General features: G+C 38.5%; 1 long non-coding RNA gene and 1 other non-coding gene across 2 annotated transcripts; one reads left to right on the forward strand and one right to left on the reverse strand.

The window, feature by feature from the left end:
* The first annotated feature begins 38,564 nt into the window (after window positions 1–38,564).
* Window positions 38,565–38,671, forward strand: LOC122453421. The gene has a single exon (XR_006273045.1). It is a non-coding gene; the product is annotated as a U6 spliceosomal RNA (small nuclear RNA).
* A 34,229-nt stretch (window positions 38,672–72,900) lies between these two features.
* LOC122453325 lies at window positions 72,901–98,046 on the reverse strand. The gene is made up of 3 exons (XR_006273006.1): window positions 97,916–98,046; window positions 77,029–77,035; window positions 72,901–72,943 (listed from the first exon to the last, which is right to left on the reverse strand). It is a non-coding gene; the product is annotated as an uncharacterized LOC122453325 (long non-coding RNA).
* Between the last annotated feature and the right edge of the window lie 46,133 nt (window positions 98,047–144,179).

A 144,179-nucleotide genomic window follows, 5' to 3' on the forward strand; every position in this document is an offset into this window, starting at 1 on the left:
CACATCTGCCACACTGTCCTTATGTTCTCCTACACAAACTACAGGTAATTTCTGAGGCTCTATCAGTTAGGCATTTCACAACAAAGTCATAGAAACGTCAGGATCATTTGATCTACAAATGCATGTAACTTCCTGAAATATATATCCCAACTGGTTGACTTTAAACTCAATCTAAATACCAACGGATCTACTCACACTTCTGAGAGACAGCTTACATTCATTAACAAATGTTAGTTAGCCTAAGTCTCAATACCAAGGTGTCAGGTCATATCAATCTGAATTGAACACACTTTACTTTTTTGATCTTCAAGGTGAGAGATATCTTGGTGGCATATAAAGTACCCAGCACTGCTAACTGGGGTCATGATCCACCTTCTAAATTTATAATCAAATGTCAGTAATAATCAAAACTAGAGGGAATTCTTATATAGGACTTTTAAAAATCTTCATAAACTTAAACCCACTGTAAATATTGTTCTCTAAAACTTTGGAAATGAAAGTTTTACTTTTACAATAGAAGGCTTATATAAGATACAGGACTTATTCCAAATCACAAACTTGGAACCAAAACTTGAGGCTCTATATTACCAGTCTAATATATATTTTACTTCTTAGCAAAGCAGGAAAATGTCAAAAGTAAAAGTGTAATAATGGTTGCACGCAGGATACGCTAATGATCAAGTTTAAGAAAAAATTTGATAAATCTGAAAAGACTGTTTTATTGTCGAAATTCTCCCTGCTCCTTGATAGTTGACCCAAGTAGTACCAGGAGCTGAAGTTATATCAATAACCATCATAAATTGTATCTATTTCTCATTCTTCAGTCTTTTTTTGTACTTGCAGGCTTAGGATTGCAAAACATAAGGCAAAAGGTATCACTCTGAAGAGTTTTCATCATTATAACCTTTTGGTCCCAGGAAGTGATTATTTCATTTTAATAGTCCTGTTTATATATATATAGGTGTCTCATTTGAAATGAATTTTCAAGACTGTCTTTATGCTAAGTATTTGGCAATCCAAAAACTACTACTTCTGAAAATATGTATAGACCAGGAATGAAGTGTTCCATTTTTACAATAAGATGCAGATTTCCCATTAAAAAGTAAAGCTTTCATTTCCAATGCTATCAAGGACAGTATTTGAGTTTTGGTGAATTAATTTAAGATGCTATAGAAGTCCTATAAAAGAATTTTTTCTAGTCTATGTATTATTTACTGTTGATTATAAATTTGAACATTACTTTTAGTGTCCAGCTTGTGACTTGGAATATTAGCAAATAAATATTGCTAACTGATATTTAATCATTTTCAGTAACACTATTTTCAATTAAACTTGATCTCATACACGTTTATACAATTTTACAATTTAATTATACAATTATCTCACACTATTTGTACAATTTCAGGGATCAATTATCAAAATGTATTGATACTATTTTTTTACTTGTCTCTATCTCAATGATACTGTTTTTAGTGCCCTTTCTTCCTTAAAGCAAAACAGGAAAAAAAAAAAAAAAACAGGAAAGATACAGGAGAAAATGTGGAGGTTATTTCAGGGCTGAAGTAAGATATGAAGAATTGTTCTAATCTTTCCTCCAGCTTTTAACAGTGTTTCAAACTCTATCAAGTAAGAATAGATGATTGTTATGCAATGTAGGGCATTGTGGGCCTGGGGTCTTCAGTATTTCTCTAAGTTTGTAGATTTCATGGTCACAGGTAAGTACAAGTAGTTAATAAGCTCTATGCACCATCTTCACTAACCCTACATACCTATGAACCGGCACAATGCCTAGTATATAACACTTGGTTAAAAATTAATGAAGTATGGTTGGCAGCAGTTCCTCTATCTCTTGGCCAATCCTGACTTGTACATTCTTCTCTCAATATTATAGGTAAGCCAAATAAACAATCACCCTGAAAGTTCCTCAAATGGCTAAGAAAACTTTTATGTCCCAAACTATACTGTCATCTGAAATTCCACTTTTGAGTTTCATTCATTTAGCTAAAAATGTCGGTCTTGTTAAAATGCAAAACAAATGTAGCAACAGAGAGTCAATAACACTTGAATCCCTTTTAAATTATTTAAACTTATGACAAATGAGTATCAGATTTGTTTTTCCCTAGTGCAGTCTGGTCAGAGGAGGGAGTCATTCTGTGGTCATAGAAGTAGGATGAGAAAAACCCAAGTCAGTAAGATGAGTTTAAATGAATCAGAACAAAGAAACTTCTTATCTCACACTGTTGCCTATAGATGAAATAATACTAAAAGCATAGATATTATCTGGTTATTCCCAGTACTCATACATAATGAAAGTGAGATCCACTGATGTGAACTAGTTAAAAGCTAATCATTGTCAGAGTCAAGGTCAGTTTTTAAGAGACTTGACTTTTAGTTTTGTGCTCCTTCTTTCAACTTTGATTACTTATTTATAAATGCTAATCCTACTTCAAAGTAACCTAAACCTAATAAAATATTTTGTAAATTCAAAAGAACCTTAAAAGGAGTATCAACAAATTTCCTGCCTCTGTAATTTTGTATAGTATACATAAATAACTACTTAGGCTCCTTAAGAGTGATTTAATTTTCCAAACATGTAAACTATGATTAATTAAGTGTGAAGGTTTATGATTATGTAGTTGGAATTTGGTTTAAAAATATTCTCCATCATTTTCATCAATACTAAATCAGCTAATTGAAATAATCATTGGGATCTACATCTATAGCATAAAAAGAAAAATTTGTATTGCTGCAAAAAAGAAAATATCTTCCCTTCTACTTCAAAAATGTATTCAATAAGGAAATTACTGTTAAATAAAAATTATACCATGTTCCATAATAGAGTGCTGAGGTCAACAGAGTCAAAATTAAGAATATCAGGCGATGTATTAGAGTTCTCAAGAGAAATGGGACCAATAGGGCAAAAATATGTATATATATGTGTGTTTATAACAATATATGTATATATTTATATACAAACACATTCATTACAGGGAATTAGCTCCCATGATTATAGAGATGCAGAAGTCTCAGTATTTGCAGGGTGGTAAGCAAGAGCTGAAGACTCAAGCCTAAGTCCACAATTCTGAGAATCAGGAAAGCCAATGATGTTGTTCCATTCTAAAAACTAGCAGGCTTGAGATCAGGAAGAGCTAATGTTTTAGTTTGAGTCTAAAGGCAGGAGCAAAGTCAGTGTCCCAGTTCAAAGGACACAAGTTGGCAGAATTCCCTCTTCACAGGGGAAGGTCAGCTTTTCTGTTCTATTTAGGCATTCAAATGATTAGATGAGGCACACTCACATTGGGGGGGCAATCTGATTTACTCGATATGCTGATTTAAATTTTAATCTCATCCAAAAACACTCTTAGGAAATACTTGGTGTCTTAATCCACTTGGGCTGCTGTAACAAAATACTATAAATTAGACAACTTATAAATAACAGAACTTTCTCACAGTTCTGAAAGTTGTACATCAAAAGATCAGAGTTATAACATGGATGGCTGCTGACTTTTTCTGGATTGTAGACTTCTTATTGTATCCTCACATAGCAGGGAAAACAAGGGATTTCTGTGGGGCCTCTTTTATAAGAAAACTCATCTCATTCATAAGGGTTCATCTCGTGACTCTTAAGTCACCTCCTTAGGCCCTTAACTCTTGATACTATCATTCTTGGAGCATTAGAATTTCAACATATGAATTTTGGGGAGACAGACATTCAGACTGTAGAACCAAGAATAACGTTTAACCAAATATCTGGGCACTCCATGGCCCAGTCAAGTTGACACATAAGATTAAGCATCATAGGAAGGTTACACTTTCCAAGTATTTTTCGGCATTACATTTTAAAATAGAAATACAAGAACTTCTTGGGAAAAAGATTGAAACAGTTCTACAATTAGGATTAAGACATACATAGGCATATTTGGCAACTGAATATTCTGGGATATATGATAGAACCAGACTTTCAAGATGTTACATAGAGCTGCTAAGAAAGACATGTCCTAAACATAGACTAAGTCAAGCAACATTATCATCATCAGAGAGAAGTGGCTTACCAGGTACAGATCAGTGACTATTTTACAAAATGATCTGGATGCAGCCACCCTAGGATCTAGTCTCACAAAATAGAAGGACTAAATGTGAAACCAAAGCAGCTGTCCCATTAAAACTGTGCTATTCCAGTGCTAGGCAACTTGGCTCTAGACATCTTTTACCAACCACAACAGAAAGAAAAGAAGTAACTCTGAAGATGATCTCCACGTCCACAGAATTGAAGAAGTACTGGATAGCAGCAGAATTGGAGGGTACTAGAGAATGTGGGCGCCAAGACTACTCTATCATGAAAAGGGCAGACATCTCAGTGGTGGCTGCGTGCATGCTAAGTCGTTTCAGTCGTGTATGACTCTTTGCAGCCCCAAGGCTGTAACCTGCCAAGCTCCTCTGTCCATGGAATTCTCCAGGCAAAAATACTGGGGTGGGTTGCCATTTCCTCCTTAGGGGATCTTCCCGACCCAGGAGCCGGTAGGCTCCTCTGAGAATCTAAGAAGAGAAAGACAAATGGTAGTGTACTACAGATAGCTCATATTCTCTTGCTTATCTTATCTTTTTCCAGAATTTTGTGTTGTTAAATACAATCATCATTAAAATTTAAATGATATAAACTTACTGTGAAACTAATTTTATTAACAATAATATAATGGATATTCAAAACTCATCACTTCCTAATTATTATACTGCATTTTATTATAATCTATGCTCTTTCTTGAGGTTATTTACATGTCTTAAATTTGTATGCTGGAAATAATAAAAAAGTCTGCTCCCAACTCTGCCTTCACTGACATCATGTTGGTAACATGAAACTGACCACAGTGGGAGCAGAAACTGGCACACTACAGAAACTGGCAAACACGACAATTGTGGCTTCAGTTTTACAGTGAGTCAGTTATGAAGCTGGCATATCAGTTGGTTGACAGAGTGAGTGTCAAGGTCTAACAAGGATGATCTGATCCTAAGTTATTGTGAGGGCACTGAGGATGAAGAAGAGGACAGTGGTTACAAATTGAACGTGGCACCCATGCATGGAAGGATTTCTAAACGTGCTTTGTCTATGGAGTGGATTCTAAATCATGATATTCTGGAATCCCCTCCACCTTCAAAGGGATCATTCCTGGTCTGATCAAAAAGTATTGGCAGGCCTGACCTTTGCAAATGAGGATCAAGTCTCTCTCCACTTTTTCTGGTATAGAAGAAGCCTCCGATCTCTTCTACAAAATAATGGAAGGGTTTCCCACTATTAGATGATACTGTACATTTGCCCAACTAGGTGGTTTGTGTCTGGATCCAAAATAAATGTTATTTATATGAAAAAATCTGATATTACTTGTACCCCTGGTATTGTGTAATGATTTATATTTGTTATTGCATGGGGAAATGCCTTGTTAGTAAAAATTAAATGTGGTAGTAGGCATATCTCATAGGGATGTTGATTATAAATTGCATTTATTACTAAGTTTCATATAGGCCAATTATTTGAAATTCATATTGTCATAGAAAAAACAGGTGTGATTGATGTTTTAAATGTTTGCATCTGATTCCAGAAACTATGTTGCATAGTTATAATTCCCCCTCTATCTCTCAGATTTTGTGAGACTAAGAAATGATTATACATGTGACGTTGGGAGAATTTATGAAGTTGGTAGAAAGGTCCTACAAACTTCCTCAAGAACCCCCAAATCATGCTACCTTAAAGATACTCTGAGGATGGCTCAGATATTACAGTTAGTCAAACGCAGCTAATGAGTTAGTAAAATTAGGGTATTAATGTTACTGGGAATTTGTTGATCCTCACTGATGAGTGAGTTAGTCATGAGAAAAACTGCCCTATCCATTGTATCCCAGGGTCTAACCAAGGAAAGAAAACCATTTTACAAGCAAGAATAAAGGGAATTAAGCACAGAGAATTGGTTATACCAGTCATGGAAGAGCCGTGAGACCAAACAAAGGATGTGTGCAATCCACAGATTATCACCAACAGAAGACTACTATTCTCTTAGGCTGGAGGTCAAAGGAAACTCACCAAGAGTTAAGACAGCATCTATGGTCACCTGGCTGACAGGCTTTTTAGGACCTGGAGTCACAGAGTTGAAGACATTCCTGCCAGAGATGCCAGCAAGATCAAGATAGAGAAAAAGACTCTGGTTTCTCCCTTCCTCCTGTTCCTCAACTACATATCAAGGATTCTCATTAAATCTAATTATGTTAACAGTGGGTCCTTGTATATGTAGCTTCTAGGGGTCAGCAGAGCAAGAAAGGGAGAAGGAATAGATCTGAGGGGAAACAGGTACAGGACTAATAAATGTAGCACATCCAAAATATGTATATATATCTAGATGGATAGATAGATAAACACAGATTCCCCCCAACATCCATTAATGCTATGACAAGGTAAAGAAAAATAGTTATCTTTTTTCCTTACCCAGGTATATTATCTAAAGGAGCATTTAATTAGCTACTGAATTAGAAGTTGACACATTCAACTGCTATTTAGCTTTCTAAATGAGCACAAGATTGACCAAATATCATGAGAGTCTATTACTGATCCAAGAGACTCTCTTTTTCCCATTATTCCAAAGCTCTCTATCTGTTCTCAAACTGTGAGAGGTACTATAAAACAGAAAATCAGATTGATCTGACAGTTAACCCACTCTTTTTCACCTTGCCTTCTTTCAAATATGCTGAGAAAAGTAAAATGGTCAAAAGGAAAGGAGGAGGAGAGGCACAAGTATACTCACAAACTCGGTGATGGATGGCTGAGAGCTGACTCTTTCTCAAGTGCTTTTATTGTCCCACGTGCTACCCCTGCATCCCAGGAGACAGCTTGATGTAACATGCCAATATTAGTGTCACTTCTTTGCCATATCCTCTTTTCACCATCACAAAAATAAGAGTCCAGCAGAAAATACATAATATGTTTACTAGAGTTACTTCTGTTTTATGCAGATCCTCTTTATAAAGCTATTCTTAGAGTCCTCTTCAGTATCATAAGCTTAAACTAAGAAAACACCTTTCCTCCCTTTCTGAACATTATTTCATGAGGAATGAGTCCTGTTACTTACAAAGATTGGCAGAATTCTCTCAAAGCAGAAAAGTCATCTATTTTGCTTGCTTTCCACGTGCTACCTATGTACTACAGTTAAGAACTTCAAGCACACAAATTTGTTCTAGAGAACTGGCAACTCAAACATACAAATAATCTTTATAGTATTCAAGTAACCCTTAAACTCTTTGAAAAATAACCTTGCTTTAAAAGTCAGAGTGCAAAAAAACTCAAAAGAATTGGCACATCCCTCCAAAAGATTCTCTAACGTTTAGCAAAACTGAATTCACACTAAATCTGGTTTATGAGTAAAAGACAAGTCAACTTTAAAGCCAATCATAGATGACAATGTTTCTTTTCAATGTGCCTGCTTTGGAGCCATATTTCTGCTAAACACTCAAAAATTTCCTCTTGAGTATTTAGTGATATATTAGAGCCAGAAATAAGGGATGTTAGTGCTAGAAGGCAGTCAACGGTCTGTAATTTAATTCACATATTCTTTCTGCACCAGACTCTTTAAGATCATTGAGTTAGCTTAAGAATTTTGAAGCTGTAGAATTCAGGGCAGGACATTACAGTATGCCAATATTACTATTCTCCTGCTCTGACATTCTCCACTGAGTGACAGATGAAGGAGAAGGAAGGGCAGTCACCATTAACTGAGAGTAAATGAAACTGGAATATTAAAATTCAGGATTATCTGAGTTGACTGAATTGGCTGGCAGAGTGTTCTCCAGCTAAAGGTGGGGAAAGATTAATTCTGCACATGACACCACTACTGTATTTATACAAGTCTACTGGGACAGCTGTTTGCCTTGAATTGTTTTCTTCATTTATTTCAGTCAGACAGTTGTGTTGACTGATTTTTCTTTTTGATGTATGAAATGACTGTTTGAATTTACCATTTAATTTCTACTAACGCACTGAAAAAACAATAGTCAACTTAGATTGGCAGGTATGAAAAAGTCTACCACAGAACTACACAGAAATATTGCATTCTACAGGTACATATGTCATATGCTCTGGGTGGTGTTGGAAAATTGTTCCAACTTCAACTATTTTGCCACATGTTTCAGAAGTGTGGGGCCACTGATTTAATAGTAAAAATAAGATTTGTGAAGTTCATATAAAAATAATTTTGTGTGAACGTGAGAATCACATAACGGGATCAGAAAAGAACTATTATGAGAAATTTTACTGTTTCTTACTTATCAAGAGGTGTTTCTATGTCAAACTTTTGAGTCTTCTTCTAGAAGATGTTTAGGAACAAAAGGTTTGAATATATTCATAGCAAATCCTTATTTATAGTTTTGTTTTCCCAATAATTATAGTTACTGAGATAGGACATGGAAAATGGCCTGTCTCATGATTCTAAGCTCCTATTGAACATTTGGAAATTGGTGACATGAGTAGGAAAGTGAAGCAACTTTTGAGATTGTTATTCAGTAACGCTGATTTTATAATGAGTGCTTCCTTACATAGCTGACTAATTTACCATGGTGCAGATGGCTGATTACCACGCTTAGAAATGACAAAGGTCTTAAGAAATTCTCCATATTCCATTCGCCAATCTGTGTTCTTCTTCAAAGCAAAATTAATCCCTTGAATATTAACATATCAGCTTAATTATAATTTTTTATTTTAAAATTAACTGTGAGAATGGGAATTTTTGGTAGGAAAAAGTGATGGAAGATGGGGCAAAATAAAATAGATCAAAGAATTCATAGAAAGATAAAACAGAATTTTTCAATAGTAGGTAAGGACTTCTGCTTCCAACTATATCAGTTTACCTTAGGAAAACATACTAGAAAGGTCAGATAAATCATAAGCAACATTTGACTGTGAGCATTATAAAGCTAATGAGGTAGCCATGACATAGAAAAGTAAAATAGAAAAGAAACTCACTGAAGTAAGAACAGTATTCTGCACACGCTTTATCTAGCCCAGTCATTTAGAAACTATTGATGAAAATCAAAAGTATGAGAAACCAAATATGGCTCCTACGAGGCAGAAAAGCCAGTAGACCTTAGGACAATATTGTAGGACTGAGGAGAGAGCAGGGTTGGAATTTAGAAATAACAAGGTAGTTAGAATTTTAAGGATCAAAATCCCAGAGACGGGAAAGATTCAGAGACTCGAGCTCAATTCAGCAACAGTGGTCCCTTGACGTATCACATTTTCCATGTAGGTAGACAAGGCAAGATGCTAAGAAGTCAAACAAAAGCTAACTGAAGTCAAAGCAAAGACTCAGAAGTCTTGTAATGCTGAGGAGATAAAACTGAGGTTCAGAACCCACCAAAGAATAGTGGCCTGGTGGAAAGCTAATGATATGAATTAGGACACTGGAGGTTTCTATATGTATCTCTGTGTCCATGTGAACGTGTGTTAGGAAGGTTGATAAAACAGCTACCTTGATGGAAACATCTATAAAGAAGGAAAATGAGTATGAAGTTTGTGCAATGACTGAAGATCAATAAGCTGATCTTTCCTTCTGCTCCTTACCTGGGAATAGGATATTCTCTCTTGAAAAAAGTACAGGTTGACCGTTGAACAATGCAGGAGTTAGAGACACTGACTCCTTATGCAGTCAAAAATTCACATATCACTTTATAGGCGGCCCTTCCTATCTATGGTTCTGCATCTGAGGATTCAACCAACCACAGATCATGCAGTGCTGCAGTTGTTGGGAAAAAATCCATATATAAGTGGATCTGTGCAATCTAAATCCAGGTTGTTCAAAGGTCAACTGTAATGTCATTAAGATTCTCTACAACTTGTCATATCCCAAGTCTGGTGTTCATCAAAGAACCACCAAGACTACCAAGAAAAGGAGAATTAGAATAAAAAACAGAATCAGAATATGGATGACCTAGATATTAAAGTTCAAATATATTTTGATAAATATTACCAAGTTCAGGAAAATAGATGACAAGGTAGAGAATTTAACTAGACAACTAGAAACTGATTGAAGTTGAACTGACAGAATTCAAAATTAAACTAAAATTAAACTCAGTAGTGGACTGAACACAGGTGAAGAAAGATAAATGAACTGGAAGATAGAGTAGCAGTAAAAATATTAAGACTAAACATGGAAAACAAAAAGGATAAAAAAGTACAGAAAAGAGCATTTGAAACATATGGGCCACAGTAAACATTTTTATCATATGTTTAAATTGGAGTCCAAAGGGAAAAGAAGAGAGAGATTGGGGCGAAAACAATATTTAGAAATAACAGCTGAGAATTCTCAAAAACTAAAAAGAATATATCAAGCCATAAATTCAACAAACACTAAAAAACGCAACAAGAGTAAATATAAAGAAATCATATCTAACACCACCACAGTACAATTCACAAATAGCAAAGAAAAACAGAACATCTTAGAAGTAACCAGAGGAAAAACAACAACAGTTGACCTCTGAACAATGCATGAGATTAAGATTACAGCTTATATCTCAACAAAAATGATTAATACTAGAAAATAATGGAAAGTGCTAAAGAAATAACTGCTCACTGAGAATTCTAGAGGCAGAGAAAATGTTGTTTGGAAGATGAAATAAGGAAATCAGCAAACAAACAAAATTTGGAGAGTAGGTTCTCATCAGAACCAACTGAATTAAGTTATCAAGGGAGACCTGCAGGCAGAAGGAAAATTATCATAGATGAAAATAAGGACTTTACAAAGGAATTAAATATAACAGAAAGGATACATAAGTGAATAAATCTGAATAAAATCTAACTGCACATAAGAGTAATAATGAAATATATAAAAATTAGAATGCATTAAAACAAGAGGAGGAGGAAAAAGTAATAAAATAAATTTAAGGTCTCAGCATTGCTTGAGAAGCAGTAAAAGAGCTAATAAGTCATGGTGCATGTGTAATTGCTACTTATATAAACATTGTGAGCTAATAAAGGGAAAATGGAGTTTGATGAATTTAAAAGGAAGAGCCAGAGGAACATAAAAAGGAAGGACAAGCAGAAAACAAGGAGTAAAAGGTCTATAATAAGACACATTAACTGTAAATAGTCACATTAAAGGGCAAAGATTTTTTGAAACAAACAAAAATCTTAATTCTATGCCCCTTACAAGAGACCATAGTCAGACTGCAAGTTAAAGGATGCAAAAATTATGTCATAAAAACAATAAGCAAAATTGAAAAAAAAATAATGGGAGATTTGAAAGCAAAAAGTATCACTGGAGATAAGGCAGGATAATAAAACCAACCATTACTTTACAAGGAACATGTCATAAAACTAAACTTCGATGCAATATATGAAGGGAAATTCTAAAAACTAACTAGAAATAAAATCTAAACTACCTAGGTCAGTAATTCAGAACAACAACAAATCAGTAAACTACAGAAGATCTGAATACCATCATTAAAATCTTTGGCCTATACATCCTGAGGAAACCAGAACTGAAAGAGACATATGTACCCCAACATTCACTGCAGCACTATTTACAAAGCTAGACATGGAAGCAACCTAGATGTCCATCAGCAGATGAATGGATAGGAAGTTGTGCTATATACACACAATGAAATATTACTCAGCTATAAAAAGGAATGCATCTAAGTCAGTTCTAATGAGGTGGATGAACCTGGAGCCTATTATACAGAGTGAAGTAAGCCAGAAAGAGAAATACAAATACTGTATATTAATGCATATATAGAGAACTTAGAAAGATGGTACCAACAATCCTACATGCACGGCAGCAAAGAAGACACAGATGTAAAGAACAGACTTTTGGACTCAGGGGGAAAGATGAGGGTGGGATGATTTGAGAGAATAGCATTGAAACATGTACATTACCATATGTAAAACAGATGACCTGTGCAAATTTGATGCATGAACCAGGGCACCTAAAGTCGGTGCTCTGAGACAACCCAGAGGAATATGGTGGGGTGGGAAATGGGAGAGGAGGTTGAGGACTGGGGGGGACACATGTATACCTGTGGCCGTTTCATGTTGATGTATGGCAAAAACCATCACAATATTGTTAATGTAATTATCTCCAATTAAAATAAATTAATTGAAAAAATCTTTGGCCTAAATTTGCATAAAACACTGCATTAACAAGAATGAAATGCACATTTATATACAAATTTTGAGGTATACATGGCACATTTTTAAGTTGACTGAATGCTGGGTATAAAACAAGACTCAGAATAATCAAGAAATTTAAAAATATATAACCAATATTTTATCAAATATTTGGACATTAAAAACACACTTCTGGACTTCCATGGTGGTCCAGTGACTAAGACTCCCTACTCCCAAAGCAGGGAGCCTGAGTTCCATCCCTGGTCAGGGAACTGGTTCCCACAAACAAAGAGTTTGCATGCCACAACTAAATGACCTTGCATGCTACAACGAAGACTGAAGATGCTGAAAGCCACAACTAAGACCAGGTGCAGCTGAATAAACAAATTAAATTAAAAAAAAAACAAAACCAAACATACTTCTGATCAATATGTATGTCAAAGATAAAGTCATAATAGGAATTAGAATTTTATTAATTGAATGATAATGAAACACTGACCTAGAGCCAGACATCCTGGAATATGAAATCAGGTGGGCCTTAGTAACCATCACTACTAACAAAGCTAGTGGAGGTGATGGAATTCAAGTTGAGCTATTTCAAATCCTGAAAGATGATGCTGTAAAAGTGCTGCACTCAATATGTCAGCAAATTTGGAAAACTCGGCAGTGGCCACAGGACTGGAAAAGGTCAGTTTTCATTCCAATCCCAAAGAAAGGCAATGCCAAAGAATGCTCAAACTACTGCACAATTGCACTCATCTCACACGCTATTTGTAATGCTCAAAATTCTCCAAGCCAGGCTTCAGCAATACCTGAACCAGATGTTCAAGCTGGTTTTAGAAAAGGCAGAGGAACCAGAGATCAAATTGCCAACATCTGCTGGATCATCGAAAAAGCAAGACAGTTCCAGAAAAACATCTATTTCTGCTTTATTGACTATACCAAAGCCGTTGACTGTGTGGATCACAATAAACTGTGGAAAATTCTGAAGGAGACAGGAATACCAGACTACCTGACCTGCCTCTTGAGAAACCTGTATGCAGGTCAGGAAGCAACAGTTAGAACTGGACATAGAACAGCAGACTGGTTCCAGAATTAGGAAAAGGAGTGCGTCAAGGCTGCATATTGTCACCCTGCTTATTTAACTTATGTGCAGAGTACATCATGAGAAACGCTGGGCTGGAGGAAGCACAAGCTGGAATCAAGACGGCCAGGAGAAATATCAATAACCTCGGATATGCAGATGACACCACCCTTATGGCAGCAAGTGAAGAAGAACTAAAGAGCCTCTTGATAAAAGTGAAAGAGGAGAGTAAAAAAGTTGGATTAAAGCTCAACATTCTGAAAACTAAGATCATGGCATCTGGTCCCATCACTTCATGGCAAATAGATGGGGAAACAATGGAAACAGTGGCTGACTTTATTTTTCTGGGCTCCAAAATCACTGCAGATGGTGATTGCAACCATGAAATTAAAAGACACTTACTCCTTGGAAGGAAAGTTATGGCCAACCTATGCAGCGTATTAAAAAGCAGAGACATTACTTTGTCCACAAAGGTCCATCTAGTCAGGGCTATGGTTTTTCCAGTGATCATGTATGGAAGTGAGAGTTGGACTATAAAGAAAGCTGAGCACAGAAGAATTGATGCTTTTGAACTGTGGTGTTGGAGAAGACTCTTGAGTCCCTTGGACTGCAAGGAGCTCCAACCAGTCCATCCTAAAGGACATCAGTCCTGGGTATTCATTGAAAGGACTGATTTTGAAGCTGAAACTCCAATACTCTGGCCACCTGACGCAAAGAACTGACTCACTTGAAAAGACCCTGATGCTGGGAAAGATTGAGGGCAGGAGGAGAAGGGGACGATGGAGGATGAGATAGTTGGATGGCATCACCAACACAATAGACATGGGTTTGGGTGGACTCTGGGAGTTGGTGATGGACAGGGAGGCCTTGCATGCTGCAGTTCACGGGGTCGCAAAGAGTCAGATACGACTGAGCATCTGAACTGAACTGAATGAAAATATACTGTAGCAAAACCTGTGGGCTGCAGATAAAGCTGTGGTCACATAGACACTTAAGTATTAGAATTATATAATGTATGTAATCATATATGTGTGTGTGTGTGTGTGTAAATGGTAAAAGAATAAAGCTTCCAAAAGATACCCTATTAATTACCTTGAGGTAGACAACTACTGAACTATGCCTAATGGTGGAGGCAGGGCAGACTTAAGAACTTCAGGAGACCAGCAGAAGGCAGCATTTGGAAACAGGAGTAGCTTCCAAATTAGGCAGTTTGAGAGCACAGTGAACGCCAATGTCAGAAGCAGTCTCCAGGAAAAAGCATTTAATGCATAAAGCGGTGGAGAAACTAAAATATATTTAAGATTTGACACTCTAATTCCTTTTAAGGATGATTTATGTTTCTAGGGAAAAATAAGAAGTACTTGATGTACAAGGTGAATAACTTTATAATTTCCAGGAGAATCTTGGTACTAGGACTACACAATGAAGAACTTGGGAGTCCCCTGGCTAATCTAGCAGAGAGAAAATGAAAACAGAGATGAGAGAGAGAAATAGAAAGAAATATTTGTGCAATTTGGCACTGCTGCACTTTAAAGTCTAGGTATGCACTCCAAATCATAAATAAATGCCACTATGTTCAGTGCTAACCCTGAGACAGTGATTAGTGTCCAAGAGATTAATTAGGGACAACTCTTGGAATCAACAATGTATGGAAGAAAAGGACATCAGATTGGGCAAAGGTAGAAGCAAAGTTGTGTTGCAGCCTCAGGAAACCTCAGGTGACCCTTTGGGGGAGAGTTCTTAAAATGAGATGACCCCTTCAGGAGGATGTCCCACTTCAGGAGGATGTCTTAACTTTCATATTCCTACACCTGTCATTGGATGAAGGGCATTGTACGAAGGGGTGATATGACCCTGGGCTAAGTGGCTCCCTTTAGCTGAGATTGGCTGTCTGCAGCATTTCCAGGGCTGGGGTAAAAGCGCTAGAATCTGAAAATGGTTCAAGTTTCCTTGTCTGGGTTGCCAAAGTACAGCATACAGGCAGGGTATATTACAAACAGTTCTTTTGCCTGGAGAAGAGGTCTTGAAGCTGTGAGCCACTCACTGGGAAGCAGCAGGACATGAAGGATTCTTGAACAGATCTGAAGCTACTGGAAGGCCTTTCAGGAGTTCAATCCCATAATAAATACTGTACCTTCAGTGTAACTTTGCCCTCTCTGCCAGTCTTCCTCAGTTCCCATGCGGGCCCTTTTGGACTTGAACTTGGTGTTCCCAGAACTTGAGCTGGAGACTTCCGTGAAGTCTGCTTTCCATCTACTGGCTCAGGTTTCTTGTTCTCTCTGTTCCAAGCTAGTCTCTTCAAACTGCCTTTTCCATTTCTGGCAATAATACCCCTCTCTAGCCCTAACTAACGCTTTTCTGGGGCAAAAGGAAGAGAATTAATAAGGCTAACTTTTATTTCTAGGAGGGAAGTTACCATATTCCTTCATAGTATTCATCTCCTTGATTATTTAACTTTTACTCTAGATTACTCATGGGTAATTCTGCTCCCCTAACTTCAACCCAAGGAGGTTTTAGAACACTGTCCTATCTCAGCATCAAGTCTCTCTCCATCCTCCCTCTCTCTCTCTAAGACCCACCTTTATCCACAGACTCACAGGCTTTCTGGACCTCCGAGGAAGATAAGCACTTCACAGAATCTCTGCTACAGGACCAAACATATTGAAATGACTTTTTATGAAGATATTGAAGCAACAGAAAAAGAATACATCAGAATTGTTTCTCCTGAGGGTTCAATTATTTAGAGGGCCTTTATCAAACTTCAATTGATAAATCTAACCTTTCCTTTCTTGACAACAGTTGATCACACTGTGATGAAAACAAGTTAGAAAATGGAAAAATAATATTTGGATTTCAATGAAATAATAAAAATGCAGGGACTATCTTTGACTTTTGCCAAGTAAGAAAAGAGTTCACATTTCGACTATGTGGTGGCAGGAGTCCCTTTTAAAACAGGGCCAGTCTGCATGATGCATTTAAAAATCAACCTTTTCAAATATAGCCACAACCCCTCAAGATTTTTTCATTTCTTGGGGTCAGATAAACCAAACTTCAGAGTGGTGCCCTGTATATTAAAGTGATAAACATAATCTGGAAGCACAGCAGAGGCTAAAAATATGGAGCTGGCAGCTTTCAATTGAAATTGAAATATTTTTCTGCTTTTAATTCACTGCATAAAATTTTAAATGTCCAAATTCAATCAGGTAGGTCTTCCTAATGATCATGAGCTTCAACCCTGCTAACAACTAAGCCTGCACTGTTAAACTCTACTTTATCTGTTCCAGAAACTTCCTGGGTTTCTTTAATGCCTCTGTTACTACTTCCTTTGCGTCATTCTGCGTTTCTTTAAAAACATAGCTGTGTGACCTCTGGAAGTTTTATTACTTCCTTGAGACTTGGTTGCCTCCTCTGTGAATATCTGGGTATATATTTAGTATTGCTCAACAGAATTTTTTATGATAATGAAAATGTTTTGTATCTGTACTATCCAGTGCAGTATTCACTAGCCACAAAGATTCACTAACATCTTTGAAATATGGCAAATCCAACTGAGAAAAAACCGCATTTTTAATTTTAAAATTTGTTTAAATACAAATAACCTCATGTAGTTAGCATCTACTGACAGTATAAATCTGTGTAATATTTTAAGGATATTCTCCACTCTAAAATTCTACCATTCATTAGCTCAACCTATATATTTTTGCCCTTTGACAAGCAGAAAATAATTTATGCTTCCCTTGAAATTATTTTTCAAGACCTTTGTCAGTTTGGGGACATTATATTCTTAAAATTGACTTTGCTTTATGAAACTTTAATAATGTTGAAGTTTCCTGCCCTTGGAAGCACCTTTGTTATTATGGGAAATATTGTGGACGAACAAGGACCATTTCAAGAGATATGGAAAAAAACTCCTTCTGGACTTAATTTCATTATGAGGATGCTCAGAATGTCAAAATGCTAAATTGCTTATAGTAAGAACCATACCTTTTTCACACTATTTTCTGCATGTAGCTGGGAAGTGTTTAAAATATTTTAAAATAACTGCACATCTATTTTTGAAGCTGATTTGGCTGTTCAAGGCTTGCTAGCACTTTATCCATCTCACTATTTCACTCAGTAAACAAATGCAGTTGTTACATATGTGTCTGTGTTCCCTTCTAGATTATGTGTTTATGAAGTTAGAAACTATATTTATGTCACAGCCCTTATATATATAGCACAATATTCATTGCTAATTCAGATCGTATTTTAAGATGAGACAAAAGTTAACATTTTTATTGTAGTCATAAACATCTAGCAAACCAATCAGAAACTAAAAACAATTTTTTTAATTGGCCAAGAACAAAAAAGAGAAATACTTAGTGCAAAACCATATCTCTAATAACTACCACTGGAATTAGAACACACACATGCTAAAATTATTTTAAAATATCTTATCAAAGACTTGAGGGTTGTACCTAAAAAGATTATATCAGAAGTGAACATAATCATCTTGTCTGACCAGCGTGGATCACGCAAAGTAAGTGTATATTATATATAAAATAAACAATAAGAACCCACTGTATCGCACAGAGAACTTACTCAATACCTTGTAATAAACTGTGATGGAAAAGAATACACACACACACACACACACACACACCTGAATTACTTACATGTACCCCTGACATACAACACTGTAAATCAATGACACTTCAATTTTTTAAAAAACGTATAAAAGGTAGCATAGCTCCATAAATTCACTCTGATACCCAATGGACTACCTGAAACAACAGAAGCTACACCTTTCCTGGAGACAGGACATGGCCAGCAAACTGGGCTGTTACATTTGGTAATAGTCATACCTGTCAAAAAACATACAGGCTCATTAACACATAGGAATTCTTCATTTTTCTGGCATTATTAGGCAATGAGGTATGCATATTAGAATTTTTTAAATGACAAATTTAAGAAGAGTATTTTAACCTTCACTCATTAATTTTTTCTAAAATTAAGAAATGTATTCATCAGTGTATTTAATGTTTCCTTGATAACTTGGGGTCATCAGTTCAATCAACGTTTGCATGAATAATACAAATGGAAGCAAGACAAGCACTCATACTGAAACTGAAGATGACATAATGTTCTATCAACTGGAATAACTGATGAAGGAGTAAGAAAAAAAACAAAAATGAAAACAAACCATGATCAAGAAACAGTCAAGTTCTGACTTCTATTTAGTTTCAAAAAGTGAATTGAAAGTGCTCCATTGTGCCTGACTCTTTGTGACCCCATGGACTGTAGCCCACCAGGTTCCTCTGTCCATGGAATTCTCCAGGCCAGAATACTGGAGTGGGTAGCCATTCCCTTCTCCAGGGGATCTTCCCAAACCAGGGATCGAACCCAGGTCTTCTGCATTGCAGGTGGATTCTTTACTGTCTCAACCACCAGGGAAGCCATTTCAAAAAGAGATATCGCAAATCCAGTGGTATCTCCAACATTATTAGCTGTCTTTATCCCTTGTTTCCATTTTCCTTTCCTTTTTCTTCTAACCTAGAGGGGTTCCAGGAAATGTCTATAGCTGCTCTCAAGACAAATTCTAATACCTGCTTCTTCTCAAAATTTCACAATGTGTCCAGGAGATAAATAGTGTGGAGGTCAAATACAATTCACCACAGGGAGATCTGTGGTGAAAATAAAATCAGAAGCTAGCTCCTAAACATGCAAAGAGCAGGCACTAATTTCCTTCCAAATACCTCTCCATTTCTAAAAGATGTTTTTATTTACCAAGATCCCTTTTTATTGGTTCCCTCTTCCAGACTGCTCCACTTCACCTGTCCTCACACTAAAAATACATTCACACTCTTTTTGATTCCAGTTATTTGCTCATTAAGTAATCATAGGACTGTTGGAATTAAATACAGAGTAAAATTAAATTAAGTAAATTAAATACAAATTAAAATAACTGGAATCACTTGGAGGGTTTAAGCACTTCCACCAATAAATACTGGGTGTGGAATTCAAGAGGCTGCACTTGACTTGGCCTTGTCCAAGTTCTTTCTCAAGAAGTATGTAAGATAAACCTAAACTCAGAGTTAATCAGATTGGCCTGCTTTCTCAGGTGGACTAGAATTCACTGCTCATTCCACCCACTCTGAGGCCAGTGGCATTTTTCGGAGATGGAGTGGCCTCCTCTGCCCACTGCAGAGGCTGTTTCCCCTGGGCCCACTCTCTGTCTGAAATCCCACACTGAGGCCAGATGCCAGCCTTCCCAGAACATTAGTGGTCTCCTTTCAGTGTTTGAACTGCTCAGACCAAGTCCCCATAGACTCTTTCTCAGCTTGAAACCTGATCTTCAACCCCTTTACCTGACCTGGATGGTCACCTTCCCACTCTAGGCTTCAGCTGCTTTAGGTATAAAATGATATATCTGTTCTTAGTTCTAAAGTCTTCTTTCTAAAGCTCTAGAATGTGGTGACTCCGTGAAAATGTTGCTCTCTGCTGGTTTCAACTTTGTAGAGAATTAAAACCACAATTACTCTAAAAGAGTTACACTTGATAAGGAAAGTGTGATTTTATAGTTAGATTTATAGGGATGAGAGATGATTTACTATGTTTTAAGATACTCACGATCCATTCTCATGAGACTTGGGAAAGGGGAAGGGAGTAAATAAAATACTAAATGATTCTGACAAATTAAGTTAGCCAAGGTGTATCTAATTAGTTACAACTTGAGTAAGTCACACATATCCAATTCAAGTTTTCTTTTATTTTTCTAAAGGGATCCCAGTGAACAGAGTGCCATGCTCTGTAAACCCACATTCAGTGGTTTAGTCTTAAAAAATAGTTACATTGCTAGAAGAAGAAATACTGCCCATTAGTCCTAATTGATGTTTAGCTATCAAGTGCATTTGAAATAAATTTATTACTTTGGCTGATCTCTGTTTAATACATTCCGAAAGGGGAAAGAAGCATACAGAAATTTATGAACTCTCCATCTTCTACACTGAAGTGTGTGATAAATACATATTATTTGGCCATGAAATTAACAAGCCAGAGAAACCACACCATTAGCAAGGTACACAGTGGTAAGCAGCAGGCAATGATAATGATGTAAAGCAAAATAGTGTGTGTATGCTGGCATAGCTGCCAATAAAGTAATCATTACATGCATGCATATGCATCTATGATAGGTAAGCTCTTTGAGGACATTTCCTATGAATTCTATATACCTGTCAGGATATAGCCCAGTTTCTAGGGCCTTTATTTAAAGATGCTGAGAAAGGGTTATTGTAATAAACTCAGACCTTTCCTCAATATAGAATTTGGCCAACATGCATTCTGAACATCAAAATTTCACACTGCTTTCAATATTCCTACACTAACTGCCACCTCAACAGATGCAAGACAAAGTATAATGGGTTATAAGAAGCTAGAAACAAAAAATGAAAGTAAGAAAGGTAGAAAAAAACATGGGTATAGTGTACTTCAACATTTATGTAAAGAGAGGACCCCAAACTAACCAGAGGTTACCCTAAACTATTAGCATACACTCTAGAAACTTGAGTAAACTCCGGGAGTTGGTGATGGACAGGGAGGCCAGGCGTGCTGCCGTCCATGGGGTCGCAAAGAGTTGGACACGACTGCACAGCTGAACTGAACTGAATAGAAACTTAAATGAAAAACAATACAAGGGAAATGCAGAAAGACTGTTTTTTCACTTTACTGCATATGCATGCCCATCTTAAATAATCCATATGTTTATATTCAACAAGAAAGCACTGTTTTGCAAAAATTATTTGGGTTCTATCAGAAAGCATGTAAGGGTTAGGCAACTCATAGCCTTCGGGTGAATAACTGTTTCTTTCAGGTTGTGAGCATTTGAATTTTCCAGAAATATTTCCCCCAAATTGAAAACTAAGAGAGTAGGAGGACAGTACCCTTTAGAAGTTTTACACTGTCAAGATTTTTGTAGGAAGAATATCCTTATGGATTATCAACACAATGACTCCAAGTAGATCAATTTATGCTGAGAAAATTATATAACAACATTCACTTCACCTCCTTTATATTGACAATAAGTTTCATTACTTCAACCTTGTGCTTCTTAGTAAAGTTTAAAACATTGAACCAAGAACAGATAGTGACAATGTCAAAGACTCAGGTGTACCTATGGAGGTCTTCAGACAAAATCAGCCACCTAGGCTAAAGTCCTGATTTAAAACATTCCAGCATGAATGAATCTCAAAAACCATATGCTGAGCAAGTGAAGGCAGATCAAAAAGGCACCTTCTCTATTATTCAACTTACACAAATTTCTAAAATCAGCAAAATTAATCTCTAAAGATAGAAAACAGATCAGTGGTTACCTGGGGGTGGGAGATGGGGAGACTTTTGCGAAAGGTTAGGAGGAAACTTTCTAGGGTTTTAGAACTATTATCTACCTTTATGGGGGTGGTAGTTATACAAGTGTATAAACGAATGAAAAGCCACTGAACTGCTGACTAAAAGAGGCAAGGCCTCTTCTCCAACTCAACTCCAGCTCCCATTTCACTCTGAAACCAAAGACTCACACCTTCCTGGTTTTTGGGCTTCCTTGGCGGCTCAGAAGGTAAAGAATCTGCCTGCAATGAGGGAGACCTGGGTTCAACCACTGGGTCTGGAAGACCCCCCGGGGAACGGAACGGCTACCCACGTCAGTATTGCTGCCTGGAGAATACTATGGACAGAAGCGTCTCGTGGGTTACAGTCCATGGGGTCACAAGGAGCTGGATACGACTCAGCTACTAACACTTTCATTTTCAGGTCATTACCGTATTGTGACAGCCAGGAAGGATAGCCAAGCAATTGTTACATCAGAGCCGTTTGACAGTTTGTAGCTTTAAAAAAAAAAAAAAAAGAACCTGTCAAAATTTTCCTGGTTTAAGACTGTGGTAATTCCGAAGTCATCTATGACAACCTGTGTGGGAAGCACCTCCCTTTGGGAAAATTCTTTGCCATACAATACTTCTTCCCTGACAGGTAATAAGCATGGCCATGGAAAGTTATAACACCTTTTGAGGAAAGAACACTTAGCTTCGAGAAGGCCTGAGGTTCATGCTTTTTTTTCCCCCTTGATTAGATTCCCCATTAATTACTTTATCCACAAGAAACTAATTATCAGAATTATGTAAGCAATTAAAGAGAAGCGAATCCATGTTCTTTCAGCTTGTTGACCTTTTCCACTTTATGTCATGTGGCTATCTGAAACATCAGCAATTTACATGCCTTTCTTTTTCTATAGATTTGCATGTGTGTGTTCTCATAATGAAAAGATCATTAAAATAAAATATCATGAGTGCAATCTTAAGAAGCAGAGTGTTTTTAAAGTCTTGGAAAATGTGAAAGCACTGATATTCATGGACAATTTTACACTCTGAAATTTACCCCCAATTTTGTAAATCTCTGTTTTGTCTAGAAGATTCTCAAAATTTCTACCATGGTCATTTGTTAATTTTATAATTACATAATAAATGCATTAAACATACAGTTTTCTGTTATCAATTGCAGTTTTTAAACTATTTCTCTCGTCTTCAGCAGATATGTCATAGACTTGTTGCAAGTAAAGACTCAACATACAGAACTTTATAGTGACAAGAACTCTGAGCCCTCCCTCTCCATCCGAAGACAGTGTACCAGAAAACCACAATATATAACACTCCAAGTATTTCAAAATTACAAAACACTTGTCTACTCAAAAAGAGTATACAAACTTGCACAGAAAATAAACATGTAAAAGTTCATAAATAAACCACAATATAACTTGCTCCACAGAATATGCTGACTGTAATGTCCTGAGCCCCTCCCATCCTTAGGTAGCCGGAAATTACAACAAAATAATATTTCACCTTTGGAAGTCACACCATCTCTCATACCAACCACCCTATTGCTTCCTTGGAGAAAACAGGAAATTAACCTGAATATCATGCAAAAAAATATAGCATTACTGATGTAGAATTTCTGTTTAAAGACAATAACTTCAATAGCAGAGGGAACTTCATCATTACAGGCTTCAGATAACCTCTATATTTCTCAGATTTCAGGCTAAATCATAAAATGCTATATTGTGTCTAAAGCTATTTTTTCAATAGTCTATTTTATAAAATGTACTAGCAAAGCAATAAACACTGAGGAATGTTCTGGCCCCCAAATCCTAAAGTCATTCTGATTATGTATGGGTGATCACGGGGACATCACTGGACCCACCAGAGGACTGACTGAAATGCCAGTGTTGTAACCAACTTGTAAATTGCAAATTATACAGAATCCAATTTGATTTTATTTTTTTGTTAAGTAATTCCTATGAGGGATTTAGGATGTCAGTATAAAGTCCTATTATGTATAACCTTTATCCATGAGATGGGGAACAATGTCAATCCCTGTCATAAATACTTTCACAATCTGACACAGAAAATCCACTGTAGCACATAGGACTGGCCAAAGGGATACGAATCACACATATCCATTCATTTGGACAATCTGCAAATATTCATTTTTAAGTCTACTACATGCCAACAATGTACTGGGCTCTGAGATACTAAAACCACACTAAATGCTAAAAACAGACAAACTCAGTTGTGGCCCTCCCAGAAGTTATTACTCAGAGAAGTGCCTTCACTGTAAATGGTCAGGTCTCAGCCAACGCTGTTATTATCAGCAGGTGACCAAGTGATACAGCTTGATTTCTAAACAGTCTGCAGACTCTGTCACTTGCTTTCAATGTTTTTGCTTTCCTGCAAGGAACATAACCCAGTGGTCCCTTTCTCCTCGTTAGTGAGGTTTAGGGAAAATTCACCCGGTGAACAATTCCTTGCAGCCTCTTTCGTCATCCTCTCCTCTGTGCTCTTGAACTAAAGAGACCTGGATTAAAGTCACTTGCTTTAATCCTATTATTTTAAAATACGGCTGCCCCTGCTTTGAGGATTTCTACTGGACCAACGTGGTGGCAAAGCAGCAATGAAGCACAGGCAGGTAAATTTCAAAAAGACAGCTCTAAAAATATCCATTCTCCTTCTGTTCTCCTCCCATCCTTCTGCTCTGAACACCTCTGCCCTGATGCACTGCCTTTATTCTTCTCTGCTCCAAAAGGGTTTCTAAGAGCGGGGAGTATTTATGGTTTCATTTGCTCCAGAGTCCTTGGTGGAAGAGAATGGTTCCTCATTCTTACTAATTCCACACTCCCATCGGTAACACAAAAATCATTGTTTTTAAAAAATATTTCCTCAGCTTCCCATTTCTTTTGGGCCAACACTGAAAGAATATTTTCAAAGAAACAATATCCTCTCCCCACTGCCCTTCTGGGCTTCAAGTTCCCACCTCTTGTCTCATTTCAACCCTTATTAAGGGATGCATCACAAAAATACAAGAACATTCTTTGTGCCTTCCTTGTACCAGCCAATTATTCTAATTTGTTCTGTCTCTAAAGAACAGAATGTGAAATCAACACAAAAGCTGATTATGTGATCTCTTCCAAGGGAAAGATCTGAAAGTTGTCTATTTACTAATGAAGCTCCATGTGTTTTAAGGGTTGACCGAAGCAACCATCAGGAATTTTCATCCCTTAAATTAGTGTTTGCCACCAGATGCTCGTCTTTCATTTTGGATAATGTATCTTTTCAGTTCAGGATACAACTGGGCAAAAGAAAAGGAAAAAAGATAATCAACACCATGTTTTTGAGTAATAACCCAGTAATATAGCTACCATCCTTCCCTGAGGAATTTCACCTACTTTATGAACACAATTTAGTATAAACTCATAAGAAAACTAACAAAGCCCAAAACCACTTCACAAAAGCCTAGAGAGGTAAAGGTCAAAAATGATTATTGCCAGGCCCAGCAGACAATGGCACCTACTAGAAAGGGCATAGGACAGGAAAATCTCAGAAGCCTGTGTTCCACTTTCAGTTATTCCTATAAGCACTAGTATGATCTGAGTGATCTCAGCCTGCCCCACTTTTTCCATTTATAAAAACTTGCATCATCCTCTCAACAGAATGAAATACCAGATCCAAAAAGCTGTAAACCTTTTTAGGAAAGAAATAAAATAAGCAAGCTTTCTAACGAAAAAGTGTAATTCAGTCAATGGAGACTTAGTAAAAATCTGCCATAAAGCAATTGTTTTCCTGAAATTTATTTTTCGTGGCATATTTATTGGGGTAAGGAATTTAAGGAAATCATACTTACCAATTGTTCCAGAAATCAAAGTCATTAAGTTCAGGTTCCAACTTTTAAATATAAGATGTCCCTACACCTCATATTCACCATACATGCGAGAAACAAGATATGCAGACACATCCTCATGTAAATATCCCATATGCAGTGGTTTTAATACAGGGCCCCAAAGTCATTGCCATTCTTTCCATCCACATGTGGGCACCTCTCCCCTTGAATTTGGGCAGACTTTCTATGGCATCAAAGAACGGAGCAGGAGTCAGTAAATCATGCCTGGTGGGCCAAATCTAGGCCTCTATTTTCTTTTATAAATAAAGCTTTATTGGAACACAGCCATGTTCATTAGTATATATATTATCTGTAACTGTTTTCACATCACAGCAGCTGAATCAAGTATCTGCTACAGAGCCTGTATGGCTTGCAAAGCCTAAAGTACTGACTGCTGACACATTATAGAAAAAGACCTTAAACTCCTGAAAATAGGATATAACAAGAGCGATGTTATATAATATCTAAGGCTAGGTCATAAAGGTCATGCAGCTTCTGCATGATTCTCTTGGAATGCTTAAACTCTGGACACTCATTCTTGAGACACTCTACCTTGAATCCTAACTATCATGTTATAAGAAGTCCAAACCACATGTGCAGCCATCTGCAGACACATCAGTCAACAGTCCTTGTCAGGCCCAGTCTTCAAGTCATTCCATCTCAGGTGCCAGACATGAAATTAAGATTATCTAGATGATTCCAGCCCTAGCCACTCAAATCCTCATGAGCTGAGGTTTCAGACATCAATTATGGAGTAGAGACAAGCCATCTCCTCTGGGCACTGTTTGAATTGCTGACCCATAGAATCCGTAGTAAAATTTACTGTAGTCCAAACACTACTAGGTTTGGACTTCTTATCATGTAAGCAATAGATAACTGTAGCACTGTGTCTGTACACAGGAGATGGACATTTCACAGCATCTGTACAACAACTGATAAATCCCTGCATTGTATAAATTTTCTTTTTTAACCTCATAGAAACTCCCTGAGAGAAGCAATACTGTCTCTATTTTATAGATGAGAAAACTGAGGCAAAAACAGGTAACATACTTGAGTACTCAGCAAGTAAATTTTAGTCAGGGTTTGAATCCAAGCAGTCAAGTTTCAGATCCCTTTCTCTTAGTCATCAAGCAATATGCTGAGAAAGGGGATGCAAGCTGAAAGCCATTACTTCATGTTCAAAAAGACAGAAAATTAGCAGGCATGGTTGAAAGAATACAGGACTTGGGAGTTCTAAGACCAGTGCTCAAGTTATACAATGAATTCTCCTCACATCTAGATATAGGTTTGTCTTAGAAAATGAAGAAGAGTACTACATATTTTGGTTGTTAACGTCTGTACTTAAGAAAATGATTACCAAATATAAGCATTTCACCAAGGAGTTATTTTGTAATGACACAAATTACTGATTCAAAATCAAATCTTTATTAAGTATCCATTGCATCAGAAGTCTTTCCCATTCTGCATTTTAAAAATTTCTTCTCTGTCTACTCTTGGCTAAAGCCTTGAAGCCTAACATTTGGAAAGACAATAATTTAGGGGAGACTACTACTTGCTAAGGTTAGAAGCAAAAGAGGGTGGTGGATAAAAAGCTGCCCAAGGATATAAGTTCCTGCAGCTGGGACAAGGAGACAGAATGAATATCTGAAGATGTGCACTGAGCCAACACTAATCCCACAGCATAAAGTTAGAATTCAGGCAGCCAAACTGCTGGCATTTTTTCCCTTATTTCCGCCCCCCGCCCCAAAAGGAGCAAATGAAGCACATTGGCAAATGGAGAGCATTAGCCATCACAAATTCTTTTAGAGGCGATCTCTCAAATGATTTGATGCAATGTAGATTATGATTTGGCTCCAAAAACTGTAAGTCAGGCCTTTTATAACAGATCTCCCATCGAATATCCATGGTAGAATCTCCCCAGGTGTAAAATGCAAACAGGGTTAAGAGCCACCAACATAGCCAATTCTAGACACATAATATGTAGAGAAAATTTAAGCTGAAATTTAGTTTAACAGTAAAACAAACTGTGACTCTACTGGCTGGAACTAGATAAGGGCTGTGGATTTAGTGGGATGAGAAGAAAAGATGACTAGGGAGTAAATCAAATGCTTTACACCTGTGTTTAGCTAATTGCTACTCATAATTCAGACAGTCTCATAGTACCTGAACCTTAAAATCCCTTAGTTCTATTAAAAAGAAAAACGCTTCAAATAAATTCTGAGAATTAAATAAATCATAAAAAAAAGAAGAAATCTCACTTTCTGAGTTAGTTGCTTTCATATTTACTAGTTCACTTTCATGACATAAACTAGATTATTTTTCTCTCCATTTTGTATCTGAGGAAAGTAAGGCTTTAAAAGCGGTACTGAAACAACTGGACATCCCTCCAAAAACAAACAAAAACAAAGAACCTCAACCTAAACCTCCACACCTTATATAAAAAATAAATCAAAGCGGATCATAACCTTAAAAAGCAGAGGGAAAAAAGTAGAAAATCTTTGGCATCTAGAGCTAGGTGAGTAATTCTTAGACTTGACAACAAAAGTATGATCAATAAAAGCAAAAACAAGAAATTGGATCTCATCAAAATGAATTAAGAATGCTTCATAGAATATCCTTTTTAGGCAGATGAAAACTCAAATTACACACCAAGAAAACACATTTGAAAATCCCATATGAGAAAAATGACTTGTATCTATAATATACAAAGAATTCTCAAAACTAAACTTCAAAAAATCCAATTAGAAAATAGGCAGATGCAGGCAGAATACAGGAAAAGACATTTCCATGGAATAGAATATACACATGGCAAATAAGCACGCAAAAAGATGTTCAACATCATTAGCCATTAGAAAAACACAAACTAAGACCATAATAAGATATCACAGAATAACTAAAATTAAAACACAGTGACAACATCAAGTGCTGGTGAGTATGAGGACAAACTATCACATCGCTGGTAAGAATATAAAATGGTTTAGCCACTCTGAGAAATAGCTTGACAGTTGTTTTTTTTAATCCTAAAACTAGATTTACCCTACAAACCAGTAACTGTATTATTGAGCATTTATCCCAAAGAAAAACTTAAGTTCCTACAGAAACTTAAACATAAATATTCTCAGTAGTTTTATTTGTAACAGCCAAAAACTGGCAACTACCCACATTTCTTTCAATGGGTAAATGTTTAAACAAATTGTGATAAAACATTGTGATAGAATACTACTCAGCAACAAAAAGGAATAAATAATATATGCCAAAAATTGAAATGAACTTCAAGGGAATGATACTGAGTCAAAAATTTTAAAAAGGCAATCTCTGAAGATTAATTCATGATTGCGTTTATATATCATTCTTAAAATAACAAAACCGTGGATACAGAGAAAAATTAGAAGCTGCCAAGTGTTAGAAATGGGGATAGAAGGTGCAGGAGGGAACTTTGTGAGTTTTTTTGGTCCCAGTACAAACAACACAGCAATCTTCCTTTTAATCCCTAAAGATATTTAAAAGCAATTCCTAATACGAGGTGTCCAGATATTTAGCAATGGCAGCAGATCAGAGGCATAGTTTCCCCAAATGACAACTTCAAAAGAGACCATACTAATTCAAACTATATGTCAGTTTTTAAAAGGCTAGTGACACTACTTAAATGGTACATTTTTTTAAATGGAACATACTTTAACTATTCTGGATATCCAGTATACCAGATGGACCGGCAGCATTTTCTCTCCATTCAATCTTATTTAAGAGAATAACTTTTATAATAAGACAGTAAGAGAAAAGAAACCACAGACCTCAAGTACAGTTCTCATAGGAAGATGAGGTTAAAATAAGTAGGTTAAAATAGCAGTTCAAAAGCTTAAGCCATGGTACCTAAATTTGGCTGTGCCTTAGAATTATCTGAAAAACTTTTAAAAAACCCTCACACTCAGGATGCACCCTAGATCAATAAAATCATTTTAAAGCTCCTCACGAAAAAAAAAATAAATAAAAAAATAAAGCTCCTCACGACACCAACATCTAGCAAGAATTGAGAACCAGCAGACTAAGCAGAAGGGGATGTTTCTACAAAAATCTTTTAATAGTAAGTTCTTTCACCCAATCAGATTTACCTCCCCCCAAGACTTCCCCACTCAGCAGGTAAAGAATCTCCCTGAAATGCAGGAGTCACAGGAGACAAGGGTTTGATCCCTGGGTCAGGAAGATCCCCTGAAGAAAAAAGCAACCCACTCCAGTATTCTTGCCTGGAAAATCCCATGGACAGAGGAGCCTGACAGGCTATAGTCCCAAGGGTAGCAAAGAACCTGGCATGACTGGGTGACTAAGCACGCACATAAACACACACACTCGATGTTGTCCATACTGAACTTTAATTAGTACTTGGGACTTGCCAAAAACTTTGATCATGTTCACCTAAATTACATATTATTCTATAAGTTTTTCAAACCCAGAGCTAAGGAGAAATGTTTCCCAAAATGAGATTTTAAGTGCTCACAGAGGACTAGGCCCGTTGAAACGTAAAGCATTCTTGATAACCTTGCCATTGCCCATAGGTACTAGTCTCTGCCAACCAATGGAGAAAAGACATTTTCCATTCCTCCCAGGGCAAATTCTGCTGCACTTCTCTTAGCTAGGCCCCTTCTGTTTCAGGCACCACTGCCCTTCACCTGGTGGTGGACACTTTGGTTCTCTGACAATGCAGCTATTTTCAAACTTGCAGGTGAATGAAAATCATCTGGAGGACCTATTATAACAAAGATCACTGAGCCCCTCTAGAGTTGCTGAGCCCTTAAGTCTGGGACAGGGCCCTAAAACTTGAATATCTAACACAATATCAGGGGACACTCTCAGGCTGTCACCAGATGCCAACTTCCTGTGCCTGAAGCACAGTGAGACCAAACAAACCTAAACACTGGGGTGTGGAGCAGAGAAAGGTTTATGGTAGGGCTGAGCAATGAGAGGGGTGGTTTATGCTCCCCAAAACCCAAACTCCCTGAAGGGTTTCAGTAGAGCATTTCTTACAGGCCACATAAGCAAGGGGCATCCCCGGGAATGTGGCAACCCCATGCACAATTTTGATTGGCTGATGTAGAGGTAAATAGGGCAGTTAACATTATTAATCCTTAGGTGCCAGAAGGCCTGGGGGCTACAAGCTCCAGATCATCAAGTGGTTAATTTCTTCCATTTGGTGCTGGTTTTTTTTTTTTTTTTTTTTTTTTTTTGGTGCTGGTTTTTAGCATCTGAAAACTCAGGAAATATGCATAAGATACTAGAGAGCAGCTACAGCTGAAGATGCTAGGGAGGAGTCTGCTTGAGGAAGGCCTGGTAGGTTACTGCTTGGTTACTTGGAGAACCACTCTTCTAGTGACTTGGAATGTTAAGTGACAGAAGAATCCCTTTCCTAGTAGAGCCAGCTATGGGGGGCGGGGAGTAAGTTTTGTCCTTGGTTGTATTTCTTGTTCATTTAAATCAAAGCCTATTTGAGGGACTTCCCTGGTGCCTGCATAGTTAAGAATCTGCCAGCCAATACAGGGTACACGGGTTCAATGTCTAGTCTGGGAAGATCCCACATACCTCAGAGAAATTCAACCTGGCCACCACAACTACTGAGCTAGTGCTCTAAAGCCTAAGAACTACAATTACTGAAATTACTGAGGTGCGCACCCCACCCCACAACTACTGAAGACCGAGTGCCCTACAGCCTATGCTCCACAAGATAAACCACCGCAATACCGCAATGAGAAGGCCACACAACAGAGAAGAGAAGCCTACCGCCCCCACCCTCCCCCACTTGCTGCAACTAGGGAAAGCCGCCGTGCAGCAAGGAAGACCCAGCACAGCCAAAAATAAACAAACAAAGCCGATTTAACAGCGCTGCGCTCAAGCAGTCCCGCAGACCTGTCTCTTGCTTCAACAGTGTTTGGACCGAACCGACCCACACATTTCCCGTCCTCTAGCCTCCGACCACCCTCCAACCTTTTGTCCAGGTGAAACCTTGGGAATCCACCACTCGGCTCTCCTCAGCCTCTGGGACCAGCCAACACCAGTTTTGAGCTTAACTTCCTACTGTTCCACCACGAGCTCCCTGATTTGTCAAATTATTCCACCGTGGTGGAGACTGCCGCTCACCGCCTGTTCAACACGCATCTGCCGGCACTTACCTCTTTCTGCGCTTATGTTTCAACCACAACAGTGTGGCTCTGCACAAGCTAGGCCCACTTTTTTTTCCCAACTGGCCCAGGAGAAGCCAAGAACGCCTGGAGTCTTTCAAAAACGCAAAACCAGCGTGGCAACTGCGCCCTCTTCCAGGACATGCAGAAGCTTCTCAAGAGAGTGGGGTAAAACCCAGGATGCTGTGAAGCCGCCCTGTCATGAAGAAGAACCTGCACTGGGCCCGTCTGGATCGGCCTGCCCTGGTTCTCGCGAGCAGACTTCCACCTCCGTGATTTCCTGGGGAGACCCGTCCTGGAGGAGCAGGTGAAACCCATCAAGGCCCACCTCCGCAGGCTGGTGGCCCCCCAGGCCGGGCTGGGTGAGTCTGTCTCTCAAAGGCTCACCCTCAAGCTCGACCAGGAGCCTCCAAAGCCGGAAGGCCTCTGAGGAGCCCCTCTGGCATCAGAGCTTCTCCCTGAAGCCCCTTCCCGTAGCCACAAGGCAGCCTTTTAACCACTCTGGAGCCCTCTTTCATGCCTTGAACCAAATGGAAATAATCAAGCTTTTTGCAGGTGGAAAAAGAAAAAGCATGTTTGAAACTCAAACAGTATAAGGAGAAATAAATAGATATATGAATTCATGTCCTTTTTACATATGAATTGCTCTCACTGTATCTGTATGAAATAAGTTTGTCCCCCTACTAGACTGGTTCTCAAATTTTGCTGCTTGTTTGAATTACCTAAAGAGCTTTTTTAAAACAAAAAACAAAAAAACTAGTGTCTGGGTTCCCGCCCCAGAGATTTTGATTTAATAGGTCTAGGAGGAGCCTGGGCACGGAGAGCTAAGTAGAGTTCCCCAGGTGATTCTAATGTGCAGCAAATTTGTGAACTGCCTTCTTGGCTTCAATCCAGCTAGTGATCAGATATTAAATCTAAGACACATGGGCTATTGCGTGAGCTCTGTTGCTCCGTGTATTCCATTTTCTTCCTCCTGGAATATTCGTACCAGGGAAAAGGATGAACAGTTGTGTAACTTTGCTGAAATGGACTGACGTTTTCAATTAGCTTGAAGGCGGGGCGGGGGTGAATGCAATAATGCATATAGCCCTAGGTGAGTGGCTAGAAGCTTTTTCAATTGAGTCCACTCTACTGTTCATGGTAATACTTGTCCTCCTAATGCAGCTGTAAACTTTGTAAGCCCACAGGTAGAGCGCATCACAAAATATTCACCCCTCCCCACTGGCCCACTCTCAAACTCCACTCCCTTCCCCAATACTCAAATGTATATCAGTGCGCTCTAGAGCAAAATAAATATATTGACCTTCAATTCTTCTCCTTTGCAGCTTCTCTCTTATCAGGAGATGCCAGCACTTAGTCCAAGGACAAATGCTTGCCTCTTGGTAAGTAATGTAGACCAAGCCTCCAAGAGACAAATAGCCTTTAGGGAGCGGAGAGAAAGAGTCTTTCAAAAAGGTTGATGGCCTTTTCCAGTCATCTCATCTTAGAGATCAAATATCCAAGATAAAAATGGTTAAAAAGAAGAAGAAAGGAAAGAAAGAAGAAAATATAACTTTCTTAGCACATTATAATAAGGCAATTTTCCTAAAAAAAAAAAAAACAACACACCTTAAATTCTCTTTCCTAAACAAAATGTGCTATCCCATCTTTAGACTATTCCTCTTACTTCCTATATTATTCATGATGCTTAATTCCTCAAATAGCACATGGCTGAAAACAGAAGCTAACCTCTTGTTCAGAGTGAACTAAATCTTTTCCTAGAGCCTGCATTCAATGTACAATTTGGGGTTGGCCAATACAAATATTTTTTCTGAAATAAGTTGCAGTATTATGCCTTTTCAATATATTGTTAACACAATATAATTAATATAGTTACTATAATCAATATAGTTAATATAACTACAACATACATGATATGATGCCACTTTGGTGATTTCCTTCATCCATGTAATTTTGAAATTTGACAGTATATTTTTTTTATATTCTAATGAGCTTAATAATACCTTTGCAGGGATACAAAAATAAAATAAATCTGTAATATTCATGTGTGGTTTGCCCCTGGGGTGGATTATCATAATGGCGGGTGGGATATTTGAGCCTTTTCCCAAGTCATTAAAAAACCTCCGGCAAGCAGCCCCTGGTCCTCTCCAGGGGGTGGGAGGAAAGGATCTTTAATCATAATAATCCTGGGGGGAAAAATCTCGGAAATAAGACATCTGCTTCTGTGCCTGTTGTTTTGCAGAAGAGCAACGATTGCTTTAGCAGCTTCCATTGCCATATGTGTACAATAAGTAAATGAACATAAAATTGAACGAACACATAAAAGAAGGATAAACCCACCCAGCTTAACAAATCCACTCTCTCACCTGCTGTGCCCTGAAACATGAAAAAAAGAATCACTGGATCATAAGGATTAATAAAATAACAGTCTCTGTTAACAATACTGACAGGCGGTACTAAGGATCATTTGTCTGATGTGGGGACCGCAGCTTAGCTGCTTAATTCTTAAGCCTGCCCTCTTTTATCACTTTTCTCCTAATCAGGCAATAAATATCACCTATACATTTGCCTTAGAAAAAATTAAAATTAAATTTTAATTAAAATTAAATTTAAAATGTTTGTAGTCCAAACATTTCATTTTGTTTTCTGTCCAGCTGGAAATGAAATACATGACTGAGCTTTCTTCATCATTCAGATAGCCAATTTGGAAAATATCAGGGCTGTGAATCTCAGTGCAGTAAGATCAGAAAATTTTATATTGGTCTTTCCAAACCACTAATAATTAACCAATATTTTGTATAATGCTAAAATCTTAGACTTTATCTGATATTTAAAAATTTCTGAAAACATTAGCAATTTTTCATCATCACATTTCTCATGCCTCAAACCTAGGTACTATTGAGAGTCCTTAATAATTCTTGATGAATAAATGTTTGTTAATTCTCACTGCGGCAGCAAAGTCAGACTACTGATAAAAAAAAAAAAAAGTCTTATTTTAGATTTAGTAGAACAGGATGGAAGCAGGAGATTTTTGTGTGCTAACTATGGTAATAATTAAATGTGTAAATGAAGTTTCATATATTGTTGTTGGTCATTCTGAAAAAAAAAATTAATTCCCTCAGTTTCACAAGCATTTATCCCAAAGAAAAACTGTGGGATAATATCCCAAAGAAAAGCATATCATGTGTTTCCATTCAAAGTGCTACAAGCTCAGGCAATAAATTCAAGAAGACCCAGGTTCAAGTTCATGGCTACCACTTACTGTCTATGTGACTTTGGGCAAGTAATTTAACCAAGCTAGGCCTTTATTTCCTCCTTTATAAGATAATGCTCATAATAATAACCAGCCTCACATGCATACTATAAGGGTTAAATAAAAGTGAATTCAAATTGCTTAGTATAGGACCAATCATATAGCAAGTAACCAAAAAAGTGTTATTTTTTCCTTCTGAATAGACTTCTTTTCGCAATTTTTTTGTTCCCTTTAGTGTCTATCCCCTCTTCTTCAATGTCATCTATATTCCTGCATTCAACTAGTTGCTCTTACTTTCTTGTTGAAAAACTACATTCTGCCCATCTCTAATGACTCATTCCTTTTATGGCCCTTTTTTCTTACTGCCTCTCAACTACCATAAATACAAGGCAAATTTACTTAGAAGCTAATGAAGCTTAACTTCAGGGTTCCACAACACTACGGGTTCCTTTTTAGGTCCTAGGAAGAGCTCTAAAATTAGTTCATGTAGTCATGTTTTTGAAAAATTTTCTGAAGTGATATCTTTTAACTTCAATCAGATAAGACCAGTGCTTCCTTCTTTTCCAATTTTCCCTCCACCATATTCCCCTATGTTGAGTCACACTGGAATGGCCACAGACTTTTTTGAAACCTGGCTATGAAGTTAGAGTTGAGGCCATTATGTGATTTTCAGACACTACTATAAGTAATTGACTAGATGCTGTCCCATTATAGGAATGACTTCCAGTACCCTTATTACCTACTCTACACCTCCTTAACTAGCATGAGACACAAAAGCACAAGAACAAAAACCATATTACAATACAGCCACATCCTACAGGTCATAGCTCTCAAAGTATGTGCATTGGAAGAAGAAAAAAGAACTGAAAAGTATAAAGCCAGAAGCTATTCTCTGGAAAATTATTTCAATCATCAGGCATGTAAAATGTAAGTCAAAGGTTCAGTTCTCATCAACGCTTAGTCAAAACAGAAATTTTCTTCTGTCAAGAATATACTCTGTCAATGACAGAGAATGTATGTGAGTGTTTGTAATGGAATTGTATGAAAAGTATTTTATCACAATTCCTGTAATGTACAAACCTATAGCAATACTGAAATCATAATGCCTTTATTATAGTAAGTATTTCTGAGGAAGTAATCCATAGAGTTTTCTCAAATTTAACAACGAAAATTAATGTGAAATTATCAATAATAAGTTGTGAAGTTGAAATAAACTTTTCTAAATTATTAATAACTAAAAGCAAATTCTAATCAACCAAATTAAAAGAAATCTGTGCACAGCTCAGTAGCTGAGGCATATAGGCTTAATTGTCCTGCAGCATGTGGGATCTTAGTTTCCCAACCAGGGACTGAACTCTTCTCTGCATTGGAAGGTGGATGCTTAATCACTGGGCCACCCGGTAAGTCCCTCATAGCATTTTAAAAATGTTAATTTGAAGGTTTGCTATTTCTTGGTAGGATTAAAATTTTTGAAGCAAAACAAGGTTTCTAGTGAGAAAAAAAAAAATAAGCAAATAAAATGGCCAGCATTCAATCAAAAATTTCTAGACACACCAAGAGATAGAATTATATGACTAAAATCCTAAGAGAGGAATGTGTGTGTGTGTGTGTGTGTGTGTGTGTGTGTGTGTGTGTGTGTGTGTGTGCATGCATGTGCACGTGCGCAAGGACCCCACGGACTGTAGACCACCAGGCTCCTCTGTCCATGGGATTTTCCAGGCAAGGACACTGGAGTGGGTTGCCATTTCCTTCTCCAGGGGACCTTCCCAATTTAGGGATTGAACTCGTGTTTCCCCTCTCCTGCACTGGCAGGCATATTCTTTACCACAGAGACACCTGGGAAGTTCAAGAGAAGAACAGCCAACATAAAAATATTTATATAAGATATCATGCATCTTTATCAGGAAAATACTTTAAAATCATCAGAATCAATATCATATTTTATTTATTTACATATTTTATTTACATATAGATATTTATACTTATATTTATAGAACTTAAAGCCCTGGCTAAGGCAGTGATGATAGCAGAGGGAATATGAAGAAATGGTGATATTCAAGACCTGCTTTGTCAATCTAATGTCTGACTGTATACATACATGGGATGGATAGAAAGAAAAAAATCAAAGTTGACTTTAGAGGTTCTGGTGAAGATGGGTTTGCCATCATCCCAAAGTCTAGGATACTCAAATGGAAGTCATGGTCAAAGGAAAAGATAATCAGTGAGAAAGCAAAACTCCAAGTCTCTCCATCTCCTTATACCCACTTTGTTTTTCTGCTCATATATGTAGCAGCATTTCATTCAAGGGGAAAGTCTTTAATCTGATTGGTTGAATTAAATAAGGCACATTTACAGTGGGTAGTTTATCTGCAATTTAGAAGGCCATGCTCACAATCTCCTGCCTCATATACCCTGGAACAACCTGGCCATTCCTCCAGAGTTTCCACTCCAAAGAGCAGACCAGAGATGACGTTAGCCCAGAACTGAAAGCTTGGCATGAGATGGTGTCAGCCCCACTTAGAACTCTGGCATTTTATACCCCAATCCAGCTTTCCAGAAAGTTCTATGTGGAATCCTGGGAGTGAACACAGCGATAATAATGTGATTCTGTTTTTCATTTTGTTTTCTTCTTGCTTAAACTTTCCCTAGCCACTCTTAACAAATAAACTTTGAGACATTCCTGGGCCACTCACTAACTTTGATCTATTTAATGTCATGCAGATTCCCAAGAAAATTATTAACAATAAGGAGGGCAATTTGGAACATGATGAGTTTTAGATGCCTGAAATATACAGGTAATTGACTCCAGTAAGTAGCAAATTATTTGTATCTCAAATATGCCAGTAAAATAGCAGAGTAAGCTCAATTTAATGTAATCCTCTTAGTGGAGACACACGTAAATTCTGGGTGAATTTTTAGAAAGTTAAAAGCACACAGCTGAGATTAAAATAAAGGAACACATACATGTTTCAGAAAGTAATAGAAAAATTAAGGTCTGGAACTATAAATATAACATTACCTCAAAGTCAGGAATTTAGATTTAGTTTGGAAGAATATTGAGAAGCTGGTACAAATGTCCTAAAAAAATTTCATCCATTAAGAGGGGAAGTGGAGGTGGTGAGGAAGACTGATATCTGTTTAAGACCTTCGGGTAGAGAAAACATGAACACTTCTGAAAAGCAGGCCTGTCCTTCCCAGACTTGCGATGGCCAGGTTGTCACTAATCTATAAGGCCTTGTATGAATCAGAAACTGCAAGGAGAGCAATTCAAAGAAAATAAGGTGTAGGATGAGTATGGCAATAGATCCTAAGATCCCATCAGAAACAAAATTAAAACCACCCTACAGGGAAAGTTTAACAAACCAGAGCAGACAGCATCTTAACCAGGATGGAATAATAATCCTGAGGATGTTACTTTATTTAAATAATATTCAGTGCATTTCCATAGCCAGGCCATTGTGAAGGATTCTAAAACATAACAAACAATTTATTTACATCTTATATATCCCACCATTCAGAGCAAACTTCATTTAGGAAAAACACTAGTGGAATTGGATAGCACTATGGAGAAAATTAAAGGTGTTTGCCAGGAAAAAAAAATGAAACTAAGAAATATAATGTCTAATTTTTAATTATCCTGTATTTTATTTAAATCTTTTGGAAACCCAAATAGAGAAAACCTATGTGGTGCTTGCTTCGGCAGCACATATACTGAAATTGGAACGATACAGAGAAGATTAGCATGGCCCCTGCGCAAGGATGACACGTAAATTTGTGAAGCGTTCCATATTTTTATATACACCATGGAATATTACTCAGCCATTAAAAAGAATTTATTTGAATCAGTTCTAATGAGATGGATGAAACTGGAGCCCATTATACAGAGTGAAGTAAGCCAGAAAGATAAAGACCAATACAGTATATTGGTATATATATACACACATATATGTGGAATTTAGAAAGATGGTAATGATAACCCTATATGCAAAACAGAAAAAGAGACACAGATGTACAGAACAGACTTTTGGACTCTGTGGGAGAAGGCGAGGGTGGGATGTTTAGAGAGAACAGCATTGAAACATGTATATTATCAAGGGTGAAACAGATCATCAGCTCAGGTTGGATGCATGAGACAAGCGCTCGAGGCTGGTGCACTGGGAAGACCCAGAGGGATCGGGTGGAGAGGGAGGCGGGAGAGGGGATCGGGATGGGGAATACATGTAAATCCATGGCTGATTCACGTCAATGTATGGCAAAAACCACTATAATATTGTAAAGTAATTAGCCTCCAACTAATAAAAATAAATGGAAAAAAAAAAGAAAATTACTATGGAGGGCCTAAAATTTCTGAAATCAGTGGCAAACTCAGAATATATCATTAAAGAAATACATATGTGTTCACATAAAATAGCATTATACTTCCTCTAAAATTATCAGCAAGAGTATAAATAGAGCCAGTCCCAAAAGTTAATAGGTAAAGGTAAAATAATCACAAATGCTCCCTGGGTGATCAATCCCTTACATTTTTCTGGCATGTAAAAGTGAGCCATGCCACAATAGAGAAAATTTGAGACATCATTGAACTAGAAAATATAGCCTGAACTGAACCATAATGACCCTTCCCACAGTTGCCAGAACTTCTAAGAGAAAACTGAATAACTATGCATTCATTTGATGGAACTGAAGATACTCTAACCACATATGAGGGTTCAATCCCTGGGTCAGGAAGATCCCCTGGAGGAGGGCATGGCAACCCACTCCAGTATTCTTGCCTGGAGAATCCCATGGACAGAGGAGAGGAGCCTGGTGGGCTACAGTTACGTCATAAAATAGCTTTCTATCACCATCTGGATTCATTGAACTCATCATAGTTCTAATACAGTTAAAGTTAAGTCTTCAAGTTTTAGCCTGACAAACATGGACACTTCAGAACACTGTACCAATGGCCAAAAAACTGAAGTTCAGAGGCAAGACACTTTCAGTTCTGTCTTGACACTAACCAGCCTTTGTACAGAGCATGAATCACTTGACCTGTCTGCGTTTGTTTTCTCATCTGTACAATGAAGAAATTGAACTAGATGATCTCAGAACATCCCACCTCAGCTCTGTAGATATAATACTTCAATCTACTCAAATATTTACCTATCCCACTTAATAAATGCTTTCTAAAATAAAATTAAAAAAAAAAACCTATGTGAACGTGGAGATTGAGAGATTTATAAATTTTGTCTATAAAACCTTTATATATCTCTTTTAATGAAATTCCTAAAGAGGTACAAATGTATCTAGTGTTAGGGTTAATAAGTCTGAGAGAATTTCAGTTGTTAACTATTCTTGGTCAGCTATTAAGACCTTTCAGGAGTATCTTGATTTTCACGACATCATCCAATTGAAACAGGATATTTTGCAGAAAGTCCTGGTCCTCTTTTGGCTTGTTTTTGTGTTCATGTTTTTGTTTTGTCATATTGACTGGTACATTAAGTGACCTACTGCATACTTTCTCATTCATGCATGCTTTCATTCAAAGAATATTTATTCAGTTGAAGTACATTTATAGTTAAGACTCAATAAATAATGTTTAGATAAATGAATGTATTTTTTGTCGAAGTAAGTGTAAGTACTAAGGAAAAAAATCACAAAATGTATGATTCCACACCTATAGAAGCTTATAATTATGTTGAGGATATAAAAAATGCTGATAAAATAGCTAATTCATTACATTAGACAGTTTCTAAGTTCAAAAGTGAATTTTTTATAAACAATCAGAGTCTAAGGAGAACAAAGAAGGAGCAGTTTATTGTGGGTTGAATATGTCAGTAAATGTACATTTGAGACGCAATTTGAGATTGACCTTAAAGAAAGAAGGGACCTAGATATATGAAGCCTGGCATACTGCATGCAGTCCATGGGGTCGCAAAGAGTTGGACATGACTGAGCAACAAGATACATGAACTGGGAACAAAAACTTCATGGAAGTAGCATGCACACAGTGTGGCCAATGTTTATATTTCTTCTTAAAGATAGTCATAGATAACCAAAATGTAACTGTTGCCATGGGTCCATTCTCGGTGTCCAAACAAAACAGCAAATCCTATCTCCGTAACACTACTGAAAAATACAGTCTTTCACAAAGAGATTCTGAAGGAAAGGGGGAGGAAAAAACTTGCATCCCATACCACACAAGAAAACTTATTTAATTATTTGTTTAATTTTCTCCATCTGCAAATCTCTCCCTCTCGCTGCACATCTCTCTTCTCCACTATCTAGCCACACTCTAACAGCCATCTTTCCTGACCTTTCCATATCTCCTCATCCTAGTTTCATTATGCCATCATTTATACATCTCACATGTCTCCGGGATGCATCCCCATCACATTACACAAAGACAAACATAAGACACTTCTCAGGATCCCATTTCTTTGAAACAAGAGGTGATGTGGAGTGATTATAAATAACATGAGACAAAGAACAGTGACTTAAAATGTAATTTTCCCTGTTTGAAGATGAATAAAGGGGACTTTGGGAAACTATAAAATATAGACAAAATCACTGAAGATTATTTATTTTCAGTGAACAAAATAAAACATAATAATAAGGCTAAACTCTGACGTGTAACGTTCAAAAGTTGCTTTCACACAACTTCACTATTGGGATGTTTGATAACCACATCTTTCCTTCTTATTTTCTTCTTTCCTTGCAGACACATACACTGGCGCCAATCTTCCAAATAATAAGAATCTTCACATAAATCCCTTGCCAGGTAAGATTAAGGTATAACAACCCAAACAGATTTTTGAATAAGATGGTTTGATTGAAAGCAAAGGAAAAGAGCTGGGTTTCACTTTTTCAACAGTCACATAATGAGTAATGTGGGAAGTGGCTTCAAAAGCCCCTCTTCATGAAGGGCTAAGGTTAAGACGAGGACTTTTGAGGCCGGAAGAGCACAGCAATCCACATATTTTCAAAAGCAGCCCTTTGGATCTGAGAGATGGATTTTTCCCACTATTTTTTCAGCAATTCAACTGGTGTCTATATTAAATGACCTAGGAGAATACAGCGTGGCCAAGAAGGCTTAGATTTCCTTAGCCCCGAATCAGATACTCTCAATTTACTGTTCACTCAAATTAAAAAGATAATTTTACAAGAGGAAACTGTATACAACTAAGTGTACTTTTACTTCAACCCTTTATCTGAAAATTTTGTTTTGTTTTCAATTCTCCACTGAAGCGCCTACATTAATATATTTTTAAGAACAGTCCGTTAAGTTGAAGCATTCATTCAGTACATTCATTTACTATCATTTGGAAAAGCCAAGTTCATTTCTACATAGCCACAGCAGTGTATTCTGAACTGAATGATACTTGGCAGTTCTTTACTCAGATACTGACTCAATTCGAAGGCAGAACAAGGATTTCTACCTAATCAGGGAAAGAAAGGTTGCTGAGCCTATGTAGCTATTTTAGGTCTCTTATCCATCACATTAACAAACTGAAGACTAAAAACCATTTGATCATATCAATAGGTGCAGAAAAGGTTTTGAAAAAATTCAATATCCATTCATGGTAGAAACTCTCCAAAAGAGGGATAGAGGGAATATACTTCAACATAATAAAGGCTACAGTGACAAGTTAGTATATTTAATGATGAAAAGCTGAAAGCATTTCCCCTAAGATCAGGAACAAGATAAGGATGCCCACTCTCACAAATTTTATTCAACATAGTTTTAGAAGTCCTAGCCACAGCAATCAGACAAGAAAAAATATATATATAAAAGGAATCCAAATTACAAAAGAAGAAGTAGAAGTGTTACTGTTTGCAGATGGCATGATACATAGAGAACCCTAAAAACACCTTCAAAAACTACTGGAGCTCATGAATGAATCTGGTGAACTTGCAGGTACAAAATTAATATACAGAAATCTATGGCATTTCTATACACTAAAAATGAACTATAAGAAAACAAAGTTAAAGAAACAATCACATTTACAATTGCATAAAAAAGAAAGGGGCTTCTCAGGTGGTGCTACCAGTAAAGAACCCACCTGCCAATTCAAGAGTTATGAGACACACGACTTTGATCCCTGGGTCATAAAGATCCCCTGGAGTATGATGTAGCTGCTGCTGCTAAGTCACTTCAGCCGTGTCCGACTCTGTGCAACCCCACAGACAGCAGTTCACCAGGCTCCCCCATCCCTGGGATTCTCCAGGCAAGAATACTGGAGTGGGTTGCCATTTCCTTCTCCGATGCATGAAAGTGAAAAATGAAAGTGAAGTCGCTCAGTCATGTCCGACTCTTAGCGACCCCACGGACTGCAGCCCACCAGGCTCCTCCGTCCATGGCACTTTCCAGGTAAGAGCACTGGAGTGGGCTGCCACTGCCTTCTCCTATGATATGGCAGCCAACTCCAATATTCTTTCCTGGAAAATTCCATGGACAGAGGAGCCTGGGAGGCTATAGTTCATGGGGCCACAAAGAGCTGGACACAACTGAGTGACTGAGCACACACACACAAAGAATAAAATATCTAAGAATAAACTTGCCTACATAGGTAAAAGACCTGCATCCAGGAAGCTATAAGACACTGATGATATTAAAGATGACAGATAGCTGAAAAGATATACCATTATGGTCATGGATTGGAAGAATTATTGTTAAAATGGACATCCTGCCCAGGGAAACCTATGTACTTATGGTAATTAATCTATGACAAAGGAGGCAAGAATATACAATGGAGAAAAGTCTGGGCTTCCTTAGGGATAGTTTGTTTCCTTAAGTGGAACATACTTTCCTACGTCTTGATACGTGTCATATGATTTGTTGAAAATTTGGCATTCAAGTATTATTATAAGGTGATATCTATGGGAATCAGATTATCTCACTTTCCCAGGGTGTTCTGTGCTTTTGACTGTTGAAGCCTATATTAATCTATTAAGGACCGTTCCAAAATATTTTTGCAGTGACTGTATTCCTAATCATATGTAGTCACTGAAATCTCTGTTCCTTTAGCCCACATTTAGCTAATGTTTTGACAGATATTTCCTTGAATTCCTGGACCTAAAGCAAACAAAAACAAATATACACATGCACATCCACGTGTACACTCAAAACTACACACTCTCCCCATTTTGCTGATTGCTAGATCACTCCTTCAGTAGCTGACTTGCACTGAGTTTATGGCTTAGCCCAGGGTAAAAGCTTAGAGTCTTCACTGATGTTTTCTGAGCATGCATCTTATTGTAAGTATGCATGTGGCTTTCTTAATTTTTCTGTATACATGGGTACTGTTTGTATGTTCTAATTCACAAAGAATCTCCCCCAGCTTTTGCTCCTGGATCTTATGTGGTCTATTGTACTTCAATATATAATCTTTTGTCCTAGTCATCTGTGCTTTGTTAGTTCACCTTTTACTTTTTTGGAACAATGACTTCTGCTTTTCCAGACTGTGTTCCATATTAGGCAAAACAGATATAAGCATCTTTGTCAGTCTTTCAGGTAGCTCTAAGACAGGCTAGATTAGATACACATCATAATTTGAGAGTAGGGTCTCTCTGCTCCCTCTTGAACCAGGATTGATGGTCCCATACTAGGAACATAGTCTGTTGCTGTTTTAAGATTATCATTGCATTAAGAATCCACTTCTTTAAGACCATCACAACACTGAGAATGGATTGGGCAAGGGCAACTATCACAAAGCTTTCCTGTCATTTTTGAACCACCTCTTTCTGGATTCAATATGCATCTGGTTGTTGTAAACCTTTGGCTGATTTCTTTTTTTAAGATAAACTCAAAGAACCTGCCCCCCACCAACACCCACACACACATACCCAGAAACAGTATAATCAAGCTCTCAGAAGCCAAAAGACAAATAGAGGATCTTGAAAGGAGAAAGAAATGTGTTACAAAGAAGGGGATCTCCAATAAGATTAATAGCTAATTTCTTATTTTAAACCATGGGAGCCAGAGGCCAGACATTTAAAGTACTGAAAGAAAAACAAACAAAAAAAACAAAAAACAGAAACTGTTGACCAAGAATTCTATATTTGGCAAAAATGTTTTCAAAACTTAAGGGGAAATTAACACATTCTCACATAAACAAGAGCAGAGGGAGTTTGTTACAACTTCCAACAAGTACCCTATTAGAAGTGCCAAACTGAATCCTTCAGGTTGAAATTAAAGGACACTAGACAGTAACTCAAAGCTGTTTAAAGAAATAGAGATCTCTAGTAAAGATAAATACATGGGCAAATATTAAAGCCACTATCATGTTATTGGATTGCAATGCCACTTTTTATTTCTTACATGATTTAAAAAACAAATGCATAAAGTAAGTATAAATCAATGTTATTGGGCTCACAAAGTATAAAGGTGTAATTTGTAACAACAATAAAGAGGGAGAATGGAACTGTATGCTACTGAAGTTTAAATTGGTTTCAATTCAAATTATATTGTTTTAACTTTGGAATGGTAAATAATGACACAATTAAGTTCTTCCTCATTAGTAAATTTTGAGAAGTGAATTAAGCTCTCCAATAAAAAGATAAACATTGATAAACAAAGTTAAAAAAAAATCATGATGCAGTTATATGCTGTCTACAAAAAACTCATTTGACCCAAAAACACAAGTTGGTTGATAGTTACGGCATGGGATAAAATATTCCACATAATTATAGCCAAAAAAGGAAAAAAAAAAAAGCAGTATCTGGAATGGCTATGCTAATATCACACAAAATAAACTTTAAATCAAAACTGTCACAAGAGGCAAAAGGCATTATATAGTGACAAGTTCATTCCATCAAAAAGATATAACAACTATAAAAAATGTACCAAACAAGCCCCAAATACATAAAGCAAACATTAACAGAATTGAAGGAAAAAATAGATAGTTCTAAAATAATAGTTGGAGATCAACACCTTGCTTTCAGTAATGTATAACACATCTAGACAGAAGATCAATAGAGAGCTGGGGGACTAAATAACAAAATTAACCACCTAAACCTAACAGAGATGTATAGATCACTCCACTCAATAAAAGAAGAATACACATCTTTTTCAGGTACACATGAAACATTCTTCAGTATAGACCATACATTAGGCCACAATACAAGTACCAAAACATTTTAAGAAACTGAAATCATACAAAGTATCTTTAGCCACAGTGAAAGGAAGGTTATAATAGAAATTAATAACAAAATCATTGGTAGCCATTTCCCATCATGCTTGCTACACATGATCTAAAGCAATGAAGGGGAAAATATAACATTTAGAAAAATGGGAAAGAGGATATATCATTGGCACAGAGTTTGTGCTTTTCCCATGGTCAGGGATAGAAGCCTGCACACCAAAACTAGACAGTAGCCCCTACTCAGTGCAACTTTGTTGTGCAAATTCAATCCCTGGTCTGGGAAGATCACATATGCCACAGAGCAACTAAGCCCATGTGCTGCAAATACTGAGGCCACAGGCCACAGCTACTTAAGCCTGCAAGCCCTAGAGTCCATGCTCTGCAACAGAAGAAGCCACGGCAATGTGAAGCCTGCACACCAAAACTAGAGCATAGCCCCACTCGCTGCAGCTAGAGAAAGCCCACTAACAGCAATGAAGACCCAGCACAGCCAAAAGTAAAATTAATTTCAAATATAAAAATAAAGTATATGAATACACACATACACATATGCACACACATACCTACCATACATTTCACTTTTCCAAAATCAATTCAGGGATATGCACATTTATTGTATATTAGAAGTAAGGCCAGAAATGACTGTAACACTCTGTTTACAAGATACAGAAAAGAGACACAAATATGGAAATTACTAACAATAAGAATGGGAAAGAAAGACTGTAACAAGGAATTTAAATGTCATTTTGTTTCCTAGTTATGATATTGAAGATTGAACTTGCAACTTAAGATGACGAGGCCATAAAAAGATGTTCTAGTTTCCTAGAGCTGTCATGACAAAATACCACAGACTGAGTTAAATGACATAAATGTATCTACTCACAGGTCTAGAGGCTAGAAGTCTGATAAGTTGTCAACATGTGCATGTCTGGTCCTAATAGTTTCAGAAATTATATCGGGACAGGATGCAGTTGGATATTTTTAGTGAAATTCCCACACAAGGAAGGAAATTAGGTCCAGAAACTTCAGCCATGTTTCCATGAAGAAGGCCAACAAAAGAACAAGAAACTGTCATCCTTTTGGTTCAGTGATCTTTCCTACAGCACTACAAGAATCAATTTTAAGAAGCTTAGTGTTTTTCAAACATTTACCAAAGGACTCTGCAGGGTCCTCTAATTATATCTAAGAGACTTAGTTTCACATTCCAGTCCACATAAGACCAGGAGTTCCAATTGTTCTTTTGAGGAAATCAAGTGAAAATCACAGCTGGTAATTTAGGATAGTTTCTACAGGGCCCAGACAAAACCAAATACATAATCGTTGTTAATTGCACCTTTGAAAATGAATAATCAGGTATCAAAGAGGTGTATAAATTGGGAGAAACTATGATAAAAAAGAAACATGGATCACAAATATCTAATTAATGTTCAATTATTTATGAGTTTACCTTTGGTTAAGCTAATTTCGGTTCTTCTATACAATTTCCAGTTCATCTCCAGAAAGAGACCAGAAAAATCAGCTTTCAATACAAGATTTACTGTGCCCCTCTAATTAAAAGTCTATAGTGACTTCTACATACATTCTACCAATCTTGCCATGAGCAAAAAATAGCCATTATATTTTGTCTTGAATTAGATACTCAACCATATTTCACTCAGCTCACATTATTGGAAGGGGACGATAGAGGATGAGATGGTTGGATGGCATCCCCGACTCGATGGACGTTGAGTTTCAGCAAACTCTGGGAGATAGTGAAGGACAGGGAAGCCTGGTTTTCTGCAGTTCATAGGGTCACAAAGAGTTGAATGTGACTTAGCGACTGAACAACAACATTCTATTGGAAGCACTGTGAAGGCAGATTCTATAGTCTTGTCTTGTATCCTCTACAAAATCAAATCAAGGGACTCACACATAGTTAGAGCTGGAAAATATTTGTTCAGGGTTCATATTTTTAGCCTTTACCACCAAGACTTATCTCTAGAGTCTCCAAAGCAGACTTTCTTGCCTTCCATTTTCATATTAACTAGGAATTTGAAGGGAAGAACTGGAAGTAGCCATAGTCTTCTAGTGGCTGGAGCAGCCAGCAGAAATAAATCATCTGTGGAGATATTGCTTCTTTCAAAAGATACAAAAAGAGGAAGTCCTAGAGTCTGAAACATTTTTGCATAATTAAATTTCATAAAGAGATCTCTCTGATGGTCCAGCGGCTAAGACTCCCTCCCAATGCATGGAGCCCAGGTTTGGTACCTGGTCAGGGAACTAGATCCCACACACCATAACTAAGAGTTTGCATGTCACAACTAAAGATCCTGCATACTACAACAAAAATAAATTTAAAAAATAAATAAAATAAAATTCCAAAAGAACCTAGAAATCCAGATGTAGAACAGTGACATATTAAATAAGCTGCTATAGTCATGCAATAAAAACATGTACAGACATTAAGAAGAATGAGATATTCTTTTCTATGAGATATTATTTTCTCTTGTCACTGAACTCATAAGTGCTTTAAAAACACTGTTCAATAATTGTTTTTATTTAACATTATATCAGGCACCTTCATCTTGTCTGGCATTTATTGCCTATGTTACTAAAGTTTTATTATTTACCTCTTTCTCTTATATAATTACTTCTTATTATGGAAGTATTCATATATCCCTATAATTACTTATTTTAAATTAGAAATGAATATTGATTTTTACAAAGTATCTTTAGAGGATATTTCAAATGATTGTATAGTTTTGTTCTCTTTTGACCTTGTTATATGGTAAATTATACTGTTATTTTATATTATGCTATTTATTATATCTTGTAATATGTTTACTATATCACATTTATTATATTATAATTAAAAGTAGCATTTTGGTTCAAAAATAGAAGAAATATCCAGTGGAACAGGATGCATCTTAAATTAAATTTAGATTCAAGAGCATAAAGGAATTGAGATGATAATAAAATTGACATTTTTGGATCAGTAGCAAAAATCATTAACCTATGATGTGAGCGCTAAACTATATTGTAAGTGCATGGTTCTTTTCCTCTCATCTATAACATGAGTGTCAATACAGAGCTCTGTTTCCAAGCAGTCTTTGCATGGTTTCTGTCCGGGTCCCATCACTGACCATCCACACAAACCTGCAAATGTTACCTTACTTTCCTGGGTATTAAGAGTATTACCTAAGAAATGGAAGCAAAACAGAACCTTCTCCCAGGAAGAATAGAAGGTTTAAAGGAGCAAATAATATAAACAACTTAGGACAACGCTGAGTACAAGAAGGATCAATATAGGTACTTATCAATTTTTTAAAAAGACAAATGAGAGAAATAAAATGTGGGTGATTTAAATTTATATATTAAACATATAAATGTTTAATTAAACTGACATTAAACTACTTTTTCATTCATTGACCTAACTTGGTCATGCTTTTTCTCATTCTAGTGAACTGAGGTAGCTGATATAATAGTTTAAAAATTTGCTTTTATATTCACAAGTTAAGTTTGACCTATAAATTTCATTTTCCTTACTGTGCTATCCTATTTTCAGTAGCAAGATTATATAGACTTTGTAAGATGAATAAAGGATCATCTTTCTTTTGTGACTCTTTACAAGTTTTTTCTTTATTAATATTGATGTTATCTGTTGGTAGAAATTTGATAGAATTCACTTCCCAAATGATCTGATATTTTCTTCGTAAAAGATTCTAAACTATTGACTTAATTCCTTTACTGGTTAAAGAACTCCAGTTATATACTTCCTCTTGTGTCAGTTTTGGTAAACTTTAGGAACTACATAAATATTCAAATTTACTGGCATTTCACATATTCTCTTTGACTCCTCTGTTAGAACATTTTCCAGATTCTTTCTGTAGCTTATTTGTTTTTCGTAATCAAAGTGATTGTTTTTAAATCTTTTCAAAGAATATCATTTTGACCTACTAAATCCCCTGAATTTTATACGTTTTTTCTGTTTTACTAAGTTCTGCTCATGCCTCTATTTTGTTCCTACATTCTCAGGGTCTATTGTTTTACTCTTCCGATGTCAGTTAAAACACTTGGTCATTAATTAAAACAAATCCTTTTGGTTATAAATACTTCAACATTTCTTAAGATTTCAGCTTAGTGTTAGTATCTAAGGGTCAGCTCCTCCACATTGTTGCTGGTCTAAGGCTGAGCTCTTCCTTAGCAATGAATATATCAACTTCCTCCCTGCTAGACTTTCTGTTTTGCTATTTCTCACTTTTCTTTGGAGAGAAGCCCTTACATATTTATAAAGTTGTTGCTTAGTTGCTCAGTCATGTCTGACTCTTTTGCAACTCCATGGACTGTAGCCTGCCAGGTTCCTCTGTCCATGGGATTTTCCAGGTAAAAATACTGGAGTGGGTGGCTACTTCCTTCTCCAGGGGATCTTTCAGATCCAGGGGTCAAACCTGCAGTCGCATGCATTGACAGGAGGATTCTTTACCATTGAGCCACCAGGGAAGCCCCAATTGTAGAGTTAGTAAGTCTTTAAAACAACGTGTATTTTTAAAGGTCAGTCTACTTATACAATTAGGCAGAATATCTGATCTGCCGTATTTTAAAAAAACAGCATAATTTCACTCTTTGCCATAATTAATCTGTTTTAAACAATCTTTGAGTTTTTACCTTTATCAATGACATGTATTTTTAATTTTTTACAAAAGGTTCTACCCAGTCTTATAAAATATCCTTAAGTTCTAGTTTTATGTATATTTATTTTCTGCCTTGCACTTGGTAATTTCAACATCCAATGGATGGCCTTGGGAATCTAACTCTAGTATTGACTGCTTTTGCTGATTCTCTCACATTGTAGCAGAGTTCCTGATTATTGTGTAAATTTAGCTTATGAGCTCATGTTTAGCTAAACTTTATCTGTGGGACCCTTTAGGCCAGGGTTGAAGGTCTACCTCTCCAGAAAGGATTTAGTTTTGTGTTTGGAATGCTACCCCTTTGGAAGCACTTTAATTTTTTGGCTTCTATTTGCAAAACTACAAACAAATTTACAACCCAAACACTGTGAACACAGGTCTGGGGTTCAAAATTTTCAGGATTGCCTACTTGTTTCCTGCCTAGAGCAGAGGCCAAGAGAATTTGGTCTTAGTCTCCCTTTCCTCATAGATACTTTTTCTCCTGGCACACCCCTTCATTACAGGTGAAGTGAGAGACGGGTTTAGTTCTAACTTCCCATCTAGTAGGGATGGACTCCTATCTCCTGCCTCCCATGTGGTCACAACCATTAAAACTGAGTCTCTAAGTCAGTAAACTATGGCTTGTGTCTCAAATCCAGAGAGCTGCCTATTTTTTACAGCTTATGAGCTATGGATAATTTTCATGTTTTTAAGTGGTAACATTTTAATGGTTATATAAGTACCTAATATATATGTATGTGGGCTTCCCTGGATCAGATGGTAAAGAATCTACCTACAAGCAGAAGATCCAGGTCCGATCCCTGGAAAAGGAAATGGCAAACCACTCCAGTATTCTTGCCTGGAGAATCCCCATGGGCAGAGGAGCCTGGCGGGCTTCAGTCCGTGGGGTCACAAAAGAGTCAGACATGACTGAGCAACAACGCACAGCACAGCACCTAAATAATATCCCCATTTTTGCCTCTTTGGTCCACAGAGCCTTAAATATTTGCTATTTGGCTCCATAAAGTGAGGTTTGCCAGCTTGTGTTCCAGGCTATCAACATCTTAAATCCACTCTTAGTGTAACTTTAATGCTCACAGCTATGCACCACCCTTCATTCGTGGGTCATGCAAATTTCTATCACACACCTCCAAAATCAGCCATGCACTTGAAAACAAGTTTTTTACATTTAACTTAGCATACCTAAGTGTTTTCTTTTAGGAGAGTTTTTCAAGTACTCTTGCCCCCCATATGCTTCATAGCCTCATTTATAATGGCAAAAATTAAAACATCATTCAACAAAGGGGAATTGTTCATAGCAATTACAGAAACACATGCGGTAGAAAACTATAGAGTTATTGAAACAGTGAGACATAACTATTTTTATTCTTAGAGAACTATGTTTATTTTAATCTCTTCTGTTCAAATAAGTATATTTCTGTATTTATATACACATAATTTGTGTGACATTTATATAAACATATGAAACATACATACATTTATATACATATATGAAAACAAGATTTATATTTATATAAATGCACAGAAATATATATATATATACACACACACACTGAATTGAAAACTGGTATTATACATATATATCATATATAAATGTGTATATGTACATGTGTAAAAAAATAGTTGAGAGATATGCAAGTATGATTTAGATAAGGTTAAAAATTTTTAAAGTAGTTATGTGTAGGTAGTAAGATTATAGCCCATTTGATTTAAAATATTGTTTATTTTACATCAGTTGTTACGATGAACAGATTCCTACATAATAAAATTTTAAGTATCATACATACTTGTATGCATAACGTAATGCACATGTTCTATAATTTAAAAATATAAATATGTTTATAAATGTATATATCCATATTATAAAATTGTCTTATAATACATTATATTATATTGTATAGAATATATTAAACATATCATTATAGTGACTGTATATTTATATGTGCCCCGTCAGTCAGGCATGTCCAATTCTTTGCAATCTCATGGTCTGTGACCCACCAGGCTCCTCTGTCCATGGAATTCTCCAGGCAGAATACTGGAGTGGGTAGCCATTCCCTTCTCCAAGGGATCTTCCTGACTCAGGGATCAAATCACATCTCTTGCATCTCCTTTACCTACATTCTTTACCACTGCACCATCTGGGAAGCCTGAATATTTATATATTTGATATAATCATTTTATAGTCAGTTATATTATATATCACATTCATATCATGAATATATTATATTAATAGTATATATTATATACTTGTATATGTTATACATAAATATGTAATATTTATGTATAACATATGATTGTTATACATCAATGATTATGTATAACATATGATTGTTATACATCAACATAAATATTAATATATTACATTTATATAGCAATATGTTTATTGATAATATTAGCATGTCTATATAATATTTAATAAATATATAGCTAATGCTCTCTAAAGTCATCTGCTACATGAGGTAGAATGAGACCAGGAATACAACCAAAGCAAATTCTAAAACTTTCAGATTACTTATATTCATTTATATCTCATTTTCCTAGAATCCACATCTGGCTATTAAAGAGCACACATAGAAAAATCACCAAAAAAGTGCCCAGGTGGACATAGAATCATTTATTTATTGGAACCCCAGAGGAAATACAGTGATATACAGTCCCCTGTCAAAGAGCCAAAAGCAAAGCTTGAAGCACCCAGTAAAAGTCAATTCAAACAAAAAGCTTTTACACTTAATCTTGAAAAAGGTACATTCCCAAGATACCCCCTATATCAACCACCAACGCTCACTTGGCAATAAAAACAAATCAAAACAAAACAATATCATTCACATAACAACAAGAAATCTAAAACAATACTTGTTTTACTAAAAGAAAAAGGTAACTACTTAGTATATTTTCTGCTTGAAAGAAAGGAGTGGGGAGTGGGCACAAGACCTGACAGAAAAGATAAAAGGAAAGAAAAAGGAAAATAAAAAATTCCAGTTATTCAAGCAAGCCATCTTCAGCATCCATTTCATCCCAAGACCACCAAGCCCAAAGTATTGGGCAGGTCATCATCTTTCCATTTCTGAAAGTTGTGTTTGAAACTGTTTACCTAAGATAGGACTCAAACCCACATGGCAGGGACTCCGTGCTATGCTTAGTCACTCAGTTGTATCCAACTTGGACTTGAGCCTGGCCAAAACCCACAGTGCCTGGTTTCAAGAACTAATGAAGCTCAGGTTCCTGATGTCTCTCTGCAAAAAAATTCAGTGAGAGACACAGCGTTAGGTTAAGAGGTAGATTTGTTCAGATTCAGAAAGAAGCACAGTCCACAGTGTGTGCCATCGCAGAGGAGATACGCGGTGGCCATGAAATGTGGTGTGGTTAGTTTTCCTGAGCTGGGGGATTTCATATTGTAATGAGTTAGAGGATCATTCCAACAATTGAGGAACCACCCACTCATTGGTCTTTTGATTCAGTTCAGTTCAGTCACACCATCTATTATATAGCAAAGGGACTCAGCTATACATAAACATATATCCTCTCTTTTGTGGTTTTCCTTCCCATTTAGGTCATCAAAAAGTGGTCAAGTTGAGTTCCCTGTGCTATAGAGTATGATCTCATTAGTTGCCTATTTTATCAGTTCAGTTCAACTCAGTTGATTAGTCATGTCTGACTCTTTGCAACCCCATGGACTGCAGTATGCCAGGTTTCCCTGTCCATTGACACTCCCGGAGTTTACTTGAACTCATCTCCATTGAGCTAGTGATGCCATCCAACCATCTCGTCCTCTGTCATACCCTTCTCCTCCTGCCTCCAATCTTTCCCAGCATCAGGGTCTTTCCCAAAGAGTCAGTTCTTCACATCAGTTGGCCAAAGTATTGGAGTTTCAGCTTCAGCATCAGTCCTCCCAATGAATATTCAGGACTGCTTTCTTTTAGGATGGACTGGTTGAATCTCCTTGCAGTCCAAGGGACTCTTAAGAGTCTTCTCCAACACCACAGTTCAAAAGCATCAATTCTTCAGTGCTCAGCTTTCTTTATAGTCCAACTCACGTCCATACATGACTACTGGAAAAACTATAGCTTTGACTAGATGGACCTTTGTTGGCAAAGTAAGGTCTCTGCTTTTTAATAAGCTGTCTAGATTGGTCATAACTTTTCTTTCAAGGAGCAAGTGTCTTTTAATTTCATGGCTGCAGTCACCATCTGCAGTGATTTTGGAGCCTAAGAAAATAAAGTCTGACACTGTTTCCATTGTTTCCCCATCTATTTGCCATGAATGATGGGACCAGATGCCATGATCTTATTTTTCTGAATGTTGAGTTTTAAGCCAACTGTTTCACTCTCCTCTTTCACTTTCATCAAGAAGCTCTTTAGTTCTTCTTGGTTTTCTGCCGTAAGGGTGGTGTCATCTGCATATCTGAGCTTATTGATATTCTCCAGACAATCTTGATTCCAGCATGTGCTTCATCCAGTCCAGCATTTCTAATGATGTACTTTGCATATAAGTTAAATAAGCAGGGTGACAATAGACAGCCTTGACTTACTCCTTTCCTGATTTGGAACCAGTCTGTTGTTCCATGTCCAGTTCTAACCATTGCTTCTTGACCTGCATACAGATTTCTCAGGAAGCAGGTCAGGTTGTCTGGTATTCCCATCTCTTGAAGAATTTTTCAGTTTGTTGTGATCCACATAAAGGCTTTGGCATAGTCAATAAAGCAAAAATAGATGTTTTTCTGGAACTCTCTTGCTTTCTTGATGATCCAACAGATGTTGGCAGTTTGATCGCTGGTTCCTCTGCCTTTTCTAAAACCACCTTGAACATCTGGATGTTCACTGTTCACTTACTGTTGAAGCCTGACTTGGAGAATTTGAGCATTACTTTGCTAGCATGTGAGATGAGTGCAACTGTGCAGTAGTTTGAGCATTCTTTGGCATTGCCTTTCCTTGAGATTGGAATGCAAACGGACTTTTTCCAGTCCTGTGGCCACTGCTGAGTTTTCCAGATTTGCTGGCATATTGAGTGCAGCACTTTCACAGCATCATCTTTTAGGACTTGAAATAGCTCAACTGGAATTCCATTACCTCCACTAGCTTTGTTCATAGTGATGCTTCCTAAGGCCCACTTGACTTCACATTCTAGGATGTCTGTCTCTAGGTGAATGATCACACCATCATGATTATCTGGGTCGTGAAGATCTTTTTTGTATAGTTCTTCTGTGTATTCTTGCCACCTCTTCTTAATATCTTCTGCTTCTCTTAAGTCCATACCTTTTCTGTCCTTTATTGTGCCCATCTTTGCATGAATATTTCCCTGGGTATCTCTAATTTTCTTGAAGAGATCTCTAGTCTTTCCCATTCTATTGTTTTCCTCTATCTTTGCACTGATCACTGAGGAAGGCGTTCTCATCTCTCCTTGCTTTTCTTTGGAACTCTGCATTCAAATGGGTATGTCTTTCCTTTTCTCCTTTGCCTTTCACTTCTCTTCTTTTCTCAGCTGTTTGTAAGGCCTCCTCAGACAGCCATTTTGCCTTTTTGCATCTCTTTTTCTTGGGGATGGTCTGGATCACTGCCTCCTCTACAATGTCATGAATCTCTGTCCATAGTTCTTCAGGCTCTCTGTCTGTCAGATCTAATCCCTTGAATCTATTTGTCACTTCCACTGTAAAGTCATAGTCTTTCGACAGTGCCTTGGAACTGTCCTGTTACCTCTGGGTGTGTCATTTAGCTTGCAGATTGAGAATCAAGGTTTAGTTGAAATTGACTTCTCTGTCATCTTGGACCCATTTGATTTTAATCAGTTTATGTTATGCCCTTGGGCTATGTCATTCTTTCAAAAGTTGTACCCTGCCCCCTTAGCTCTTGCGTCTTGCTCTTTTCCTGAGCCTTGTCCAGGCTCACAATTTGCCTCTAAAATCTTCCTTGAGGGAAAACCAGAAAATAGCCGGCCCTTGGAAGGGAAACACTGTATAATATTCAGTCCTTCTAGATATTCAGGCCTTCATCTTCCATGTTTCCTACAACACGTGCAACAACAGCATCTCTCAGTGAACCCACTAGGGCGGCTGTCAGGCACATAATGTCTGCTAGAAGTCCATCTGTTGGTGGCATCACTTCAAGGACAACTGGGCTTCCAAGGATAATGTTTGCCACTTTGGGAGTTATCCCTGCAGGCCGTTTGGGCCCCAATCTTTACCACCCTTCTCCTAAAGTTACAAATACATCCCCAGATCCAATCTTCACTTCACTTTTATGGACCATCTAGTCTGTTGCCTCTTAGAAATTTGTTCTTAATCCACTCACTAACTCCTACAACCAGGACCCTGCCCCCTTGTAGGCAACATAGTTCCACCCAGCTTATTATTAAAATACTCTCAATGCACCTAACAGGACCAGATAGCCCACTCCTTTGTCATTACTTCTGTTATTACCTAAAGTAGGTCTATGGCAATGAAATGTTTACCATTGGAAACACTTTATGGAGGTGTTGAAACTGCTCTTATGGAGGACTAGGGGAGGAAATCAGTGACTTCCATTCTGTCAGAGCAATAAGAGGATAAGGCTTATGGCTGTGTCACCAGGTTCCCAGTGTCAGGGCATAGACTTGGATTGCTTTACATCATGATATGTATTCCCATCCACGGTGAACAAACCAGCAATGAGCTAAGATTATAACCCCTTTATCCTACCCAGTACTGGTCACGCTGGAGACCTTGGGGATGCCCAACTCCAGCCAGGGGTCCCAAGAGGTCCACCTGCTTCTACCTGCCTAGAGGTCTGGTCCTCAGGAGGTTGTCATGCCTCAACCTGCTCTGGGATCCACCAATCCGGGGGTCCCAGCAGGTTGACATGGCTCGACCTGCCCAGGGATTCGATCTCCAGGAGGTTGTCACGTCTCATCCTGCTTGGGAATCCACCAGTCTGGGGGTCCTGGGAGGTCAACATGCCTCAACCTGCCCAGGGACCCAATTCTCAGGAGGCCGACCTGCCTTGACCTGCCCGGGGATTCAATCTCCAGGAGGCTGTCACACCTCAGACTACCTGGGGATCTGTACCCTGACCCTGGGACCCCTGGCTCTCAGGTTGCAACAGTACTGGGTAGGATAAGCTTCAGAAAGACTCGCCCCTAAGGAAGTCCACCCATGGAAATAGCAGGAAGCATATTAGTTGTGGGACTGTGCCTGGTCTCAGCAATAACTCAGGACCCCAATGAGAACCCCACTGCCTACTGGAAAGGCTTAAAGAGTCCCTTTAAAAGTTTACCATTCTGGACTTAGAGCCCTATGAGGTGCAAGTGATTTTAAAGGACAAATTCCTGTCCCAATGTGCATCAGACATCAGGATAAAGTTATAACAGCTACAGCAGCAGAACCCTGCTGCCTCTTTAGATGTGATGGTCCAGACAGCCACCAATACCTTTCATAACAGAGAACAGGAGAGGGAAGCCAAGACCCAGGAAAGGAAGAAAAGAAAACAGAGAAGACATGCCCAGATGCTAGCTGCCCTCCAAGGAAGCCCTATGGCAAACCCCGAAGCCTTAAAGGACAAGGCAGGAGGCAAATGCTTTATCTGTAGACAGGCAGGACATTGGGCCAAAGAATGTCCAAACTGTGACAAGTCTCCTAAAACTTGCTACAAATGCCATCAACTGGGACACTGGGCAGAACTCTGCTCTTGGGACCCAGGAGCCTTAAGGTCAAGCACCCAGCCTTCCCTCATGATGGTTCAACAGACTTGAAGTGGCCCATTCCAGCCAGCCCGCCTGTTACAGATAACCATCACATGGCTATAGCCAAGGGTGCAGCTGGATATGGCGGGTAGGTCTGAGAATTTCTCGGTTGACACAGGCTACCTACTCTTTTTTGACCTACTCCGGAGCCTTCTCCTCCCAAACCTGTACCATTTTGGGTACTATAGGAAAAACAATTACAAAAAGATTCACCTGAGTACTTCTTTGTTTCTGGGATGAACAAATATTTTCCCACCAGTTTCTGGTGGTCCCTGAGTGTCCTACTCCCTTATTGGGAAGAGATTTTTTCCTGCCTTCAAAATCTTGAAGCTATTGCATTCCTGACAGTAGATGCTTTAAAACTCTCTCTTGGCAGCAAATTATTTTTATCAGCCACCAAGCCAAACACCTGAATAGGAGAGACCATTTATGAATGTTTGATCAAGGGATCCTCAGATATCAAGTAGTGCTAATGGAAAATCCAGGCCTGACTATATTCCCTTGTGAGGTTTTTAACCCAGCCACACCCCTGCCTACCCCTGAGCTCTCTCTCCCCTTTCACTGTTGCCTCTAAGAGTGAGGGCTTTCAAGAAGATCATATGGGGTGGTTCCAATAGGAGGGACTCTTTTTTCTGCCTGGGAACCTCCAATGGAAGTTGGTTAACTCCTTACATGCCACCACTTAATTAGGGGAGAAGGCCCTCCAGAGATTACTAGAAAGGTCCTTCAGAGGAACAGGCCTCCAAACAACTATATGGCAAGTGGTCTCCTCTAGTCCCACTTGCCAACTAAACCTCCCAAGGAGCTCGAAGACCCCAGCTGGCCCAGCCCATCCAGTGGTGTGGGACCCACCCAGGAGAGGACTGGAAAATGGACTTCACCCAGATGCAAGTTTCTCAAGGGTAAAAATACGTATTAGTCATGATGGATACATTCACAGGATGGATTGAAGGTTTTCCTACCTGGTTTGAGAAGGCTGAGGAGGTGGTAAAAAAAACTGCTCCATTAAACCTTTCTGAGATTTGGTCTGCCCAGGTATTACAAAGTAACAATGGGACACCATTTACTTTTAAGGTCACCCAAGGGGTCTCTAAAGCATTGGGCATTACTTATTATCTCCATTGTACCTAGAGGCCTCAGTCTTTAGGAAAAGTAGAAAGAGTTAACCAATTCTTAAAACCAGCGATAAAAAAGATAACCCAGGAGACCTCCCTGAGATGGAAGGAGGCTTTGCCAATAACTCTCCTCTGCACCTGTATTGCCCCTAAGGAACAGGTTGGTCTTAGTCCTTATGAGAAGCTATATGGGAGATCTTTTGCTTATGGCAATGACCTCTTCCTAGATCCAGAGGCTCAGACCCTCCAGTCTTATACCATGGCCATTGGGCAATTCCAACAAGATATACACTTGTGGGGTGTCAACCAAGACCCAAAAGATTCTAAAGAGCTACCACTATATGCTCCAGGGACTCAAGTTCTAATTAAAGTCTGGAAATATGGGTCCCCAAAGGCTCAACTCCAGCTCACATGGAAGGGCCCCTACCCTGTAATACTTTCTACCCCCACATCAGTCAAGGTACCAGGACACGACTCCTGGATTCACTACTCATGAGTCAAGCCGTGGAAGAAAACAGGAGAGGACACTCAATACACCTGTGAGCCCCTGGGAGCGCTCAGATACCGACTGAGGACTACAAATGAGTGCCATTCTAATGAACACCCTCAAAATTAAGTTTCTGGGGATAAGCTTTCTCAGGATAGCTCTAAAGAGCCAACACAGCTTGGCAGGTGTTGTACTCCAAAACAGACAGGAGATAGATCTCCTGATCCATGAACAAGGAGGAACTTGAGCCATCTTGAATGAGGTGTGTTGTTCTGGGTAAAAACCTCCAGCTAAGTTAAAGAAAGTCTCACAGTCCTCAAGAAAAACATTCAGATCCTACAGAATCTCAAAGAATGAGCTGGAAAGTTCTCAAGGTGGCTAAAATCGCTCTTTGGGGGATCCTTCTCCTAGCAAGGGGGGATTTAGAGTTGGCTAATGCCCTTACTAATCCCTGTCATCACCATATTGATGCTGCTTATGATTGCTCCATGTATTATCAATTGTTTAACCCATTTTGTCTCTTCCCAGGTCAACAAGCTACAACATGCAGTGCCAATTCAACAAGGATATATAAAACTACACCCGACCACAGAAATATCACCCACCCTTAGACAGACACGACTATAGGGACTCTGAGGCCTAAGACTAGCAAGAGAGGAAGGCCCAGTACCCCTCGCAGTCCCAGTTTAGCCAGGAAGTAGCCAGGGAGACCTCGACGCACCTATTCCTAAAGAATCGGGCCTTTCATCTCTTGATGGGGGAATGTTAGGTAGGTAGAATAGAAAAAAGGAGTCCAAAATGACAGTGGCTAAAAGACAAAAAAGGGAGAAGTCCACGAAAATGGAACAAAGGAAGGTCCAAGGACTGGAGTGAGAACCTCAGGTGAAACAAACAGCCCTCCTGGCTAGTCCAATTTACATAGGACAGGCTCAGGGGGAGGAGAAAAAAGCATATAAAAAGAGGAGCCAAAATTGAGTCCCACTCTTCTTTTGGGTTGGCCCACCCTCACAGCTTGAGCTTGTATTTTCCTTTGCTTGCCAAATAAAACTGAGCTGTAACCACACTGTAACACTGGTCTGCTGTTTCAAATTTTTGCTGCAGCGAGACAGAACCAAGGAAATTACACGCTCCCCCGACATATGGATTTGCCTATGCTGGACATTTTTTATAAACGGAACCATATACTATGTGGCCTTTTGTGTATGACTTTTTTCATTTAGTTTCATCCATAAAGTAGCATGTATCAGTAATCCATTCACTTTTATGGCTTCAATTCCCTGATCCTGTTTTCTTCTTACTGTTTGAATACAAAATGTAAAATATGTTAAGGATGAAGCTCTGTTTTAGTTGCACATCTGCTAGGCCAATTCATTTAAAGAAGATAAAAATGGAGATACTGTTGTGAAATGATGATCATTGAGAAACCTCACCCAATTTGATAATGAAAAGTTTGGGAAATGTTGCAGAAAATTATTTGTTTTATACTAAAAATCTTTTAAACAAGGATTCAGGAAATTGTATTTTTCTTGCAGGTAACTTAAATGAGTCAGATGAAAATAATCACCCTTGAAAGCAAATTTTGAAAGGATTCTATTTATTCTTAATAGGAGAACAAGAGTACGGGTCGTTCATATCCAATACAAACCCCCTGTCCAAACACTGCTTATCATTCCAGCTACCACTATCGAATTATATTTCTTTAGAGTAAGGCAGCTTAATTCCTGCATATTACTTTTTAAAATTCATCTATCAAACAAGAGATGTTGATGTTTAAATGCAGTTCAAATATGAGATATAAAGAAAAAGAATCCTATGTCTCTTGCCAGAACATTGTCAGCTCTGGGGTGGTTTTCTAGCTGAAAGACACTTTTATTGCTAAAGGATAGAGGCTGTTTAAGAGGGCTGAGAGCCAAAATTTTTTAAGTACTTGTGTATGTTAAGTGCTAAGCTATTTCATACTTTGTATCAGTCAAGGCTCACCATTTTACATATGTGAAAAGCAAAGTTCAAAGTGTTTTAGCAGCTTACTAAAAGGCACGCAACCAATAAATCTGAACAAGAATTCAATCCTAAACCTGTCACACTGAAGTTTGAGTTAATACTTGAGATTAGAAGAAATAGCACAAAATTAAAAGTTCATAGATATTTTTTATTTCATACTCTCTCACTAACACTCTTTAGAGATCAATCATTTCATTTATATGGGCCTTAGTTTTCACAGCTATAAAAGTTGGAAGCTTGACTACATGATCTCTTTTAAGTATTCCAAAAGGTTCCATTAAATTGGACGCCTACAGTATAACTGCCCTTGCAATATATGTATGCTGCCACCACGTGGCAGTAGAGAGTACTAGTTACTTCTCTTTTCAGAGTGGGGAGTGCATTTTGACAGTAGACTTACCCATCAAAAATAGAACATGTTAATACAACTATAAAATAATCAGGTATTATTTCACATAAAGCAAAAGCTTCACACTGTGTCTATGCATTGTATCAGAATCACGTGTAGAGACTTTTAAACATAGAGGAAATCCAGTCCCCACTGAATGAGAATCTTCAGAGGTAGGTCTTGGGTATCCGGATTTTATTCATTCTTTTGCTTCCACAGGTGATTCTGACATACAGACAGTCTTAAGGTAAACAGAAAGAAAGTGTAAAAGCCCCTGACACTAACTGTTGACATTTTATAACTAACCTTTAGCCTGATATACACACATACATACACGTACACATAAACAGATACACGTACATTTAAGGACATACCTTGTTTTATTGTATTTCATAGCATTGTGTTTGTTATAAATTAAAAATTTGTGGCCACCTGTGTTAAGCAAGTTTATCCACATTATTTTCCAACAGCATTTGCTCACTTCATTTCTATGTCACAATCTGGTAATTCTCTCAATAGTTCAAACTTTTTCATTATTATTATTTTTGCCATGGTGATCTGTGATCAGTGATCTTTGGTGTTACTATTAAAAAAAAAAAAAAACTCGACTTGCTGAAGACTCAGATGATGGCTTTTAGCAACAAAGTATTTTTAAATTAAGGTATCACATTGCTTTTTAGACATAATGCTATGCACACTTAATAGACTACAATATAGTGTAAACATAACTCATATGGAAAGCAGAAAAACTGTGTTAACTCATTTTCTTGGGATACTCTTTTTATTTTGGTGGTCTGGGACCAAAATCATGATTTCTCTGAGGTGTGCCTTTATATGGCTTTGTAGATATAACCTTACCTAAGCTCATCAAATATAACTCATTCTAAACAACATGTAACTCTTTTTTTCTCCCAATTTTAGCCTCCTTCTTTTAAGGTCATCCTCTGAATACTCTAATTTGCCACCATTGAAATGTCCCATAATAGAAAAGTAAAAAAAAAAATTATATACCCACACATACACCTTCAATTATCCAAACAATAGCTTTTTGGTTTAATAACTTTCTAAAAGGAGCATTGCAAAAATACCCACTCTAACTTAAAGCAATACTGTTTTCATTGTCATTTCATTTTGGTTTTAAGCATTTATACATTTTTCCTGATTTCCTCTTTAACTCAAGGGTCATTGTATATGATTCTTAAATTTGTTTTTAATAATCATATACACAAAATTTTGCTACTGGTTTTATGCATATGACATTATCATAGGAGACTCTATCTTATATGATGTTATTGTTTCTTTAGAATAATGTATTTATTCTTTCTGAAAATTTTTGTGAAATTCTCATGACTTCAAAAAATGTGTTGTTGTTGTTTTTGTTTGTTTTATATGAAGTTCTTCCTAAATCATTTAGTGTGAACTTATTAATAGCATTACTTAAACTTTTCTCTCTCCTTGATTTTTTCTGCTTGACCTATATGATTTTAAGAAACTTGCAGTAAAATAGTAATCTTTTATTTTAAAAATTTTTAGTCTTCAATTTTACATTTCTAGCAGCTGTTTTATCATATATTTACAGTCTATTTTAGATACCTATATGTTCAGAATTGTTATATATTCTTGATCTATCATTTGTTTTACTAGTATATATAACCACTTTAAGTTTTAGGATGAATTTTATCATGAATTCTATTTTTTATAGTTTTAAATCACTCACATTAGATTTCTTACAGTTCATATTGATTATCTTTTAAAACTTTTATTATCAATCTTTTTCCTATTAAAGAATAAATCAAACAGAAAAAAATGTTGTCCAATTTTTTTGTATTTTTAATCCAGTCTTCTGGTATTTGAATTCAACTTATTTATAAGTTAAATATATACTGCAGTTAACTTTATATTAGGATTTATCTTGACTATTTAACTTTCTATTTTCTATTTCTTATACTTTCATTTTTTTCTGCTTTTTTGTCTCCTCTTATGTGGTCTTTCATTGTATAGATTATTTTATTTGAAAGTTATATAGTGCATTATAGTTTTTTCTTCTAGCAGTTAAATGTAATTCACAAAGACCCATGCTTAAAGTCATTTCTATTATGTTTTTCAGATAAAAAAATGAACTAAAATGATTTTTCCTTTCTCTGGGTTTCCCTTACCTATTCATATACCCTCTCTTCTCACTAAAAATTTTATAGCATAGTACTGAATTAATTAATTTAGTTAGACATATTTTTTGTAACAAGTGTTTTCAAAGAAGGTCTTTATATGGTAACCATTATGATGCTTTGTTTGTCTGATATCTTCATTGTGATTTCATCTTTAAATGATAATTTAGCAGGATATAAAATTCTAGGATCACATTTATTTTCCTTCAAAGGTTTGAAATTATTACTCCATTCTCTTTTGGCCTGCATTTGTGATCAAGAAACCTGATGTCCATATGACACCTATTGATTTATAGTTCATCTATTATTTTTCTTTTTCTGGACTTTTTGAATATTTCTTTGAAATGTTCTTAATTTTTCTTACAAATTTATTGTGTTGTTTTCCCCTCTTTCCTATCCCATTTGGACCACTTAATGGTTTTAATGCAGGACCCTTTCATGTTATTCACCAATGTTGTTCCTGTTTCAAATTATGAGTAGATTCCCATATTATTTTTTAAGCATTCAGCATGCTGATTTTCTAATCTGGCATTGATTATTATTGACTTGCATGCTCAGTCACTAAGTCATGTTTGACTCTCTGCAACTCCATGGACTATAGGCCACTAGGCTCCTCTGTCCATGGGATTTTCCAGGTAAGACTACTGGAGTGGGTTGCCATTTCCTCATCCAGGGGATCTTCCCCATCCAGGGATCTAACCTGCATTTCTTGCATCTCCTACATTGATAGGTGAATTCTTTACCACTGCACTATGGGCCCATATGTATTATTTCAGTACAAGTTTATAGCATTCAGGCTCCTCAGACAGCTTGATGTATCTCCTAAAACTTATATTCTCCTGCAGTCATAAGCAGGATCATCACACATGACTATGCCAACTGAACATTGCATAAACATGCCTGGTCAAGGGGACTTGGGGACTTGACATGCACCTGTACTCCATTACCAAGTCAATGCCCTGGCACAGGACTGATCCTCCAAGAAACTGAAGTGAACTTTCTTTACCCCAAAGTGCCATCTACTTGTCAAGTCACACTATATGATGCTGTCTTTTCCTAACTCTTGGGTCTAGAGTAAGTGCCTATCTCTAAGTTTTCTGTCTAGACATGTTGTTTTTAACAGTTTGTCCATGTTGTAGATAGTATGTTTTTCTAAATTTTCATTGAGAAAGGATGTTTTTTTTTCTAACTTGGGCTTCCCTGATAGCTCAGTTGGTCAGGAATCTGCCTGCAATGCAGGAAACCCTGGTTCAATTACTGGGTCGGGAAGATCTGCTGGAGAAGGGATAGGCTACCTGCTCCAGGATTCCTGGGCTTCCCTTGTGGCTCAGCTGGTAAAGAATCTGCCTGCAATGTGGGAGACCTGGGTTCGATCCCTGGGTTGGGAAGATCCCCTGGAGAAGAAGGTAAGTCTACCCATTCCAGTAGTCTGGCCTGGAGAATTCTATAGATTGTATAGTCCATGGGGTCCCAAAGGGTTGGACACCATTGAGTGACTTTCACTTTCAGTTTCTTTCATACAAATATAACTTTTGCACAGGGTTCCCATCATGGTTAGCCTGGGACATTCCCAGTTTATACCTATCAATCCAAGGTAGTTATTAATTGCTCCCCTTTCACTGTCAAAATGTCCCAACTTGGATGATAAATGAAGTGGTCATTCTATTTGTAGGTTCCCTATAAGAAGCCTTGAATGTTACCTCTACTTGGTAGATTGCCGATGTGTACTCAGGAAGGGGCTAAAGCCTGGCTCTATTTTGTGACTTTCTCAGTGACTTAAAGGGAGATCTGCCAGAGTGGATGGGTCCTGGAGCAAAGATCATGGTTTGAGTTTACCTATTTGTTGCCAAACTCCAAATAAGTGTGCAACTCTGCCTTTCAGCATATCTCCTTTCTGAGCTTCTTGAACACAGCTCTCCTTCAAGGGCTTTTCACTTCCAATCATTCAGAATCTAAGCAGGTATAGGACTGGGAGGCCCCACTGAAACACTGGTCATGAGACATTCAGAATCTAGGGGAAAAAAGTAGAATGTAACTATGAAGACTCAGGCAGCTTATTGAGACATAAGCTAGACTTTAATACTGCCCTAGAGTTGCCGACCAACCAAGGTATGCTTGGGTGGCTGCTGCTTTTTGCTTTCTTAAAGCAACTTCACTCCAGAGTTTTCTCCTGACTGGTGTTTCAATGGGGGCTCCCAGTCCTATACCTACTCAGGCTCCTTCTTCCATCCTATGCCAGGTCACAACCACCTCCATTTCCCCAGGAGTTTCTGTAGGGGCTTACACTCATTTTTCAGCTCTATGTGTGTTTCTCTGTTTTTCTGTCATTGCCAGAGTTGGATTTACTGGAGACAACCAGCATCATAGGTCAGTGCTCCAAAACCCAAACCCCTCTGATTATTTTCATAGTACTGTTGACTTCAAACAACAACCCACAGATAATCGCTACAGGGCCAGAAACAAGAGAAAATATGGACTGCTACACAACATATACCCAAATATTTATAATTAAATAGCTGCCCAAATCTGTTAAGTATTTTTTATATCCTCTTGTCGTGAGAGATATGCCTTAATAAAAACTTGGAAGTTCTGGTTACAATTTTGATACAGGGGGAGCCAGTCCTCATCGGTGACCTCTCACCCATGGCCCACCCAACAGAGGCTACATACTTGGTATGGTACAGTGCAAAATAAGAATGTTTAGGCCCATTACTAACAAAGTATAAAAAAAGTCAGAGTCTTTAAAGATATTTAAACATGAAGTTTCCCCCTTTCTTCTGCAGTCTTTCTCTTTCTCGACTTAACAGGGGTGTTTTGTACTTGCTATTTAAATAAAAACAAAAACTGGACTTCCTTGCTGGCTGAGTGATGAAGAGTCTACCTGCCAATGCAGGAGGCACAGGTTCAATCCCTGATCCAGGAAGATCCCACGTGCATCAGAGCGGCAAAGCCCATGAGTTACAGTTACTGAGCCTATGATCTAGGGCCTGGGAGCCAAGCTGCTGAGCCCACAAGCCACAACAAGGGAAACTGCTGCGATGAGAAGCCTGGGCCCAACAACTGGAGAACAGCGCCTGCTCTCTGCAGCTAGAGAAAGGCCTGTGCAGTAACAAAGACCCAGCACAGCCAAAAATTGATTAAAAAAGAAAAGGAAACTGAAATTTTAAATTATTGGCCTGAATGTTATGTCCTTTAAGTACATAATGCCAATTTTAAATGCAAATATCTTTATCCTGTAAAATCTTTCTATGGCACCTTATGTTGTACCGTGCCAGTTTTAAATATGACTATGAGAGCATTTTGGAGAAGGCAATGGCAACCCACTCCAGCACTCTTGTCTGGAAAATCCCTTGGATGGAGGAGCCTGGTGGGATGCAGGCCATGGGGTCGGGAAGAGTCGGACATGACTGAGCAACTTCACTTTCACTTTTCACTTTCACGCATTAGAGAAGGAAATGGCAACCCACTCCAGTGTTCTTGCCTGGAGAATCCCAGGGACAGGGGAGCCTGGTGGGCTGCCATCTATGGGGTCGCACAGAGTCAGACACAACTGAAGCAACTTAGCAGCAGCAGCAGCAGCATGAGAGCATTTAACTTTTATGCAAAATTACCTAAATTACATGATTCATTTTGTGTGTGCAAATATGTGTACACACAAAAATGAATTATATAATGAATCATATATCTTTACCACAATGGAAACACTGCACAAAATAAACTTTCTTAGTTCACTTTTTCATATATGCACATTCACCAAAAATTTCTTTTACCTTATTAACGAGTAAGGAAGGGTTAACCAGGAAAGGGGCTACCAATTGCCTTATCTTTCTCTTTCCTTTCATGTCATCACTTTCAGTGTAAGTAGCTGGCTGTTAAAGAGAGGTAATACAAATAGGAACAAATAAGATAGGCTCCCTTGGTCATTCATGTTTCTTAAAACACCAATGCTTTCTGTGTTCAAAGCAAGTTGGTTCAAATGGAAAGCATGGCCTCTCAGGTCTTTAGTAATAGACCTAATATGCTTACCTACACTTGCTCTGAGTCTCACTGAGATTCAATGCATTGTGAATTCACTGAAATTCTGTGCTCATGGGGCACTAGGAATGCTGGCATACAAATAGGGTGGCAAGGAACAGTAGTGAGCATGCATATTGTGTATATCTCCTCTGCTTGTATGCATGCTCCATTGTCTTATTAGACTCCACTTTCGGAAAACAAACTCAAAGGTGGAATTATTAAGGAGTATCAAGACATCAATAGCAGAGCACTAAGCTAAACTAAGTGCAGGGTTCTTTCCTGTGACTGCACAGATTATATGCCTGTTGCCCATCTCACTTGTCTTCCTAGCCTCAATTCTATCCTGTATACCTTCACACATCAGCCCATTCAAACCATGCCCCATTCCCTGGAAACAGCTATGTGTTGGCCATCAACCCTTGTGAGGACAAATCCAGAGAAGAGGCCTGTGCAGGCACTGAAAACACAGGATTTGAGGGCAGGAAATTTCAGAGTTCCAAGCTACCTGGATCACAGTCTAAGGATAAGAGGTCTGCTCCATGTGAGGGAATCCCCTAAATCTCGTGATCTCTTTGTTCCAAGAGGCAGACCAGCATGTGAGCCTCTGAAAGCACAGGGTCTAGTGTAGGGACTACACTTGCCTGGGTCTTGGGTACTCCAGTCAATGAGCCAATACCATCTTTGTTCTCCTCATTCTCATCATAACTCATCTTATTTTAAATTTATCATGTCTCATAAGTTTCATCTCATTCTGAGATTTAGCTTTATTAGCATCATTTCCCTTTGGTCACATGGCTTTCTTTTTATCTTTTATACATGTCCTTTCTTAAATCAATCTTATTGAAGAGGTACTTGAGCAGCCACAAAAGTCTCTATAGACACCTCCTTGGTCTCTCCCATACTTATAGTATTAATGACACCATTGTCAGAATTTCATTTTCTGACGTTACTGTGAATTGACACAACTAAGTGAAAGGTCCAGAATCAGAAAATGGTATAGAACTTTATAGTCTTAAGGGATATGTGGTTCAAGTAGTTATAAGAGACTTCTAAGGAGAACAGGTAATTGGTACCATAACAAATGGTGGGTTCTGGACCTTCTGACTCTCAGTCTAATGCTCTATATTATGCTGTTTCAAAACAGAATTAATTGGTAATATCTTGATCTTTGACTTACGGTTTACAAGATCAGCCTATCCAGTGCTGAAATGCTGCTCTGAATGTGAAGTTCTAAGAGAAAAATCAGACTCAACATTAGCATTTTGATAAGTACACGAACATATGTAGTATATATGCCTATGGCAGTTATTGTTAATAAAATAAAGCCTCTTTCACTTGAAGCTTCATATTTCTTTTTCCCATTAATAAACAATGAAAATTGGGACAAAAGATAAAACCTGTAATCATCCCTGCTATATAAAACTAAAAATGTTATACAGCTCAGAATACATATCTAATATTAAAACTAAAAACAATGACAAGTTAAACATAAGTCTGCCATGTGAACCAAGCCACTTTAGTCGTGTCTGACTCTTCGGGACCTTATGGACCATAGCCTGCCAGGCTCCTCTGTCCATGGGATTCTCAAGGCAAGAATACTGGAGTGGGTTGTCGTACCCTCCTCCAAGGGATCTTCCTGACCCAGAGATTGAACCTGCATCTCTTACGTCTCCTGCATTGCCAGGCAGGTTCTTTACCACTAGCACCACCTTGGAAGCCCAAACTTAAGTCTAATATTTTGTAAACAGCCATTTCAAAAGAGGATTTGGTCAAAGTACTCATATGGGTCAACAATTTCTACAGTAATGCTGTGTAATAAGCAATCAAAATGCTCAGAAACTTACACCATAGTCACTGATTCTCATGGACGGACAGGACAGGAGGCGCCATGGTATTTGGGGGTGGCTCTGCGAGTCAAGGTTTGCAACAGGTGTGTTGTGTGTATCTTGGACCTGCACGCAAAGCAGGATTGGTTCTACTCACAGCAATGTCAAAGGTCAAGATGCAGGTAGACAAACAGATCTCTTCAGACCTAAGCTCAGTGCTGGCATATTGTCACTTCTGCTCACATGCCACGAGCCCAATAAGTCCCACGACCAAGCCCAAATTCAAGGACTAGGGAAGGGCAATCCACCCACAATGAGACCACAGGAAGAGTGTGGATGCAGCGAGGATGGAGAAATTGAAGACACTCATTGAGATAACTGCAGAACAGATGCCAATAGGAAGAAATGAGGTGACATAATTTTGGAGTCCTGCCTGAAGGTAGTAATCCTCATAAAAGATACTTGTTTTACTTATTAGCCTTTTAAAAAACTCTACTACACTGGTGTCAATACTAGACACACAGATTCAATCTCTGGTCCGGTAAGATCCCATGTGCCATGGAGCAACTAAGCCCATGCGCTATAGGGCCTGGGAAATGCAACTACTGTGCCTGTGCGCTGCAGCTCCTGAAGCCTGTACACCGAGAGACTGCTCCACAACAAGAGAAGCCACTACAAAGAGAAGTCTGTGCATCGCAATAAAGCACAGTCCCTGCTCACCACAACTAGAGAAAGCCCAAGCACAGCAGTGAAGATCCAGTACAGCCAAATAAATTAATTTTTAAAATATCTCTACTACTTGTCAATAGATTGCTCTGTGCATGTGAATATTTTTCCTCACAGGGAATCCAGTGATTCTATCATTTTATGAGAAATATGTGTCTTCAACTGCAACTGATTCACAGTTGGCTTTCCTGCAAATTGACCACTACCCAGAGGATCTTGAACAGATGTCCTGTTACCATTTAATACTATGTCCACGCTTTTTTTAGCAAGACTTGTCATCATCCATTTGTGAACTAATGTTAAAAGCATAACTGCATTGGAGATGTAAAATTTCAGGTCGTTCCTTTGGAAATAGATTTAACTCTTACGCTAAAAGTTAAAAACCAATCAAACAAACAAACAAACCACCAACAACATTGTAAAAGTGAGGTGGGGGAAAGAGATGAGTCTGACTCCAAAGAAATAATCGTTGTATTAATTATTATTTTCTTTGAAAAAGGTGATTCCTTCTCTTTTACCTTTCTTTAAATGCACACAATACGCAGCTCTTCTCTAACCAAGGTTTTAACAGTATCCTATAACAGGAAGGTATAGGGCTTTGAGGAAGACGACTGAGGGGCAGTGGGGAATAAAGAGAAGCAGCTACTTTGGAAATATTCTTAAACAAAACTAAAAGTACCGCATGAACTTGATTTCACTTTAAAAGTAAGGATTGTATAGCTTCATTTTTCTATTTTTATGTTTAAAATCCTATCTATATGGACATTTTAAGGATAGTAAGTCTTCCAGTCTTCACAATAGAAGTAGGAAATAGATTTAAGGGACTAGATCTGACAGACAGAGTGCCTGATGAACTATGGACAGAGGTTCATGATATTGTACAGGAGACAGGAATCAAGACCACCCCCAAGAAAAAGAAATGCAAAAAAGCAAAATGGCTGTCTGAGGAGGCCTTACAGATAGCTGTGAAAAGAAGAGAAGCAAAAAGCAAAAAAGAAAAGGAAAGATATACCCATTTGAATGCAGAGTTCCAAAGAATAGCAAGGAGAGATAAGAAAGCCTTCCTCAGCGATCAATGCAAAGAAATAGAGGAAAACAATAGAACGGGAAAGACTAGAGATCTCTTCAAGAAAATTAGAGATACCAAGGGAACATTTCATGCAAAGATGGGCACAATAAAGGACAGAAATGGTATGGACCTAACAGAAGCAGAAGATATTAAGAAGAGGTGGCAAGAATACACAGAAGAACCATACAAAAGAGATCTTAATGACCCAGGTAATCACAATGGTGTGATCACTCACACTCAGCTTAGAGCCAGACATCCTGGAATGTGAAGTCAGGTGGGCCTTAGGAAGCATCACTCTGAACAAAGCTAGTGGAGGTGACGGAATTCCAATTGAAATATTTCAAATCCTAAAAGATGATGCTGTGAAAGTGCTGCACTCAATATGCCAGCAAATTTGGAAAACTCAGCAGTAGCCACAGGACTGGAAAAGGTCAGTTTTCATTCCAATACCAAAGAAAGGCAATGCCAGAGAATGCTCAAACTACCACACAATTGCACTCATCTCACCTGCTAGCAAAGTAATGATCAAAATTCTCCAAGCCAGGCTTCAGCAATACATTAACTGTGAACTTCTAGATGTTCAAGCTGGTTTTAGAAAAGGCAGAGGAACTAGAGATCAAATTGCCAACATCCGCTGGATCATCAGAAAAGCAAGAGAGTTCCAGAAAAACATCTATTTCTTCTTTATTGACTGTGCCAAAGCCTTTGACTGTGTCGATCACAATAAACTGTGGAAAATTCTGAAGGAGATGGGAATACCAGACCACCTGACCTGCTTCTTGAGAAACCTGTATGCAGGTCAGGAAGCAACAGTTAGGACTGGACATGGAACAACAAACTGGTTCCAAATAGGAAAAGGAGTACGTCAAGGTTGTCTATTGTCACCCTGCTTATTTAACTTATATGCAGAGTACATCATGAGAAATGCTGGGCTGGAAGAAGCACAAGCTGGAATCTATATTGCCAGGATAAATATCAATAAGCTCAGATATGCAGATGACACCACCCTTATGGCAGAAAGTGAAGAAGATCTAAAGAGCCTCTTGATAAAAGTGAAAGAGGAGAGTAAAAGAGTTGGCTTAAAGCTCAACATTCAGAAAACTAAGATCATGGCATCTGGTTCCATCACTTCATGGCAAATAAATGGGGAAACAGTGGCTGATTTTATTTTGGGGGGCTCCAAAATCACTGCAGATGGTGATTGCAGCCATGAAATTAAAAGACGCTTCCTCCTTAGAAGGAAAGTTATGGCCAAAAACCTAAAAAGCATATTAAAAAGCAGAGACATTACTTTGCCAACGAAGGTCCGTCTAGTCAAGGCTTTGGTTTTTCCAGTAGTCATGTATGGATCGGAGGCGCCAAGATGGCGGAGGAATAGGACGGGGAGACCCCTTTCTCCCCTACAAATTCATCGAAAGAACAATTCAACGCAGAGCAAACTTCACAAAACAACTTCTGATTGCTAGCTGAGGACATCAGGTGCCCAGAAAAGCAGCCCATTGTCTTTGAAAGGAGGTAGGACAAAATATAAAAGATAAAAAGAGAGACAAAAGAGCTAGGGATGGAGACCCATCCTGGGAAGGGAGTCTTAATAGAGGAAGTTTCCAAACACCAGGAAACCCTCGCACTGGCGGGTCTGGGGGAAGTTTTTGAATCTCGGAGGGCAACCTAATTGGGAGGCGAAGAATAAATACAACCTACAGATTACGTGCCTAAAAGCAACTCCCAGCAGAAAAGTACACCAGATGCCCGCATCCGCCACCAGCAAGTGGGGGCGGAACGGAGAGGAGCGGGTGGCATTGCTGAGGGTAAGGACCAGGCCTGAGTGCCCTGGGGGCAGTCGGAGGGAGCTTTTATGAGATACTAACTTAAACTGTGGGACAGCAAAAGAGAGAGAGAAAATTAACCGGCTGGAACACACTGCCAGCTATTCGCAGAACAAAGGGCCTGAGCAAGTCCAGAGGAGCTAGCCAGCTGCGGACTGGCCCAGCCCCGCTGGAGGCAGGAGGCAGGCGGGAGGGGAAAGGGGCAGGCTTGGCCCCAAGGACTGCACCCCCTACCGCACTGCAAACAGGCCTCCAGTTTCTAATCAAAGACTTCCTGAGATTCTGGATGGTCGACATCCGACATCCGCCGGGAGGGTCGTGGCTAAACACAAGGCGCACACATCTGACTGGCACTGGCGGAAACTGAGGCTGGGTCCGCGGAGGGGAGAAGGCGCGCTGCCCCAGGGAGAGTGCACCCGTCAAGCTCCTGGCTGCCTGAGCTGCTCGGGCCGGGGAAGGCACAAAATGCAGGCACAGCCGAGTCCGCTCTTTGTGGAACACCCAAGGGCTGGAACCGCGCGCAACACAGGGCACGCTCCATATAGAGCAGCCGGGAGCCTGAGCAGCGTAGACGGGGAGAGCACACACCTGTGAGCGGGGCAAACCCAGTATGGCCGGAACACTGTGAGTGCTCCCCACACACAGCGATATCTGCCTACAGCGCCCCTCCCTCCCCACAGCAGGACTGAACTAGCAAACCTGAACAAGAGACCACCTCCGCCTGCCTGTGTCAGGGCGGAAATTAGACACTGAAGAGACCGGCAAACAGAAGCCAAATAAACAAAGGGAACCGCTTCAGAAGGGACCGGTGCAACAGATTAAAACTCCTATAGTAACACCGACTACACCGGAAGGGGCCTGTAGATATCGTGAAGTGTAAGCTGGAACGAGGAGCTATCTGAAACTGAGCCGAACCCACACTGACCGCAACAGCTCCAGAGAAATTCCTAGATATATTTTTACTTTTTTTTTTTAATTAAAAATTTTTTTTTCCTTTTTTTATTTTTTCTCTTTTATTTTCTTTTAAAATTCCCTATTACTCCCCCATTACTCCTTAACTTTCATTTTCATATATTTTTATGATTTTTTTAATTAGGAAAAATATTTTTTTCTTGTTTTTTTCTTTTTCTCTTATTTTCTTTTAAAGTCCTCTATTACTCCTCTACTACTCCTTAAGTTTCATTTTCATTTCACTATAACCTTGAAAAAAAAAAAAAAGAGAGAAGCCCTATTTTTAAACCGAACTTCATATATATTTCTAAAATTTTTTGTGTTTGTGTTTTTGTTTTTAACATTGTATTTTTAAGAGTCTAACCTCTACTCTAGATTTTTAATCTTTGTTTTTCAGTATGTGATATAAATTTTGGACATTTAAGAAGCCAATATTCAGCTCCCATTTTTACTCGAGGGTGTTGATTACTCTCTCCCACTTTTGACTCTCCGTTTTCTACCTCAGAACACGTCTGTTTCCTCCTTTCCCCTTCTCTTCCCAATCCAATTCTGTGAATCTTTGTGGGTGTCTGGGCTACAGAGAACACTCTGGAACAGACAACTGTATAGATCTGTCTCTCTCCTCTTGAGTCCCCCTTTTTCTCCTCCTGCTCATCTCTATCTCCCTCCTCCCTCTCCTCTTTTTCATGTAACTCTGTGAACCTATCTAGGTGTCCCTCATGGTGGAGAATCTTTTCACCATTAACCTAGACGTTTTATTATCAGTGCTGTATAGTTGGAGAAGTCTTGAGACTACTGAAGTAGTCATGTATGGATGTGAGAGTTGGACTATAAAGAAAGCTGAGTGCTGAAGAATTGATGCTTTTGAACTGTGGTGTTGGAGAAGACTCTTGAGAGCCCCTTGGACTGCAAGGAGATCCAACCAGTCCATCCTAAAGGAGATCAGTCCTGGGTGTTCATTGGAAGGACTGATGTTGAAGCTAAAACTCCATCACTTTGGCCACCTGATGCGAAAAGCTGCCTCATTTGAAAAGACCCTGATGCTGGGAAAGATTGAGGGTGGGAGGAGAAGGGGACGACAGAGAATGAGATGGTTGGATGGCATCACCGACTCAGTGGACATGGGTCTGGGTAGACTCTGGCAGTTTGTGATGAACAGAGAGGCCTGGTGTGCTGCGGTTCATGGGGTTGCAAAGAGCCTGACATGACTGAGTGGCTGAACTGAATTGAACTGAAGTCTTCCAGTCTATAAAGATGGGATCCTGCTACCCAAAGTGATCTATAGAATCAATGTTAACTCCATCAAAATCACAATGGCATTCTTTGCAGAAATAGAAAAAAATTCAAAAGACAGTAAATAGCCAGAGGAACCTTGAGAAAAAAGAATAAAGTTAGAGGCATCATACTTCCTGATCTCAAAATATGTTATAAAACTACAGTAATTAAAATAAAGGATATAAATGGAGGACCCAACAGAGGCAGAAGAGATTAAGAAAAGATGGCAAGAATATACAGAAGAACTGTACAAAAAAGATTTTAATGGCCCAGATGACCATGATCACTCACCTAGAACCTGAGATCCTGGAGTGTAAAGTCAAGAGGATTTTAGGAAGCATTACTACAAACAAGGCTAGTGGAGATGATGGAATCCCAGCTGAGCTATTTCAAATCCTAAAAGATTATGCTTTTAAAGTGATGCACTCAATAGGCCAGAAAATCTAGAAAACTCAGCAGTGGCCACAGGACAGGAAAAGAACAGTTTTCATTCCAATCCCAAAGAAGGACAATGCCAAAGAATGTTCAAACTACTGCACAATTGCTCTCATTTCACATACTAGCTTAAAATCCTTCAAGGTAGGCTTCAGCAGTATGTGAATTGAGAACTTCCAGATGTACAAGCTAGATTTAGAAAACACAGAAGAACCAGAGATCAAATTGCCAACATCCCTTGGATCATACAAAAAGCAAGGGAATTCCAGAAAAATATCTACTTCCGCTTGACAACACTAAAGCCTTTGACTGTGTGGATCACAAAAAACTGGAAAATTCGTAAAGAGATGAGAATACCAGACTACTTTACCTGCCTCCTAAGAAAGCTGTATGCAGGTCAAGAAGCAACAGTTAGAACCGGACATGGAACAACAGACTGGTTCCAAATTGGGAAGGGAGTACATCAAGGCTGTATATTGTCACCCTGCTTATTTGATTTATAAACAGCGTACATCACATGAAATGCCAGGCTAGATGAAGCTCAAGCAGGAATCAAGATTTCTAGGAGAAATATCAATAATCTCAGATATGCAGATGATACCACCCTAATGACAGAAAGCAAAGAGGAACTAAAGAACCTCTTGATGAAAGTGGAAGAGGAGAATGAAAAGGCAGGCTTAAAACTCAACGTTCAAAAAACTAAGATTATGGCATCCAGTCCCATCATTCCATGCAAACAGATGTGGGAACAATGGAAACAGTAACAGACTTTATTTTCTTGGGCTCCAAAATCACTGTGGACAGTGACTGCAGCCATGAAATTAAAAGATGCTTGCTCCTTGGAAGAAACCCTATGACAAACCTAGACACATATTAAAAGAGCAGAGACATTATTTTGCTGACAGAAGTCCACCTAGTCAAAGCTATGGTTTTTCCAGTAGTCATGTACGGATGTGACAGATGGACCATAAAGAAGGTTGACTGCTGAAGAATTGATGCTTTAGAACCGTGGTGCTGAAGAAGACTCTTGAGAGTCCTTTGGACAGTCAGGAGATCAAGCTAGTCAACCCTAAAGGAAATCCACCCTGAATATTCACTGGACGGACTGATGCTGAAGCTGAAGCTCCAACACTTTGGCCACCTGATGCGAACAGCCAATTCACTGGAAAAGACCTTAATTCTAGGAAAGATTTAGGGCAAGAGTAGAAAAGGGTGACAGAGGATGAGATGGTTGGATAGTATCACCGACTGAATGGACACAAATCTGAGCAAACTCCAGGAGATGGTGAAGGACAGGGAAGCCTGGCATGTTGTAGTCCATGGGGTCACAAAGAGTTGGATACAACTTAGTGACTGAACAACAGCAGTAGTAATTAAAATAATGTTACTGGCATACAGACATATAGATCAATGGAAAAGAAAAGACAGCCCAGAAATAAACCCACACATATAGTCAAACTGATCTTCAACAAGGGTATAAAGAATATGCAATGAAAAAAGGGTAATCTCTTCAACAAATGATTGAAAACTGGATATCTGCATGCAAAAGGATGAAATTGGACCTTTATCTTATACCATACGCAAAAATCAACTCAACTGATGAAAAATTTAAGTATAATACCTACAACTGTAAAACTCCTAAAAGAAAACACAGGAGAAAAGCTTCTTGACATTTGCCTTGGTAATGGTTTCTTGACTATGACATCAAAAGTACAGACAAGAAAAATAAAACTAGAAAAGTGGGATTGCATCAAATGAAAAATCTTCCATACAGCAAAAGAAATAAAAAGTCAACCCATTGCCTTTAACAGTGTTTGAAAGGATTACTCTCATGTTAAATCTTACCACAGAAATAAAAGAAAACAAATCAAACCCAAAGGGGCAGGAGGGAACTTTTAGAGGTGATGGATATGTTTACTATGATGATGGTTCCATGGATATGTGCATGTTTCCAAACTCATCAATTGTATCTGTTTAATATGTGCAATTTCTTTTTTTATTATCAATTATACCTCAGTAAAACTGTCTGAAAAATACTATGTGCACTGTTTTGATTAGACAGTAGTAAGGTGCTGGACAAATCTAAAGTCTGGTTATTTATTTTTTGGTACTTAAACTATCGCTTATATTAAATTGAATAAAATCAATAGAAGGAGAAAGTCCTAAGCCTTTTATGCAATATGGTTTCCAGTACAGGCTCAGGCCAATTATTCCTTTGACATCTGCAACTGGCATTTTAAATGATCAGAAAAAAATAGCTGCTAGTGATGTTTTTTTTCAAAGTCCGCTTGGCTGCACACCATGTCATGATCTCCCTAGAAAAGTATATCAGGAGGAATTAGATTAATTTTTAAAGGCTCTTTACCCTTGAGTTTACTGTAAGAATCCATCATTTTAACACCTCATGTTTATTAAGTAACTCCATGTTTTATATATGATGTTTATAAAATTTGGTTGTGTGAGGGGTTTATATTTGAGTCCCTGCATGGCTATATGAGACAATCAGGGTTGGAAGATGTTAACAAATTAATAAATAGTGCCCTGATGATAATAATAGAGAGATTCCGTTCTATGTTATATTTAATTTCGTCCAAATATAAAAAAAGAAAGGTATTTAATTCTACAAGCTGTAATCACAGAGAATTTTTACAGAAACATGAGATAAATCTTCAGAGAGTAACATTACACTTCAATATCACAGCTTACAAAAAAAGTCTTTCTTGATTCTTCAAGTTTAACTTAAAAGCCCCACTCTCTGTGAAACCATATTAAAATCCTTATCACTGCTGCCCTTAGTGTCTATGTTATTATAGTAATGTCCATTTCTAACCATCCTAGCCCTCAAGCAACCTGACAAGAGTTATAGAGCAGGTGTTACTATACCCATTTCATGGAAAAGGAAACTGAGTCTCAGAAACATATCAATACCTGTGGAGGGAACAGTGAATGGTAGAGGAGGGATTTGACTTGAAGCCTTAAGACCTGTGCCCAGGGTTTACATCTCTGAGAGTATTCTCACCGACTGAGCTCTGCTCCCCAGCTCCAAGGATAGTCGACTTGCACCGAGTAGGCAGCAGCAGATGTTACTGATGGGAGCAGGAATGCAGATAGCCAGCACAGAGGAAAGGTGGTTGCTTTTTCCAATGCCGGAGATGTAACAATGGGCAAACCAAGAACTAAGAATTGCCAGCAAGACACACAAGCGCGTCCTCCGAAGTATACAGCATCACCATTTTTGACATTCACCTTCTAAATGATTCCTTTTCTGTGGCCTCGGCAATTAGCTGCTTCTCATCACTGAGCAAAGGACCAGAAATGAGACAGTGGGACATGGCTCTCCGCTCTCCTTGCTCCACAGAGAGCTCTTTGCTCCGCAAGGTGATCAATAATGCTGAGGGTGGGGAGGGTACAAGAGAGACTTGTAAATACAGAAAGATACGTTCTGTCTTGAAAAGGGCTTTGGGGAGCATAATTGACTTTAAAAAGGTCCCACAAATAGAAGCAGTTATAAATTGCACATTAACCATAGGCATCAAAATTGTTTCTCACTTAATCTCAATTATAAAGACTAAGAGCCATGTTACCCCTGATAAATTATCTGCAAGGTCCAGTTTATTCAGCAGATGATACACTGTATCACATCATCCAGTGTTTCCAAGCTTAATATCTAATGGCCCTATTTTCTATCCATTAGGAAGTATGTTTCTCATTAATTGTTATATAAAGCTATTTAATTACAAATCACTTACAATTAAAAAATTGATGTTTAGTTGGCACACTAGTGATGAGATTAAAAATTTAAGGAAGAAAACCTTCTTGTATTAAGGACAGCAAGTTTTGCATAGCCAAATGATTTCATAAGGCAAGGATTTCCATTTCATTGACAGGAAGTCAATGGGGACACCTCAGTAACCTCCAGATTTGAAATGCTCTGTGGTGTATAAGATAATATAAATTGCCTCCCTTGTTGCTCTCTAATTTCAGTTTGCCAAATGATGTCATTTGTTACTTTTCAGGAAATTATTTCCCAGGAAAGATATTTCCTTATTCTGTTTTACATAATCTAAAAAAGAAAGAAAGAAAGAAATTACCGACAGGAGGAATGCAATTAGTAAGAACAGTTGAAATTAGAGATGGATTATATCCTTGCAGAAGATATCAGGAAAAAAAATGCATGCATCTTCTATGTACACAATGCAAAGTGTCAGTATATAACACATGTTGTAATTGTTAAACATATATATGTACATATATATACATATAAACATATACACATGTATGTACACATACACATATATGTACATATATGTATATACATATATGTAATATACACATGTACATATTTATATGTACACATACATATAAACATATACATATAAACATATATATGTATAGTGGGAAATGTACATATATATGTGTATATATAAATGTGTTGTTCAGAGAGAAAGAGATCAAAAGCAGGCAATTATCCATCCAGCCAGCCATCTGATAATATGTGAATGAGCAGGTACTATGTGCTAACGGAGCACAGAGAGATAGGACATGATGAAGCTAGACACTCAGTATTGTTAACAAACCTAGCTCCTCCTTCACTAGGCAATTTTAAATAGTGCAAAACAGCTGATAGATTGAAAAGTTATGTTGTTTATTTTCTTAATAGAGAAGAGGTAGTCTCCCAGAAGGCTCAAGGAGTTGAAATTTGTTGTTCATGGTGTAAAATAACAACACCAGTACTATTTGCATTGTGTTTCCACGAGGGGATTAAACACAGTGGCCTTTAGCTATAGGGTCGGGCAACACTGTTGCCTTGCCTTTCAACCATTTATAATACTGAGCATTCCTAATCTGGAATTACGGACTGTAAGAACAGGAAGACAATGTTAAGAGCTAGTACATTAAAGCAAATTTCTAATTCTGCCTAACTAGCATGAATTTACTTCATTAACTAGCAGTTACATTTCCCACGCCTTCAATTAACACTGGTTTCATTTTAAATGCTATCAGTTAAGACAAGATGTGATAAGAAAACATCATTGCCAGGCAAGCTTTCCTCAAACACAGCTGATTTATCTCTTTGGCAATTCATTAAAATGCAAAATATATTGGAATTGATTTTCAGCACTTTCAGGCAGGAATGTTTCTAATAATGTTAATTTGCAAATTTCCTCTTTTTTTTTTTTTAAGTCTCCGTGCTGCAGACGCCATGTTCAGCCAGAGGCTATTTGTATTGTGCAGACAGAAAATGAACAGGGAACATTTATTTCTCATATCTTTCTGAGAAACCTGAGGCGCATGAAGATATTTGCGCTGTAACAGGCATAGTCAATCCCCTTCACTCCCTTTAGTTGCTATATATCAACCAGCAAACTCCCAGCTAGTCCTGCTGTAGCAATTAACCTGCTAGAGCGCACTCCTGTCAGGCTCAGTAATAATAAACTCCTCCCGCACCACCACCACCCCCAAGAGAGACGCAGCTATAGATTCTGGCTGGGCAACTTCCATAGAGGCTGAATTATTCAGAATCAGCATGATTAAGAAGATGACATGGTATTACTTAAAAAGACATACTTTTTTTCCCCCGGCTGAGGTTTAAACCTATTAAGGTAGAGGCAACTGATCTTTCTTTCCCCCCTTGGTGCACAGTTCCTAAAATAGGGATTCTTGAAAGACTATTTACAATGCCTTGTCAATTTCCAAGTCTATGAATAAAAGTATAAATACCAGGAGGGAAGTGTCAGAGTCAAAACGTACAGCTCATGTAAACCTAGGAACTGGCTAAAAATAATATTTTCACCCCAAAGAGACAAAAGGAGCAGGTTCGTTTTGAGTAACTGATTGTGATTGTGTGACTGTTTAAAAGCAAAGCAAAAAAATATCCCCGTGTTTGTGTTTCAGGGGTAAGTTCCGAGTGGACCAAATTGTGATGAATTATAAATCAGAAATCCGGATACACAATCTGTCAGATAACAAGTTGTTAGACTCTGGAAATAGCATATTCTTAACAATAAACCTTGTCTTTATGAGGATGGCAGTATTATAAATGTCATAATGGATTGCAAATGAACCAGCTGTTTATATTCGACTCTAGCACATGAATGAGAGAGGAGCTAGCCAGGAAATAAAAGGAGATCGAGGAAAATTTACTGGTACCAAGTCACGGGAAAAAAAAAGCCCAAGGAACTCAATTTTTACGCATTCCCATCCAATTTACCCTTGCTGGTGACTTTTGGGGGGAAGTATAGCTTTTGAAACCAATTGTATTATTCCACTTTAAGATGCCTTCTAGTATATTCAATAGACCCATCACAGTTATATGTTCCTTTTTCAGTCTCAAGCCGCCCTCACCATATGAGATTCGTTATTGTCAGAGGACTTTCAGAGAAGGATTTGAATGCAATTTCAAAGGCCAGACAGAGCAGCTTTCAAAACACTGCAAGCTTAGGAGAGCAGGGTTAGTAGCCCAGAAAGGGTGAGATGCTGGCTTTCTGCTTCTCATTTCACTCATTTCACTTCAAGCTAAAGCCCCTTTTGATCCCAACCAGGGGAAATCGAGGCAGTATGGTACTATTAAGTGAACCAGCCCACCTACCGGAAGCTCTGAGAATGGCCACTTTCTTTAAGTGCATCATTGTCAGCATTATCTACATTAGCAAGTGCAGATGGGCTATTCCCATTGAAAACAGAAACACCTTCCTTTTCTATGTAGGATTAAATCTAGGTCTACCTGGGAGATTTCAACAAATGGCTAGGCCATTTGTGGTTACTTGTTAGCAGATGGCCATTTTCTGCATGTCAGGCTATGAATTATATCTGTTTGTTATGCAAAGATCTTATTTCAAGTTTCACATCCTCCTTTCTCAGCCAGAACTAAAATCCAGCAAAGGGATGCAGAGAAGGGGTACAACTCAACTTTACAAATTAACAGTGTTGCTTTATGGGGCATTACAGCTACTCTATTTAAAACTCCAATCCAGAAGATCACGTTACTAATCGTTATGTTTGCATTTTCAGATAAGGCACCTTGCCCTTGGTTTATAGGTCTCTTATCACTATAATATTCATGGATGCTGGCTTTTCATTAAACCAGAACTCTAAGTAACTCAAAGTATATATTTTACTGCTACAGGAACCAGTAGTCAAAGAAAATTCTGTATTTTAAATTTATTTTTAAAGCTTGGATAGTTTGTTTCATTGCCAGTGATGTCATGGAGTACTGTCCTACAAAGATGACCAAATTTTCTCCCAAAACATCTCTTGATTTTCGCAGATGTAAGAGTCAGAGATTTTGACTTTGTCAGAAACCCTTGGAGCTCTGTGATATGTAATCATTAGTCATTTTCCTAAAGCATAATTTTATGCACATGCATGGTGAATCTGAAATGCAGAGCCAAGTCACGAAGTTACTGATTCCACCAAACTGACCATCTGTCTTCTCCAAATATAATACACCTTAACTTCTCTGACGTTTGCTTAGTCCCTTTTTCTGGTACTCTTTTTATTCCCACCCTGTAAATGTTGAAGTCTAAGACCTAACCTCATTTTTCACATTCCGCCTAGGTCACCTCATTCCAAGACTTCAAGCTCTAGGAGAATGTTGATAATTCTCAAATTAAAATCATCTACCTAGATCTCACTCCTGAAATTCAGAAGCATATATGCAACTACTTCTTAGGACACTGGGTATCCCACTGGGTCTTTAATCCAACATATTCAATGTGGCATTTTTGCCACCCATGGACTGTAGCCTGCCAGGCTTCTCTGTCCATGGAATTCTCCAGGCAAGAAGACTAGAGTGGGTTGCCATTCCCTTCTCCAGGGGATCTTCCCGACCCAGGGACTGAACCTGAGTCTCCTGCATTTCAGGCAGATCCTTGACCATCTGAGCCACCAGGGAAGCCCATAACAATGCTAGTTACATTTAATACAAATGTAATGTTTACAAGCATAATCTTTACCAAAACCCTATCAGGGAGGAGACTATTATATTCTCAGTTTTACTGACGAGGAAACTGGGGCTTGAAGAAGTTGACTGTCCAGGTCATGTGGTTATAAGGAGCTATGATTTGGACCTAAGTCCCCCTGATCAGTGGCTGTTCAGTCACTCAGTCCTGTCTGACTCTTTGTGACCCCAGAGACTGCAGCACGCCAGGCTTCCCTGTCCTTCACCATCTCCCGGAGCTTGCTCAAACTCACATCCATTGAGTAGGGGATACCATCCAACCATCTCGTCCTCTGTTGTGCCCTTCTCCTCCTGTCCTCAATCTTTCCCAGCAACAGGGTCTTTTCTGCTATCAATCATTGCCCAGCCTGGATTTTTTTTTTCTTTCGTTTAGATGATTCATCCTAGTGGTCCTTTCCCATTTCAGTTCTATAATGACTTTTTCAGAGATGCCTTTTCTGATCCTACAGAGAAACTTGGGTTTCCACAAATGTAAAACGCCCTTTTTTCTTTTAGAAAGTCTGTAATTATGTATTTTATTTTCAATCTTCTCAATAGTCTGAGAAATACATAGGGCAGATAAATTGGAGAAAGCAAAGGTAGATAGATGAGAGAGAGAATAGTAGATGAGAGAGAGAATAATCTAGAAAGAGAGAACAAGTGTGAAGGTGCCAGTAGGGAAAACAACAAAATTAAAGTTTCATCTTCAAGTAACAAAAGTATTATTTTTTTAATGAGAGCAAAAACAATTCAAGTGAGGAGGGGCAAGGGGCAAGACTTAAAGACTTTAAAAAATGTATACTAAGAACAAAACAAGATTTTTTTTTAATGGGGAATGAAAACACAGTTCATTTATTTAATAATCCCTGGTCAATGATAGCCAAAGCTGACCTTGGAGACTGAAGGTCCAAATGCATGGAGGATGTCAGTAAGGAAGGAAGAAAACTGGCAAACTGTGATCTCTTTACTTATATATTAAAAGGCCAAGTACTCCAGGGCACCCCGTATAAGTAGGATATTTAGAGAATAAGACTTATTTTAAATAAATAAATAATTTTAATTAGTAGAATTTTTAGGGCACTTTTAAATTTGCAGAACAATAGGTACATAAATTTCCCATATGTTTTCTGCTCACATACACACACAGCCTCCCTTACCATCAACATCAGGAATCTGAGAGTGGTACATTATTACAACAGATGAATCTACATTGACACATCATTATCACCCAAAGTCCATGGTTTAGATTATAGTATCTCTGGTGACTCAGTGGTAAAATATCTGCCTGCAGTGCAGGAGACTTAGGCTCAATCCTTGAATCGGGAAGATCCCCTGGAGAAGGAAATGGCAACCCACTCCAGCATTCTTGCTTGGAAAATTTCAAGGACAGAGGAGCCTGGAGAGCTACAGTCCATGGAGTCACAGAGTCAGATATGACTTAGTTACCCAACAACAACAACAACAATCACATAAAGTAGATTCACTGTCCTGAAAATTCTGTGTTCCACCTATTAGTACTTCCCTCTCCTCCAACCTTTGACAAACTTTTTGCCGTCTCCTTAGCTTTGCCTTTCACAGAATGTTGCATAGTTGAAATCATACCAAATGCAACCTTTTCAGATTGGCTTCTTTCACTTTTATAATATTCATTAAGTTTCCTCCTTGTCTTTTTCTATCTTGATGGCTCATTTCTTTTTAGTGGCAAATAATATTCCATTGTCTGGATACACCACAGTTTATTTATCCATTCACCTACTAAAGGATAGTCTGGTTGCTTCCAAGTTCTGGCAATTCTGAACAAAGCTGTTATAAACATACATGTGCAGGTTTTTGTATGAACATAAGTTTTCAGTTCATTTGGGAGAATACCAAGAAGCATAATTGCTGAATGGTATGTAAGACTATGTTTATAAGAAACTGCCGTCTCCCAAAGCAACTGTACTGTTTTGTAATCCCACCTGCAAAGAAAGAGCATTCTCACAGCTACACATCCTGTTGCTCCATGCCCTCACCAACATTTGGTGTTGTCATTGTTCTGGATTTTGGCCATCGTAACTGATATGTAATGGTATCTCATTACTGTTTTAACTTAAAAGTCCCTAATGACATGTAATATTGAGCATCTTTTGTCTGCTTCTTGGCCATCTGTATATGTTCTTTGGTGAGGCATCTAAGTCTTGCTTATTTTTTAGATTGAGTTATTCTTATTCTTACTGTTGAGTTTTAAGAGTTCTTTGTATATTTTAGATAACATACTTTATTAGATATGTCTTTTGCAGATATTTTCTCCTAGTCTGTCTCATCTTCCTACTATATGTTATGTTCTTATAGTTCTTAAAATATGTTCCTGAATTCCCACTATATACTAAGTTTTCATAGAACTTGGAATGCATGCGTAGAGCATTCTGATTCCAAAGAATAATTATTGGAACAAGTTTTCTTTGAGAGCTGACAGTGTGTAAGGCACTGTGTATGGTGGTAAGTGCTGTAAGATTGCATGTCTATTGGTTCGCTTCTGTCCTCAAGAAATTTATAGTCATCGTGATAGTAGGGAAGACAGGCCCACAAACCCACAAAGCCATTCCAAATGGCTTTTCATTAACAGAGAAAAACTTAAAAAAAAAAAAATCCAACCCCATTGTCTTTGTTTCTATCTCCCTGGGCCCAAAGTCAGTGCTCATTTCTCTTTCCTTAAAGTTTCATCACCCTAAAGATACCCTTCCTGGTGAGATTTCAGCATTCCTATAGTCTCCTATGAATTCCATGGACAGAATAGCCTGGTAAGCTACAGTCCATAGGGTTGCAAAGAGTCAGACACAGCTGAAGCAACTTAGCACGCAAACACAGTCTCCTGTCTTTCTGAGAAGTCACCCCTGCTACTCTGAGCACATTCTTTTTCTTTTTTCTTTTTTTATTCCTGAGCGACTTTCCAACACCATTCCTCATAACCATGAACTTTGGCCCATAACTGTGCAGGTCCAGTTCTAGAAGGGTTAAAGGAGAGATTACCATCACAGGTGGCAGTTATCTGGGAAGACTCCACAGAAGAGAAATTCAAGCTGAAACTTGAGATGAATAGGACATGGCAAGAAGGGGAAAATAAGATGTCAGAGAGGTGAAAAGTTACCAGGGAGAGGAAAAAGGCTCAGGGACTGTCTAGTAAACCTACCAAACTGGGCCGAGCAGGAGATGCAAACAGGAGAAGGGTGTGGACAGAGCTTCAGAGTTAACCCAGATGTATAACAACACTTTCCTTTACATGCTCCAGAGTGACTTCTTCTTCTGATGGACGGTCATGTCATCATAGATAGCTAACAGCTATTGAGTACTGGTGAGGAGCCAGGCGCTGTTCTACAGAGTTATGTATTGAGCTGCAAAGGCTGGTCTTTTTTTTTTTTTTTTAAGGCTGGTCTCTTAACAGGGAGTCTGACTCTAGAGCTCTACCTCGCAACTACTGCATTCCATATCAACTTCCTCAACAGAGCTTTACAACAACCCCTTCCCCCTCTCTCTCTCTTTTTTTATTAATTGAAGGATAATTGTTTTACGGAATTTTGTTGTTTTCTGTCAAACCTCAATATGAATCAGCCATAGGTATACCTATATCCCCTCCTTTTTGAAACTCCCTCCCACCTCCCTCCCCATCCCCCCACCCCTCTAGGTTGATACAGAGCCCCTGTTTGAGTTTCCTGAGCTGTACAGCAAATTCCTGTTGGCTACCTATTTTACATATGGTAATGTAAATTTCCATGTTACTCTTTCCATACATCTCACCCTCTCCTCCTCTCTCCCCATGTTCATAAGTCTATTCTCCATGTCTGTTTCTCCACTGCAGCCCTGGATATAAGTCCTTCAAGTACCATTCTTCTAAGATTCCATATATAAGCACTGGAAGATGATATTTATCTTTCTCTTTCTGACTCACTTCACTCTGTATACAGAGTTTTATATATAGGTTTTAGGTTCATCCACCTCATCAGAACTGACTCAAATGTGTTCCTTTTTATGGCTGAATAATATTCCATTGTGTATATGTGCCACAACTTCTGCATCCATTTATCTGTCAATGGACATCTAGGTTGCTTCCATGTTCTAGCTATTGTAAATAGTGCTGCAATGAACAATGGGATACATGTCTCTCTTTCAATTTTGGTTTCCTCAGGGTATATGCCTAGGAGTGGGATTGCTGGGTCATATGGTGGTTTTATTCCTAGTTTTTTAAGGAATTTCCATACCATCTTCCATAGTGACTGTATCAACTTACATTCCCACCAACAGTGCAAGAGCATTCCCTTTTCTCCACACCCTCTCCAGCATTTATTGTTTGTAGACTTTTTGATGAGGGCCATTCTGACTGGTGTGAGGTGATATCTTATTGTAGTTTTGATTTGCATTTCTCTAATAATGAGTGATAATGAGCATCTTTTCATGTATTTGTTAGCCATCTGTAGGTCTTCTTTGGAGAAATGTCTGTTTAGGTCTTTTTCCCACTTTTTGATTGGGTTGTTTGTCTTTTTGGCCTTGAGTTGTATGAGCCGCTTATATATTTTGGGAATTAATCCTTTTTCAGTTGTTTCATTTGCTATTATTTTCTCCCATTCTGAGGGTTGTCTTTTCACCTTGCTTATAGTTTCCTTTGCTGTGCAAAAACTTTTAAGTTTAATCAGGTCCCACTTGTTTACTTTTGTTTTTATTTCCATTACTCTAGGAGGTGGGTCATAGAGGATCTCGCTTTGATTTATGTCATTGAGTGTTCTGCCTATGTTTTCCTCTAAGAATTTTATAGTTTCTAGTCTTACATTTAGGTCTTTAATCCATTTTGAGTTCATCTTTGTGTATGGTGTTAGGAAGTGTTCTAATTTCATTCTTTTACAGGTAGCTGTTCAGTTTTCCCAGCACCATTTATTGAAGAGACTATCTTTGCCACATTGTATATTCTTGCCTCATTTGTCAAAAATAAGGTACCCATAGGTGCAAGGGTTTATTTCTGGGCTTTCTATCTTGTTCCACTGGTCAATATTTCTGTTTCTGTGACAGTACCACTCTGTCTTGATGACTGTAGCTTTGTAGTATCATCTGAAGTCAGGGAGGTTGATTCCTCCAGCTCTATTCTTCTGTCTCAGGACTGCTTTGGCTATTTGGGGCCCTTTGTGTTTCCATACAAATTGTGAAATTTTTTGTTCTAGTTCTTTGAAAAATGCTATTGGTAATTTTATAGGGATCATATTGAATCTGTAGATCGTGTTTGGTAGTATAGTCATTTTCATAATACTGATTCTTCCTACCCAGGAACGTGGAATATCTCTCCATCTGTTTATGTTGTCTTTGATTTCTTTCATTAGTGTCTTATAATTTTCTGTGTACAGTTCGTTTGTCTCCTTAGCTAAGTTTATTCCTATCTCTTTTTTAAAAAAATCAATACAGTTTTATTTTACTTATGTATTTGGCCACACCAACAGCAAGCGGGATCTTAGCTCCCTGCCCAAGGATCAAACCTTTGCAGTGGAAGAACAAAACCTCAACCACTGGACCACCAGGGAAGTCCCCCCACCTCTCTTTTCAACAATAACAGTGCCAGTGATGGATATGTTGAATTCCACTATTTTCCCCTTTTCTGAGATCTTATTACAAAGTCAGTTACTGAAACAGGCACATTTGAGCAGGTTGGACAATTAAACTATACATTTACAGCAGTGTTTCACTGCTAATGTAGCAAATTACCAATTACCAACGGAGACACCAGGGAAGCCCGTAAAGAAAAAAAAAAAACTTAGTAGCATAAAACAACTCAAATTTATGATCTTACTGCACTGTAGGTCTGAGGTTCAACACAGGTTTCACTGGGCTAGGCTAAAACTGGGGTGTCAGTGGGGCTATGTTCCTTTCTGGAGGCTCCAGAGGAGAACTGACTCCCTTGCCTTATTCCAGCTTACTCCTTGGCTCCTGGACCTATGATCCACCATTAAAGCCAGTGATGGCAGGCTTCTCCTGCGGGTCCTTCTTCTCTGGTATCATGTTGAACTTGCTTCTTTCATCCTATCTTTCTTTGACTCTCCCTTCTTCTATCTCACTCTTCCACTTTAAAGAATCATTCTGATTACCCTGGATCTACCCAGGAAATCCAGGATAAACTTCCTATTTTACACTAAAATGTTAGCAATCCTAATTCCCCTTTGTCTTAATATATTCACAGGTTCTGGGGATTAGGATGTGGACATCTTTCCTGGGGGGGATGGCATGGGGTGAAAACGACTATGCCTACCATAGTGTTCCACAATATTAGTTATTTGCTAGTATTTTAAGCAGAGCAAGAACATAAGGAAACATGAAGCCATTAGTTATGAAATGATTAATTACTGAGTTAATAAAATCTTCCCGATATTTCCTAACTGTCTTGCTCCCACTTTATTCAACAACAATAGTGTTTTTGTTTGTTTGCTTTTGTGTTTTTAGCAGCTCAAATGTATGAAGTCTATTCAAAGTATTAGGACTCATAGAAACAAAATCTTTTCACACTCATAGGGGGCCTAGAATTTATACAAGTATTAATTAAATTACAGAGATAATTGTACCTAGGATAAAGCGTGGGGGAAAAACAAACATGTAACTTGGAAGCAGAGGGCTATTTAACCTCAACAGAAGGACATCTACTGGTGACAAGCACAGAACATACACTGAACATTCATCCCTGTTTTGCCAAGGGAATGGGTTGCCCATTCATCTGACAAAACAGTTGAGATGAAGTTTTTTGAGAAAACTTCTTTACCACAAACAATAGAATGCAAACTCTGTGGTCAGACTTGAGTTCTAATCCCTTCTTGTTCTTGCCTTACAAGTTGAGTGACCTTGGGCAAAATTAACTAATGTCTAAGAAGTTAGTCCTGTTCCTTCCTCTGATTATGAGGATTAAGAGCTACCAACTTCAAAGCAGAGCGTAACTACTAAAGCCTTACAGGTAAGGATCTTCAAAAGCTTCATGGGCTATTCTGTAAATCACAAACATTTGCATATTGTTTCCATTACTTCTGTGACTGAATGTGTTTATAAATTTCTCAATTTTTATATATGGTGCTGCTGCTATATAACTATTATCAAAATGACCTCCAGAAATACATATCAATTTCACTCCCAACTGCAATGTAGGATGATGCCCATAACCTTAACAAACTTGCCAAGACTCCTTATCATTTAAAGATTGCCAGTTGAGCTGCCTAGATAAAGTATGTAAAATTGTTTTCATTTGAATTTTTGTGACAATAGATTTTTAAATAATTTTTGTGTGAAACTATACTGACCACTTGATTTCTTCTTGTGAATTGCTCATTAAATTCTTTACCCATTTTTAATTTGTATCTTTAAAGTTTCCTCACAGATTTGAAAGGATTCCAAATAAAAAGACCATTGTCTTCTATGGCCTTAATTTTTCTAATTCAAGTTTTTCTCTGTATTTTATTTATGTGTCTAAGGATATCCTTGAAAGACAATTCCTGAATTTTCTCTGTCCTCTGTGGCGGAAATCAATTTAAAAATACCATCTGCCTGTGATTTCCTGTGGCTAGTAAATTTCCTAATAATATTAGCATGTATATTTCATTATTCATCAAACAATTCATTTGAATCTCTAGTAATTAGTTGACTTTTTTAAGAAACCACAACTGTTTTCAGAAAATACACTTTCTTCTTTACATTCTTCTCACTCCTTAGGTACCAAACCTGCTTGCATTTGTGCTCCCTGACTTGTTTTCACCAATCAATTTCCATTCTTTTTTAATTGCATATTTCACTAGGCTTGCCTTTATTTAGCAAATGTTACCTTAAGCTTATTATTACAGCACCTCCATCTGTTTAATGATGTCAACAGCCTTCCAGTCACCTCAGCTCTTCTAATCTCCCTCCTCACAGCCCCCTCACTGAATGAAAAGCAACGGGCTTTTTGTTGGAAGCTTTGAATGAATAATTCATTGGGGAAAAATCGTCAGTGTTGTGAATGTTTGGAAGACAAAGCACTTCCCTTGTCAGTCACGATGGCCTGGGTAGGGCTAAGTACTGATCAGGGTGTGTTCGCTGAGCACTGCTGATGGCAAGCTGCTGAGACTGCCAGCTGAGTTAATCCCGTTCATCCTTCTTTGTCTTTTGTGACAGCAAGATTAAGATTGGAGGTCTTATTCAGGTGTTGCAGCTAGACTCGATTTCATTCAGCTGTTTCAAGCCTTCTTTTAAGTTACCAGTGGATTCCCATCATCATCCCCTCAAGCCCAGGCAAAATCCTGAGCTAGAGTAACGTTCTCCTGGGGCATCTCAAGGTAGAGAGAGGAGAGAGTGTGGCCTTTCACCTCAGAGACTCTTGGGTTTGCATTTGATATCAGCCACTGGTGAACTCAAACAGTCGGATACAACTGAAGTGACTTCGCATACACATGCAGTGATGAACTAGGTAGCTGAGATGAGTTACATAACCTTGATGAGCCTCAGTTCCCTTATCTGGAAGTGATCAGATTGTGACAACACGGATTGTGTGTGTGTGTGGATAGATTCTGAAAGGAAGTATTTTATGGGAGCACCCAGCACTATGCCTGGATGATGGCAGGATTTTAGTTAATGTTCATGTCCTTTAAATTAGTTCCTTCTTCCCTACTGTCTCCATGATCTCCTTTCCATCCTCTATCCTATTCAACTTATACAGGCATATGGGACTTCCCTGCTGGTCCAGTGGTTAAAAATCCACCTGCCAATGCAGGGGAGGTTTAATCCTTGGTCTGGGAAGACCCCACATGCCATGGAGCCACTAAGCCTGGGAGCCACAACTACTGAGCATATGCACCTAGAGCCCATACTCTGCAAAAAGAGAAGCTACCACAATGAGAAGCCCACACATCGCAAGTAGAACGTAGCCCCCGCTCCCCACAACGAGAGAAGGCCTGCAGGCAGTAACAAAGATCCAGCACAGCCATAAATAAATAATATATACACAGGCATATTTTGGAGATACTGTAGGCTTGGCTACAGACCATTGCAATAAATACTGCTATAAAGTGAGTCACACAATTTTTCTGGTTTCCCAATATGTATAAAACCTTTGTTTATACTATTATGTGATCTATTAAGTGTATAATAGTATTAGATCTGTTAAAAATGTACATACCTTAATTAAAAAGTACTTTATTGCCCCCAACGTGCTAACCATCACCTGGGCCTTCAGTGAGTCATAATCTTTTTGCTGGTGGAGGATCTTGCCAATGTTGATGGTTGCTGACTGAGGAGTGTGGTGATTGCTAAAGGTTGGGGTGACTGTGGCGATTTCCTAAAATAAGACAATGGTGAAGTTTGCCATGTGGATTGGTTCTTCGTTTCATTTGACGGCTTAGAGGCCAGTGTAGGATTACTAATTGGCCTAATTTCAATGTTGTTGTATCTCAGGGATAGAGAAGTTTGAGGAGAGGGAGAGAGAGAGGGAATGGCTAGTCAGTGGAACAATCAGAATACGCACAGCACTTATCTATTAAGTTCGTCTTGTTATATGGGTATCGTTGAGCATCAATAGTAATATCAAAGATCACTCATCCCAGATCACCATGACAAATATAATAATAATGAAAAGTCTGAAATATTGCAAGAATTACAAAAATATGAGAGAGACAAGTGAACAAATGCTGTTGGAAAAATGGCACCAAGAGACTAGCTCTAGGCAAGGTTGCCACAAACCTTCTATGTGTAAAAAATGTAATAAAGCAAAGCATAATACAAAGTATATTTGTATGAAATGCTGGATGAGCATACTATTTTTCTTGTCCAACAACATTCAATGTTTCCCTATTTTCATGAGATAAAATCCACTCTCCCCAGCATGACCCCAATCAGCTGCCCTCTCCCTAACTACCCAATGTGCCTAGTGGACTATCCACATGGAAATAGTCTTCATTTTTCTTGAATCATCTCATGTTACTTCAGTTTCCAGGCCCAGAATCTCCTGCTTCATACCTGGGTTGTCCTCTCTTCTGTGAAACTGCAAAAATTGCATCCCTCATTTAAGATGTGTGCTGTGTGCTGTGGTTAGTCGCTCAGTCATGTCCGACTCTTTGCGACCCCATGGACTGCAGCCCGCCAGGCTCCTCCGTCCAAGGGGATTCTCCAGGCAAGAATATTGGAGTGGGTTTCCATGCCCTCCTGCAGGGGATCTTCCCAACCCAGGGATCGAACCCAGGTCTCCCGCATCGACTCTTTGCAACCCCATGAACCACAGCACGCCAGACCTTCCTATCCATCACCAACTCCCGGAGTCCACCCAAACCCATGTCCATTGAGTCAGTGATACCATCCAGCCATCTCAGCCTCTGTCATCCCCTTCTACTCCTGCCCTCAATCTTTCCCAGTATCAGGGTCTTTTCAAATGAGGCAGCTCTTCGCATCAGGTGGCCAAAGTTTTGGAGTTTCAGCTTCAACATCAGTCCTTCCAATGAACACCCAGGACTGATCTCCTTTAGGATGAACTGGTTGGATCTTCTTTCAGTCCAAGGGACTCTCAAGAGTCTTCTCCAACATCACAGTTCAAAAGGATCAATTCTCCTGCATTTAGCTTTCTTCACAGTCCAACTCTCACATCCATACATGACCACTGGAAAAAGCATAGCCTTGACTAGATGGACCTTTGTTGGCAAAGTAATGTCTCTGCTTTTTAATATGCTGTCTAGGTTGGTCATAACTTTCCTCCCAAGGAGGAAGCATCTTTTAATTTCATGGCTGCAGTCACTATCTGCAGTGATTTTGGAGCCCAGAAAAATAAAGTCAGCCATGGTTTCCCCATCTATTTGCCATGAAGTGATGGGACCGGATGCCATGATCTTAGTTTTCCGTATGTTGAGCTTTAAGCCAACTCTTTCACTCTCCTCTTTCACTTTCATCAAGAGGCTCTTTAGTTCTTCACTTTCTGCCATAAGTGTGGAGTCATCTGCATATCTGAGCTTATTGATATTTATCCTGGCAATCTTGATTCCAGCTTGTGCTTCCCCCAGCCCAGCGTTTTTCATGATGTACTCTGCATATAAGGTAAATAAGCAGGGTGACAATAGACAGCCTTGATGTATTCCTTTTCCTATTTGGAACCAGTCTGTTGTTCCATGTCCAGTTCTTTTTTTTTTTTCCATGTCCAGTTCTAACTGTTGCTTCCTGACCCGCATACAGATTTCTCAAGAGGCAGGTCAGGTGGTTTGGTATTCCCATCCCTTTCAGAATTTTCCACAGTTTATTGTGATCGACACAGTCAAAGGCTTTGGCATAGTCAATAGAGCAGAAATAGATGTTCTTCTGGAACTCTCTTGCTTTTTCGATGATCCAGCAGATGTTGGCAATTTGATCTCTGGTTCCTCTGCCTTTTCTAAAACCAGCTTGAATATCTGGAAGTTCACGTTCACATATTGCTGAAGCCTGGCTTGGAGAATTTTAAGCATTACTTTACTAGCATGTGAGATGAGTGCAATTGTGCAGTAGTTTGAGCATTCTTTGGCATTGCCTTTCTTTGGTATTGGAATGAAAACTGACCTTTTCCAGTCCTGTGGCCACTGCTGAGTTTTCCAAATTTGCTGACATATTGAGTGCAGCACTTTCACAGCATCATCTTTTAGGATTTGAAATAGCTCAATTGGAATTCCATCACCTCCACTAGTTTTGTTTGGAGTGATGCTTCCTAAGGCCCACTTGACTTCACATTCCAGGATGTCTGGCTCTAGATGAGTGATCACACCATCGTGATTATCTGGGTCATGAAGATCTTTTTTGTCCACTCCACCTCCCTGATTAATTCCTCCAACCCTTTTCCTCCTCTTTCCACCTTCTGAAGAAAGTAGAATCAAGAGGGATTATGTAAAGGTCCCTCCAGAGGCTAGTAACCTCAGCTGTGGCATCTGGAATCCAGCCTGTTTGACCAGCTCTGTCTATAAGACATCCTCTCAAAGGTTACCTGGTAACTCACCTAGGCTCTGTTAACCCTCTTCTTCCTGGCTTGGCAGGGACTCTGTTCTGCATCTTGTCTTATCCTATAACTTGCATTCCTTTTCTCCCCTAGGGGGCATGTCTTGTCTTAACTGGTGATGACTGAAACTGCCAGGCAGCCAGCCACAGATCATAAAAGCCTTAAGGGATTTTTCTCCTGCAGTTTCTACTTGACATCCATTGATTTTTCAGGAAGTGCCCCAGCACTTTTTATGCCTCCCTTGGGAGGAAAATCTGGAGTCCTAGCATAGAATGTATGATCTGGTCAGCCGGCCCATGCCAACAATGAATATACTTATGGATTGGGTTCATACCCAACAGAGCCTATGCCCCCATCAGAAGAACTCAAAACCAATGATGCCAACAAGTGCCTGCAGGAAAAATAACCTAGGAACCCATATGAGAACAAGACTATTGTATTTTAACATACTCCTTAAAGCAAAAAATTAGATTAAAACTAAAGAGGAATGTTATTTGAGACACATGACTGGTCATATCTTCCACTTATGGACACTACGCATATAAACTGTGTGTGCATGTGTGTGTCTTTGATATCTGTCACTACAGAACTGATGGCAGAGAGGCCCAATATTCTAATGAAGAGGGCAAATACAGATGCTTTGATTTTTCTCCTGAGTGCTTTGTGATGACAGCAACAATGGTAACTACCACTAACAAGAGAATGCATAGTGTCACACTTGGCATGCAATATCTCATTTAATCAGCTAAACAACCTATAAAACAAGGAAATACTACCTTTGTTTTACAGAAGAGAGTTGTGTGCCTGAGCAAAACACTAAACCTCTTGAGCAGTTGCCCAATGTCACCCAGAGGAGGAAGAGCAGAGATTCGGTCTGATTGCAAATTCCAGCTTTCCTCACCATGCAGTAGCGCTGACTTGTGGCAGTTCAAGAATATACTACTGCCAAGCTTACTCTTCCCAAATTGTTCAAAATACAAGGCTATTACAGTGTAGCTAATCAATGGGAACAATGACTCTGCATTTGACATCTCGGGAAAAATGACCTTTTTGGACCTTATTTTAAAAAAGGTGTACCTGGAACTCATCAGAGACCTCCTGGCTGTCTAGAGGCAGGATTCTGGAATCTCTGTTAGAACACCTCCCCAGTCAGTTCTGATGAAACATGCCTGGCTTTGCTTAATGGCACATGCCTGGGAACCACATCTTAGATTCTAAACATTTGGTCAGTACCGCATCCGTTGCAAATGGTCCAGCACAGAGTAGCCACTCAGGGAATTGCTGCTGAACTGAACTGTTGAGCCATCAGTCTCTATAGTGATATGTCCCCCAAGAGGATAATGATGAGCACACCTGAGAATCTGTATGCTTATCAAGAAGCAACAGTTATAACTGGACATGGACCAACAGACTGATTCCAAATAGGGAAAGGAGTACATCAAGGTTGTATACTGTCACCCTTATTTAACTTATATGCAGAGTACATCATGTGAAATGCTAGCTGGATGAAGCACAAGCAGGAATCAAGATTGCCGGGAGAAATATTAATAACCTCAGATATGCAGATGGCACCACTGTTATGGCAGAAAGTGAAGAAAAACCAAAGAGCATCTTGATGAAAGTGAAAGAGGAAAGTGAAAAAGTTGGCTTAAAACTCAACATTCAGAAAACTAAGATCATGGCATCCAGTTCTATCACTTCATGGCAAATAGATGGGGAAATAATGGAAGCAGTGAGAGACTTTATTTTTGGGGTTCCAAAATCACTGCAGATGGTGACTGCAGCCACGAAATAAAAAGATGCTTACTCCTTGGAAGAAAAGCTATGACCAACCTAGACAGCACATTACAAAGCAGAGACATTACTTTGCCAACAAAGGTCCATCTAGTCAAAGCTGTGGTTCTTCTAGTAGTCACGTATGGATGTGAGAGTTGGACTATAGAGAAAGCTGAGCACCAAAGAATTGATGATTTTGAACTGTGGTGTTGGACAAGACTCCTGAGATTCCCTTGGACTGCAAAAGAGATCCAACCACTCAATCCTAAAGGAAATCAGTTCTGAATAGTCATTGGAAGGACTGATGCTGAAGCCCCAATACTTTGGTGACCTAATGCAAAGAACTGACTCATTGGAAAAAAAAAAAAAAAACAACCCTGATGCTGGGAAAGATTGAAGCCAGGAGGAGAAGGGGATGACAGAGGAGGAGATGGCTGAATGGCATCACCAACTTGATGGACATGAGTTTGAGCAAGCTTTGGGAGTTGGTGATGGACAGGGAAGCCTTGCGTGCTGCAGTCCATGGGGTCGCAAAGAGTGGGACACAACTGAGTGACTGAACTGACTGACTGAGCACCATTTTTCCTCCACCATATTGCAGGGACATCCCCTCAGCCCCATGAGGCAGCTCAATCTTTAGGGCTTGGGAGACGCAGTTAGGCAAGGGGTAGTGAAGTCTCTTTTGGCAGAGCTTTGCATTAAGCAGAAAGGTTACAGTCAAGGTAGGCATTTCCTTCCTAGGACAACATGGGTATCTATCATTAAGGTTTATAGGTATTTGTGTATGTCATTACCATTACTGGTTTTCTCCTGGGTCCTGGGGAGAATCAAGCTGAATGCCTATAAAATACAACAAGCTCCTAAGAGAAAGATGCTCTCTAAAGATATAGTATTACTATAAATTTCAACCACTTCCCCCAGCCTGAAAACGCTGTCCTGGTGAGAATGATCACTTAGCAGTCATTGGCTCATTTCCTAAGCTAGTAGGAAGCCAACCTAACTCCCAGGCTTGGCAAAAATGAAGGCATGAGTTCGCTGGGAGAAAGAGCAGGGAAAATAGCTAACAAAGTGACAATAATCTATTTTTCAAATCAATATCAGTTACAAATACAGCTTTACCAATAGTTGCTGTAAAAACAGTAAAAGCACGGGCTCATAAAACTCTATTATCTGTTCATAAATGGAATACCATCTTCTTCAATTTATTTCATTTTCTGTGCTGCAATGACCCAATGCTACCAGGCACATGACAGCATCAGGGAGACTGATTCTCCTCTTTACTCCTCAAGAACGATCAGTCATCTTGATCACCATCAGATTTTCACAGTAGCTGGCTATTTGAACCAGGACAGTTCCCTTGGAGTTAATCTTTTAAACTGAAAGCCAAAATCCCCTTACTCATCTTGTGCTTATGAGAGTAGTCTCTGAACTGCTCATAATCTTGGAAAGGTGCCATCTTTTAGCCTGCAGATAAATACAGCTCTGCACCAGTTTCTGGTTATTTTATACCCAGTTGGGATGTGATGCCTAAGTAAGTGACATTCCAGTGGATACCTCTGTAGACAGAAGAAGGGAGTATAAATTGTATAGCCACTTTGAATGTAATGATGCAATGTGATCAATCTACATATATACCACGAAATATTACTCATATAAAATGGGATGGAATTGGGTCATTTGCAGAGATGTGGATGGACCTAGAGTCTGTCGTACAGAATTAAGTAAGTTAGAAAAAGACAAACAAATATCGTATATTAACACATATATGTGGAATCTGAACCTAGGATACATACGAACCTATTTGTAGGGCAGGCAAAGAGATGCAGACGTAGAGAACAGAGATGTGGACACAGAGCGGGAAAGGGAGGTTGGGACAAATTGGTATATCAGGATTAGGACTGACCTACGTACATTACCATGTTTAAATAAGCTAGTTAGTTGGAACCTGCTTAATAGCACAGGGAACTCAGCTCCATGCTCTGTGATGACCTAGATGGATGGTACTGGAGTGGATGGGAGGGTGGTCCAAGAGAGATGGGCTATATACACATACAGCTAATTCACTTTGTTGGACAGCAGAAACTGACATAACATTGTAAAACAACTGTACTCCAATAAAAAAGGACTTGGAAATATTAATAGCATATCCTTTATGTTATACATATATACATATTTAAATGATCATTATAAATAATAGAAAATATTTAAATGCATAAACATCATGCAAATATGTACTATGTATATGCAAATACCAAATGTACTTTTATACTAGTCTACTGGTGACCCTGTCCTATTCTTTGAATTCTACGCTGACAATTCTCTGTCCTCTTTTCTAATTCTTTATTCTGATAGCGACCTGCCTTCTCAACATCTCTTGCATGACCAATAGACATCTCAAAGCTAAACTATAGATGTTCCCAGCCAAACCTGCTCTTCCCTCAAACTTCTCTATCTCTAATGGGACCTCCATTCAACAATTTGTTCAGCCCGAAGTCTCTTCTCTTTTTCTCACAGTAACCAAGACATTCCATTGTTTCCACCTTCAAAATAGATCAAGAATCCAGACTCACTCGATCACTTATATCACCCCTGCTCCTTAAAACCACCGTCTCCTTGGAGGTCTGAAGAGAACTGTGACTAGGGTTACATATTAGGCAATCACCAGCAAATTGTTGGAGAAGGCAATGGCACCCCACTCCTCCTGGAAAATCCCACGGACGGAGGAGCCAGGTAGGTTGCAGTCCATGGGGTCGCTAAGAGTCAAACATGACTGAGCAACTTCACTTTCACTTTTCACTTTCATGAACTGGAGAAGGAAATGGCAACCTACTCCAGTGTTCTTACCGGGAGAATCCCAGAGATGGGGGAGCCTGGTGGACTGCCGTCTATGGGGTCGCACAGAGTTGGACACAACTGAAGCGACTTAGCAGCAGCAAATTGTTTGATCTGAAAGACTTAAAGATGGATGAGCTCACCTAGAGAGAGAATAAGGAACGTGAAAACAATATAACCCAAGAAAAAGCTGAACAGAACCTGAACACTGAGAGCTCAGATATAGAAGGTAGAAACTGAGAAAGTTAGAAGGAAAGCTCTTGCTTTTTAGAGGTGAGGCCATGTCAGATTAACAAAGGAGGCAGAGCTGAGTAGGTGCAGGTGGGGAACACTACTTAACCTTCCTCTAGGTTGTCCCAGAAACTTCTCATTATATGAATAGTGCATGGGCCTGGGATCACTGTGAGAGAGGACTTGAGCCTCATCCAGAGAAGGGGTTCAACCCCATGTATTACCTCAGATTCAGTAGAGCCAGGCCATGTTTGTTTTTTGTGGAACAAAAGGAAGAGGGTCAGGCCTTCACCAGTCTGGCTCAAGTTTCAGAAGGCTGAGGGGAAACCCCAACCTAGGGTGGAGATCTTTCTCAGTCCTGTCCCAAGGCAGCAGCCCCCTTGACCATCACAGGACTCAAGTTCCTATTAGATGGGCCAGGCTACTGCTCAAGAGGCTGCACTGGAAAGGAAGAAAATGGACTTCTGGAGAGAAATTCAATGAGAGTGATGGCGGGGTAGGGCTGCCAAACTTTAAGCTAACCTCAATCCTATCCCAAGTTACCCCAAACCTCAAGCTTACCTAAATGTAAGATCAGAAACTATACATGCATGATTTTTATAGTTTCTAGTCTTACATTTTATAGCTGCATAAGGTAAGCTTACCCACCTCAAGCTACCCCAAGCCTCAGTCCTGCAATACCTTGGATCCACCAGGTGAGACTCTGTCATCTTCATGATGGATGAAGGGAGGAAGAGATCACAAAGGGAGACAAGGGTGTAAGCCACTGAGAGCTGGCAGTTCTAGGCGCAAAACAGTGAGTCACCGGCCCCCAGAGAAGAAAGGATAGGCAGCACAGAGGAAAACCCTCTTTCTACTCCTCTGTCTACATCACAGATTCCCAGAGGGAATTCTTTAAGAAAGGATTCCTGAGGAAAACTGGATTTCCTCTCATCAAAATGGTAAAACACTCAGGCCCATTTAGACTGGAAACAGACATACATTTATAAGAATGTCCTGGGATATATCTATCATATTTATTTTTAAACTGTCTTTAAAAAGCATGAACCACATTTATTATGAACAAAAAAAGACATTAAAAGGAAATGATCATGTTTTTTGCACTTATTTCTCTATATTTCTGAAAGATTTACTTACATTTATATTACAAATCTCATGTAGGGTAGTTGGCAAATATCCCGTTTCGTTGACTAAAAAATGGAATACTGGAGAGATTAATGAACCTTCTAAAGGTCAAAATTTTAAACACTAAATCCTGTGGGTAATTTTTCCCTATGCATAAGTTCCCTATCTCCACAGGTTAAGCAATTGGCACATTATAACTTCTGCTTTTGTCCTGGATTCTCAGTGGGTAAAGACTGCACAGGCTGATTTTGGACTAATTATTCAGATATTAAAAATGGCATCTGGCATGATTTCAGGTAAAATGCAGTTTTACAGTGATTATTTGCCTTCTTCTTACTTAAAGCTTCTCTGCACCTCGTGTTCAGTTGTTCTTTCTTGAAAATACACAAGAAATGACATCTCTCTTTTCCTAAATTCCTGAGTGGGAAACTTTTTTGGTCAACAAATACTTAGGGGTAGTAAAGTTTTTAAATACTTTAACTATAGCTGTGGGAGATGACCAAAGTGTTATGACACATCACTCAAGTAAAGATTATACTGCTCTATACAGGAGGTTTGCAAATTTCTATACATTATTCTCTGCAAAATCTAAGGATGACCTCAATTTAAAATCTTGTAACATTTTACTTATATTAAAAATGATCCCTTTAGCTGAGTATTTTCTTTTGCAGAGATTGTATATTTTAAAATACTGTTTAGAGTTTCAGTCACTAAGTTATGTACAACTCTTTGCAACCCCATGGACTGCAGCACGCCAGGCTTCCCTGTCCTTCACTATCTCCCGGAGTTTGCACAAACTCATGTCCATTGAATCAGTGATTCCATTCAATCATCTCATCCTCTGTCACCCCCTTCTCCTCCTGCCCTCAATCCTTCCTAGCATCGAGGTCTTTTACAATGAGTCGGCCCTTCACATCAGGTGGACAAGGTATTGGAGCTTCAGCATCAGCCCTTCCAATTAACATTCAGGGTTGATTTTCTTCAGAATTGACTAGTTTGATCTCCCTGCTGTTCAAGGGACTCTCAATACTCTTCTTCAGCACGACAACTTGGAAGCCTCAATCCTTCAGTGCTCAGCCTTCTTTATGGTCCAACTCTCACGTCCATACATGACTATTGGAAAAACCATAGCTTTGAATATATGAAATTTTGTCAGCAAAGTAATGTCTCTGCTTTTTAATATGCTGTCTAGCTTTGTCATAGTTTTTCTTCCAAGAAGCAAGTGTCTTTGAATTTCATGGCTGCAGTTACTCTCCACAGTGATTTTGGAGCCCAAGAAAAGAAAATCTGTCACTGTTTCCATTGTTTCCCTATCTATTTGCTATGAAGTGATAGGACCAGATGCCGTGATCTTAAGTGTTTTTGAATGTTGAGTTTTAAGCCAGCTTTTCCACTCTCCTCTTTCATCCTCATCAAGAGACTCTTAAGATCCTCTTCACTTTCTGTCATTATAGTGGCATCATCTGCATATCTGAGGTTGTTGATATTTCTCCTGGCAAGTTTAATTCCAGCTTCAACTGCTTCATCCAGCCCAGCATTGTGCATGATATGCTCTACGTACAAGTTAAATGAGCAGGGTGACAATATACAGCCTCGATGTTCTCCTTTCCCAATTTGAAACCGGTGTGTTGTTCTGGTACTTTGAATATTCTTTGGGATTGGAATGAAAAATGAACAATTCTAGTCCTGTGGCCACTGCTGAGTTTTCCAAATTTGCTGACGTATTGAATGCAGCACTTTAACAGCATCATCTTCTAGGATTTTAAATAGCTCAGTTGGAATTCTATCACCTCTACTAGCTTTGTTCTTAGTAATGCTTCCTAAAGCCCAGAATGCTTTGACTTCACACTCCAGGATGTCTGGCTCTAGGGTAGTGATCACACCATCATGGTTATCCAGGTCATTAAGACCTTTTTTGTATAATTCTTCTGTGTATTCTTGCCACCTCTCCTTAATCTCATCTGCTTCTGTTAGGTCCTTGCTGTTTCTGTCCTTTATTGTGCCCATCTTTGCATGAAATGCTTCCTTGGAAAGTCCAATTTTCTTGATAATATCTCTAGTCTTTCCTATTCTATTGTTTTCCTCTATTTCTTTGCATCGTTCACTTAAGAAGGCTTTCTGATCTCTCCTTGATCTTCTCTGGAACTCTGCATTCAGTTGTGTATACCTTTCCATTTCCCCTTTGCCTTTTGCTTCTCTTCTTTTCTCAGCTATTTGTAAGACCTCCTCAGACAACCAGTTTGCCTTCTTGTATTTCTTTCTCTTGGGGATGGTTTTGGTCACTGCCTCCTATACAAGGTTGTGAACATGTGTTATAAACCTCTGTACATAGTTCTTCAGATCCTTTGTCTACCAAATCTAATCTCTTGAATCTATTTGTCACTTCCAGTGTATAATCACAAGGGATTTGATTTAGGTCATATCTGAATGGTCTAGTGGTTTTCCCTACTTTCTTTAAGCCTGAATTTTGCAATAAGGAGCTGATGATCTGAGCCACAGTCAACCCCTAGTCTTGCTTTTTCTGACAGTATAGAGCTTAGAGCTTCTCCATCTTTGGCTGCAAAGAATATAATCAATCTGATTTTGGTATTGACCACGTGGTGATGTCCATGTGTAGAGTTATCTCTTGTGTTGTTGGAAGAGGGTGTTTGCTATGACCAGTGTGCTCTCTTGGCAAAACTCTGCGAGACTTTGCCCTGCTTTATTTTGTATTATAAAGTCAAACTCGCCTGTTACTCCAGGTATCTCTTGACTTCCTACATTTGCATTCCAATCTCCTATGATGAAAAGGACATCTATTTTTGGTGTCGGTTCTAGAAATTGTTTTAGGTATTCACAGAACCCTTTAACTTCATCTTTTTTGGCATTAGTGGTTGGGGCATAGGCTTGGATTACTGTGACGTTGAGTTGTTTGCCTTGGAAACAAACCAAGATCATTCTGACATTTTTGAGATGGCATCCAAGTACTGCATTTCAGACTCTTTTGTTAACTATGAGGGCTACTCCATTTCTTCTATGGGATTCTTGCCCACAGTAGTAGATATAATGGTCATTTGAATTAAATCCACCCATTCCTGTGCATTTTAGTTTACCAATTTGTAAAATGTTGATGTTGCCATCTCCTGCTCGACCACATCCAATCTACCTTTATTCATGGAACTAACGTTCCAGTTCCTATGCAACATTATTCTTTACAGAATCAGACTTTACTTTCACCACCAAGCACATCCACAAGTGAGAGTCATTTCTGCTTTGGCCCAGCCTCTTCATTCTTTATGGAGCTATTTTTCTACTTTTTCCCAGCAGCATATTGAACACCTATCGACCTAAGGAGCTCATCTTCCAGTGTCATATCTTTCTGCCTTTTCATACTGTTCCTGGGTTCCTTGAGGCAACCCAGCCCTAGAGTCTACAGGCTCAATGGCAGGGCAGTTGGCAACCTCCAAGAGGACTTATGCCAACAGGCGCCTCCCAGGACTGCTGATGCCAGTTTAGAGTATGAGCACATAATTACATTTTAAAAGATATAGTTTCTGAAATACAACAGCAATTGCTGCTCTTTTTGAACAATATAATAAATGCTTAGTTGTAGTTGTTTAAAAAACATATAACTGATAACATTTTACAACAGATAAAATTTTATAACAAAATCACAGATGTTTGCACCATTGGGGGCTCAGTCGTATCTGACTCTTTGCGACCCCATGGACTAAACAGTCCACGGAATTCTCCAGGCTAGAATACTGGAGTGGGTAGCCTTCCCCTTCTCCAAGGGATCTTCCTAACCCAGGGATTGAACTCAGGTCTCCCACATTGCAGGCAGATTCTTTAGTAACTGAGCCACAGGGAAGCCATTGGGGGCTTACTTATATAAACCTATCCATTTTGCTAAAATTCATGTTTGACATGTAATTTACATTAGTAAATATAGTTAAAATATCAATTCTTTCATTTTTAATTGACTTATCTATTTTCCTTCCAAGCCCAACATAGGGGGTAGGGTCAGGCAGGAAAAAAAAAAAAAGGACAATTAATTATAAACAGCAGATACTAAACTGTCAGTTATTAAACAGTTTTATAATGATAATACCAGAGAACAAAATATATTTTTACAAATATTTCCTTCTCTCTTATCCTTTCTCTTTTTTTAAAGATAAGCCTAGCAAGTGCCAGTAATTACTCTCACAGGAACAATCAGAGAAACAAAATTGTGCTATTAAGAGCTGAGAAGCAAGAAATGTTTTTTAAAAAAACACTTAAATGAGTAACGTTTCCTATCGAGTTATGGTTTTGCCAAGTAAATGACTCTCTTGACTAATTCTCAAGCATAAGCCTGAAACAAGCAAAAGTAATTGTTGAAGTTTCTGACTCAGGGAAAACATGTATGTAATGGTATGTCTACTCTCCTTCCATGATGAGCACATGGACAAATGGTCTTCACTTAATTAGTCTGGGGGAGAAGCCAAGGAAGGAGGGGTTAGTAGCTAGCACAGAAGAGCAATTAGGTAATAATGTGATGGGGAGGATCAGAATCGATTCAGGAAATTCACTTTGCTACTTCATAGTGAGAGAGGCCAATGAGGGTAGGATGGTAAGTCTGCCAAAAATAGAAGAATCAAAGTCTAATGAACTTTTCAAGTTGAAGACTTGATGGTCACTGAATTCAATAATCTTCCATTTAAACAGACAGATATTTTAAGACTGAGAAGTGACGAGGCTCGCTGACAATAGACAACTGGTGAGGGAGAAAGCCCAGATTTGTACCAGAAAGTTCTGCTCTTCTTTAAGAATTCCTTCTACTATTTTCCCAACTGCCTCTTTTCAAGGTGGATCCAGATGGTAATGGAATATACCTGGGCTCTAGTTTGTTTTGTTTTGCTATGGGACATTTGGAAAGGATGGGGAGACTTTAACGACCAAGAAAGACTAAAACTCTGGCTTAGATGAGTGTGAAGATATTAAGTGCCCTCTAGCCAGATAAAGTTGATGTAGTGGAGAAGGGTGGGGAAGGCAGGGGCTGGATACTCATACAGAAACAAAAGAGAGGGCTGGCTATCAGGAAGTAATGGCTGTTTGTGAGAAAAGTCTAAAAGAAGGTCTTGGGACAAGAGCTTTGCATGTCAGGTGCAGGTAGGTAGGGGCTGAAGTTCATAAGGGGAGAAGATGGGTTTTGTTAATAAGGTTCACTGATTTCTGTCATGTGGTCACGTAGGGACTTCCCAAACACATTGACCTGGGAAGTTTTCCACTTCTGCTGAGGTTTAAAAGTACCCCACACTCTGAACAGGGCTTTCCACTCTGGTCCAGTATTTTTGACTCACTATCAGAAAGCAACAATTGACACATTCAAACCATCAAAGGGAAAATAAGCAGTTTTGTTTTGCTTTTTTTTTTTTTTTTACAGAACTGTCTGGACATGTGAGGGCTTCTTCTTTCTCCTTTTCTACATATAACTTTTATTATATTCCAAGTTTCTTAAGCCACTATTTCTTTTTAAAAATTCTGGCCAATTAATAATGAGTTTGTCATGTAGATGATTCCATTTAATCAATGAGGTCATCAGAAACACTGAATCTAATATCGCTCATTAAAATTCTCACCATTCTAAACCACTGATAGTTTCTAAAAATGTTAGATGAGCAGCAACCAGGATAACAATCACTAATGGCAACATAACTAACTCCCCGAGTCTCGGCCACACCTGAACGCTTAAGGCTGAAGCTCAAACACATCAGTTTAAGCTCACAAATTGAATGAGAGGCAGGGGGCTGAACTTTTTCACAGATATGGAACCCAGTTCACATCAGCCACTGAGGTTTCCCAACCCCATGTGTTTTCCCAGCTTCGAGAAGAGAGAATCCTGCTTGAGTGTTGTGCCTCCGTTATTTACTGCCAGTGCCTCCATTTCACTGTGTTCATCCTGGACTGTAACTCATCACCAACTGTGTTTCTCCAGGTTAAGAGAAAAGAAGACTGGTACACAATTTTGTCGGTGGCGACAGAAAAGGCTTTTACATAATCTTGCAGGCTGTTAGTATTAGTTTAATACAATGCCATTATCCCTTATCCACAATTGTTACAAAAACACTGAAAATTAAAAGTTCTTTTTTTTAATAAGTGGCATACTTATTTAGTGGCAAAACCTGATTTGAACTGATATGACCCTATTTGGAGCCTCTTTACCTCATTTAATATGAATATCTCTGCTTTTATCTTGTAGAAACCTTAAGGTTTGATTAGAGAGAATTGTCCTAGATCCCACCGAGGGTCACTGCAAATTATATGCAATATATGCATCTCTATAAAATATGAAAAAAAAATCTGAATTCCAAAACTCAACTGGCCAAGTTAATTTTAGAGAAATTGAAAGTCACTGTCATGTCCAACTCTTTGGGATCCCATGGACTATACAGTCCATGGAATTCTCCAGACCAGACTACTGGAGTGGGTAGACTTTCCTTTCTCCAGGGGATCTTCCCAACCCGGGGATCAAACCCAGGTCTTCTGCATTGCAGGCAGTTTCTTTACCAGTTGAGCCACAAGGGAAGCCCAAGAATACTGGAGTGGGTAGTCTATCTCTTCTCCTGTGGATCTTCCAGACCCAGGAATCGAACCAGGGTCTCCTGAACTGCTGGCGGATTCTTAACCAACAGAGCTATCAGGGAAACCACTTTGTTTTTTTTTTTTTTTTAGATAAGGCATTGGAAACCTGAAAAAGTAATGGATTGGTCAAAAGTTTTTTTCAGGTTTTTCTGCAAAATGTTATGGGGAAAAAAAACCTAGAGAAAGATTTGGCCAACCCAATAAAATCCAGGTATCTCCTAAGCACACTGGCTTCCCAGCTGGCTCAGTGGTAAAGAATCTGCCTGCCAATGCAGGAGACACAGAAGTCTCGATTCCTGGATCAGGAAGGTTCTCTGGAGTGGGAAATGGCAACCTGCTCCAGTATTCTTGCTGAAAAATCCCATGGACAGAGGAGTCTGGTGGGCTACAGTCCATGGGATTGCAGAGAGTCAGACATGACTGAGAGCACATACATACATACACCTAATAAGCCTATAAAAAGTGAATTTTAAAACTACCTTTATTATTATTTTTTTAATATATTGTAGTGGTTTTTGCCATACATTGACATGAATCAGCCATGGATTTACATGTGTTCCCCTTCCCGATCCCCCCTCCCACTTCCCTCTCCATCCCATCCCTCTGGGTCTTCCCAGTGCACCAGCCCTGAGCACTTGTCTCATGCATCCAACCTGGGCTGGTGATCTGTTTCACCCTTGATAGTATGTTTCAATGCTATTCTCTCAGAACATCCCACCCTCGCCTTCTCCCACAGAGTCTAAAAGTCTGTTCTGTACATCTGTGTCTCTTTTTCTGTTTTGCATATAGGGTAAAAACTACCTTTGTTTAAATAAACAATTCTCATTGTGTGGCCCATACATTTAAACTGTTTTTCCCATAGCAGATCCTGTTTGGGTTTTTTACCTCCTGTTATTTTAAGTTTAATATTACTTTGTATTTCAGTTGTGTACTCATGAAACGTCAGCAGATTGAGAACACTGGAGACACTGGCCAATTAGCTCTTCTGATGCCGTAAGGCCAGTGCTTTGTGGCTGATTAATGACCTGGCCACTTCTTGTGATGAGACATATTTATCCAAAGAACATTCACTATTTGGCCTCTTTGCTCAGGCAGCCAGCAAAGGACCTAACTGTGAAAAAACAAATGCTATTTATTTGACCCATGCTCATTGCACACCCCAACACCCTGTTTCTCATCCATCCCCACTGCAAACACAAAACTATGCATGGATCATACACACTCTTAAAAATAACCACTTTAAAAGAGAGAAAAAATAAAACAGTCTCACATCTCCCAATATGTGTTCTAATAATGAAATCTTTTTTGCTTCCAATGCTTTACATTTCAGAGTTTGGGCTGGAACCAGAACTCTATTTAAAATCAGCATATTAGTTTTTAGTTACCTTTCACAAGGATGGTGGTTTTATTTTTGTGAAGATGGGCACCAAATTGTGTATGTTAGGTTTCTGGACAAAGAATGTTAAGTAGATAGGATTTCTTATTGATTCTGATATTGAATTCCAAAAGGAAGAGAAAATATGAACACAACCATAACATCAAAAGGCCCTGTTTTGGCAAGAAAGACTTTTTAAAATATTTATCATGTACATGATTTTCTGTTCAGGAAGTCCGTCTTGGGTGTGTTAACTTCCAGTTAGAAAGAGAGGGCTTCTGTGGCCTGGCAATATTCAGTTTGACTTTTATTCAGTAAGACAAGAGAACCTTCTAGTACAAAATCCAAATGCACTGGCTTTTATTATCCTCATTGAAAACAGAAAAGAAAGCAGAATTTACCCTCAGTATATTTTCATTTTATAGACTGAAAACCAACCAAAGTTCATTTACAAGTGGACACTGACAGGGAAACAAGAGGGAGGTGTACCACCTACATATATTCCTCTGGGTGCATTTAAAATGTACCTCATTCAAAGGAGGACTCTTCAGAAGTCCACCAGCAATGAATATTTTTGTGTAAGTCATGAGCTCTCAAAAAACAGCTGGTTCTTATGAACTAAGTGGAAACCTCCGTGGGGAGGAGAGCAGAAACCACGAAGCCACAGGGATGTTACAACTCCCACGAATTAGTGCTACTTCAGAAAAACAACCACCAACCTTTAAACAGCTCAAGCAAAATGTCAAGTGAATCAAGTACCCAACATATGCTAAGCCAGAGTTATGAAAATGTTAACAAATAGCTACGTGTATTATTAGAGAAGAAAAGAAAACTCATTTCAATTGATGGCAGCTGGGCAAACGATTAAACACCTAAATAAACCAGACCTAAAAAGTAATTTGGCAATATGGGAGAGAATTTCATCCATCTTCCTCTTAGAATCACAGCATTTTTAGGAGTGTTTCCATTAATCCTTTAGCCATAATTGTGATTTTTTAACCTGATGTTTAGGAGTTGGTATGATTCACATGAAAAGTGAGCTAGCTAGTGTGACTGGTAAACACATTGCCTGCCTGAAGAGAATTGTGAAATGCTCTATGTGTCTGGATTTGAAAGAGGTTTGCATCCTGAATGCTCATCTCTCTATTCATCCTTCATGTAATTTCCTTTTTGCATATTTAAGCCAAGCATTTTTTCCTACTTTTCTTAGAGGTACATTAACTTAAAAGGCCTACAGAACTCAGACTATCCATGTGGGCCTGGTACACTTTACTCAATCTTAACTAGATTTTAGTATTATAATTGAAGTAGGAAATGTACATGCAAAGTAGAACAGGTAAACAGCAAAAATAAATTTCCCTCCCATTCCATAACATCCCACAGAGAGTTACTATTTAAGCATTCTTAAGTATATTTTCTGGAATTTTCTATGCAGGTTATTGTGCCCTGTTACCATCTTTGACAAAATATTTTTTTCCTCCTAATAATATATCTTAGAGTTCTATGTTAGTATATCAGTACATAAGAAGGTGCCTCATTTAAAAATAAAAAGACAGCTGCAAGGCTAAAGCCATGATATGAATATACCATGATTTATTCAATCAGTTTCCTATTAATGGGCATTTCAGAATATTTCTAGACTCATTACTAACAGCAATGGACACATATCTTTCATACACATGTTAGTCATAACCACAGGATAGATTCCTGGAAATAGAATTGCCAGGTCAAATGATATCCGAATTTAAAATCTGAAAGATATTTCTAAATTGTGCTTCAAAGAGAGTGTACCAATGTATATTCTCATTAATATTGTTTGAAATTGTTCATTTGCCCACATTTTTGTTAATACTGTGCGTTACCATTTTTGGCAATATGAAAGTTAAAATTGTATTTCACAATTTAAAAAATTATATTGAGAGAAACTGAGCATTTATTCATATGTTCCTAAGCTATTTATATTTTAATTTTGTCAAACCATTCATGTCCTGTCCCTTTTATCTAAGGGTTTAGATATTTATTTATTTTTGCCTATGGACTTATAATAGCTTTTAAATGATAAAAAGTTTCAACCTAAACACAATCATATGTGTTGCAATTTTTTTTTTCTTTAAATCAGGGTATTTTAGCTCTAAAAAATTTTTTACATAGTGAAGTTTATCAATAGTTACCATGGATCAGTGTTTAATTGCTTTTTATCAAAAGACAGAGAAACAAATGACAAAATTATTTTATGTAATTGTAAACATAAAACAAAGTTTTATCTGTCTTTCAAGAATAAAGACATTTTAGAGGGTTTTTATTTTAAAATATTGGATTTTAATTATTTTTATTGATAATATATAAGCAAATCTTAGTCCTTATTTTTGGGAGTATCAATTCCTCAAAGTCTGAAATGGGAAATTTGTTTCCACTAGCTTCCTTCTAGAAAAGTAGCAGTCGCTTAAAGGATCTTTGGGGTTCCTGGTACAGAAGGGAGACTAAGTAAGCCAGGAGGCCTTTTACCTAAGATCCCCATGGATTCTATTTGGCCCAGCTGCGGGGATCTGTTAGAATCAACAGAGCCTACAATGTTGGAGATCACAAGGCAGCCTCTCTCTCAAGGCTTGTTTTAAGGCTTAAATTGCTTGTTGCATCTTAACAAGTTGTCTTACAGCTTTCTGTTCACCTCTGATGACTTGACAGAACTGTAAACCCCTGGAGGTTCATGGCTTGCATTTGATATAGATAGACTCTTTAGATAACACCCCAGCCTATGCTGGAATTCAACTTTCTAAAACTATCCAAATAGAAAACATAATTATAATGACATAAGAAGATTCCACCACCAAAGGAAAAATGTAACTTAAGCCAATGAAATGCCAATTATATCTGACAAAATCAGTAGTGTAAGACACAGCAATTTGACATTGTCATTTGGGGGAAATGCATGTGATTCATGAGTATAACAGCAGATAAGCCCACTCCCACTTATCAAATTTGATGTACATTCCTGTTCCCCAAGTTGCCTTTTCTCCATAGATGTTTGCTGTTTAAAATGAAAACTTCTGCAAACATTTGTGAACTTGTGTAATCTGATTTCCTTTTCTAAACTCTGACTGCCTTTATATTCAGTAGCATACTAATTTGCACCCGACACTTCTTTGCTTTCATTATAGGTGCTACCTCTGAGGATTTTGTGAGAGCCTTTTAAAGGAAGAGCCATGTCATGTGCTTTATCTTCCCATTGTGAATTGCAGGCTAAACAGATCTCAGCATCATCGATTAGCTGTATTTGAATTAAATACTTGTTCACATGACTGGAATCTAGAGACCCATCATCTCAACAAAAGCTTTGAAAAGTTTATCAGAGTGACAGGACAAAAATACAACATAAGTTCAGAAAATTAATCATTCTCATCTTTAGGTCCGAAGATGATGTAACCAGGGTTTCCTGCTCCTGGAAATGTAAACCTCAAGCATTTGCAGTATTTTTAAGCAGCATGTGGGATAAACTTCTGCACAAATTACTATCAGTAGGCACAACAGGAAGCAGAAATGGGAAGATTCATTTTCCTCTATTTGACTAGTTCAAATGCGTTTCTTCTCTGCACAGAGCAATATGTGTAGTTCTCCAGCAGAAATCAGAAAATTTGAATGTCATCATCTTCATCACAGTTCAAAGGAGATATTAGAACTATACTGCTTTCTGTGTCTGTATGTATATGCTTGAATGTATCACACACATAGAGATATACATGCACGTGCATGCACTCCAACCCAGGCAAATAATTTCATTTATATTTTCCAAGCTGGCAGCTACAAGGTAATTATTTTTGGAGAGTTTTCCTGAAAGTATGTAAATCTCTCTGGCTGAGGCTAAGTTTGACCTCCACTGTGAAGGCCTTCTTGGAGTTGTTACCTCCATCTGCAGCCTAGATGCATTTTCTGGCTATCTGGACTTCTGTGTACGAGAGGGTTTAACCGTCTAGAGGCCAGACTCCTTGTGTGTGTTACTCAGCCCTTGTTACTCCTCCTGCTCCACTCTGTTCCCCACATCATGGGGAGATCCAGGTTCAGGGATGTGGGTTGAGAATGTGGTCATCAGCTCTCCATGAGGAGATTAAGAGAAGGGGCCCCACAACTGCTGGGCTCAAGCGTCTGACCCAGCAGGGAGATGCAGGACAAGCAGCTTTATGTCTGAGTTTCAGATTTCTAATCTACTATGATATCACTTCTATAATATGTTTAAACTTATGCCTGGCACAGAGTAAGTCCCCTGCAACTGTAGATATTGTTCTTTATTTCAGCCCTTTGCTGTGCAGACTTGCATCAGGGCAAAAGTGGCAGGGTTCTGGTGAAGGCCACAAGGGAACAGGCCCATCAGCTGGGTGGCACATGGGACCAATTTCTGGTTAACATAGCCTGAGACTGCAGCATCACAATTGCAGATAACTGCAGCAGAATGTGGAGAAACTGGAACACTGCTTGTAGGAATGTAAAATGGTACAACCACTTTGAAAAACACTTTGACAGTTTCTTAAATTATTAAACATAATTATACCTTACAAGCCAGCAATTCTACTCCTAGAGATGAAAATGTGAACATAAATGTCCATAATGGCGTTATTTAGAAGTAGCCAAAATGTGGAAACAACCAATCTCCATCAATTGGTGACCAGATAAACAAAATCAGTTATATTCATATTATAGATTACTATTCAACAAACTATTGATTAGATACCTGCAACATAGATGAACCTCAAAAATATTATGTTAAGTAGAAAATACTAGGGACAGAGGCCATATGTTTTATAATTCCATTTATATCAAAAGGCCAGAAAAGGCAAATCTATAAAGGTAGAAGGTAGATAACTGGTCATCTGGAAGTGGGGGATGGGAGAAAAATGACTACAAATAGGCATGAGGAATATTTTTGAGATGATGAAAATACTCTAAAATTGGATTTTGATGATAGCTGAAAAACTCTGTGTAAACTTACTAAAAATCAATGAGGTTTACACTTAAAATGAGTGAATTTTATGATATGTAAATTACACTTCAATAAAACTGTTAAAAAAAAAAAGTTTCCACAAAGAAAACTGCAGGCCCAGATGACTTCCCTGTGAATTCTACCAATAATCTGAGAAAGAAATACCACCAATATTATAAAAATTCTTACAAAGAATAGAAACATAGGAAACACTTCACAAATAATTTTTTGTAAGCCAGAAGAACTTTTATACCAAAACCAAAAATGGTATAACAAGAAGGAAAAATTATAGGCCAATTCTCTCCCTGAACATGGATACAAACTTCCTAAACCAAAAATCAGCAAACTGACTCCATAATTATGTAAAATAATAATATATTACAATCTAGATGGTCTTAGGTTGAAAAAAACCTGAAAATTGCTTCTGATAATAAAAATAATAATAATAATAATAATAATGGAACATTTTTCATGATAAAGGGAAAAAGACCTTTACACAAACTAGGAATAAAAGAAAGTTTCCTTAATTCATTAAAGGGTATCTATAAATACCTTATAGAAAACATGGCACTTAATGGTAAAATATTGAAAGCTAAGTACCTGAAATTAGGAAAGAGATGAAGAAGCCTGGCATTAATTCTATTAATACTGCTACAGATTGTACCTAATGAAATTAAAAAGAAAAGAAATAAAAGATATAACTAAAGATATAAATGAAGGAAATTTGGAAAGTTGCCATTATTTACAAATGATTGTGTATGTAGAAAAATTTGAGACTATCAAGTTAAAGAGTTAGAATTAATTCATGAATTTAGTAAGAACACTGGATAAAAATCAGTTTTATAATAAGCATCAATTATATTTCTGTATATTAGTGACTAATAATTAGTAGATGAATTGTAAGAAAGATACAATTTATAATAGCAGAATTCAAGGTACCATATGTGACAGCAAGAATAAATAGCAGAGAGCAGAATCAAATTTAATAGCACTTCAGTCATCATAATTATCAAACGAAGACTATAAAATAGCTTTTTATATTTAAGAGAATAAAAAGACTTAAAACATAAGCAAGGAGAAAAAGACTGCACCAAAAGACTAACAAAATATGAAAAAGAAACAAATGCCTATTCCAGAAGTTTTAAAATGGATATAAAAATTTTAAAGATAAATAAAAGAGCAGATTAAATAGATGAGATAGAGTACTAGAAGATGGATATAATTCTTTCCTAAACTGTAACGTAAAGAAATAAAGTGATAAAAGAGTTACAAAGCAGTGAAAAGACATGGAGAAGGATGAGGAAGGGTAGAATGGGGACTGTAACTTTTGAAGAGATAATACTCGAGCATTTTTAGTAACACTTAAAAGACACCAGTACTTGGATGTGGATATCATGAATGAATATTATAACCAATATTTTTAAGTGAAAAAGTAAATTCGCAAATACATATACTTTGATTTCACATATATAAACTTCAAATGCTTATAAACTAGATGATCTAATATTTAGGAACTCAGTCAGAGATTATAAATCTGTTGAGAAAAGCAAGAGAATGGTAGACACAATGCAGGATGGTCATTGCTTTTGAGTGATGAAGTGGAGATGGGAATGATCCACAAAGTTTTTTGTGGGGTGCATAGTATGCTACATGTGATGCTAGGTTGTGGGTACACGTGTAATAGTAATGTTATTTATCTTGATGTGCATGTGTATGTGTGCTCAGTCGTGTCTGACTTTTTGTAACCCCATAGACTGTAGCCTGCCAGCTTCCTCTGTCCATGTGATTTCCCAGGCAAGAATACTGGAGCAGGTTGTCATTTCCTCTTCCACAGAAATCTTCCCAACCCAGGGATCAAACCCACATCTCCTATAGCTCTTGCAATGGCAAGCAGATTTTTTTACCAGTGAGTGTACCCTTCCCAAATATAAGAGTAAGTTTGGACAGGTCACAGTTGCTTTTTAAATGAGAATGCATAGCCAATATTACTCAATGTACAAAATATAAATTAAAACCATAAGCAAGCATTTTGTACCTGTCAGCTTTAGATTAAAATGCTAAAATGTGATAAATACAGTCGACCAAAGTTTAGGCGAAAAGACACTAGTTATTGGCTGAAATGCAAGATAGTTCAAACATTTCATAGAGCATGTGGTAGTACTGTTTATAATCCTAAGACACTCAAAATTCATCAGTGTCCATCAGTGGGTATTAACTAAGTAAACTATGGTGATCCATACAACCTAACACTATACAGTCACTAAAAATAATGAAGTGGTAGCTCTTATATGTGCTGTTAGAGAATGACCTCCAAGAATACTGTTCAGTGAAATAAGATGCAGAAGAGTGTGATTTCCCAGTATGCTTCTATTTATATAAAAAGATAAATATGGGTAATGTATGTTTGGCAAAGCATGAAGCATTGGTAGAAGGACAGCTACACAAACAAAGGATAATGTGTAAAAATGGTTAACCCCAGGGAGTAATAGAGCAATCATTTTAGGCTGTCAACTGTACTTTCTTTTCATTATCATTCCTTTTTTTATCATATTTTTTATCATGTGCAGAAATCATCTTTCAGTTGAAAAAAGTCATTTGTATATTAAGATTCATATATGGACAGGGCTGTAACATGGCCATAATAAGTGAAATGTGTTTGTCTAAGTCACTATTAAAAAAACCTCTTTATTTGGAACTTATAACTAAAGCAATAATTCAAAATCTCAACAAAAGTGAGTTTTTGTTTTATTTTACACTACTCAAGTGTTATCATCAGGAAGAAAAATCTATTGCATGAAATTTCTCGTGCTGCCTGGGTTTATCTTGCCTGGAAATAATGGGAAAAGTGCTGTTTCAAATATTAAAAAAGAAGAAAAAGCTTTGCTGAATCTCTCCCTTGAAATGTATAAATACAAAAGCAAACAATAGAAATAATTTTAAGATACCTATTTTGGGATCCCCTCTCCAAAACCGGGTATGTTATTTAATTCCACTTTTTATCAGTTGTTCATTTGGGGTCAAACCTTCTACAGTTCCATAATGGAACTTGCCACTCTATTTTCAGAGGCGCAGATGGTGGAAAAGCGTTTCATGAGTAAACCATTTTATTTGAGTGGAACTGAATTAGCTTTTCCAACCCACAATTTCCAAATACAATGTCAGAAATGAAATACACCCTTCCGCAACCTAATGGTGTGGCTCTGGGAAAATCATGGCATCCCTCAGAAATATAGCCTCCTCTACAAATGAGAATCCCCGATGCCTTTGCTGTAGTGTTGTGAGATTAAATCCCATGGCACATTCCTTTAAAAGTACCTGCTGGCTGCCTGGCATACCTTTGAGCGTGCAGCCTGGCCTGCCTTCATAATCCCTGGGCAGCATCTAAAAATAACAATATCTGGTCCCACAGAGGCCAACTGAATCAATCTCTCTGGCCCTGGGCCTTAGCATCCACGTTTTTCAAAGCTCCCTAGGTGATTCTCATGTGCAGCTTGAGTTGAGAATCCTGGACTAACTCTAGACAAGGGCCCACCCTCTCGTCCAGCTAGCTATTTAAAAACACTGACGTTTTCATTGATTAAACACCAGTGAGGCTGTGAGAACCCACAAGCCAGCAAGTCGAACAGTCATTTGATTGTGGCAGCATATGTGCTCCCCACACATTTTTGATTCGAGAAACAAGAACTGCCTTTGCTAACCTGCTGGGATGTTACTAGCCACCTCGTGAGCCTCGAGCTGTGTGGCCAGTAAAGGTGACGTTTTAAGGGAAGGGTAAGAAGGGAAGTAAGAGGAAAAGAACTTGTATTTTAAAAGCAGAAAAGACTTAACAAATGAGCATGCCCCAGGGGTCAGTCTTTCCAGATCAGAATCAAGCATAACATGGCATATTTCTTTCCCTGCCAGTGGCAGTTACTCTCTACAATGACTACAGGTCCTTCCTCCCAGCCTTACCTGGCACTTCCAACGTTCCTTTACTTGCTCTCTCTTTCATGTACAATTAGTTTACTGATTTGATTTCACTATCTATTTGCATTAGAATCTAAATCTCATGAGAGAAGTTTTTAGCATCCCAGTTAGTTCTTATGCTGTTCAATTCTCTTCCTAAACTTCTCCAAAACAAGAGAGCTGGCCCCTAAGACAACAACTGCTTTTTATATATAGAAAAGAGATTACAGCATGTATCAAAGTACAGCACAGTAGAAAAAACACAAACTAGAGGAAAGTGAACTGTTTTGTAACAATACTTTTAAAAAAGGGCTTTCCTGAATGATAGCATTTTCCACACACTAGGGATTCTGTCCCATATTTTGCCTTAGTTTGATTACAATGCTTGTTTCCAATTCTGCTGGCTCCTCCAAAATCATCTTTCTCTGGCCATCCCCTGGCGATCACTATTACTCTGCCTGGTCTCTAATTCTCTGGTAGGCTCTGGTTCCTCACTTTAGTAATTGGAATCTGCCAGCTGTTTGTTAGCCTTCAGCGTTTTCTCCAAAACTAAGTGAACGTGTAACAATATAAGATAAAGCTTTTCCTTCTTTTATCTTTACTTTCCTTAGTATCTTACCAAAAATCTTGTTTACTCCTGGGGGCTACAACAAATTATTCTTTCCTGTTTGTTTACAAGAAAAATCACATATGTGTGTTGTGTAACTTTAAGCAGTTCAGCATGTCATTCTGAGCGAAGGGAGCCTCTGACCCTGCTCTGGAGAACTGGAGTCAGCGTCCGTGTTCACCTGAGCAGTTCACCTGCTGAGCTGTGTGCTGACTCGAGCCAGACAACTCCACCTGGATGGACCCCAGTTCTATGTCTCACTCATAAAATGCTAGGTAAGATCACGTCAAGCTCTTTTCCTCTATACGGCATGATTGTGTTATGAAACTATATTCACTAAATGTAAATTATTTAGTAAGCTTGCAGAACTTGGGCTTCCCAGCTGGCACTAGTGGTAAAGAAACTGCCTGCCAATGCAGGAGACATAAGAGACACGGGTTTGACCCCTGGGTTGGGAAGATCCTCTGGAGAGGGGAATGACAACCCACTCCAATACTCTTGTCTGGAGAATGCCATGGACAGGGGAGGTTGGCGGGCTACAGTCCATGGGGTCACAAAGAGACACGACTAAAGCAACTTAGCACACATGCAAAACTTGGTAGGGTGCTATCAGCATTAGCTTTTCCCCCACCAGTGCCTTAAAACTCTCTGTATGATAGAACTCTTCCTCCTCTAAACATCATCTCCAACAGGTCCAATAGATCTGGAAAGGTTCATTCTCTATGTTAAAACACCTAGGTACTTCAGTCTGAACCTAAATTTTAATATCAAATCCAATGGATAGCTTCTTTCCTGTTCCCCAAGTTCAAGCCTGACTTGGTGTTTGGAGACTAGAGAGACAGGAGAATTGAGACTGACTCTTCTTAGACTGTTATTCTGCCGGCAGACACCAGCCCTGATGGGTACCCATGCTCAGTATTTGTGCCCCACCAAGGCTGAGACACATTGACTATCACACCTGGCTTTTTCACTCTGCTTTGTCCCCCAGTTCCTCTGCTGGTCCTGGCCAGAGAGCTTAGTGGTGTCTTAGACAGCAAATGTCTTTTGTCTGTCCCAGTAATTACCCAAACAACGGCCCTGCTATGCAGCACACGAACTGGCTTTTGGAGATGCCCACCCACACGCCCTTCTTAGTTAAGATCACTTCAAGACATCTGAAGCCTGGCTACCTTTCAATGTCCTGTGGGAAAATACACACACAGGTTCCTCCAATCTGGGGAAGTACAGCTTCACCCACTGGGTGTGTGTGTGTGTGTGTATGTGTGTGTGTGCAATCATCACCATTCAGCCTCAGGCCTTCAGATTCTTCTAAGTAAGAGGCAGACACCAGGCCCTGGTACGTTTGGTCACTCAGTTGTGTCCGACTCTTTGTGACCCCCTGGACTGCAGCCCTCCAGGCTCCTCTGTCCATGGAATTTTCCAGGCAAGAATACTGAAGTGGGTTGCCATTCCCTTCTCCAGGGGATCTTCCTGACCTAGACATCGAATCCAGGTCTCCTGTATTGCAGGCAAATTCTTTACAGTCTGAGCCTCCAGGGATGCCCATCCAGGCCATGGGCCTCTCCTCAAGCTTCAAGGAACACAGATTAAACTCCCAAAAATGACTGTGTGTGGGGACACCTAAGAGTCTCATCAGGCTTCAAATCAGAGGGACATGCCAGTCTATCTCTTGCAGACACCATCATATTTAGTGGTGGGATCCTACTCACTTGGCATGGAAGGGAGAATTAACCCCTCCCCACCCTAAGAAAGAGAAAAGAGAGCCGGCAGTTTCCTTCAAAGGACGTTTCCTTCACCAAAGTTGCTCCTGAATGTCCGACCCTTGCTCACCAGGGCTGTGGGAGTGATGGTGGCTGAACTGGGTCCCCACTTCCTGCAGAGCCTGTGGGGTTCCGTTCAGCCGTTTTCAAGAGGGTGCTGGAAAACTCTTTCACCTGTTACTCCCCTCACAGCTGCGGAGCGTTTGCCGAAATTCCAAAATAACAAAATGTGCCATTCCCATTCGACAATATCTTGCAAACTTTCTTCTTGTATGTATTTTTAAAAATGCTTAAAGGATACTTGGGACATTAGAATTCCTCATTTTATCATTGAGCAATCTCAGGAAAATACTTATTCTAAGTCTCAGTATATTATACATAAAGTGAATAAGAAATTTACCTGACATGATAACTATGAGATTAAATGAGAGAACCTATGAGAATTCCAGGTAAACTTTTTAGTGCTATTCAAAGATTAGTTAGTATGATAAATATAACCTGAGTAAAGTGGAACTCAAAAGTAGGTATTAAAGTAGTTCAGGCTTACAAAGCGTCCTCCAGTAGGTAATATAAACACCTGAATAGAGTCTGAGGTTTATAAACACCACATACCACAACCGTCAACCGAACTCTTGGATGACTCCAAAATGTTTTGAAATTGATACATAAGAAGAAGAGGATAATAAAGAAGGGAAGAAGATGGAGAGAAGGAGAAACATTATTAAAGGAGAGAAATAACACTATAAAATTCTCATTGTGGCTACACAAAAACCTCTTCTCATGGCAAAGGATTATCAGCTCCAGTTTTCATTTCTCAAACATCTCCTCAAATCTGGCCATCAAACCTTCTCCTGCTTTAGCATAAGTGAAATGTCTTCTTTCCAAAATGCTAAAACTACCATATATGTAACTTACAGTTTTCCAGCTACTTCACACATTTGTTTTTCTCTCTCTCCAGTTACAAATAAAAACATTGAGATGAAGGCCGATCCACTTCTTCTGTGGCCCTTGCAATGCACAATAGATGGGTAAGTCTACAGGTGACAATAAGGGTATGTTTATTTGCCTTCATTCAAATCAAAGTGTGACATAGACCTAGGCTAAGAACCCTCAAGGTAAATTCATTTCTGTAGAAGATTTGATAAATTCTGTAGAAAATGCTAAGGTGCTCAAAAATATATACAGTTTGGATAAATAGCTAATATAAATGAGTACAGGTGACTGAGGTGTCATGGGAGTCTCTGAGACCCTTGGTGCTTCCAGTAAGAGTGGAAATACCATGCGATATTTTCGTACTTCTGTTTTTGTATCAGCAGTTCAAAGGAAATAACACATATTATTTATACATACACACACATATCTGCCAAATGCAGGGAACTATGTCACTATTTCTATGAAGAAATTTTTTTCAATACCAGAAAAAACTTTCTTTACTTTCAGGTTCAGTCTTGATTTGTATTAGTTTTTTCATTCTTACCTACTCTGAAGTACAGATTGTATTATTTCTGTTTGGTAAAATGTTAAGTCCTAAATGTGCAGAATAGTAAACAGTTAGAAAAAGAAGTTTAACCAAAATAAGTGCTTAAGAAATTACTCGGAATCAAGGACTATACTATTAATTTGTATTTTTTTTTTTTACCTTTTAAAGTTACAACATCCCTTCAAAATAGCTGCAACAGACCTTCAGGAAACAGGCTCACAGAAGGTAAATAATTTGCCGAATGTCAAAGAGATTTATTTCATTGGAAAGTCTGTTTATTGATCACTATTCCATTTTGCATCCCCTAACTCATAACCAGGGTGAACAAGATTTTGGCCACTAACACTCTGGCTCAGTGTTTGGAAAAATGAAGGAATTCATCCCAAAGTCATTCAACTAAAATATTCAGTCACCATGTGTGCCTCGACTTTTCTCAGTTGTTTGAGATGCAATTCACACACCATAGAAGTTACTCATTTAATGCGTATAATTCTGTGGCTGGGTTGGTATATTTACAGTTGTGCAATCATCACCGCAATTAGTTTTAGAATATTTTCAACACCACAAAAGGAAACCCTGCACCCCTCGGCTGCCACCTCCCAATTCCTCCATCCCTCCAGCTCTAGGCAACCATTCATCTGCCGTCTCCATATATTTGCCTATTTTGAACATTTCACGTATGAAAGCATACAATATGTGGCATTTGTGACTACTTCCTTCAGTCAATGTTAGGTTTCTAAGGCTCATCCCTGTTATAACATGGGCTTCCCAGGTGGCATAGTTGGTAAAGAAGCCACCTGCCAATGAAAAAGACACAAGAGACATGGGTTCAATCCCCGGGTTGGGAAGATCCCTTGGAGAAGAAAATGGCCACCCACTCCAGTATTCTTGCCTGGGAAATCCAATGGCTAGAGGAGCCTAGCAGGCTACAGTCCACAGGCCTGCAGAGTCGGAAGCAACTGAGCATGCACACACACACTATATGTTGTAGCACATACCGATGCCTCACTTATTTTCATGGCAGAATAACATTTTACTGCGTAGATATGTCCCACTCCGAATATCCATTCATCAGTTAGTGGACATTGGGCTGTTTCCACTGTTTGGCTACTATGAATGTTTATGTACAAGATTTTGTTTAGACGTATGTTTTCATTTCTCTTTGTTCTATACCCAGAAGTGAAATTGCTGGATCCTATCATGACTCTATGCTTAAGCTTTTGAAAATTGCCAGGCAGTTTTCCAAAGTGGCAGAATCATTTTTCATCCCTACCAGCAGTGTAGGAGAGTTCCAATTTCTCCACTTCCTCACCTACACTTGTTGTTATCTGACTTTCTGATGATAGCCATCACAGTAGGTGTGAAATAGTATCTCATTTTGGTTTCTATTTGCATTTCCCTGTTGGTTAATCCTAGGCTTTCATTGAAGTGCATCTTAAAATATTTATTACAGTTATTCAATTCAATGTTCAAACCCTTGCTCTTAAAGCAATTAAAAAATCAATGAGAAAACATGGACATTAATGCACTAAGCTGATATGAACGTGTGAGCATATACATATGTACATGTGTTTGGACATCTTGCATGCATACATTTCTTTACATGTAAACATTTATGTCTCCGAACTATGAAAACATGGGCTCTCAAGTTCAATTGCTTGAGGTCAAATCCAGGCACTGCCACATAGTACCTGGATGACCCAGAGCAAGGTGATTAATTGCTTTAAGTTCATTTTTTCTGTCTGTAAGCAGGGACAGTAAAAATAGCATCCATAATTTGCTGAGCATAGTGCTTCTAGATAGTTGATTTACTATAAATATTAGCTCAATATTTCTGTACTGACTCTTTACAATTCGGAGGTGTTTCATGTTCTGTGCAATCGAAAAAAAATCAATAATGAGTTTTACATATGATCTTTGCACATATTTGTTTGTAAGTACTTTAGCCCATATTTTGGTTTAGCTTTTAACAGATTCCCCATCATAGATCAGTGTTCCTCCGTACCTATATCCCCGCTTCAAAATACAACTCTAAATTCCCCACAGAAAAAGAAAAAAATAAGAAATATCTTTACTGCAAAAGAGCATCATCAATTCTCATAGCAAAATGTATCCCATTTTGATACAGTTCTAAGAGAGGTCCCAAGGTAACCAAAAGAGGAAGGAGGAAGGCCTCAGGGTCTGGGATGGTGTGTGCCCTTGGAGGGTAACAGAAGTCTCCCTCCTGTCCCCTCCAAAGCCTTCTGATTTAGTCCTTATGCTGCCCACTCATCAAACCTGGGAAGCCATAGAAATAAGCAGCATGAATTGCTAGATAATGCCCCTCACTTCCATGGAGAAGCAGGTGCACTTTCCTCAGGATAAGTGGTGTGATGACACTGATCCACTCTGACGGGCCAGCTGATCTAAAATTACTCAGCACACATCACCACTGGCTGGGGAAGCTTCTCCCAGGAGCTTATTCCACAACTCTTCAATCCCCCAGGTGCTAATTAAAATTTACTGGATAATATTTGCAAAGCTCAATGGCCCTAGTTACAGCAATTATCAGTTACTAAATGTTACTGCCAGGGATGTGGCTCAGTGACTGGCCTTTTTATTCAAGAGGATTGTCCCTCCTCCCCCCACTCCCCTGATCCTTTCCCTTCACTTCCTCAAGAATCCAAATGGGCTAAATGTCTCAACTGGCTTGAGAGGAGGAAAAAAAATAAAAAAATCACCCTACAAATATAATAAGTGTTTTTTCCTAGGACCACTAGGGGCTTCCCTGGTAGCTCAGACGGTAAAGCGTCTGCCTACAATGTGGGAGACCCAGGTTCGATACCTGGGTCGGGAAGATACCCTAGAGAAGGAAATGGCAACCCACTCCAGTATTCTTGCCTGGAAAATCCCATGGACTGCGGATCCTGGTAGGCTACAGTTCATGGGGTCACAAAGAGTCGGACACGACTGAGCGACTTCACTTTCACTTTCAGGACCACTAGGCATTGAGGGATTAGGAAATTAAACACATGATCCTGCTGTGAAAGTGAGGGGCTAGACTGGAGGCTCACCTCTGAGCCACCACCAAGGAATACTCCTGGCCCACCCGTTTACCTCTGTGATTGCATCAGCAGGTAGACCAAAAGCCCTGATCAAGACTTGCTAATCTTATCAGGTCACTGCAAATGCTTGCACTTGACACGGGAGATGGTACATCTAAACAAAGCATATCCAACCAATGCATGGAGTTGGCCACCAAAGAAGTCATAGGATCAGGGCTCAGTCAGCTGGTATCGTGATTTGGCTCTGGCTTCTACAGAGCATAGGAGGAGGCCATTATTGCAGTGACATACAGATGCATTTCCTGCATTTAACTGAGTTAAATATGTGGCTTCACTAAGCAGATGATCTGTGGCAAAACAATAGTATGGTCCAGATTCTTTTTAAATAAATGACCTTAAAATGAATAGTCAATTTTTTTTTTTACTCTCATTCAGGAAAGATGTCCGATTCAAGACTAGTTTAACTTAACCTTATTACTTGGGGCACTGACAGCTTTTGTTCTTTGCTCATATACCAAAGACAACTTTTTACCAAGACACAAGTTTCTCAATTGTTCATGTTTGTTTTTCAGACTTTTCTTCCAAGAGAACTAATATTTGGAGAACACCTATTATTTCCTAGACATTAATGCTTGGCACTTTAAACAACCAGATACATTTTTCTTTGTTTTGGCCTACCTATAACATCAGCTCTTCCTTTTCCTTTTAAAGTGAATCTATTTTCAGAAGCACAGGCAAAGATGATGGCCCAAATTTCTGATAATCAAAGATATATCAGAAGCAACATACGACAGTGGAAGAAAGACCACAGTTTGTGAGGGAGAACCCAAGGTTATTATAAAACTCTTCCCCATTCAATCTCTGTGGCCTTCTCCAAGGCATTGAACATTCTGGGCCTAGAGGCATCTCACTGGGTCAATATTAAACACTGCAGGTAAAGGAGCTCAGAGAGAGTTGGGATGCTGTACAGTTAATAAGTAGGAGGACTTATATTCCAACCAGAAGGTCAGTTGAAGTGAAATATTTAAGATCCTCACAAACACTGGCAACGCTCATGGAGATCAAACTGAAAGGTTACGGAGTTAAAAAATATGGCTGTGTACATAACGGGGCAAATGATGAGCATCAACAGTTAAATTTTTTTCTGTTCCCAATTTCATAAGGTTTTCTTCAGAACCAAGCAGGTTTAAAACTAAGTTGTAGCAGCAATTAATAATCCAGACCATCCTATTTCTTTCACTGTACAATATCATGTAACAACAAACTTTGCATCCTTTTGAAGTTTTATAGGAGGGTAAGGAGGAGAATGTAAGTTTGTTGTGCAGTATGTATAAACATTATCCTCCCTAAGCCCCCAATAAATTTCTTATAAAATAATGAAAGGATGAAACATACCTAGGAAATATTTTGTTTTTTAAAAAAAAAAAAGTTTGGGGTCAGATTTACTTGATTTTCCACTAGGTTAAAATAATTTTTGTATGTCCAGTCTACCAAACCAAATAATGAAAAAAATGTTCAAGGCAGCAATTTCATCTGCATTTTCAAAAGCTATTTCCCTGGGCTAACGTGTTGGGGAAGCAATTTGCATGAGCATTACCATCCTCAACCACATTCAATAAGTGTCAAATACTTTGAAACTTCTTGGTGCTGATCTAGAAATCATTTCAAATACATGGATACCTGAAGGATGGGAGGAAAGGACTTCAGCCAAGAGAAAGGGTGAGGAGGAACATTTCAGCACATGTCCGTGGGAAGGAGAAACCATGGCTGAAATAGACTGAAGGGGTGGGTGAGGTAGGCAGAGGTTAGATCATGCAGGACCTTACAGATTTATCCTACCGGTCAAGGTCCTAGTAGGAAACACAACTTGTTGAGACAGTTTAAGGTTTAATAGTAAGATTTTTATAACCAGGGTGCTTACAGGCAGTATTTCAGGAGTCAGCACTCAGAAAGCAGTAAGAGGAGACTTTTGCCACCCCAGGAGATAAAGGAGGAAGAGAAGTACCAGAGGCTAGTGGGAGCTGGAGCTGTGGAGGTGAGGCCACCCATACCTGCTGGCAGAGAAGAAAGGTGGAGACAGGGAGGCAGCAGGAAATACACACCTTCAAACTCTCCCTCTCTCCTCAAGCCCTGCCACGACATAGAGCAGAGCAGAGGCTAGAGGAATTAGGGGAGGAAAAATGGAAACAGAGAAAAATCAGTATACCAGACTTTTTATCTGATCCTAAGATAAACAGAAGCCTTTGAAAGATTTTAATTTATGGAGTAAAGTGGTGAAATTGACAGCTTGGGTCCTTTCTGTTAAAGGTTTTGTGAAACAGCATTCAAATGCACATTTTCTTCCATATTGATAATTGCTGGGTAGAGAGAGCAAGAGAAAGAAAGGAAGAAAAATGCTTGAGATGTTTCAGGTTTGCAGCAAATTAAAAAAAAAAAAAATAGGAAAAGACTATCAAGACAAAAGACAAATGTGGATACTCTAGCAAAAGCCACAAGTGACACTGTGAAAATCGGTGGGTGATTCATAGGACTTACTTAGAGAATGGCAATGAACTCAGTCAAAGATCATGCTGAAGATGAGAGATTTCATGTATGTTCTCCTTTTCTGAGGAGTTACTATTACAAGTCTTCATCAAAGAATTTGCTAGAGCTCGGATATTTTCTGTTTTTGTCAACTTGCGATGAGAGTTACAAAACCTACTCTTTGGGGGGAAGTTTTACTTTTCTTCACTGGGTAGTGTTGAAAGGGAAAAAAGAGACAGACTCTAAAACCATTTTGGTTCCAAGGATATAGGTTGACTTCCTGTATTGTATTAATTAGATTGCTATGGTTAATTTCTGTGCCCTATTTCCCTAAAACAATTGAGATCGAAAAGCACTCTGAGGAAAACTCTAGACCTCTCAGTAAAAACAAAAAGGAAGGAAGAATATATAGCATGTGTGTTCTATAAATGAAAGAACAGTGAAGAACCCAGAAGTTTTCTAAATCAGTGATTCTGACACTTTGCTATGTGTCATGCATTATCTAGGGAGATTGTTAACACTGTAAATTCCCAAGGGCCCCTGAAAAACAACTGAAATACAATCTCTGAGTAAGATCTAGGGTTTTGTATTTTTAAAATGTCCTCTGTGTGATTCTGATGTACAGCTATCTTTGGCAATCACCATAGATACAATTTAAGGTCCAAACCACGTTTATTTTAAAATTCCAGATAAGATTTCAGGGGAAATGCTTTCAATTTTTCCCCATTGAGGGTGATGCTTGCTGTGGGTTTGTCATATATAGCTTTTATTATGTTGAGGTATGTTCCTTCTATTCCTGCTTTTTGGAGAGTTTTAATCATAAATGAGTGTTGAATTTTGTCAAAGGCTTTCTCTGCATCTATTGAGATAATCATATGGTTTTTATCTTTCAATTTGTTAATGTGGTGTATTACATTGATTGATTTGCGGATATTAAAGAATCCTTGCATTCCTGGATAAAGCCCACTTGGTCATGATGTATGATTTTTTAATATGTTTGTTGGATTCTGTTTGCTAGAATTTTGTTAAGGATTTTTGCATCTATGTTCATCAGTGATATTGGCCTGTAGTTTTCTTTTTTTTTGTGGCATCTTTGTCTGGTTTTGGAATTAGGGTGATGGTGGCCTCATAGAATGAGTTTGGAAGCTTACCTTCCTGCAATTTTCTGGAAGAGTTTGAGTAAGATAGGTGTTAGCTCCTCTCTAAATTTTTGGTAGAATTCAGCTGTGAAGCCATCTGGTCCTGGCTTTGTTTGCTGGAAGATTTTTGATTACAGTTTCGATTTCCTTGCTTGTGATGGGTCTGTTAAGATCTTCTATTTCTTCCTGGTTCAGTTTTGGAAAGTTATACTTTTCTAAGAATTTGTCCATTTCATCCAAGTTGTCCATTTTATTGGCATAGAGCTGCTGGTAGTAGTCTCTTATGATCCTTTGTATTTCAGTGTTGTCTGTTGTGATCTCTCCATTTTCATTTCTAATTTTGTTAATTTGGTTCTTCTCTCTTTGTTTCTTAATGAGTCTTGCTAATGGTTTGTCAATTTTGTTTATTTTTTCAAAAAACCAGCTTTTAGCTTTGTTGATTTTTGCTATGGTCTCTTTAGTTTCTTTTGCATTTATTTCTGCCCTGTTTTTAAAATTTCTTTCCTTCTGCTAACCCTGGGGTTCTTCATTTCTTCCTTCTCTAATTGCTTTAGGTGTAGAGTTAGGTTATTTATTTGGTTTTTTTCTTGTTTCTTGATGTAAGCCTGTAATGCTATGAACCTTCCCCTTAGCACTGCTTTTACAGTGTCCCATAGGTTTTGGGTTGTTGTGTTTTCATTTTCATTCATTTCTATACATATTTTGATTTCTTTTTTGATTTCTTCTATGATTTGTTGGTTATTCAGAAGCGTGTTATTTAGCCTCCATATGTTTGAATTTTTAACAATTTTTTTCCTGTAATTGAGATCTAATCTTACTGCACTGTGGTCAGAAAAGATGACTGGAATGATTTCAATTTTTTTGAATTTTCCAAGACCAGATTTATGGCCCAGGATGTGATCTATTCTGGAGAAGGTTCCGTGTGCACTTGAGAAAAAGGTGAAGTTGATTGTTTTGGGGTGAAATGTCCTATAGATATCAATTAGGTCTAGCTGGTCCATTGTGTCATTTAAAGTTTGTGTTTCCTTGTTAATTTTCTGTTTAGTTGATCTATCCATAGTTGTGAGTGGGGTATTAAAGTCCCCACTATTATTGTGTTACTATTAATTTCCTCTTTCATACTCGTTAGCGTTTGCCGTACATATTGCGGTGCTCCTATGTTGGGTGCATATATATTTATAATTGTTATATCTTTTTCTTGGATTGATCCTTTGATCATTATGTAGTGTCCTTCTTTGTCTCTTTTCACATCCTTTATTTGAAAGTCTATTTTATCTGATATGAGTATTGCGACTCCTGCTTTCTTTTGGTCTCCGTTTGCGTGAAATATTTTTTTCCGGCCCTTCACTTTTAGTCTGTATGTGTCTCTTGTTTTGAGGTGGGTCTCTTGTAGACAGCATATATAGGGTCTTGTTTTTGTATCCATTCAGCCAATCTTTGTCTTTTGGTTGGGGCATTCAACCCATTTACATTTAGGGTAATTATTGATAGGTGTGGTCCCGTTGCCATTTACTTTGTTGTTTTGGGTTCACGTTTATACAACCTTTCTGCATTTCCTGTCTAGAGAAGATCCTTTAGCATTTGTTGAAGAGCTGGTTTGGTGGTGCTGAATTCTCTCAGCTTTTGCTTATCTGTAAAGCTTTTGAATTCTCCTTCATATCTGAATGAGATCCTTGCTGGATACAGTAATCTAGGTTGTAGGTTATTCTCTTTCATTACTTTCAGTACGTCCTGCCATTCCCTTCTGGCCTGGAGGGTTTCTATTGATAGATCAGCTGTTATCCTTATGGGGATCCCTTTGTGTGTTATTTGTTGTTTCTCCCTTGTTGCTTTTAATATTTGTTCTTTGTGTTTGATCTTTGTTAATTTGATTAATATCTCCACCACTACTATCAACATAGTGTTGGAAGTTTTGGCCACAGCAATCAGAGCAGAAAAAGAAGTAAAAGGAATCCAGATAGGAAAGAAGAAGGTGAACTCTCACTGTTTTGCAATGACATGATCCTCTACATAGAAAACCCTAAAGCTCTACGCAGAAAATTACTAGAGCTAATCAATGAATAATAGTAAATTGCAGGATATAAAATTAACACACAGAAAGCCCTTGCATTCCTATATACTAACAATGAAAAACAGAAAGAGAAATTAAGGAAACAATACCATTCACCATTGCAACAAAAAGAATAAAATACTTAGGAGTATATCTACCTAAAGAAACAAAAGACCTATACATAGAAAACTATAAACACTGATGAAAGAAATCAAAGAGGACACAAACAGATGGAGAAACATACCATGCTCATGGATTGGAAGACTCAATATTGTCAAAATGGCTATTCTACCCAAAGCAATCTATAGATTCAATGCAATCCCTATCAAGCTACCAACGGTATTTTTCAAGAACTAGAACAAATAATTTCACAATTTGTATGGAAATACAAAAAACCATGAATAGCCAAAGTAATCTCGAGAAAGAAGAATGGAACTGGAAGAATCAACCTGCCTGACTTCAGGCTATACTACAAAGCAACAGTCATCAAGACAGTATGGTGCTGGCACAAAGACAGAAATATAGATCAATGGAACAAAATAGAAAGCCCAGAGATAAATCCACGCACATATGGACACCTTATCGTTGACAAAGGAGGCAAGAATATACAATAGAGAAAAGACAATCTATTTAACAAGTGGTGCTGGGAAAACTGGTCAACCATTTGTAAAAGAATGAAACTAGAACACTTTCTAACACCATACACAAAAATAAACTCAAAATGGATTAAAGATCTAGATGTAAGACCAGAAACTATAAAACTCCTAGAGGAGAACATAGGCAAAACACTCTCCGACATAAACCACAGCAAAATCCTCTATGACCCACCTCCCAGAATATTGGAAATAAAAGCAAAACTAAACAAATGAAGACCTAAGAAACTTAAAAGCTTTTGCACTACAATGGAAAATTATAGTAAGGTGAAAAGACAGCCTCAGATGGGAAAAATAATGCAAATGAAAGAACAGACAAAGGATTAATCTCAAAAATATACAAGCAACTCCTGTAACTCAATTCCAGAAAAATAAATGACCCAATCAAAAAATGGGCCAAAGAACTAAACAGACATTTCTCCAAGGAAGACATACAGATGGCTAACAAACACATGAAAGATGCTCAACATCACTCATTATCAGAGAAATGCAAATCAAAACTTCAATGAGGTACCATTACACACCAGTCAGAATGGCTGCTATCCAAAAGTCTACAAGCAATAAAGCTGGAGAGCGTGTGGAGAAAAGGGAACCCTCTTACACTGTTGGTGGGAATGCAAACTAGTACAGCCACTATGGAAAACAGTGTGGAGATTTCTTAAAAAACTGGAAATAGAACTGCCATATGACCCAGCAATCCCACTTCTGGGCATACACACTGAGGAAACCAGATCTGAAAGAGACACGTGCACCCCAATGTTCATCGCAGCACTGTTTATAATAGCCAGGACATGGAAGCAACCTAGATGCCCATCAGCAGATGAATGGATAAGGAAGCTGTGGTACATATACACCATGGAATATTACTCAGCCGTTAAAAAGAATTCATTTGAATCAGTTCTAATGAGATGGATGAAACTGGAGCCCATTATACAGAGTGAAGTAAGCCAGAAAGGTAAAGAACATTACAGCATACTAACACATATATATGGAATTTAGAAAGATGGTAACGATAACCCTATATGCAAAACAGAAAAAGAGACACAGAAATACAGAACAGGCTTTTGAACTCTGTGGGAGAATGTGAGGGTGGGATATTTCAAAAGAACAGCATGTATACTATCTATGGTGAAACAGATCACCAGCCCAGGTGGGATGCATGAGACAAGTGCTCGGGCCTGGTGCACTGGGAAGACCCAGAGGAATCTGGTGGAGAGGGAGGTGGGAGGAGGGATCGGGATGGGGAATACGTGTAAATCTATGGCTGATTCATATCAATGTATGACAAAACCCACTGAAATGTTGTGAAGTAATTAGCCTCCAACTAATAAAAAATAAAAATAAATTCCAGATAAGAAAAATAGTGATAATTAAAATGTTGTTTAGCCTAATGAGTTTTCAGGTCCTTCCACTTATAGCATTCTATTACCCTGGCTATTCAGTTTCAAATTTAAATGATAAAGATGGGTTCAAACTTCTAAAATTCCTAAAACTCACTTGACCTCAATGGATTGTTTCCATGCTGTACAATACCAGTATGAACTTTTGACAACGGGCTTTTAAAAATAACATATAATACATGAATTTAAATGTGTTTCAATTTTGGGTTTTTATTATGAATATATTTTAAGTGGTTTCTGAAGTCCTCTGAGTACCTAGACTCAGAGTGGATACATGGAGACAGCTTAAGAAATAAAATGATTATTATTTACATGCCACAGAAAACTACAGTCTAGTGCTTTAGTTCAGAGGTAACTGCAATCTTTTCCAGTGAAGGCTCCAATAGAATGTCAATCATTGCCAATGATCAGTATCCTGAGGTCAACAAAAATCCTGCTCTTCAACATGGTTACTGTCTTCAAAATTCTCTCCTGGCATCAAATACTCATCTGTGTCCTGTCTCTCTAGAAGTTTTGTGTAAGAAGACCTGCTTGACTCATTCTGAAGAATTTCTCTGATTCGTATTCTAGTTCATATTACACAATTGTCTATCTCTCTTTTTTGGTTAACCAAGGACCAAAGATTCAATACTCAACTTGGAATACAAATCAGTTTCTAGAAACATCATTCTTACCCTCTGATACCTGTCCTCTATCTATAATAGCAACACTAGAAGTAGACACAAACCATCACCATTTATTTCTGTATAACTACTTCTGAGGTTTTTATTTTACAGTTTATGCAACTGTATGATTTTCACTGAAAAGCTATTAAAGCTGAGTGGATTGATTACAAGCAACTACTTTCACCCTAGTCCAGAATCCTTCAAATTGAAACCAAAACTACCTAAACTATGTTATTGCTAAACAAACAAAAAATTCGTAAACTTCTGAAGAATAGAAAACCAATAGGAATGAAAAAAGAACTAAAGACTGAATATAATTGTAATGAAAATACACAAACACAAATTAAATAAATGGTGTTGAGAATCAGAGTACTTTAGGAGGATACTGGGTGTGAAAGGATACAGGGACAGATAATGGAGCTTTAGGGAACTATCAAGTCAATTTTAAGTGAATTGAATCACTTTGTACAAATATCTTGAGAGGATAAAGTAACTGAGTTTTCTCCCAAAAGGCATCAGTGAACAGAACACTAAAACAAGAAAATTACAATTAGCTGGAGGCACAGAGAAAGATGAAAGGTGTGCTTTCAAAACCAAAAATAAGTTGCCAGCATACCATGTTCTTCAGTATTTGTATCTCTCCAAAGATTAGCTTCTCTAGTCACAAATATGCATCAATAAGAAGGTAAAAAAGAGGAGAAGGGGGCAACAGAGGATAAGATGGTTGGGTGGCATCACCAACTCAATGGACATGAGTTTAAGGAAACTCTGGGAGAGAGTGGAAGACAGGAAAGCCTGGTGTGCTGCAGTCCATGGGGTCGCAAAGAGTCAGGCACAACTTAGCAACTGAACAAGAGGAAGAAGCAGGTAAAGAGGAAATGCTTCTGAAAATATAAGCAAATAAACTACGAAGCAGAAAATATCTGAGAAAAGCCAAAGCTACCAAAGAATGAATTCCAATAAGTAGAAAACTAATACGTGGAAAAATATTTGATGGAGCAAGCTAAGACTGCAATAGATTCATGTGGATACGTTTATCATTTCTATAAAAAGAGAAGAGTATTTTATGAAAAAAAAATCTGGAGAAATTGGAAGGAAAAGTATGTTCAGAGGGTGAGATGAATAGCCAAATGAACTAAGCTGAAGAGTTAATTAGTGAGCTTAGACAATCATGCCAAAGAACTTCATAAAACGTGGCGTGAAAAGAAAAAATGAGGGAAGACACAATGAAATAAAGAGTTGCAGAGAATAGACCTATCGGACTCAAAATCTATTTAATAGTATCATGAGGGAAAGGAAAGTTAGATAATAGAGAAACTATGTAATCAGTGAAATAATTTTTAAAACTTACAGAAGAAAAGACCCAAAGATATCAACCTGGAGAATAAGTACAAATCCACAGCTAAACATATCAAATTCCACAAGCCAAGATGGAAAAAGAATGCTCCTAAAAGAGAAAGAACAGCTTCCCTACAAAAGAAAAAGAATCATATTAATATCAGGCTTTTCCTTGACCACAACACGTACTTAAAGATAATAAAACAAAAACTATGGCAAATTTCTAATAAAAATTCCATCTTAAACATAACCAATTTTTACCTGTTTTGAAAAGCACAAGCAAATGCATTATCCAGCAAGGTATTAATAATCAGTGATGATGAACAAATATTATGAAATATATTACTATATGACTGGATAAAGGGACAAGTAGCACATGGGACAACTTCTCTGAACATGATCAACAATTCTAAAGTCAGTGGCTGTAAGATTGAGAAGCTGAGCACAACTTTCAATAGACTCACAGGACTAAGATCCAAAAATGGCACTCAAGGCCTGCCTAGCAGGAGGGTCCTTGTAAGAACATAAACTTTTGAGTGGCGCTCAAGCAATATTAAACCCAGAAATAACCTGACTTCAACAGGATACAAAGTTCTGATTCAAACAATTCTAAACCATTTGGTGTCGAGGTGACTTGGGATTGTTAGTGACCTTAGAATAATAGCCAGTCAGAAGAAAAGGAAAGACTCATGGGGTTAAAAAATTATATATATATATGAAATCAGTTCAGTCGCTCAGTCATGTCAGACTCATTGCGACCCCATGAACGGCAGCACGCCAGGCCTCCCTGTCCATCACTAACTCCCAGAGTCTACCCAAATCCACGTCCATTGAGTCGGTGATGCCGTCCAACCATCTCATCTTCTGTTGTCCCCTTTTCCTCCCACCCTCAATCTTTCCCAGCATCAGGGTCTTTTCAAATGAGTCTACTCTTCGCATGAGGTGGCCAAAGTATCGGAATTTCAGCTTCAACATTAGGCCTTCCGATGAACACCCAGGACTGATCTCCTTTAGGATGGACTGGTTGGAGCTCCTTGCAGTCCAAGGGACTCTCAAGAGTCTTCTCTAACACCATACTTCAAAAGCATCAATTCTTCTGTGCTCAGATTTCTTTATAGTCCAACTCTCACATCCATACATGACCACTGGAAAAAACATAGCCTTGACTAGATGGACCTCTGTTGACAAAGTAATGTCTCTGCTTTTTAATAAGCTGTCTAGGTTGGTCATAACTTTCCTTCCAAGGAGTAAGTGTCTTTTAATTGCATGGCTGCAATCACCATCTGCAGTGATTTTGGAGCCCAGAAAAATAAAGTCAGCCACTGTTCCCACTGTTTCCCTATCTATTTGCCATGAAGTGATGGGACCAGATGCCATGATCTTAGCTTTCTGAATGTTGAGCTTTAAGCCAACTCTTTCACTCTCCTCTTTCACCTTCATCAAGAGGCTCTTCAGTTCTTCTTCACTTGCTGCCATAACGGTGGTGTCATCTGCATATCTGAGGTTATTGACATTTCTCCCGGAAATCTTGATTCCAGCTTATGCTTCCTCCAGCCCAACATTTCTCATGATGTACTCTGCATATAAGTTAAATGAGCAGAGTGACAATATACAGCCTTGATGTACTCCTTTTCCTATTTGGAACCAGTCTGTTGTTCCATGTCCATTTCTAGCTGTTGCTTCCTGACCTGCAGACAGGTTTCTCAAGAGGCAGATCAGGTGGTCTTGTATGCCCATCTCTTTCAGAATTTTTCAGTTTATTGTGATCCACACACTCAAAGGCTTTGGCATAGTCAATAAAGCAGAAATAGATGTTTTTTTGGAACTCTCTTGCTTTTTCAATGATCCAGCAGATGTTGTCAATTCGATCTCTGGTTCCTCTGCCTTTTCTAAAACCAGCTTGAACATCTGGAAGTTTACAGTTAATGTATTGCTGAAGCCTGGCTTGGAGAATTTAGATCATTACTTTGCTAGCAGGTGAGATGAGTGCAATTGTGTGGTAGTTTGAACATTCTCTGGCATTGCCTTTCTTTGGTATTGGAATGAAAACTGACCTTTTCCAGTCCTGTGGCCACTGCTGAGTTTTCCAAATTTGCTGACATATTGAGTACAGCACTTTCACAGCATCATCTTTTACGATTTGAAATAGCTCAACTGGAAGTCCATCTCCTCCACTAGCTTTGTTCAGAGTGATGCTTCCTAAGGCCCACTTGACTTCACATTCCAGGATGTCTGGCTCTAGGTGAATGTGAGTGATCACACCATTGTGATTATCTGGGTAGTGCAGGTCTTTTTTGTATAGTTCTTCTGTGTATTCTTGCCACCTCTTCTTAATATCTTCTGCTTCTGTTAGATCCATACCATTTCTGTCCTTTATTTAGCCCATCTTTGCATGAAATGTTCCCTTGGTATCTCTAATTTAGCCTCAAATTATTTCTAGTTTTTCATATATAATCTTTGGCATTTTGGGGGGAAAAAAAACAGGCAAGGGAAATATAAATCAGAACCACAATAAGACATCACTGCCTATCTGTCAGGATGGCTACTATCAACCAGACAAAAGATAAGAAGTGTGGGCAAGGATGTAGGCAAAAAGGAACTCATGTGCTGTTGGTGGAGATGTAAATTGGTTCAGCCACTATAGAAAATAGTATGGATGTCCCTCAAAAAATTTAAAGTACTGTGTCTGGCAATTTTAGTTCTGGGTATTTATCTGGATAAAACAAAAACACTAACTTAAAAAGATACCTGCACCCATAGCTGATTCATGTCAATGTATGACCAAAACCACCACACTAAATTACACTAATTACTAAAGTAATTATCCTCCAATTAAAATAAGCTAATTAAGTTTTCTAAAAAAAGACACCTGCACCCTCCATGTTCACTGCAGTACTACTTACAAGAGCCAAGACATGGAGACAACTTAAGTGTCAAATGATGGATGAATAAAGAAAATGTGATATAGGTATTAGTGAAAAAAGTGCAAGTGTCAGTCACTCAGTCATGTTCACCTCTTTGGGATCCCATGGACTGTAGGCTGCCAGGCTTCCCCATCCATTGAGGTTCTCCAGACAAGAATGATGGAGTGGGTTGCCATGCCCTCCTCCAGGGGATCTTCCTGACCCAGGGATTGGACCCAGGTCTCCTGCACTGCAGGCAGATTCTTTACCACTGAGCTACCAGGGAAGGCCCTTATTGTCTGGGTCATGTATGGATGTGAGAGCTGGACTATAAAGAAAGCTGAGTGCTAAAGAATTGATGCTTTTGAACTGTGGAGTTGGAGAAGACTCTTGAGAGTCCCTTGGACTTTAAGGAGATCCAACCAGTCCATCCTAAAGGAAATCAGTCCTGAATATTCAGTGAATGGACAGATGCTGAAGCTGAAACTCCAATACTTTGGCCACCTGATGCAAAGAACTGACTCATTTGAAAAGACCCTGATGCTGGGAATGATTAAAGGCAAGAGGAGAAGGGGATGACAGAGGATAAGATGGTTGGATGGCATCACTGACTCAATGGACATGAGTTTGAGTAAGCTCCTGGAGTTGGTGATGAACAGGCAGCCCTGGAGTTCTGTAGCCCATGGGGTTGAAAAGAGTCAGATATAACTGAGCAACTGAACTGAACTGAACTGATAGATATTAATGGAATAGCATTCTGCCATAAAAAAAGAAGCAACTCTTGCCATTTTTGAAAATACGAATGGACACTGAGGTCATTATGGTAAGTGAAATAAATCAGACACAGAAAGACTAATACCATGTGATCTCACTTTTATGTGAAATCCAAAAGCAAAAACAAAACAAACTCACGGAATGAGAGAGGTCAAACTCACAGAAAAGAGGATTGCCAGAGGCTGGGGAGCGGGAGAAATGGATGAAAGAGTTCAAAAGGTACAAACTTTCAGTTATAAGAGAACTAAGTCATGGGAATTTAATGTACAGCATGGTGACTATAGTTAAGAATATTTGAATATATTGTATTGTATATTTGAAAGCTGCTAAAAGAATAAATCTGAAAAGGTCTCATCACAAGAAAAAATATGTTGCAATTACATATAGTAACAAATGTTAACTAGACTTACTGTGGCAATCATTTTACAACATATACAAATGTTAAATCATTGTGTTGTACATCTGAAAACCAAAGTAATGTTACATGTTACCTATACCTCAAAAAATTGTTTAAAGTTGATATTTAATCTAAGAAATATTGACCTTCTCTGGTGATTCAGGGGTAAAGAATCCACCTGCAATGCAGGAGACACAGGAGATGTGGGTTCGATTCCTGGGTGGGGAAAATCCCCTAGGGCAGGACATGGCAACCCACTCCAGTTCTTGTCTGGAGAATCCATGGACAGAACAGCCTGGAGGGCTATAGTCCATAGGGTCACAAAGAGTTGGACACAACTGAGAGACTGAGCTAGCATGAATCTAAGAACTGATTAGAGTAATCAAGTAGAATATCAAAGCCAGACAAGGAAACTACAAAAAAAGAAAATTATAGGCCAAAATCGCTGATGAGCATATGTGCAAAAATCCTCCACAAAATACTAGCAAACAGAATTCAACAGCACATTAAAAGGATCATATACCATGGTCAAGTGAGATTTATCCCTAGGATGCAAGGATAATTCAACATACAAAAATCAATAAATGTGATGCGCCACTTCAACAGAATAGAGGATAAAAATTATATAATCATCTCAATGAATGTAGAAAAAATCGTCTGACAAAATTCAACATCATGTCACATTAGAAACCCTCAACAAATCAGGTATGGAAGGAACATATTGCAACAAAATGTACCCTATGTACAACAAGCCTATAGCTGACATCATACTCAATGGTGACAAGCTGAAAGTTTCCTCTAAGTTCAGGAATAAGACAAGAGTGCCTACTCTTGCCCCTTTTACTCAAAATTGTTCTGGAAACCTTAGCCAGCTCAATGGGGCAAGGAAAAGAAAGAAAAAAGCACCCAGATAAAGAAGGTAGATGTTAAATTGTCTCTATTTGTGGATGACACTATCTTATACATAGAAAACCCTAAGAACTCCACCAAGAAACTGTTAGAACTAACACATGAATCCAGCAAAGTTGCAAGACACAAAAATCAGTATTTTTTTTAAAAAGCTGTGATACTATACAGTAACAAAAAAACTATTAGAGAAATTAAGAGAACGATCCCATTTATAAAACTATCAAAAACAATAAAACACTTAAGAATAAATTCAACCAAGGGGATGAAAGACCTATAGACTGAAAACTACAGACACTAAAAACACAGAAAAACAAGATAATGATAAAATTAACTAAAATAAACTAATGGCTATCTTGAAGAGGGATGTAACATAAGATAGACTGTTGTATAGCTTACTGTTACTGCCTCTCCATGTCTCTCTTATGCTGCTATACTCTTATATAATATTCTTTTCAACACTGAGAATACACTTATTTAATCTAGGGACAATTTATATATGGCAACAGTAACATGAAGAAGATTCCCCTGCCATAAAAGTTTTTCCGGAATCAGTAGGTTAACATTCTACCATTAGAACATCACAGCCCTAGCTAATAGGTTTCTTTCTGCTTCATAATTGTGTTGTTATTGTTGTTTTTAAGCAGGAAGTCTTATTACCAAGAAATAGAGTTCTTGGCAATTTATCCATGATTGTTGGCTAGAAAATTGTATATTATTTACAGAATATACTGTCCTCTTGTGAGAAAGTTGTGGTCCACATATGTGTGTGTTTATGAGAGTGAATGCATGTTTTGGCTCTCACTACATTTGAAAAGTATTTGCAATAGTTATAAACACTAAAATTGGGGGAATTTTGTACAAGAATTCAGATTTTTATGCTTACCCTAGAATCACCAGTCATTATGGTTTCATATCTCATTTACTTCAACTCTCCCACCCTACAATTGAGCTTAGCAGTTCTTTACAAGAGGATGCATATATAGCTGCAGTCCTTGCCTTAATTTTTCCCCAAGGAGGACACACTGTAGAAAATTTCATTAAATGGCCTGGCAAAGTGGAATAGTACAGGGTTCCAACATGTTCTCCAGCAGAGGTTAACATGTAGTTTCAATTTCCATTCTGCCAGTTTATTTTCTAGTGCCATGACAGACTGAATGCTCTCAAACAAGTTCCTTCCAGCGTGGAAATGAAGGGTTTCCAATCTATGTTAATTTGCTTTTCATTTTTCTCTTAATTCAAATGAAAACAGTAATTTGATGGACTCTGTCAACAGAAAATAGCTCTGGTACCCTTTTCCCCTTTCTACTGTGGAACAAACTCCAAACGAAATAGCTCATTTTTATCAGGAAAGCCGCCTTCAGGTACATACAATTAACCATTCTTCACTCTAAGAAACTTACACCTTTTAAAAAATCTACTGCCCAGCATCTTGTAGGAAGAAAGAGGAAAGCAAGTCCAGATGAAAGAGTCAGAAAGCTGGAAATGATGACAATTATCATCAGAAGAGAGAATGGTGCTGGCTGAGGATCTATGGAACCACTCATCCCCAAGGAGATGCTCCCTGGATGTGGCTTTATCATAAGAGGGAAAGCAGGTTTCAGAGATTCTTGCTGGTCCTTTGTCCAGCAAAGATCTCTGAGTTCTTAAATTGGCGTGTTGTAGCTCTCAGTCCTGAGACCTCTTCTTTAATTATACCCATTTCTTTGTTCTAATCTCTCACCTGATTTAATCTCAGGACTCAAAATACCATCTGTACACTGTGTATCTGCAAATTTAGAATCCCAACCCACACCTTTCCAGTGAACTCAAGACTTGCACCTATGGCTCCCTACTCAACACCCACCCCCACCCCCACCCCAACTGTATGCCTAATTGGCATCTCAAATTTATCCTGTCAAAATTTAAACTCATGACCATCACTTCTAGTCCTGCTCCTGTATTTTCCCCATGTCAGTTGACACTATCTTCATCCTTCATTTCTCTTTGTCTTACATCCCATATCCTCCCATATCCATCCATCAGGAAAACCTGTTTGCTCCAAGCCAGAGGGCTGCCTTGTTGTACCTTGAACACAGTTCACAGACCTTTGCTATGTTGCTTTGTGTCTGGAAGGCTCTTCCCTGAGACATCTGTGTGCTGCCCCCTATACTTCCTCAAGTCATTGTTCAGATGTCACCTTCTCAATGAGTTCTTTCTTGACTATCTTACATAAAATGGCTATTCTCATCTCCCTATGCTCTCTATTCTCTATCCTTGATGTGTTTTTCTCTAAAGTATTTATCAATTTCTAACTTGCCATGTAATTCATTTTTAATACTTTTATTGTCTCTTTTCCTTCACAAAGAATGTTGCTTCTCTGAGGCAGGTATTTTTGCCGGACATACAGTAGATGCTCAGTAAATATTTGTTGAATGATGAACTAATCCAAAGGACTCTAATCTCAATTTGACCTAAAATTCAACATGTATCCACTGCTGTATATAGGCAACAAGGACCTACTATATACCACAGGGAACTCTGCTCAATGCTACTGAGCAGCCTGGATGGGAGGGGAGTTGTTCTGGTGTGCACTGAAACTATTACAGCATTGTTAATTGGCTACACATAAAATAAAAAGTTAAAAAAAAAAAAACAACTAGCTCTGTGACCTTGGACAAGTCATTTGATCTAGGCTTTAGTGTGTTTGGCTATAAAAGTGCAAAGACTAGATTAGAATAACTCTGAAGGAAGTAGCAGTCATGCGGGACTGGAAACAAGATCAGCTCCATTGAAGTCTCTGTGGCATTGAACTTGCTTTGATTTAAGAAGGAACCAACTGGATTACGAGCACCGGTGCCAAGTACTGAGCAGTAACTTGAGACTCTCTGTGGCATAACAGGCAACAGGGCCAAGCTGGCACCATCACATGGACAATGCTGCCCTTCGTATTTGAGCTCAAGGACTGGTTCAGAAGCTGGCAGCCTCCCCTACAGACACCAGCACCGTGGGCAGGAGAGGAGGAGACCTTGAGATATCATGGCCAAGAGAACCGTGCTCAAATATACAGGAAATACCCTCCGAGAATACACAGTCCAGCTGAGGTCGCTGAGAAACAGCTGGCCAGGTGGGGAAGGAGG

This window comes from Cervus canadensis, chromosome 14 (genome assembly GCF_019320065.1).
Source record: "Cervus canadensis isolate Bull #8, Minnesota chromosome 14, ASM1932006v1, whole genome shotgun sequence".
In the NCBI taxonomy this organism is placed as follows: domain Eukaryota; kingdom Metazoa; phylum Chordata; class Mammalia; order Artiodactyla; family Cervidae; genus Cervus; species Cervus canadensis.